This window comes from Hemitrygon akajei, chromosome 31 (genome assembly GCF_048418815.1).
Source record: "Hemitrygon akajei chromosome 31, sHemAka1.3, whole genome shotgun sequence".
NCBI classification, from domain to species: Eukaryota; Metazoa; Chordata; class Chondrichthyes; order Myliobatiformes; family Dasyatidae; genus Hemitrygon; species Hemitrygon akajei.
Genome location: NC_133154.1, coordinates 25,532,445 through 25,676,200, shown reverse-complemented (window position 1 = coordinate 25,676,200; position 143,756 = coordinate 25,532,445). Strand labels below are relative to the sequence as shown.

At 46.7% G+C, this 143,756-nt stretch overlaps 5 protein-coding genes across 6 annotated transcripts in view; 4 read left to right on the top strand and 1 right to left on the bottom strand.

Moving 5' to 3' along the window:
* snrnp70 (small nuclear ribonucleoprotein 70 (U1)) overlaps window positions 1-7,255 on the top strand; it is a 22,588-nt gene extending 15,333 nt beyond the window's left edge. Inside the window, exons 7-9 of the mRNA XM_073033690.1 lie at window positions 2,148-2,249; window positions 4,730-4,817; window positions 6,258-7,255. Of these exons, the coding sequence (XP_072889791.1) occupies window positions 2,148-2,249; window positions 4,730-4,817; window positions 6,258-6,987 (920 nt within the window). The 3' untranslated portion in view covers window positions 6,988-7,255. The remainder of the gene's footprint in view (window positions 1-2,147; window positions 2,250-4,729; window positions 4,818-6,257) is intronic.
* A 9,690-nt stretch (window positions 7,256-16,945) lies between these two features.
* On the top strand, window positions 16,946-26,579 carry saxo3 (stabilizer of axonemal microtubules 3). The gene is made up of 5 exons (XM_073034197.1): window positions 16,946-17,062; window positions 18,387-18,587; window positions 20,138-20,299; window positions 21,279-21,406; window positions 25,639-26,579. Exons 1-5 carry the CDS (start codon window positions 16,964-16,966, stop codon window positions 26,045-26,047), a joined length of 999 nt encoding a protein of 332 aa, XP_072890298.1. The 5' UTR covers window positions 16,946-16,963; the 3' UTR covers window positions 26,048-26,579.
* Window positions 26,580-38,820: 12,241 nt separating this feature from the next.
* On the top strand, window positions 38,821-48,780 carry LOC140719444 (gonadotropin subunit beta-like). Of its 2 annotated transcripts, none has more exons than XM_073034117.1 (2): window positions 38,821-39,078; window positions 47,928-48,780. In XM_073034117.1, exons 1-2 carry the CDS (start codon window positions 38,920-38,922, stop codon window positions 48,156-48,158), a joined length of 390 nt encoding a protein of 129 aa, XP_072890218.1. In that variant the 5' UTR covers window positions 38,821-38,919; the 3' UTR covers window positions 48,159-48,780. The 2 variants fall into 2 exon arrangements, with proteins under 2 accessions (XP_072890218.1, XP_072890219.1); XM_073034118.1 differs by lacking the exon at window positions 38,821-39,078 and adding an exon at window positions 46,353-46,527.
* A 1,444-nt stretch (window positions 48,781-50,224) lies between these two features.
* On the bottom strand, window positions 50,225-81,202 carry ruvbl2 (RuvB-like AAA ATPase 2). The gene is made up of 15 exons (XM_073033886.1): window positions 81,117-81,202; window positions 79,260-79,314; window positions 78,549-78,604; window positions 75,767-75,908; window positions 74,276-74,405; window positions 70,989-71,055; window positions 68,868-68,974; window positions 68,341-68,434; window positions 67,560-67,683; window positions 64,072-64,166; window positions 63,846-63,964; window positions 60,619-60,738; window positions 55,842-55,971; window positions 53,507-53,621; window positions 50,225-50,398 (listed from the first exon to the last, which is right to left on the bottom strand). The coding sequence occupies exons 1-15, from the start codon at window positions 81,123-81,125 to the stop codon at window positions 50,373-50,375; spliced, it is 1,389 nt and encodes a 462-aa protein (XP_072889987.1). The 5' UTR covers window positions 81,126-81,202; the 3' UTR covers window positions 50,225-50,372.
* Window positions 81,203-84,495: 3,293 nt separating this feature from the next.
* LOC140719193 (uncharacterized) lies at window positions 84,496-109,838 on the top strand. Its single transcript, XM_073033631.1, has 5 exons — window positions 84,496-84,701; window positions 92,442-92,608; window positions 96,127-96,681; window positions 105,884-106,060; window positions 109,574-109,838. The coding sequence occupies exons 1-5, from the start codon at window positions 84,496-84,498 to the stop codon at window positions 109,786-109,788; spliced, it is 1,320 nt and encodes a 439-aa protein (XP_072889732.1). The 3' UTR covers window positions 109,789-109,838.
* Window positions 109,839-143,756: the final 33,918 nt, after the last annotated feature.

Below are 143,756 nucleotides of genomic sequence, written 5' to 3'. Positions count from 1 at the left end.
GTAAATGTGCTGTAATCTGAAATTTTATAAATCCAACAGGTGGTAAAATGGTATTTGGCATCTTTATAATTGGTTTGGTTATATTTTGAGAATGTGGTTAAATGTTGCTACATAAAGGATCATTACATTTGGCCTTTTTAAAATGAACCACCCGATACTTTGAGCTGTTTTTCAATCCAAGTGGCAGTTGTTTGTTTCAAATAATGAAAACTATTCCATTTAATGAGTGTTGAAAGATAGAATCAGTTGTTTTAATGTACTAGTACAAAACATCCTATGGTAAGAGAAACAAAAATCCACTTAATTTATGTTGTGGATGAAATTCTGTAGATGTTGGTGTTCTTTGGACATTCGAATTGCAGTGACAGCTAAGTAAGTTTGAAGGAGGAAAAAAAACACAAGTCAGACATTTTTCGCTGATAGATTTTTTTAAAAAAATATTATCCTTTGAATATGCTTGTTAAAGTAATCAAACGCCCGATGTAGAAAATTCTTTAAAAACCCAATCGCTGCTGAAAGCAGGTAAGATGCAGTAAGTAAAGGGTAAATCCTCAGCAGCAGAAAGTTACAAACAGTGGAAGTCGAAACACTGAACATTGTATCATCTGTTGGCGAGATAGCGCATCCCGATTTTCATGAGTGCAGGGGGCTAAAGTGCAGTTTTTGTAAGTAAACTTACAGGTAAAATCTCTTTTCTTTTGTTAGTGGTGCTGTGTAGTGCTTAATCAATTCATTTTTCCCCCTCTTTGTCCCACTGGTTCCTGTTTTTATCCATTTTTCTTTCTCCCTGGTGGTGTATAGCGGATGGAACCCAAAATAAATTAACACAGGATCTTGCAACCCTGGTCAGACGGCCCAGTTTTAGTGTAACTGAGAGCATGATTCCATAATTTCTTTAGATATGAATAATGCAATGAATGAAATTAAGCTAGACTTTAGAAAAAGTACAAATTGCAATTTATCCTGAAAATGCACTAATTCTGAAGGAGTAGTTTATCCTCTTTCAGAAGATTTTAGTCTTTAAATCAAATTCAGCAATACAATAGTAATGTAGCCCAGAAGGGTAAGGGTCTGGTTAGATCAAGGTGAAAGTTTACCAAGCTCATTCAAAGATGTTACATTGTGAAATTTTTCCTTGTCTAGTGTAACAAGATTGCATCAATTACATTGATTTTAAAGACTAGAATTGGGGTATTTAACTTAGGTAGTGTATAAAGATTGCTTGAAGACACCACATCAAAGTGAAATTGTCAGCTCTTGGCGTGGGGTAAAAACTGGAAATATTTTTCAGATCTGATTCCTTCCTTTCCCATCTCATTGATTTGTTTGCCATAGTGGTTAGTCCCTGTTTTAAGGCCATAAGTGCATCTAATTGTGTTTGTGAAACTAAACTCCTGTTCCTTTTAAATTTGGGCCTGGTTGAAAGTTATCAGTTTGGGGTCTTGGGCACTCTTGGTTCTCTCTTGAATTAATAGTGCACTGTGAATTATTTTGACTGTGGTGTCCTGACACTCCTGTGGTTGAATACAGTTACAGTTAAGTACTGTGCGAGAATTTTCAGCCATTCAAAATCTGTCCTGTTCTCAGTGCTTACAGAATTGATTGGATTCCATTTTCTGTTGCAAGACAACCAGTGATATATATTTTTTTTCTGGTTTTTATATTTGGGGCTTAAATTCCCTCCTTATGTAGACAATGTTGTTTGAGTGAGTAAGAGTGCTTGAGTTTGAGTGATGTATTCAATTAACAGTTGTTCTAATAGATGTTCTTTCCCTTTCCAGGATGAGATCTCAATGGTTCAATGTTGTATACTAGCTAGGGTTGGCTCTTCCCTTTCTAATGAAACTGCATATGTCAATTTTGAGTGTCTAAAACTAATTGTTATAAGTGAAAACACAAAAACCGGTTTACTTGAATCCGGTGATATATTGAGAAAATGAGGAGCCAGCCCTGGATTTTGCATTTAATTTAATAGTCTACTTCCAAGTATTGAAGGAGGAGGGAGGCATGAAACAGAACTCTTCCCCAAGAGGTTTTGTTTCTGCGTGGATAATTGATTTCTTTTTGATAAGGGGAGGGTTTGGGAGGGGGTTATCGTGTTGAATCTCACTGACTTTGGTCGCTGTTCTGGGCACGCTCTATTGCAGCTGCATACAAACACGCAGATGGCAAGAAGATTGATGGGAGGAGAGTTCTGGTTGATGTGGAGAGAGGCCGCACTGTCAAAGGATGGCGCCCAAGGAGGCTTGGTAAGTTGGAGCTCTCAGTTAAAGAGCTGCTTAATACCGTAGATTCCGGACTACAGAGCGCACCTGATTAAAAGCCGCTGGCTCTAATTTTAGAAATAAAATCAATTTTTTAATTGTAAAGGCCGCACCGGATTTTCAGCCGCAGGTGTCCCACGTTGTAATATGAGATATTTACACAGAAAGATATTACACGTGAGGATTTTTTAACTTTTAATTAAATCCATATGGTAACAAAAACAAATACATATTGCAAATGCTTTTTTTCGAACCGTGCCCGTAACGCGGCTACTTTTAAATACGTTGCGTATACTTCTTTACTGAACAACATTCCAATATCTCCTAACGACTGGTAAAAAATATATATACTACAGCCTACCAGGAAAAGTTATTGATCACCTTTAACTTAAAAGCAGCGTTCGCTCAGATCCAAAGCCGCTCGCGTAATGCGCTCCCCCCCCTCCTTTCCGTTTATCGCAAACCGGCATTTTCCCACAAGACACCGCGAAACCGGGTGTGACGTCATAGCATCCCGCGATGTAGTACAGAAAACAAATATAGTTAAAACTCTTCTAACTTTAACTAGAAAATGAATTACTAAGCGAAAATATTATAAACTAAGTATGCCATAAGGCAGCACAATGCTTCGAGTGTTTTCCATGTTGATGAGGGTGAGTACAAATGACTGATTTACAATAATTTAATTGTGAAAGTGCGCTTGATTTATCGTACAATTTCATTGGACCTCTGTGAACTACTCATCAATTTTATTGGTCTACTGTTATGAGGCAAAATGTTTACGAGGCGGCATGAAAAAAATCATGCATTAGCCGCTTCGGATTAAAGGCCGCAAAGTTCAAAGCTGTTCAAAATGTGGGAAAAAAGTAGCGGCTTAAAATCCGGAATCTACGGTAAGTTTTGTGCGGTGTCCAAACTCCTCCCCAGTCGCAGGAGTTTAGTGTCTTCCTGGGGATTCCTCAAGATTATTAGTTGCTGTTTTGAAGGAAAACTGTACAAGCACATTGTTTTCAGTCAATTACTTGGATCCAAACTGTACATTTTATCGTATCGTCTTGATTTGATCTTTTGACTGGACTCACTTTTGAATTATCCGCACTGAACATGTAATCAAAACTAAATTGGGAGAGGTTCTTTAGAATCAGGTTTATTAATACTGGCATATGTTGTGATTTTTTTTTAAACTTAGAAATAGTGTAAGTAAATCAATGTCCATTTAGGAATCAAATGGCAGAGGGGAAGAAGCTCTCCCTGAATCGCTGAATGTGTGCCTTCAGGCTTATTTAGCTCCTTCCTGACAGTAACAATGAAAAGAGAGCATGCCCTGGGTGATGGGTGTCCTTAATAATGGCCATTGCTTTTCTGATGTCTTGCTAGTACCCAAAATGGAGCTGACTAATTTTACAATGCTCTGCAGCTTTTTTCTCTCTGATATAGTAGTTGAGTGGTGTCGCAGCAACAACCTTGCAATCAACATCAGTAAGACCAAAGAGCTGATTGAGGACTTCAATAAGGGTAAAATGAGGGAACATGAGCCAATCCTCAAGCATCAGAAGTGGAGAGAGTGAGCAATTTCAAGTCCCAGGGTATTAACATCTGAGGATCTAAACTGGTCACAACATACCTGTGTGGCTATAGAGAAGGCAAGACTTCTTTAGGAGTTTGAAGAGATTTGGTTGTCACCTATAATACTTGTATGTTGAGGATCCAATTGCAGAGGGAGATACAGAGGCCTAGATTCTGTAGCTTAACATTCAGGACTGGGAATAATGGTATTAAACCCTGAGCTATTGTCAACAAACAGTGTCCTGACATAATGTTTGTACTGTCCAGGTGAGGCCACATGAGGAACCATTGAGATTGTCTGCCATAGACCTATTGTGATGATAAGTAAAAGGCAGTCGATCCAGGTCCTTGCTGAGGCAGTTGTTGGTTCTAGCCATGACCAACCTCTCAAAGCATTTCATCACTGTAGATGAGAGTGCTATTGGACAATAGTCTTTAAGGCAGCTCACACTACTCTTAGGCAAAATATAATCAAAGCTAAATTGGTAGAGGTCCTTCACATAATTTTTGGCATTGGGGTTTGAGAAGAGACTTGGACTTGCTTGCCAATGCCAGTCCTGCTGATGCAGAGTATTGTGTCGACAATGGCCATGCTTTTGTACCAATTCTTGGTATAATCTCCATAATGGTACTTGGAAGTGATTTTCCTCTTTGCTCACTCCATTTTTATGAAGTTGAGCATTTTCTACAGTGCAGTTCTCAATACTTACACCACTGCCCCACCATCTTTTGTTAATTGAAGCGCATAAAGGAATTTCTGCATGATGTTTAGGAGTACAATATGTGCCATGCGTTAAATGCTGAAGCATGATGGTCTGTTAGAAGTGGTGAATCATAAAGAGCAGTGATACTGAACTTGATTACTTCATGCAGTTGACATTTGCTTTTTTTTTTTACAGGTGGTGGGCTTGGGGGGACTCGCAGAGGTGGTGCAGATGTTAATATTAAACATTCAGGTCGTGATGATGCACCACGATATGATGAGAGGTGAGGAATGTAACAGTACAGTAACTATTTGACTTTGCACAGGGGTGTAGTATTGAGTGAACTTGCAAGTCAGATCAGCCTGCTCTGTATCAAATTTGGAAGTTTTTTTTGACGTTTGGGTGAAAATGCTATTTTTCTAGAATCTCTTTACCTTCCAGAATTGGTGAACAAGTTACTCTTTTTTCCCCTTCCTTTCCAATCCTCAGAATCATAGAAAAGTACAGCGCAGAAACGTGCACCTTGGAACATCTGGTCTGTGCTGTTTAAACTGCCTAATCTTATTGACCTGCACCTGGACCGTAGCTCTCTCTTACTCTGTCATCCATGTACCTATCCATATTTCTCAAATGTAGAAATGAAGCTCGTGTGTACTACACTGGCAGCTCATTGCACATTCTCAGACCCTGTAAGTGTCCCCTCATGTTCACCTTAAACATTTCAGCTTTCACCCTTAACCCATGACCTCTAGTTGTGTAGTCCCACCCAACCTCTGGAAAAAGCCTGCTGCATTTACCCTATCTGTACCCCTCATAATTTTGTATACCTCTATCAAATCTCCCCTCATCTTTTACGTTCCATGGAATAAAGTCCTGCCCTATTCAATCTTTCTTTATTACTCAGGTGCTCCAGTCCCAGCAACATCCTTGTAAATTTTCTCTATACTCTTTCAATCTTATTGACATCTTTCCTGTAGCTAGGTGACCAAAACTGCAAACAATACTAAAAATTAGGCCTCTTCAACATCTTGTACATAACATCCCATCTCCAAAGCCAGGAAGTCTAGCCATTCTTTACGTATATGAAGCTGAGCTTGTTTATATTTGCAACCACAAATAATTGCCCTTTGGAAGAGGAGTTTGGGTTTTGCTGTTGTAGCGCTGCAATGGGAAGGAGGGGGCTGAGTTGAGACTTAAGGTTTATAAGAAAGCATCTTAGATGGCTATTTAATGTCATTCTGAAATTCCATCACAACTTCGTCTGTATTATGCAGATTGCAAGCTAGGCTCAGTGAGGAAGTTTTGTACAGTAAAACTAATACTGCACTCTTGGGGCTTGGGTAGCAGATTTTTTTTCCATATCTTGTGCTGTTATAAACTTTCAGTGTATCTGAGTTTAAGGAGTGTGGGAAAATATATAAACTTACCTGTGTTCCTTCCTGCTTGCACCCTGGATCCCCATGTTGCATTTCCAGCTAATGAATCTGGATTACCAGAGTTTTACTACTAGATTATGTAAATCTCAGCAAACAATATTTACATGGCTGGGTTCTTGTTTTTTTTTGCAGGAGTCCTAAACAAAGGGTGAGAATGCCAAATAGTCTTGCATTTTTGTAATTGTATGAAAACCAATTGTTGCTGAACCTTGGGAGCCATTGCAACCAATTTGGACAGAGGTTCTTTAGTTTTCATGTAGTGTAATTAATTTGATTTCTACCTGCAGAGACAGAGATCGAGAACGAGATCGGGATCGTCGTGAATGCAGTGAGCGCAGCCGTGAAAGGGACAAAGAGCGTGAGCGGCGTAGAAGTCGTTCCAGAGAACGCCGGCGTCCCCGGTCACGCAGTCGAGATAAGGAGGAGAGGAAGGGGCGTGGTAGCCGTGAGCGAAGCAGAGAGAAGGACAAGGATAAGGAACGAGATCGCAAGCGGCGCAGCCGTAGCCGTGACCGTAAGAGAGAGCGAGATCGTGACAGGGATAAAGATAAGAAGGAAGAACGTACAGATGTAGAACAGCCTGAGACAGGTGATGGGCCCCATAATGACGCACAGCAAGTCGATGCAGCTGGTGAGCCAGTTGAACCAAAGCCCGATTCAGAGGAGAAGAATAGGGAGCGAGGAGACAGGGATAGAGATCGGGATAGGGACAAGGAGAGAGATAGAGACCGGGATCGTGACCGTAGGCGGAGTCATAGGGACAGGGACAAGGATCGAGACCGCGATAGAAGGAGAGACAGGGACCGAGACCGTGATAGAGATCACAAGCGAGACAGAGACCGGGACAGGGATAGAGATAGGAATAAGGAACCTGACAAGCTGCAAGATAATGGGGCGCCAGAGCAATACGAGGAAAGTAGCCTGGACTTGTATATTGACATGGAGTCACAGCCTGCGGAAGGATACATGTTACCTGAAAATGGCTATCAAATGGAGCCCCCTGCAGAGGGTTACTGATGAGGCCTGTTCAAAGTGAACTTTTTAAAGTGGACCAATATTTTCATTTTCCTGTTTAACAGAAATCTGCAGCTTTTTTGTTGGTTTATGCTGTAGTGAAGGAAGTTTTCTGCACGACGGGTACTCATTTTTTTCTTAAGATGGGTAAGTTTTAGTGACTCTATATAGATGGTTTGAAATCCTTCTCGAGCTTTGTGAAATTCAGTTGGTGAATGTTATGAAATTCCTTTTTATGGTGTAATACACAATAAACCCAATTCTAAAGCTGTGTGATTCATTTGTGTAATTTTATAGAGGTGTCCAACACGGAGGTCTTAGCCAGGGTGAACGTTTGCCCTATTGTGCACCTGTGATTTGAATTGCTTCCAGTGAGTGTAAGACCCTCAGGCAAAGGCTCCCATTAGCATGCGCTATATTCTGCATTGCAGTCTTTACAAGTATTGGATTAGGAGAAAATGGGCACTTTTGCTGCTGAGATGGCTACATCATCCTTTAAAAAATCTAATTCAAATTTGTCAATAAACCTTTACATGTCACAAGTGTTTGCCATTTCTTTGGTTTTGCTTTTCTGCAAACGGTATTTCATAATTCATGTTTTGGAATTTTGTCCGACTGAAGAACTTGTACGCCAGGAGTCTTTTGTCTTAGAGCCTTAGTTGAAATGTGAACTGCAGAGCTGAATATTTCAACACTTGGATGAGAATGCTGCCTTTGAAATATGTTTTGCTTGCTAAGTGGCAATGACAGTCATGAAAGTACAAAGATAATGTAAATAAGTCTTGTATCTGCACCTCGGCAGGTGACCAAGTCCAGTGCTCCTTTGGTGCAAAACCAGTACCAAAGTGCAAGTAATATGTTCCTGGTGCTTCCTTAATATTCAACAAGATTGCAGTGTCAGAATTTCTCAGAGTAACATGGAGATCACTTTTGACTAGAAATTTGTTCCTTGCCCACATAAGTATTACAGATTTAATGGTAGGTCAGTCAGTGGTATCCTGCAGCAAGTGACCTGCATCCATGCTTCTTAAGGGCTGTCACTGACAATCCAGCTTACGCCCACAATGTAATAACAGCATCTATTTTGAATCAAGAATCCTGACCATTGAAGCTAGATGAGCTTAGCAGATAACAGGAAAAATGGTAGATTTTTAATTTCTCAAACATTGGACAGCCATAAATGGCTTGAATATGGTGGAATTTGTGTGCCAGGAATATTTACCAGAGAGGGGGCAACACTGGACCTCCTATTGGAAAATGGGGCTTAAGAGGCAAATTGGGAGAAGAAGACTGCCTTGGTGGTCAAGGGTTAGAATAGGCCTCTTTAAGGGAATTCTTGGGAAATTAGTTCCAGCCCATCCATGTCCTATAGAAAAGATCTATATGGCAATGGTCTTGGTTGTCAGCAGCAGGGATAGTGGAGAGGTTACTCGCAGGACAGCGGTGCTGGTTTAAAAGGAGAGCGCAGGTGTTTGGTGTCATTCTGGCAATGGGAGCAGCGCAGGGAGGAGTAGATAACAGGACAAGCAGAGCAGCCATTTTGGTGTAGGCCGGTGGTGAGAGAGAATATCAGGCTTTTGCTCAGAAGAGCAAAGGTAAGTTAAGGTCCTCTTTTTTTCTTACTGTGTTAAATAGCCATTGTGAGTTCTTCGGGCTGGATGTTGGGGTCCTGGAAGACCCAGAGCACTATATCTGTGTGAAGTACACCCAACTGCAGCTCTTGAAGACCATGTTAGGGATCTGGAGCAGCAGCTGTATGACCTTCAGCTTACACAGAAGAATGAGGAGGTAACTGATTGGAGTTACAGGGAAGTGGTTGCCCTGAAGTTGCTGGAAGTGCGTAGCTGGGTGATGTCAGGAAAAGGAATGTGAAAGTGAATAGGCAACGCAGAGCACCCCAGTGGCAGGGGAATGCCATAGAGATCAGGTTACTGGCACTGAGCATGGGTCCGTGGTGCAGAAGGGAAAGGGAGAAGACTGGGGAATAACTCAATAAATGAACAGACAGGAGAATCTGTGGAGGGGAATGGGACATTCGGATGGTATGTGCCTGCCAAGGTCAGGGATGTCCTTACATCCACAGCATTTTGGAGAGTTAGGGAAAGCAGCTTGATGTCTTGGTACATACTGGTACCAATGACAGGAAGGAAAAGCAGAGGTCCTGAAGAGAATTTAGAGGGCTAGGCAGAAAGCTGAGAAGCAGGAGCAGGATAGTAAATTTCTAGATTGCTACATGTGCCATGTGCCAGTGAGAGTAGAGACATGATTTGGCAGATAAATACGTGGCTGAGAAACTGGTGTAGGGCTTCAGGTTCTTGAATCATTGGGATCTCTTCTGGGTGAAGTATGACCTGTAAAAAAGGCATGGGGTAGCACTTGAACCCAAGGGGGGGGGGGGGGCAATATTCTCGTAGGCAAGTTAGAGCTGTTTTTGGCAGGATATTTGGGAATTGGAGCAAAGGGACTCAGGATAGGATGGATGGTTAAAAATGCAAAGACAGCAAGCAGTCAGACTGTCGAAGGACAAGCAGATGAGATGACAAAATTGCAGCCAGCAGGGTATCATACAGGGTAGCAAATACAGTACTCAGCATTATCTCAATGCACGGAGTATAAGAAACGAATTGGATGGTCTTGTTGCACTTTTACAGGTTGTTGGGTGTGATGTTGCCATCACTGAATTGTAGCTGAAGGATGGTTGTAGTTGGGAGCTGAATGTTTAATTTTACACATTGAGGGATAGGAAGGTAGGCAGAGGGGGTGGTGTGGCTCTGCTGGTAAAGAATGGCATCAAGTCAGTAGAAATATGTGACAGGATTGAAAGATACTGAATCCGTGTGGGTTAAGTTAAGAAACCAATGGTTAAAGGACCCTAATGGCATTTATATACTGGCCTCCAAATAGTAGTTGTATGTGGACTACAGATTACAACAGAAAATAGAAAAGGTGTGTCAAAGGGGAAATGTTAAGATGGCCATGGGATATTTTAATAGACAATAGGTGCAGAAGTAGACCATTCGGCCCTTTGAGCCTGCACCGCCATTTTGAGATCATGGCTGATCAACTACTATCAATACCCGGTCCCTGCCTTGTCCCCATATCCCTTGATTCCCCTATCCATAAGATACCTATCTAGTTCCTTCTTGAAAGCATCCAGAGAATTGGCCTCCACTACCTTCTGAGGCAGTGCATTCCAGACCCCCACAACTCTCTGGGAGAAGAAGTTTTTCCTTAACTCTGCCCTAAATGACCCTACCCCTTATTCTCAAACCATGCCCTCTGGTACTGGACTCTCCCAGCATCTGGAACATATTTCCTGCCTCGATCTTGTCCAATCCCTTAATAATCTTATATGTTTCAATCAGATCCCCTCTCAATCTCCTTAATTCCAGCGTGTACAAGCCCAGTCTCTCTAACCTCTCTGCGTAAGACAGTCCAGACATCCCAGGAATTAACCTCGTGAATCTCCTCTACAGCCAGGATGTCCTTCCTGAACCCTGGAGACCAAAACTACACAATACTCCAGGTGTGGTCTCACCAGGGCTCTGTACAAATGCAAGAGGATTTCCTTGCTCTTGTACTCAATTCCCTTTGCAATAAAGGCCAACATTCCATTAGCCGCCTTCACTGCCTGCTGCACTTGCTCATTCACCTTCAGTGACTGATGAACAAGGACTCCTAGATCTCTTTGTATTTCTCCCTTACCTAACTCTACACCATTCAGATAATAATCTGCCTTCCTGTTCTTACTCCCAAAGTGGATAACCTCACACTTATTCACATTAAACGTCATCTGCCCACTCACCCAGCCTATCCAAGTCACCCTGAATTCTCCTAACATCCTGTTATATATGTCACACTGCCACCCAGCTTAGGATCATCAGCAAATTTGCAGGAAGATTGGGAAAATCAGGTTAGTAATGGAACTTGAGAGTGAATTTGTTGAATGCTTATGAGATGGCTTTTTAGAGCACTTAGTTGAGCCTGCTAGGGCATCAGCTGTACTGGTTTGGATGTTATGTAATGAACTGGAGGCAATTAGGAATCTTAAGGGAAAAGGAACCCTTGGGAGGCAGTGATCACAATATGATTGAGTTCAACTTGAAATTTGATAGGGAGAAAGTAAAGTCTGACATAGCAGTATTTCTCTGGAGTAAAGGAATTTACTCCATTGTGGTATGAGAGAGGAGTTGACCAAAGTAAATTGAAAGGAGATAGTGGCAGGATTGACACAACAGAAATGGCTCGAATTTTTTTTTGGGGGGAGGAGGAAATGAGGAAGGTGCAGGATAGATGTATTCCAAAAGAAGCATAACTCAAATGGCAAAATAGTACATCAGTGGCTAACAAGGGAAATCAAAGCTAATGTAAAAGCAAAAGGGCATACAATAAAGCAAATATTAGTGGGAATAAAGAGGATTGGGAAGCTTTTAAAACGCTACACTAAGAACTAAAGAGTCATTGGGGGAGATGAAATATGAAAGCAAGCTAGCAAAATAGTAAGTGTTTTCAAGTATATAAAAATGAGATGAGAGTGGAGAATGGACCACTAGAAAATGAGGCCAGAGAAGTAACAACTGGACAGGTAGATGGCAGATGAACTAAGTTAGTATTTTGCTTCAGTCTTCACTGTGGAGCCAGGTATTGAAGGCTGTGAGAGAAGAGAAGTGAGTCCAGTTACTATTACAAGGGAGAAGGTGCTCAAAAAGCTGAAAGATTTAAACGTGCTTAAGTCACCTGGACCAGATAAACTGCACCCTAGGGTTCCGAAAGAGCAATAGAGATAGTGGAGGCATTAGTAATGATCTTTCAAAAATCACTGGATTCTGGCTTGGTCCGAGAGGAAATTGCAAATTTCACTCCACTCTTTAAGAAAAGAGGAAGGCAGCAGAAAGAAAATTTATAGACCAATTAGCTTGACCCCAGTGGTTGGGAAGATAGTCAATTGTTAAGGATGAGGCTATGGAGTACAGTACTTGGTGACACATGACAAGATGGGACAAAGCATGGTTTCCTTGAGGAAAAATCTTGTCTGATAAATTTATTGGAATTCTTTGAGGAGATTACATGTCAGGTGGATAAAGGAAATGTAGTGGATGTATATTCGGGCTTTCAGAAGGCCTTTGACAAGGTGCCACACATGAGCTGCTTACCAAATTAAGAGCCTGTGGTATTACAGACATGGTTAGAGCATTGGCTGATTGGTAGGAGGCAGTGAGTGAAATAAAAGAATCCTTTTCTGGCTGGCTACCAGTGATTAGTGGTGTTCCACAGGGACCACTTCTTTTTATGCTGTATATCAATGATTTAGATGATGGCACAGATGGCTTTGCCAAGTTTGCAGATGATAGAAAGATCGGTGGACAAGAAGGCTGCTGAAGGACTTGGACAGATTAGAAGAAAGTGCAAATAAAATACAATGCTGGAAAAAATGTATGGTCATGTATTTTGGTAGTAAAAATAAATGCAGACTATTTTCTTAATGGGGAGAAAATCTAAATATCTGAGATGCAAAGGGACTTGGGAGTCCTGCAGAATCTCATAAAGGTTAACTTGCAAGTTGAGTCGGTGGAGAGGAAGGCAAATGCAATATTAGCATTCATTTCAAGAGGTCCAGAAAACAAGAGCGGGAATGTGATGCTGAGGCTTTATAAGGCACTGGTGAGGCCTCACCTTGAGTATTGTGAACAGTTTTGGGCTCCTCATCTTAAAAAAGCTGTGCTGGCATTGGAGAGGATTCAGAGGATGTTCACAAGGATGATTCTGGGAATGAAAGGGTTATCATCTGAGGAATGTTAACATATAAAACCTACAGCACAATACAGACTCATTGGCCCACAAAGCTGTGCTGAACATTACCTAGGGTTACCCATACCCCTCATTCTAAGCTCCATGTACTTATCCAGGAGTCTCTTAAAAGACCCTATTGTATCCACCTCCATCACAGTCGCCGGCAGCCCATTCCATGCACTCACCATTCTTTGTAATTTAAAAACAACTTACCCCTGACATCTCTGTACCTACTTCCAAGCACCTTAAATCTGCCCTCTTGTGCTAGCTATTTCAGCTCTGCGAAAAAACCTCTGACCATCCACACAATCAATGCCTCTCATCATCTTGTACACCTCTATCAGGTCACCTCTCATCCTCTGTTGCTCCAAGGAGAAAAGGCCAAGTTCACTCAACCTTTTCTCATAAGGCATACTCCCCAATCCAGGCAACATCCTTGTAAATCTCCTCTGCATCCTTTCTATGGTTTTCACATTCTTCCTGTAGTGGGGCATTCCACTGAGATGTAACACTGAGCGTCATAGGAAGTCATTCCTACCTGTGGCCATCAAACTTTACAACTCCTCCCTTGGAGTGTCAAGACACCCTGAGCCAATAGATTGGTCCTGGACTTCTTTCCACTTGGCATGATTAACTTATTATTATTTAATTATTTATGGTTTTATATTGCTATATTTCTTCACTATTCTTGGTTGGTGCAGCTGTAACGAAACCCAATTTCCCTCGGGATCAATAAAGTATGTCTGTCTGTCTGAGGCAACCAGAACTGATCACAATACCCCAAGTGGGGTCTGACTAGGGTCCTATATAGCTGCAATATTGCCTCAGCCCTTAAACTCAATCCCATGATTGATGAAGGCCAATGCACCGTATGCCTTCTTAACCACAGAGTCGACCTGCGCAGCAGCTTTGAGTGTCTTATGAACTTGGACCCCAAGATCCCTCTGATCCTCCACACTGCCAAGAGTCTTACTGTTAATACTATATTCTGCCATCATATCTGACCTACCAAAATGAACCACCTCACACTTATCTGGGTTGAACTCCATCTGCCACTTCTCAGCCCAGTTTTGCATCCTACCAATGTCCCGCTGTAACTTCTGACAGCCCTCCACACTATCGACAATAACCCCAACCTTTGTGTCATCAGCAAATTTACTAACCCATCCCTCCACTTCCTCATCCAGGTAAAAATTACGAAGAGTAGTGATCCTGGATCAGATCCCTGAGGCACTCCACTGGTGACCCGTATACAACCACTCTTTGCTTTCTGTGGGCAAGCCAGTACTGGATCCATAAAGCAATGTCCCATGCCTCCTTACTTTCTCTATAAGCCTTGCATGGAATACCTTAACAAATGCCTTGCTGAAATACATATACACTACATCTACTGCTGTACTTTCATCAATGTGTTTAGTCACATCTTCAAAGAATTCAATCAGGCTCGTAAGGCACGACCTGCCTTTGACAAAGCCATACTGACTATTCCTAATCATATTATGCCTCTCCAAATGTTCATAAATTCTGCCTCTCAGGATCTTCTCCATCAGCTTACCAACCACTGAAGTAAGACTCACTGGTCTATAATTTCCTGGGCTATCTCTATTCCCTTTCTTGAATAAGGGAGCAACATCCTCAACCTTCCAATCCTCTGGAACCTCTCCCGTCCCCATTGATGATGCAAAGATCATCGCCAGAGGCTCAGCAATCTCCTCCCTCGCCTCCCACAGTAGCCTGGGGTCTAACGTTAGACCTGACAAAGGGTCAGCCCAAAATGTGGACTGTATTTCTTCCTATAGATGCTGCCTGGCCTGCTGCGTTCCACCAGCACTTTGTGTGTGACTTATCCAACTGATGCTTTCCAAAAGCTCCAGCACATCCTCTTTCTTAATATCTACATGCTCAAGCTTTTCAGTCTGCTGTAAGTCATCCCTACAGTCGCCAAGATCCCTTTCCATAGTAGATACTGAAGCAAAGTATTCGTTAAGTACCTCTGCTATCTCCTCTGGTTCCTCAGGACTATTTTTTATTTAGCACTGCTTATTTAATTGAAAGTTTTTCTCTTATACTGCTGCTGCAAAGACAAATTTCATGACCTATACCGGTGGTTTAAGTCTGATTCTGATCAATGTTATGCCCCTTTCTTCCCTGGGGGGAATAGTCTCTAGGTATCCAGTCGATCTATGCCTCTTATCATCTCATTCACCTCTATCAAGTCACCCCTGGTCCTCTTCTATTTAAAAGTGAAAAGCTCTAGCTCGTTCAACACATCCTCATAAGACATGCTCTTTAATCTGGGTAACATACTGATAAATGTATCACCTTCTCTGAAGTTTCCAAGTCCTTCCTATAACGATGGAATCAGAACTGAACACAATATTCCAGATTCAGATTCATGTACTGTGTTGCATTTAGAGTGAAAAGCGTCGTTTGCTTTAAGCAACCAACATAATCTTAAGGAGGGGGGACAGCCCACAAGTGAATGGGATGCATTTGCTATTAATTACTATATTACAATGTTATGAAAGCAAGGTTTCATAGAACTGCAACATTACTTTGCGCTCTTGAACTCAATGCCCCAACTAATCAAGACCAACTCACCATATTTCTCCTTAACCATGCTACCAACTTGCACAGCAACTTGAGAGATCTATGGACTTGGACCACAAGATCCTTGTGCCTCCTCCCCCCATACTGTTAAAAATCCTGCCATTAACATTATACTCTGTTTTAAAGTTCGACTTCATGTTTTTTTGTTTTGAGATTTATCTGGGTCTGCCACATTCTTGAACCCTGAACTCCACCTCCCCTTATTATCATGTTAACTTTTCTTTTTGCAGTAGTTCAGATTGCAGTAAGTAACTTTGCGCCGTTCTCCTGTTCAACTCTCGCTGTAATTTATTGTATTCAAAGTAAAAATTATTACATGCACGCCATCAGGTACAATCCTGAAATTATTTTTCCCAGTGGGCATACTTAGCAAACCTATAAAGCAGTAAGTGTAAACAGGATCAATGAACAACAAACTGTGCAAATGCAAATAAAATAAATAGCATAAATAAATAAAATAAATAAAGTGAACCACCAGTTATGGGAACACCAGAAATAGAATCAGCGTCATGGTTGAGGGGTAGTAACTGTTCTTGAACTTGGTGGTGTGAATCCTGAGGCCCTTGTACCCTTCTACCTGATGGCAGCAGTGAGAAAAGAGCATGGCCTAGGTGGTGAGGATCTTTGATGGTGTTTGCTGCTTTTCTATGGCAAAGTTTCATGTAGACGTACTCAATGGTTGGGAGGCTTTTACCCGTGATGTACTGGGCCGAATTCACTACCTTTTGTAGGAATTTCCGCTGAAAGGCATGGGTGTTCCCATACCAGGCTGTAACTCAGCCAGTCAGCACACTTTCCACCACACATCTAGAGAAGTTAGAGAAGTTTTTGATGACATGCCGAATCTTCGCAGAATGAGGAGGAAGTAGGAAGTAGAAGTGCGGTCGTGCTTTCTTCACAATGATATTTATATGTTGGGTCCAGGACAGGCCCTCTGAGATAGTGTCACACAGGAATTTAAAGTTACGGACTCTCTACCTCTGATCCTTCGATGATTACTGGCTCATGGACCTCTGGGCTTCCTCTCCCGAAGTTTACGATCAGTTCATTGTTTTTATTGACACTGAGTGAGAAATTGTTGTTATTACACCACTCAGCCAAGTTTTCAATCCCCTCCTGTATGATTCCTCACCCCTTTGATACAGCCCACGACAGTGGTGTCGTCAGCAAACTTGTATATGGTGTTGAAGCTGTACTTAGACACACAGGCATGGGTGTAAATCGAGCAAAGTGGTGCTCCTGTGCTGATGGCGATTGTAGAGGAGATGTTTTTTGCCAATCCGAACTGACACACGAACCAAGAATTTCATTGCATTCTAGTTTAACCCGCAGTGAACCGATCTGATCTCCCCTCCCACATGGCGAAAGCCAGCCTAGGGATGGGACGTATCCGTCGGCGCAAGGTTCGGGAGCGGGGCCAGTATGAGTGTGGGCAGAGGGAAGTTGAGGGCGCATTGTTCCCGGTCGCCCTGCACCGCCGCCGCATGCTCTCCGCACCGTACCCTGCGTATTGACGTCATCACGGCGCAGTTTCCAAGGAAACCAGATAAACATTGAATGACCCGAAGGGGATGGAGCTATGGCGCTACCGGGTAGAAGGCAGGACCTACGCTGGACGAGCTCGGGCGTTGGTTTGCATCACTGCCCGGGCCGGGACTTCCCGCCCTCGGACCTCAGAGTGAGTGTCACGGTCAGACCGGGCAGGGGGATACGCTCCCTCCCATGGTTCACTCCCCACCACCCGGTTCAGGAGATCAGACTCCACACTCTCGGGTTAGGGGTTTCTCCCTGAGGTCACTCCGCCACACTCCACCCCCATGGTTAGGGGGATACTCGCTCACGGATACACCCATCGCCCGGGTCAGTGGGGACTCTCACCCCTGGTGGGCAGCGGGCCATACCCGGGATCACCCAAACCCCCTCGCCGGTTTAGCCCCCCCCCCCCCCCAAAGTAGATCAGAGGATTACTCCCTCCCCCGGGGTTCTGTAGGTCACTCCCGGGATCACTACCCACTCCCCGCGTCAGGGGACCATCTGGCCAGCAGGTTGGGACAGCGAGAAGGAAGGGCCAGAAGGTGTGATATTGCTGCAGTGTCCGGTTCAACCAGGGCCGGCCGGTGTCCGAAGCCAGCGATACGCTGAGGGTCAGCGCTGCGGGCATTCCGTTCGCAGCGGGGAAGCTGGACCGGTAATTCAGGGGCTGTTACCGGTAATGCGACACCTACTCAACGTTTTTGGAACAGCTTCTCCTCCAGATTCCTGAACCGGACAATTAACCCATGAGCGCGAGCTCATTACTCCTTTTTTGCACTGTTTATTTATTTTGTAATTTTACATTTTTGCACCATAATGCTCAAAATTGCAACTTCCGCTTCCATTGTGGAGGAAAATAAGGAACACGGGTCCATGTCTATAGAATACAACAACAGCGTACTATCTCTTTACATTAGATCTCCCAAAATGCAGCTCTGCATATTTGACTGGGTTAAACTCCATCTGCCACTTCTCTGCCCATATCTGCAATTGACCTCCAAGAGGATCACAACCCCATCATGGTTTGGAGGCTTGCGTGCCTCAATGACTCGGAGAGTTATGTTAGCTGGACTCAGGGCTATACGCTTTGGCTTTCGCTAGGGTCACCCATGCCAAACAGGTCAAAGGGTAGAGGCCAGACTAAATGTGAACAACTGGTCCTCCGGGTTCGGGGGTTCAGCTCGGGGCTAACAACCCTGGCTGGTCAAACAAAATTGTTAGGGAAACAGCAATGAAGAATCCTTCTCCATCTGAGTGTGAGGGTATTCCTGAGTCTCCTCCTGGGGCTTGCATGACTGACAGTAGTGAAAGGACACACTGAACAGCACGAGATATAGAGGATCTTCATTGCTGCCCTAAACACCCTCAGGCATAACGGGCAGTAAGTATCTGTAACTGACTCCGAAAGAGATCAAGGGGGTATTTCTGTAATAAATTTAAATCACCATATGAACCTTTGGTTGTTTCAGTCCTTTCTGAAGGAACCTCTCCCCCTGAAGCTGAGGGAATTAGATACCAACCATTCATGCGATGAGGTTTTCAATTACTATGAGACCACAACAGGCTTGACGCACAACCTCAAGACCATCGATGGAATCCTCGGTCACCCTCGGCACGTAAAGGTTCCAAGCCACTGGAATGTTCATTACATGAAGGATCTGACTGAGAAGGTGAGGCCAGCGCAGGTTAATTGGGTCTATTTTACTCGGGGTGGGTATACAGACACCCTTTCTGCCTGTTCATGTTCCCCAGTGTTTTGTACACTCTGATCACAGGTGAGGCAGTGGAGTGAAGCATTTGCTGCTTTGTCCCATCAAACACTTCTGGGACAGGGACAGCACAGCGAGAAAAGTGGAAAAGATGAAAGATTGGCTTTATTTGTCACAGGTACCTTGAAGCCTTGAAGCAAAGAGTGAAATGAATCGTTTTGTATCCATGACCAACTCTGCTGGCGGATGTGCCAGGGGAAGCCCCCCAGCATTGTCCCACACAGAACGCCCACAGCTTACTAACCCTAACCCGTACGTCTTTGGACTGGAGGAGGAAACCAGCGTGGCCAGATGAAACCCATGCGGTCACAGGGAGAACATACAACCTCCTTCCAGACAGTGGTGGGAATTGAACTCGGGTTGCTGGTACAGTAAAGCGTCCTGCTTGCCGCTACGGTACCACCTGTCCCTTAAAATATAAGAGTAAAGTTCCCTACAGCAGCCATTGACCCTCTCCCACCATTCCCCCTCTCCTCTTTATACTGGGCGCCTTTCCTCTCCAATCCCACTGCTGATACAGTGTTATGACCCGAAGTACCAGCAATTCCTTTCCCTTCCACGGATTCCTCTCGGCCCACTGAGTTCCCCCAGCAGATTATTTGAAAGCTCTTTATGTCCTGCTTCAAAAAGCTGTCCCAAACAGGTTAGACGCAGTGTCAAGACAACAAAGAAGGTGGATCTTTACAGCACAGTACTGTCCCCTCCCACATAGCCCTCCACTTTTTCTATCATCTAAGGGTTTCTTAAATGCCCCTGATGTATCTGCCTCTACCACCACCCCTGATATGCAGTCACCATTCTCTGTATAAAATACCAGCCTCTGACATCCCCCATACTTTCCTCCAATCACCTTACAATTATGCCCCCTCATGTTTGCCATTTACACCCGGGGAAAAGGTCTCTTGCCATCCAATCTATCCATGCCTCTCATCATCTTGTACACCTGTCATCCACCTTCACTCCAAAGAGAAAAGCCCCAGCTCGCTCCAGCTTTCTTCATAAGACATGCTCTCCAATCCAGGCAGTTTCCTGGTAAATCTGCTCTGCGCTCTCTCTAAATCTTCCACGTCCTTCCGACAATGAGGTGACCAGAACTGAGCAAACTACTCCGAGTTTCCTTACCCTCTCTCAACAAGCCCTCCCAGGGCAGGTACAAAGAGGTTAGCACTGAGTAAGGTACTGTCTGTTACTTCGAACTCTCAGTACAGATATCACAGGATCTGATTATACTGCAACTCATTGTATACTCTCCCCTCCAGCATTGCCGGGGCAAAGAGACGGAGGTACAGCGAGAGCTGATTTCACTCTGTTCCGTACATTCTGACCTGATAAGGACTCACGCGAACTAACGTCAAGCCTGGGCTGGTCCTTGACTATTGTCCTTTAGAAACTTGGGCCCATTAACTGTAGCTTCTTTCTCAAGATACCTTGCTTCTTTATCTGTATCACAGCTGAGCCGGCGAGACTGGAGATCTCCGCTGAGCATGGCCAACCAGACAAGTGAGATGAAGGACAAGTACACAGGGCGGCTTCCGTTGTCCATGGACACTGCCTTCCGGGCAGGACCGCAGCCGTTCTCTCTGGAGAATCACCTCAGCAATGGACCATCTAAAGTAAGGACGAGGAAAGCCGCCTTTGGAACCCAGCAGCTTCAGCAGTCCCATAGGTTAAACACGGACCCAGTTATCCATTGGCAAGCAAACGGGGGCATCTACAACACAGACACATATGTTCAGTGTGAAGACATGGGCAGTGCATACAATCATATAACATGCATGTGCACACTGCATATCTGCAGTGTGAATACACATTGATATGGATGTACACACACACATGCGGGCACAGACACACGCACATCAAACACACACACACACACACACATATACACAATATAATCATGTACATGTGTGGCTCCCCTCATATCCCTTCTCCTCACCTGTCCATCACCTCTCCGTGGGTCTCCACCTCCTTCCCTTTCTTCCATGGCCCACTCTCCTCTCCTATCAGATTCTTCAGAAACCAAAAGAAAATCTGCAGATGCTGGAAATCCAAGCAACACAACCAAGATGCTGCAGGCCAGGCAGCCTCTGTGGAATAAAGTACAGTCGATGTTTCAGGCTGAGACCCTTCAGCTAGTCTCCTGGATGAGTCCTGATGATGGGTCTTAGCCCAAAATGTCAGCTGTTTATCCCTCTCCATAGATGCTGCTTGACCTGCCGAATTGCTCCAGCATTTGGTGTGCGTTGCTTTGGATTTCCAGCATCTGCAGGATCTCCTGTGTCTCTGAAAGACTAGAGTCGTTTTCTTTGTAACTGGGAGAGCGGGGAGAGATTTAACCAGCGTTTCTAGTGGCCTGGGTGGAGCATGTGAGAGAGATGGCAGTAGTGCAGGCACAGTGTCTGAAGCTAACTGGAGGGAGTGTGGTCAGATGGAGGGTGTGTGTGGAGAGCCTAAGAGGGAGAGGAGGCTGAGTCCTCGCCACAGGGGATTGAAAGATGCGGTACCTTCAATGGCTCTTCATCGTCCAGCATGGATGATGTAGGCTGAAGGGCTCCACCTTGAGTTGTAACTTTCTATTACTAAACCTTGCAGAACATTGTGGCCAGCACAGAGAACCCAGCGCTGACCGGGAAGCAGTATTACGTTCGAGATAAGGACGTTCTTCGCCTCACTGACATTTACCTCTCGACCACCAACAAAGATTTCAGAGCCTTTAAAAAGTACGTTTATTTTTCATCTCGTTTACCGCTCCGACTGTGAAGCGCGCTTTCGTCTGGCAGACCTTGCCTCAAACACAGAGCAACACCCGCAAAACGCTGGAGGAACTCAGCAGGTCAGGCAGCATCAGAATACAGAGTTGTTGCTTCCGACTCTGGCTTCTGCCCCCTGCCTTTCCAGTCCTGATGAAGAGTCTCAGCCCAAAACAGCAACTCTTTATTCTTCTCCATTGATGCTGCCTGGCCTGCTGAGTTCCTCCAGCATTTTGTGCGTGTTGCTCTGGATTTCCAGCATCTGCAGTTTACGATTTGCCCTGACAACGACTGCCTAACAATATAGCTGCTCCCGTGTCGTCAAACATCCCAGTATTGTTGACTCAGAGATGCAATTGTAAGGCCATAAAACACAGGAGCAGAGTAAGGCCATTCAGCCCATCAAGTATGCTCCACATTTCAGTCATGGCTAATTGGGTGCTATGGTAGTACAGCAATACTGTTATAGCTTGGGGTTTCAGAGTTCAATTCCAACATCATCTGTGTGTCCTTCCCTTGGAATGCATGGGTTCTCTCCAGGTGCTCTGGTTTCTTCCCACAGGCCAAAGATGTACCGGTTAGTAGGTTAATTGGTCTTTGTAAATTGTCCCGTGATTAGCTTAGGGTTAAGTTGGGGGTTGCTGGGCAGTGTGGCTCGTAGGGCTGGGAGGGCCTATTCTGCACTAAAACTAATTTTGTTTCCCTTCTCCTGTCTTCTCCTGTAACCCTTAACTCCCCCCCCCACCCCCTTACCAATCACGAACCTATCAGTCTCTGCCTTAATGACCCAATGACTTGGCCTTCACAGCCATCTGCGGCAATGAATTCCACAGATTCAGCACCCAGCGAGGCAGAGCCTGATTGGTGAGGGGGTTGCGGTGAGAAGGCGGAAGAGTGAAGTTGGTAAAGAAATTTAACGTGTGCTCAAGCGGGGTGGGCCGTGAGCTGGCACAGTACCGTAGTGGTTAGCGCGACACCTTACAGCACCAGCAATCAAAGTTCAGTTCCCGCCGCTGGCTGTTGGGAGTTCGTATGTCCGAGTGGGTTTCATCCCGGTGTTCCAGTTTCCTTCCACATCCCAGAAATTTATGAGTTAGGGTTAGTGAGTTGTGGGCATGCTACGTTGGCATCAGAAGCATGGCAAGACCCTTAGCCGTGTTGCTGAGCAGAGAGATCTTGGGATCCAAGTTCATAGCTCCTTGAAAGTGGCTACACAGGTCGATTGGGTGGTTACAGCAGTTTACGGAATGCTTGCTTTTATTAGTCGAGGCAGATTTCAAAAGTCAGGAGGTTATAGAACTCCGGTTAGGCCGAATGTGAGGTATGATTCACAGTTTAGACAATTTAACCCAGATTTGAGGTGAGAGTCGATTTCACTCGCTCCCTGCGATCTCCACTTTTCTCTCCAGGGCGCTGGAGCCTTTGGCCATACTGTCGTTGGGTTAATTTAAATGCTGGCCCAGATAAATTGAAAAGACAGGGAGCCAGGATCCTAGGCGAGAGCTGATTTCGCTCGGTCTCTGCGATGGTCATCCCCATGGTGCTGAGGCAATGAAGACTGCCCCAGCGGCTGTGCTCCGAGCCCGCTAATATGATTAATATGATGAACTGAAAAGTGAGGCTTTGGGCCTACTCTGGGGCTGCTCCAGAGTTCAGCTCTCAGGACTCGGGTTTGGTTTGGAATGCTGTTGTTCACTTCAATTGTTTGCACGATTTTCAAATTGTTTTTCTTTCTCTTCTGCATCAGATGTTAGTCTTTTACTTTTATTTTTATTCTTTTTTTTCATTAATTGGGTTCTTTCGGAGTTCTTGCTTTGTGGCTGCCTGAAAGTGGACAGATCTCAAGGTTGTATAATTTATACCTTTTTTTGATAATAAATATACTTGAATTAGGTCAGATTGGGAGTATTTCTGGTCACCCCGCTATAGGAAGGATGTCGAGGCTTTGGAGAGGGTGCAGAAGAGGTTTACCGGGCTGCTGTCTGGTTTGGAGGGCTTGTGATATCGTGAGAGGCTGAATAAAATCTTGGGGTGTTTTCTTTGGAGGGCCGGAGGCTGAAGGGAGACATGATCAGGGCAGCTTCACCATGTCTAAGGAGGTTGGGTTTGAGGGAGTTCATCAGAGATTAGGACAATAGAGAGGTTGGGTTTGAGGGAGTTTGTCAGAGATTGGGACAATAGAGAGGTTGGGCTTGAGGGAGTTTGTCAGAGTTTGGGACAATAGAGAGGTTGGGTTTGAGGGAGTTTGTCAGAGATTGGGACAATAGAGAGGTTGGGTTTGAGGGAGTTTGTCAGAGATTGGGACAATAGAGAGGTTGGGTTTGAGGGAGTTCGTCAGAGATTGGGACAATAGAGAGGTTGGGTTTGAGGGAGTTTGTCAGAGTTTGGGACAATAGAGAGGTTGGGCTTGAGGGAGTTCGTCAGAGATTGGGACAATAGAGAGGTTGGGTTTGAGGGAGTTTGTCAGAGTTTGGGACAATAGAGAGGTTGGGCTTGAGGGAGTTCATCAGAGATTGGGACAATAGAGAGGTTGGGCTTGAGGGAGTTTGTCAGAGATTGGGACAATAGAGAGGTTGGGCTTGAGGGAGTTCATCAGAGATTGGGACAATAGAGAGGTTGGGTTTGAGGGAGTTTGTCAGAGATTGGGACAATAGAGAGGTTGGGTTTGAGGGAGTTCGTCAGAGATTGGGACAATAGAGAGGTTGGGTTTGAGGGAGTTCGTCAGAGATTGGGACAATAGAGAGGTTGGGTTTGAGGGAGTTCGTCAGAGATTGGGACAATAGAGAGGTTGGGTTTGAGGGAGTTTGTCAGAGTTTGGGACAATAGAGAGGTTGGGTTTGAGGGAGTTCGTCAGAGATTGGGACAATAGAGAGGTTGGGTTTGAGGGAGTTTGTCAGAGTTTGGGACAATAGAGAGGTTGGGCTTGAGGGAGTTCATCAGAGATTGGGACAATAGAGAGGTTGGGCTTGAGGGAGTTTGTCAGAGATTGGGACAATAGAGAGGTTGGGCTTGAGGGAGTTCGTCAGAGATTGGGACAATAGAGAGGTTGGGTTTGAGGGAGTTTGTCAGAGATTGGGACAATAGAGAGGTTGGGTTTGAGGGAGTTCGTCAGAGATTGGGACAATAGAGAGGTTGGGTTTGAGGGAGTTCGTCAGAGATTGGGACAATAGAGAGGTTGGGTTTGAGGGAGTTCGTCAGAGATTGGGACAATAGAGAGGTTGGGTTTGAGGGAGTTTGTCAGAGTTTGGGACAATAGAGAGGTTGGGTTTGAGGGAGTTCGTCAGAGATTGGGACAATAGAGAGGTTGGGTTTGAGGGAGTTTGTCAGAGTTTGGGACAATAGAGAGGTTGGGTTTGAGGGAGTTCGTCAGAGTTTGGGACAATAGAGAGGTTGGGTTTGAGGGAGTTCGTCAGAGTTTGGGACAATAGAGAGGTTGGGCTTGAGGGAGTTTGTCAGAGTTTGGGACAATAGAGAGGTTGGGCTTGAGGGAGTTCATCAGAGATTGGGACAATAGAGAGGTTGGGCTTGAGGGAGTTCATCAGAGATTGGGACAATAGAGAGGTTGGGTTTGAGGAAGTTTGTCAGAGATTGGGACAATAGAGAGGTTGGGCTTGAGGGAGTTCGTCAGAGATTGGGACAATAGAGAGGTTGGGTTTGAGGGAGTTTGTCAGAGTTTGGGACAATAGAGAGGTTGGGTTTGAGGGAGTTCGTCAGAGTTTGGGACAATAGAGAGGTTGGGTTTGAGGGAGTTTGTTAAAGTTTGGGAGGGGGAACTTTATGAATCATGAACGACTCTGACAGGCTGTGTGGCAGGAAGGATGTCGAGTATTTGCTGCCACTGGTTGGGAAGTCATGGAGTAACAGATCACTACAGCACAGAAATAAAGTATAGGGGGTAACATTTCCAAATAGGTGGCTGGACATTGAAGAGAGAGTTGAGAAGGAAACGCTGTCATTGTTGAAATTCTCTGTCACTGGGGACGGAGAGGCCGAGTCATTGAATCTATTCGGGGATAAAGCAGATATTTATCTGCTGCGCAGCTCTGACGTTTAACCACATAACACCAGGGACAGTGGCACAGAGAATACGATGTGTGTTTGGTGCTCTAGGTCCGTCTCCCATGAACCACCGAACACAGCTTGGCCTCGGGTAAAATGCCAGCCCGTCTGTCCTCACCCTCCACCCCTTCTTCTCACCACAGGGAGGAGCTGGAGGGATATCCAAAGAAGGACGTTGCCACCTTCTGGCAGACGGAAGACTACCCGAAGGCCTGGGGTCATGGGCTGAAGGAGAATCCCCTGCCCAAGGAAGCCCAGCACATCATCCGAGACCCTGGGCCGATGATCGACCCAGCCTTGTTCACCTCCCAGACCAGGATCCCCCGCCAGCCCAAGTGTCTGCCGCCTGTCCCGAACCGGGGCTTCAAGACCCTGTCCCAAGAGTCCTACCAGCCCCCCAACGACGTGAAGCGGACACAGGATGTTTCTTGCCCCCTGCGGGCACCATGGGTGGTGACTCAGGAGGCATCCGTCCCAGAGATCTTGTCCGTTCCCCGGATGTACAAGACGGAGAATATGGCATACGGAACCAGGCACCCCGTAGTCATCTGACAAGCCCCAAAGGAATTCAGATTTTCAGTTTTACATTGGACATGATATTGGAATTTTGCATCTCTTCATGAGGCCTTTCAGCCCATCAATGTTAACCCTGCTTTCTGATGGAGCTCTACATTTAACCCATTTCCCCCTCATTCCTCCATCTCCTTCAGTCTTTGCCTTGTCAAATGTTAAATTCAAGCTTCTGAAAGTAACTATTTCCACTTTCTTTCAAGCATCGTATATTCTACCTTACTCCTGACATCTCCCTCTGGTCCCTTTACCCACCGTGCCCTCAGTTTACTGATTGTCTCACCAGTGGCAACAGTCTCTCCTTGTTTAGCCTCCACCAACTCTCCACAAAAACCTTCTTGGCCCGAAGTTCAAAGGAGAATTGTTACCAAGAATTCATTTCAAATACCGTAAACGTTTGCTTGGAAGATCTGTGTTCTATCTAGAATCACAACCTCTTAAAACACAATGTCTTAATCAGCACTTGAAAATTCAGTAATAAATAAGAGAAAAGTTTATCTCGGCAGAAGCTATATTTTTAACTGTTTCTCGGAGTGGTTTTTAAACTAATTGGAGTGCAATTTGACTACACTACTCTCGGCAGTGGGAAATAGATGGAAAGCAAAATAGTAAAGTTTTAAATATTTTTTTAAATCAAAGTATGGTATGTATGATAACATCCATCTGTGTTGAAGGACAATGGTTTTTTTTTGGCATGGGAGTGACCTCTCTGGGGCATAAGCCTGGACAGGAGGTATGAAGATCCTGGGATGCCCATTTGGCAGGATGTATATGCCACCATGCATTTCAGTAAGATTCATTTTCTTACAGGCATTTACAGGGAAAAAAAGAGAAATACAATAGAATTTACTAAAAATCTGTACTCATACAGACCAATATTGACAAACAACCGGTTCACAAATGAGGAGAAACTGTGCAAATTAAAATAATACTGACAACATGAGTCATAGAGTCCCTGAAAGTAGGTTGTGGAAAAAGAGCTGTGGTTAGTGAAGTTACCCACGCCAGTTCAGGAGCCTGACAGTTGAAGGATAATACAGTAGCTGTTCCTGAACCTGGTGGTGTGGGACCTAAGGCTCCTGTACCTCCTGCCCAATGGTAGAAGTGAGAAGATGGTTCAGGAGCCTGATGGTTGTAGAGTGATGAAAGGATTTATTATGGTTTTAATTGGCTTAGGTTTATTGAGTGTCAGCCGTACACATAGTGTGATAGAGAACTGCAGCATGGAATAATGTTCTGTCCTATTGGCGAAATGGAACCAGGATGCTGTTCCACAGCTTCTGCTCGGACGTTTAATACGATCATCCCTCAGATGCTTCACGCTGCTGACGTGTGACTGCACTGCTACAGCCAGATCATACCGAATTATCAAGTTGGCTGATGCGGCTACAGTGTTCGGCCTCGTTAACAACGCTGACGAGGCGGTGTACAGAGAGGACAGTTGTGCAAGCCTCATCGTGGATAAGGCCAAGGAGATGATTCAGGACTTTAGGAAGGTGCAGTTGACCCCTCCTCACTGCACATCAAATGCTCCTCCGTGCCGAGGGTTACGAGCACCAAGTATGCCAGAGGGCACATAGAAGTAGTCTCACCTGGTCCCTCAACAAAACCTCTTTACTCAAGTTTCTCCTCTTCCTGAGGAAATGAGAGTGAGTGATGCTCCCCCACCTCCCTACATTCTAACAAATCTTTACAGGAGCACCATTGATTTTGGAGCAACAGTACAATTTATATGTGATATAGAAAAAACTGAATTACAAAGTTATGTAATTATGTTAAAAAGTTATATTAAGATAAGTAGCGCAAAATCAGAGTGCAGAGTTTGTATGTTCCTGTCAGGATTAAAGGCAAAATGAATCAGAATAAGGAACCTTGGTTCTCTAGGGATATTGGAACTCTGATAAAGAAGAAGAGAGAGAGGTATTGGCAACAGGGAGGAAATAAGATGCTTGAGGTGTATAAAAAGAGTAATACAATACTTAAGAAAGAAATCAGGGCTAAAAGAAGACATGAGGTTGCTTTGGCAGTCAAGGTGAAGGATAATCCTAAGAGCTTCTACAAGTATGTTAAGAGCAAAAGGATAGTAAGGGATAAAATTGGTCCTCTTGAAGATAAGAGTGGTCAGCTATGTATGTTTAACCAATCTATTAGAGTGTTTCGAGGAAGTTACCAGGAAAGTAGATGAAGGGAAGGCAGTGGATGTTGTATACATGGACTTCAGTAAGGCCTTTGACAAGGTCCCGCATGTGAGGTTAGTTAGGAAGATTCAGTTGCTAGGTATACATGGTGAGGTAGTAAATTGGATTAGACATTGGCTCAATGGAAGAAGCCAGAGAGTGGTAGTGGAGGATTGCTACTCTGAGTGGAGGCCTGTGACTAGTGGTGTGCCACAGGGATCAGTGCTGGGTCCATTGTTATTTGTCATCTATATCAATGATCTGGATGATAATGTGGTAAATTGGATCAGCAAATTTGCTGATGATACAAAGATTGGAAGTGTAGTGGACAGTGAGGAAGGTTTTCAAAGCTTGCAGAGGGATTTGGACCAGTTGGAGGAATGGGCTGAAAAATGGCAGATGGAGTTTAATGCGGACAAGTGTGAGGTATTGCACTTCGGAAGGTCAAACCAAGGTAGAACATACAAGGTAAATGGTAGGACACTGAGGAGTGCAGTAGAACAGAGGGATCTGGGAGTACAGATACATAATTTCCTAAAAGTGGTGTCACAAGTAGATAGGGTTATAAAGAGAGCTTTTGGTACATTGGTCTTTATAAATCAAAGTAATGAGTATAAGAGTTGTAATTGTGAGGTTGTATAAGAGATTGGTGAGACCGAATTTGGAGTATTGTGTGCAGTTTTGGTCACTTAATTACAGGAAGATTATTAATAAGGTTGACAGAGTGCAGAGAAGGTTTACAAGGATGTTGCCAAGACTTGAGAAACTGAGTTACAGAGAAAGGTTGAATAGGTTAGGACTTTATTCCCTGGAGCGTAGGAGAATGAGGGGAGATTTGATAGAGGTGGATAAAATTATGATGGGTATAGATAGAGTGAATGCAAGCAGGTTTTTTCCACTGAGGCCAGGGGAGAAAAAAACCAGAGGTCATGGGTTAAGGGGGAAGGGGGAAAAGTTTAAAGGGAACATTGGGGGGGCTTCTTCACACAGAGAGTGGTGGGAGTGCGGAATGAGCTGCCAGATGAAGTGGTAAATGTGGGCTCACTTTTAACATTTAAGAAAAACTTGGACAGGTACATGGATGAGAGGTGTATGGAGGGATATGGTCCAGGTGCAGGTCAGTGGGACTAGGCAGAAAAATGGTTCGGCACAGCCAAGAAGGGCCAAAAGGCCTGTTTCTGTGCTGTAATGTTCTATGGTTCTATGTTCTAAAATCAGAAATTTAAAAAATTCTGAGGTAGTGTTCATGGGTTCAATGTCCATTTAGGAATCAGATAGCAGACGGGGAGAAGCTGTTCCTGAATCACTGAGTGTGTGCCTTCAGGCTTCTGTACCTCCTTCCTGATGGTAACAATGAGAAGAGGGCATGTCCTGGGTGGTGGGGGTCCTTAATGATGGACGCTGCTTTTCTGAGGCACCACCAAGTCCAAAGTGTCTTGATTACTATGGAGACTACTACCCAAGATGAAACTGACTAATTTTACATCTTTCTGTAACTTCTCTTGATCCTGTGCAGTAGCAACCCCCCCCCCCCCGCCCCTGAATACCAGCCGGTGATGCAGCCAGTCAGAATACTCTCCACGGTACATCTACAGAGGATTTTGAATGTTTTAGATGATAAACCAAATCTCTTCGAACTCCTGGTGAAATATGGCCACTCTCTTCCCTTCTTTACAGCTGCACAAATATGTTGGGATCAGGTTAGATCCTCAGAGATATTAATAGCCAGGGACTTGAAATTGCTCACTCTCTCCACTTCCGATCCCTGTGAAGATTGGTTTGTGTTCCCTCGTAATACACTTTCTGAAGTCCACAATCAGTGCTTTGGTTTTACTGACGTTGAGTGCAAGGTTGGTGCCGTGACACCACTCAACTAACTGGTATATCTCGCTCCTGTACGCCCTCTCGTCACCAACTGAGATTCTGCCAACAACAGTGGTATCATTAGTAGATTTATACATGGCATTTCAGCAGTGCCTAGCCACACAGTCATAGGTATGGAGGAAGTAGAGCAGCGGGCTAAGCACACATCACTGAGGTGTACCAGTGTTGATCGTCAGCAAGATGGAGATGTTATTAGATTGTGGTCTTCTGGTTAGGAAGTCGAGGATCCAGTTGCAGAGGGAGGTACAGAGGCCCAGGTTCTAAAGCTTTTCAATCAGGACTGTGGGAATGACGGTGTTGAACACTGAGCTATAGCATCCCGACATAGGTACTTGTAGAGGCCTGGTGATCCAAGGCCACATGGAGAGCCATTGAGAGCATGTCCGCTGAGGGCCTACTGTACCGATAAGCAAATCGCATTTGGTCCTTGTCCTTGCTTAGGCCGGAGTTGACTCCAGCCATAACCAACATCTCAAAGCACTTCATCACCGTAGACGTGAACGTTACTGGACGTTAGCTCTTCTTGGACACTGGTATGATTGTTGTCCCTTTGAACCAGGTGGAAACTTCCGACCGTAGCAGTGAGATATACAACCCTGAAATTTATTATTTCGTGGACATACTCAAGAAATCTATATAATAATAATAACCACAGCAGAAACAATGAAAGACCATTGAATTAGGGTGTTAAATGACAGAAGACAACAAACTGTGCAATTACAAAAAGAAGAAATAATAATACATTTGGCACAGCATTGTGGGCCAAAGGGCCTGTATTGTGCTGTAGGTTTTCTATGTTTCTAAATAATAAATAAATATTGAGAACATGAGATGAAGAGTCCTTGAAAGTGAGTCCATAGGTTGTGGGAACAATTCAATAATGGGGTGAGTGAAGTTGAGTGAAGCTATCCCCATTGGTTCAAGAGCCCGATGGTTGAGGGGTAATAAGTGTTTCTAAACCTGGTGGCGTGAGTCCTGAGGCTCCTGCATCTTCTCCCTGAAGGCAGCAGTGAGAAGGAAGCATGTCCTGGGAGGTGGGAGTCTCTGATTATGGATGCTGCTCATGTGTCTCATGTAGACGTCTTTAATGGTTAGGAGGGCTTTACCCGTGATGGAATTGCAAGGCATCTGAACGCATATCCCTACAAAGGATTGTGAGGACTGTTGAGAAGATCATCGGGGCCTCTCTTCCACTCATCTGAGATAGGTATCAGGAGTGCTGTGTAAGCATTGTCTCCCATACCATCCATCCAACAATCTCATTGAACCCTTGCCCCCACCATCAGGCAGGAGGTAAAAGAACTGTTAGGATGGGAAACAGCTTCTTCTCCCAGGCCTTGAGACTACTGAACTCCCTGGTCTCATCAGGTACGAAGTTCCAGTAGTACTATACTGTATACTTTTTAGCTTGTGTCATGAATGCACCTTTTGCTGAAAGCCAGTCTTCTGGTATATATTTTATTATTTGATTTATTTGTGGTGATATTACTTTATGTGTTGTGTGTGAGTTACTTCTACTGTTTTGTGCACTTTGATCCGGAGGAACGTTGTTTTATTTGGCAGTAGACACAAGTACGGTTGAATAACAATAAATGTATACTAGAACTTGAAACAATATCTCTAACCCATCTAGTCTATGCTGAACCCTAGTTCTGTCTAGTCCCATCGACCAGCATCAGGACCATAGACCTCATACCTCTTCCATCCATGTGCTTATCCAAACTTCCCTTCAATGCTAAAATCAAATCTATATTTACCACTTCCAGTGGCAGCTCATTCCACACGCTCATCACGCTCTGAGTGAAGAGTCCCTTCCTTATGTTCCCCTTAACCTATGACCTCTATTTCTAGTCTCAGCCAACCTCAGCAGGAAAGGCCTGCATTCATTTATCCTGTCTATACCCCTCATATACCTCTATCAAATCCATGCCCTCCCCCATTCTCTTTCACTCTAGGGAATTAAATCCTAACCTATTCAACCTTTCCCTGTAACTCAGATCCTCGAGTCTCGGCAACATCTTTGTAAATTTCCTCTGCACTCTTTCCAATCTTGTAGATATCTTTCCTGTTGGCAGATACTAGAAGTGCTCCAAATTAGGTCTAATTCAACTTCAAAATAACATCCTGTAAACAATATTTTGATTTATGAAGACCAATTGCCAAAAGCTCTCCTTACAGCCCGACCTACTTTCAAGGAATTACGGATCTGTATTCCCAGATCGTCTTCTGTGTGCTGCTTCAGTCCTTAGGGACCTTTTTCGGAATGTGGATAAGTTTGGAAGGTTCTGGCAGCTGTCTCTGCAGGCCACTTCTTCCCTGAGCCTATTCAGCCCATCGAGTCTGCTCCACCATTCCATCATTCCATCCATTATCCCATTCTCCTGCCCTCTGGGCCTAGTCTGGGCCTCAGACAGGATGAAGAGGTCAATACTCCCCAATGCCATTAGGCTTTACAATTCTACCGCCAGGACTTAAGAACTTTTTAAAAGCTATTATTAATGCTTTTTGAGATAGTGATTTAGATGCATATCATATTTTTTTACTGAGTTAAGTATTGTATGTAATTAGTTTTGCTACAACAAGTGTATGGGACATTGGAAAAAGTTGAATTTCCCCATGGGGATGAATAAAGTATCTATCTATCTATCTATCTATCTATCTAGTACTTACTTACTGCCTGTTACATTGCTGGTGTTTAGGGCACGAGTGAAGAACCTCCATCTCTCTCTGACCTTGGCCATCTTCTCTATTATGCAGAGTCCTCGTTTCTACCTCTGTGTTATGGCACCACTCTGTCTTTTGCCTCCCACATTTCCTCTGCCCTTCAGAAGCCCCGTGGAGTGCTGTCTTGATGATGGAATCGGCTTCTCTTCTCATCTTGGTCTCAGCAGAGATCAGGGCTTCCTTCATCGTGTCAGTAGCTCAGAATTCACTACTAACAGCCATGCAAGTTCTGAGTGGAGACACGGGAATACCGTCACACTCAGATATAGAACTCATTGTTGTTTCTGCAACTATTTTTTCTTGACCAGTCAAGAAAACAGACAGACAGACAGACATACTTTATTGATCCTGAGGGAAATTGGGTTTCGATACAGCCGCACCAACCAAGAATAGTGAAGAAATATAGCAATATAAAACCACAAATAATTAAATAATGATAAGTTAATCATGCCAAGTGGAAATAAGTCCAGGACCAGCCTGTTGGCTCAGGGTGTCTGACACTCCGAGGGAGGAGTTGTAAAGTTTGATGGCCACAGGCAGGAATGACTTCCTATGACGCTCAGTGTTGCATCTCGGTGGAATGAGTCTCTGGCTGAATGTACTCCCGTGCCTAACCAGTACATTATGGAGTGGATGGGAGACATTGTCCAAGATGGCATGCAACTTGGACAGCATCCTCTTTTCAGACACCACTGTCAGAGAGTCCAGTTCCACCCCCACAACATCACTGGCCTTACGAATGAGTTTGTTGATTCTGTTGGTGTCTGCTACCCTCAGCCTGCTGCCCCAGCACACAACAGCAAACATGATAGCACTGGCCACCACAGACTCGTAGAACATCCTCAGCATCGTCCGGCAGATGTTAAAGGACCTCAGTCTCCTCAGGAAATAGAGACGGCTCTGACCCTTCTTGTAGACAGCCTCAGTGTTCTTTGACCAGTCCAGTTTATTGTCCATTTGTATCCCCAGGTATTTGTAATCCTCCACCATGTCCACATTGACCTCTTGGATGGAAACAGGGGTCACCGGTGCCTTAGCCCTCCTCAGGTCCACCACCAGCTCCTTAGTCTTTTTCACATTAAGCTGCAGATGATTCTGCTCGCACCATGTGACAAAGTTTCCCACCGTAGCCCTGTACTCAGCCTCATCTCCCTTGCTGATGCACCCAACAATGGCAGAGTCATCGGAAAACTTCTGAAGATGGCAAGACTCTGTGTTGTAGCTGAAGTCCGAGGAGTAGATGGTGAAGAGAAAGGGAGACAAGACAGTCCCCTGTGGAGCCCCAGTGCTGCTGACCACTCTGTCTGACACACAGTGTTGCAAGCGCACGTACTGTGGTCTGCCAGTCAGGTAATCAATAATCCATGACACCAGGGAAGCATCCACCTGCATCACTGTCAGCTTCTCACCCAGCAGAGCAGGGCGGATGGTGGTGAACGCACTGGAGAAGTCAAAAATCACAGTGCTCACCGGCTTGTCCAGGTGGGCATAGACACAGTTCAGCAGGTAGACGATGGCATCCTCAACTCCTAGTCGGGGCTGATAGGCGAACTGGAGGGAGTCTAAGTGTGGCATAACCGTAGGCTGGAGCTGCTCTAGAACAAGTCTCTCCAGGGTCTTCATGATGTGGGAGGTCAATGCCACCGGTCTGTAGTCATTGGAGCCACTGGGGCATGGTCTCTTCGGTACAGGGACGAGGCAGGACATCTTCCACAGCACAGGAACCCTCTGAACCCCTGAACCTGGCGGACCGGTGGACCTCTCTAGGTCTGACCTCTACCCTTTGACCTGTTTGGTATGGGTGACCCTACCAAGAGCCAAAGCATAAATCCCTGACTCCAGCCAACGTAGCTCTCTGGATCATTGAAGCATGCAGGCCTCCAAGCCACGACGAGGTTGTGACCCTCTTGGAGGTCTGGTCCCAGACCTTCTCGTTGTAGGAAACATCCTCTCCACATCCACTCTATCTGGGCCTTTCAATATTTGATAGGTTTCAATGAGATCCCGCCCCATCCTTCTTCTAAACTCCAGTGAGTACAGGCCCACGGCCATCAAATGCTCCTCACACATTAACCCTTTCATTCCCTAGATCATTCTCGTGAACCTTCTCTGGACCCTCTTGAGTGCCAGCACATCTTTTCTTCGATGAGGGGCCCAAAATTGCTCACAGTGCTCCAAGTGCAGTCTGACCGACGCCTCAGAAAACCTCAGCATTACATCCCCGCTTTTATGTTCTAGTCCCGTCAAAATGGATATCTGCCTTTAATTTACTCGTTAACTTTGCTTGCGTTTTACATTCATCTTCCCCTTTGTGCCTGGGTTTTCCATTGCTATTGCGATGTTTATAATATCTTCCATTTGAAGAAAGATACAAAATATTAACTCAAAGTTGCTGCCATTTGCCATTGTCGATTGGCCGGTCTTGAAAGGTACCAAGTTACATTCCTTTACATTCACATGTCTGCTTCAAATTACTTGTACATCATTTTCTCCTCATTTTTTAAACATCATCTTCTGCTGGTTTCCAAAATATTCCCAATCTGCCACTAATCTTCACCATTCTTTGGCAATGCAGCTGAAATCGGTTATTAATAAACAACCCAAGGTTGTTACTAAAGAAACCAGTAGCTTCGGAAATGCCATTGATCCACAGAGATTTCCAGTAACTCCATCTGTGTACAATTGGTTCGTTTTCATAAACTTGCCGGAAGCGCAGCATCTGATAGATCACCGAATGTCGACAGCTTAACCACAGAAATGCTACGGGATTAAAGTCAGAGACCCTGAAGCGTTCTGCCGGCTGGAGCCCATTGGTTTTACTTCACAGGAACATCAACTTCCTCATGGCCGCGCACAGTAAATAGACGCGTGATAGCGCACACACAAACGTACACGTGTACATACATATGGACTTGCTCGCACACACACACACACACACACACACACACACACACACACACACACACACACACACACACACACACACACACACACGGGTAAGACACGTGCAGAGGAAAATCAGACCACGTGCTTGTACAGGAACAGAAACGCGTCCTTAGACATGATTGCAATCTTGGCACATAAAGCATACGGACCACATAAAGCATACCACCCAGTGCTTACACAGACTGACACATTAAAGCATAATTATTATATACATAATGAACACCATTACTTGTGCTGATGCCGATACAACATACCCAGACATTAATAAAACGCACAGAAAACTCTTAAAGCCAAGGATTGCTTTGAGTCTTTACAAGTCTAATGCACTGGTCAGACAGGACTTGGGAGTATCGTGGGGTGTTTTGGGCCCCTTATCTAAGAAAGGATCTAAGCATTGGAGGGGGTCCAGAGGAGGGTCACAAGAATGGTCCCAGGCATGAAAGGGTTAACGCGCGTGGGGTGCTTAATGGCTCTGGAACCTGTACTCGCTGAAGTTTAGAAGAATGAGAGGAGATCTCATTCAATATTGAAAGGACCAGATGGAGCGGAGAGGATGTTTCCTGTAGCGGGAGAGCGTCGGACCGGAAGGCACGGCCTCGGAATACAGGTATGTCCATTTAGAACAGAGATGAGGAGGGATTTCTTTGGCCAGAGGGTGGTGAATCCGTGGAATTCATTGCCACAGAGGGCAGTGGGGGCCACATCTTTGGGTATATTTAAAGCGGAAGTTGATAGGTTCTTGATTAGTCAGGGTGTCAAAGGTTATGGGGAAGAGCCAGGTGAACGGGGTTGAGAGGATGAGTACATTGGCCAAGATAGAATGGCGGAGCAGGTTTGATGGGATTAATGGCCTAATTCTGCTCCGATGTCTTATGTTCTTAAGGTCTAACATACAAACACTATCACAACAAACGGAAAACACACAAAGACAGACTAAAACACAAACACAAATATTAAAAGAAAACTCGGATTTTCAGTTTTTAATTCACATCAGATGCATTTCTGGGGTGTTAATCCAGGACAGGACTTACGCAGGAAGTGGGTTGCGGAGCAGAGGGTCCCAGGGACACACGTTGCTGAGGTGAAGTCACAGGTAGGCAGGGTGGTGCAGAAGGTGGCTGGGCACATTTGCCGTTAACCCGCCGGGGGAACTGGGTACAAGAGGTGGATGCAGCCGCATCGGACGGGGAGATTGTTCCCGGAGCAGTGGTCTGACCACAGCTCTGGTCACCGTACCACAGGACGGATAAGGTTAAGCTACAAAGCAGTTGCAAGGGCTGGAGGGTTTGAGTTAAAGGAAAGACTGGGGCTGTTCTCCCTGGAGTGAAGGAGGTTGAGGGCTGAGGGATTTATATTTATTGGCGTAAAGCACGGAATAGTCACCTCCGGCCCCTTGAGCCGAGCCGCCCATCAACCCCCAGACTCACCCCCTGCCTAATCACAGGACAACTTCCCTACCAACCGGTACGTCTGTGGGAGGAAAACTTAGCGCCCGGAGGAATCCTACACAGTCACGGGGATAACGTGCAAACGCCCTGCAGTTAGCGGCGGGAGCCGAGCGGTGTGCGAACCACTACACCCAAGAAAATCATGAGGGGTGGACAGGCACAGACCCTCTCCCAGCAGGAGAGCACGTCTATGTTGAGAGCAGATTGAAGCTGCCACGTCCAGGGACAGCTATCACCCTGAAATAACTTCACTCCCCTCAACTCTGACCTGATTCCACAACCTGCAGGCTCACTTCCAAAGAATCCATAACTCGCTTTCTCAGTGTTGTTCAATTTTTGATCTGCACAATTTGTCTTCTTTTACACGTTAATTGTCAGTCTTTGTTTATGTATCATAGGTTCTGTTGTATTTCTTCATCTTTCTTGCCAGAAAGTGAATCTCTGGGTTGTATATGGTGACATGTACGTACTTTGATAATAAATTTCCTTTGAGCTTTGAGAGACACGTTTTTAATGCAGAGAGCAGTGGGTGTATGGAATGGGCTGTCAGAGAAGAGGCAGCGGTGGGTACAATTACGTTTAAAAGGTACACAGATAGAAAAGGTTTAGAGGGCCAAATGTGGGAAAATAGGATAAGCTTGGGTTAGCATAGGCAAGTTGGGCCGAAGAACCTGTTCCTCTTCTGTATTTATCTGTGACTCTGTTTCCAACAGCCACACAGTTTATTTTTTTTAAATTTCCCTTTCTGCTGCCTCGATTATCCGTGGCTCCCCCAGCACCAGAACTCTCTCCATAAAGGTTTTCAGCCTCTTTCTCCTGCAAACTTTCGCCTTTGACCCATCTCCTGCCCCGCTTGAAGTGGCCTGAATACTTCGGTAAATGGCCGGCTGGCGATCAGTATCCGCCGTTGCCAGGATCTGAATCAGCGCTTGGGAGCAGGACCGGTCACCAGCGCGATTTGGCTGTGGGCATGAAGTGGGAACCGTCTGATAACCTTGCGCATAATCCCGGGGAGATGGTCATCGCAACCCTGATCTATGTTAGAGCGTGTGTATAAAAGGACGCCAGCACTGTGTTTCTCCTACCGCTCCCACACCGTCTCTGTCAGATCTCCAGAGACAAGGAGTCGAGAACAGGTGAAAGGCCACAACAAAGTACGTCCTTATTGATTACAGGAGCTGGGAAGGGTTAAGTCAGAGATAGGGGAAAGGGAAATGTTGGTCTTGAAGTTTGACAAACGTAGTGAAAAGAATCAAAACCTAATAGGACAGGGCATAATTTTAAGGTGATTGGAGGAAAGTATGGGGGGGGGGGTGGCGGGTGTCAGCGGTAAGTTTTTTTACACAGAGTGGTGGGTACTTGGAACCAAAGGGTGGTGTGAGATGTGGAAACATCAGAGGGATTTAAGAAACTTTTAGGTAGGCGCATAGATGATAGAGGGATAGAAAAATGTGGGAGGGAAGGGTTAGATCGATCATAGAGTTGGTTAAAGGTCTGCAGAGCATTATCAGGCGAAGGGCTTGGCGTCACACTGCATTGTTCTCTGTTCTGCGTTGAGGAGGGCAGAGAAGTCACGCAGAGCCCTTTGATCTGCGCTGTGAAACCAGTGAGCTTCGGTTCCAATCTCCAGACTGAAGGAACAAAAGGTGGGGAAATAACTCCTGTCTGTTTCAGGATGGATTGCAAGCGGCTTCTCCTGCTTGGACTGTGCATCCTCTCCGTTCACAGCCGGTACTGCCGGCTGACCAACAGCACCATCTCCGCGGAGAAGGACAATTGCCCCTTCTGTGTCGTCCTGACCACCACCGTGTGCAGTGGCTACTGCCTGACCAAGGTAAGGGGGGTGGGGTTGCCTGTGGCTGTAGTTCTCATATGCCATTCTGCTCTGGTCTGGGGCCGGTGCCGGACCCAGTCTGAACCTGGCCCAACCACTGCCCCGTTCGATAAAACGGGGGTTGCTGGAGGCAGTCAGGATCGTGCAGATAGAAAGCTGTTTATCCAGTCCAGAGCCCTTCATCAGAATCGGTTTCTCTCTCCACAGATGCTGCCTGACCCCCAGAGCTTCCAGCATTGTTCGGTTTTATTTCAGGTTTCTAGCATCTGCAGGTTTTTTTGGACTTCCATTATGATTTCCCAACCACTATCGCTCTACACTGCTTTCTGTTCTACGTTCCTTCTCTCTCTCTCTCTCTCTCTCTCTTTCACACACACACACACACACACACACACACACACACACACACACACACACACACACACACACACACACACACACACACAGTGTTCTTAGTGCGTGGGTGTGTGGCAGAATCTGGGGCTCTTGATGAGGGTGGGAAGATGGTATCTAATGCTGAATGCAGGGGGAGATGGATTGTCAGCCGCCCTGGTAAATTTATTGCAACTCCAAGCTCCCTGCCGGTTTAATGGGGAAATCAGAATGCCAATAGCATGCACTATAAACCCCGGGGGAAGCCATGACCACAGGCCCGAGTGCTCCTCACCTAAGTTAAGAAGATAGAACGTTACAGCAAAGTACAGGCTCTTCGTCCCACGATGATCAATCCTACACAACCCTCCATTTTTCTTTCAGCCATGTGCCCATCTAAGAGTTTCTTTAAGTCATCTAATGTTTCTGCCTTTACCTTTACCCCGGCAGGGCGTTTCATGCTCCCACCACTCTCTGTGTATAAAACACTGACGTCACCCCTAAACTTTTGTCCAATCACCTTAAAGTTATGTCCCCTTGTATTAGCCATTTCCATCCTAGGAAAAAGTCTCCGGCTGACCACTCACTCTATGCCTCTTATCATTTTCTACACCCTTATCAAGCCACCTTTCATCCTCCTTCGCTCCAAAGAGAAAAGCCCCGGCTCGTCAACCTATCCTCAAGACATGTCCGCCAGTCTAGACCAGCAAATGGCGGTTGGGTTTAGTTGGAGTTGTTACCAGTTGCCGTTTGGCGGGGGTGCGCAGCTGAACGGGATGTGGGCACACGCCAAGTTTGGGATTTGGCGTTGCTGCCTAGCCTCACACATGAGGTGCACCCAAGGGGTACAGGGACTGGCGGACTGTGGTCCCAGGGGTCCAAAGGAGGAAGCGTACGATCACAGTGTAGCGTCAGTTCGCATTACAGAGGTCAAAGATTAAGCTGTATTTGTCACGCATACGTTGAAACATCGAGTGTAATGTGTCGTTTGCATCAACGACCGAGGATATGCTGGGACAGCCTGCAAGTGCCGTCATGTTTCTAGTGACAACATAGCACGCCCACAACTTACTAACCCGACAACACACACAAAATGCTGGTGGAACGCAGCAGGCCAGGCAACATCTATAGGGAGAAGCGCTGTCGACGTTTCGGGCCGAGACCCTTTGTCAGGACTAACTGAAAGGAAAGATAGTAAGAGATTTGAAAGTAGTGGGGGGAGGGGGAAATGCAAAATGATAGGAGAAGACTGGAGGGGTTGGGATGAAGCTAAGAGCCGGAAAGGTGATTGGCAAAAGTGATACAGAGCTGGAGAAGGGAAAGGGTCATGGGACGAGAGGCCTCGGGAGAAAGAAGGGGGGGGGGGAGCACCAGTGGGAGATGGAGAACAGACAGGGTGATGGGCAGAGAGAGAGAAAAAAAAACCAACTAAATATGTCAGGGATGGGGTAAGAAGGGGAGGAGGGGCATTAACGGATTAGAGAAGTCAATGTTCATGCCATCAGGTTAGAGGCTACCCAGCCGGTATATAAGGTGTTGTTTCTCCAACTTGAGTGTGGATTCACCTTGACAGTAGAGGAGGCCATGGATAGACATATCAGGATGGGAATGGGGCATGGAATTAAAATGTGTGGCCACTGGGAGATCTCGCTTTCTCTGGCGGACCGAGCATAGGTGTTCAGCGAAACGGTCTCCCAGTCTGCGTCGGGTCTCACCAATATATAAAAGGCCACACCGGGAGCACCAGATGCAGTATACCACACCAGCCGACTCACAGGTGAAGTGTTGCCTCACCTGGAAGGACTGTCTGGGGCCCTGAATGGTGGTGAGGGAGGAAGTGTAAGGGCAGGTGTAGCACTTGTTCCGCTTACAAGGATAAGTGCCAGGAGGGAGATCGGTGGGAAGGGATGGAGGGGGACGAGTGGACAAGGGAGTCGCGTAGGGACCGATCCCTGCGGAAAGCAGAAAGAGGGGAGGAGGGAAAGATGTGCTTGGTAGTGGGATCCCGTTGGAGGTGGCAGAAGTTATGGAGAATTATACGTTGGACCTGGAGGCTGGTGGGGTGGTAGGTGAGGACAAGAGGAACCCTATCCCGAGTGGGGTGGCGGGTGGATGGGGTGAGGGCAGATGTGCGGGAAATGGGAGAGATGCGTTTGAGAGCAGAGTTGATGGTGGACGAAGGGAAGCCCCCTTGTTTAAAAAAGGAAGACATCTCCTTCGTCCTGGAATGAAAAGCCTCATCCTGAGAGCAGATGCGACGGAGACGGAGGAATTGTGAGAAGGGGATAGCATTTTTGCAAGAGACAGGGTGGGAAGAGGAACAGTCCAGGTAGCTGTGAGAGACTGTAGGCTTATAGTAAATATCAGTAGATAAGCCATCTCCAGAGATGGAGACACAAAGATAAAGAAAGGGGAGGGAGGTGTTTTAAATGGACCAGGTAAATTTGAGGGCTGGGTGAAAGTTGGAGGCAAAGTTAATGAAGTCGACGAGCTCAGCATGCGTGCAGGAGGCAGCGCCAATGCAGTCGTCGATGTAGCGAAGGAAAAGAGGGGGATGGATACCCGTATAGCCTTGGAACATGGACTGTTCCACAAAGCCAACAAAAAGGCAGGCATAGCTGGGACCCATACGGGCACCTATGGCTACACCCTTGGTTTGAAAGAAGTGGGAGGAGACAAAGGAGAAATTATTGAGAGTAAGAACTAATTCCGCTAGATGGAGGAGAGTGGTGGTAGAGGGAAATTGGTTAGGTCTGGAATCCAAAAAGGAGCGAAGAGCTTTGAGACCGTCCGGGTGGAGGATGGAGGTATATAGGGACTGGACGTCCATGGTGAAAATAAGGCGGTGGGGGTCAGGGAACTTAATATAATTGAAAAAATTCAAAGCGTGAGAAGTCTCATGAACATAGGTGGGAAGGGATTGACCAAGGGGGATAAGACAGTGTCAAGATATGCAGAAATGAGTTCGGTGGGGCAGGAGCAAGCAGAGACAATGGGTCTACCTGGACAGGCAGGTTTGTGGATCTTGGGTAGGAGGTAGAAACGGGAAGTGCGGGGTGTGGGAACTATGAGGTTGGTGGCAGTGGATGGGAGAAAAAGGCAGTTAATGCCTGCCTTTTTGTTGGCTTTGTGGAACAGTCCATGTTCCAACTCTATACGGGTATCCGTCCCCCTCTTTTCCTTCGCTACATCGACGACTGCATTGGTGCTGCCTCCTGCACGCATGCTGAGCTCGTTGACTTCATTAATTTTGCCTCAAACTTTCACCCTGCCCCCAAATTTACCTGGTCCATTTCCGACACCTCCCTCCCCTTTCTTGATCTTTCTGTCTCCATCTCTGGAGATGGCTTATCTACTGATATCTGCTATAAGCCTACAGACTCTCACAGCTACCTGGACTATTCCTCTTCCCACCCTGTCTCTTGCAAAAATGCTTTCCCCTTCTCACAATTCCTGTCTCCATTGCATTTGCTCTCAGGATGAGGCTTTTCATTCCAGGACGAAGGAGATGTCTTACTTTTTTAAACAAAGGGGTTTCCCTTCTTCCACCATCATCTTTGCTCTCAAATGCATCTCTCCCATTTCCCGCACATCTGCCCTCACCCCTTCCGCCCGCCACCCCTCTCGGGATAGGGTTCCCCTTGTCCTCACCTATCACCCCACCAGCCTCCAGGTCCAACGTATAATTCTCCGTAAGTTCCGCCACCTCCAACGGGATCCCACTACCAAGCACATCTTTCCCTCCTCCCCTCTTTCTGCTTTCCGCAGGGATCACTCCCTACGCGACTTCCTTGTCCACTCGTCCCCCTCCATCCCTCCCTCCCCACCGATCTCCCTCCTGGCACTTATCCTTGTAAGCGGAACAAGTGCTACACCTGCCCTTACACTTCCTCCCTCACCACTATTCAGGGCCCCAGACAGTCCTTCCAGGTGAGGCGACACTTCACCTGTGAGTCGGCTGGTGTGGTATACTGCGTCCGGTGCTCCCGGTGTGGCCTTTTATATATTGGTGAGACCCGACACAGACTGGGAAACCGTTTCGCTGAACACCTACGCTCGGTCCGCCAGAGAAAGCAGGATCTCCCAGTGGCCACACATTTTAATTCCACGTCCCATTCCCATTCTGATATGTCTATCCATGGCCTCCTCTACTGTCAAAATGAATCCAAACTCAGGTTGGAGGAACAACACCTTATATACCGGCTGGGTAGCCTCCAACCTGATGGCATGAACAGTGACTTCTCTAACTTCCGTTAATGCCCCTCCTCCCCTTCTTACCCCATCCCTGACATATTTAGTTATTTGTTTTTTTTCTCTCTCTCTGCCCATCACCCTGCCTGTTCTCCATCTCCCTCTGGTGCTTCCCCCCTCCCCCTTTCTTTCTCCCCAGGCCTCTCGTCCCATGATCCTTTCCCTTCTCCAGCTCTGTATCACTTTCACCAATCACCTTTCCAGCTCTTAGCTTCATCCCACCCCCTCCGGTCTTCTCCTATCATTTTGCATTTCCCCCTCCCCCACTACTTTCAAATCTCTGACTATCTTTCCTTTCAGTTAATCCTGACGAAGGGTCTCGTCCCGAAACGTCGACAGTGCTTCTCCCTATAGATGCTGCCTGGCCAGCTGTGTTCCACCAGCATTTTGTGTGTGTTGTTTGAATTTCCAGCATCTGCAGATTTTCTCGTGTTTGTACTTACTAACCGGAACCCGTACGTCTTTGAAATGCGGGTGGAAAGCAGAGAACCTGGAAGAAACCCGCGAAGTCACAGGGATAAAATGCAAATTCCCTACAGGGCGCGGCAGGAACTGAACGCCAGTTGTTATGCTGATCACTACAATACTGTAGCGCCCTCTACCGGTACCGTACAGACCCCAACCTTGTCTCCACCGTTTGCTGTCGGTATCCACATTCTGAGCCGGCTCTGCACAACGGGCTGCAGGAGAAGTGTCAATGGAGCCATCCCTCCATTCCTACCATCCAGGCCATGCCTCATGCTCACTACTACAATTGGGTAGGAAGTACAGGAGCCTCAGGTCCTACATCATCAGGACAGTTATTACTCCATAACCATCAGGCTCCTGAACCAGAGTGAGTAACTTAATTCACCTCAACTCTAAACTGATTTCACAACCTATGGACTCACTTCAAGGACTCTACGACTCATGTTCTCAGTATTTTTTTTTAACTTATAGCTCTTTGCAAAAAGTTTTAGACATTCGTCAATGTGGAGCGGAGACGAGTTTGTACATCCGGCGGGAGTACAGGATGTTGGGAATGGCGAAGGGTGGAGTGCCGCGGGAGGGGTGTGGGACAGGTGGCAGAGAAGGAGTGCCAGGGCGGGGGTTGGCGCGGGTGCAGACACACCCAGCCCTGAGACACCAGGCAAGATCATTTCATCCCAAACAACTGGTTAATTGATCATTCCGGAATGTCTCCGCGGTGCTTCCCGCGACTGTGCTCTTTTCCATTGATGCTGCCTGTCCTGCTGAGTCCCTTCAGCATTCTGTGTGTGTCCCTTCCCATTTCCCAACCATAATTCCCCTCCCCTTACCCCCTTTCCAATCTCAGTCCACAACAGATATCCATATCAGAATCACTCACATTTGTCATGAATATGATTTTTTGTGGCAGCGGTACAGTGCAATACATAAAATTACTACAGTGCTGTGCAAAAGTCTTAGGCACCATGGTTATACATATGTGGCTAAGACTTCTGCATGCATTTTTATTTGAACCAGTTGGATGTTGGTTGGTTGTCAGTCTTTATATATTTTTTTCATAAATTCTACGGTATTTCTTTATTTTCCTGCAAATGCCTGCAAGAGGACTCTCAGCGTGGTGACTCATATGTGTATTGATAATATATTTACTTTCTGCCGCTGCCTTTTCAGCTCAGAGGTGCCGCCAGACGCCGCACATCCAGGCGTAACCATTTTCTGTTCATTTACTCTTTACTCTCTGGGATTTTGCTCACCGGCTGTCACGTTCCAACGCCAGTTGTTGTGAATTCCAGGTCCAACGTAACTTCCGCCACCTCCAACGGGATCCCACTACCAAGCACGTCCCCCCCCCCCCCTTTCTGCTTTCCGCAGGGATCGCTCCCTGCGCGACTCCCTTGTCCACTCGTCCCCCACCCATCCCTTCCCACCGATCTCCCTCCTGGCACTTATCCTTGTAAGCGGAACAAGTGCTACACCTGCCCTTACACTTCCCCCCCTCACCACCATTCAGGGCCCCAGACAGTCCTTCCAGGTGAGGCGACACTTCACCCGTGCTCAGTCCTCCAGCAGTGGCGGGATCTCCCTGTGGCCACACGCTTCAATTCCACAGACCACTCCCACTCCGACATGTCTGTCCATGGCCTCCTCTACCGTCAAGATGAGACCACACGCAGGTCGATGGAGCAATACCTTATCTCCAGCCTAGGTCGCCTCCTACCTGCCGGCATGAACATCCAACTCACAGACCTCCGTTGATACCCCTGCCCCCCCTTACCCCATCCCTATCTATTATTTTAGTCTGGTTTTCTTTCTCTCTTCCCCCCCCCACTATAATCTCTTCCCCCAGCCCTTCCTTTCTTTCTCTTTTATTTCCCATAATTCTCCACTTTCCCCTAGCCTATTTCCCTCCAGCCTATCACTTCCCAGCTCTCTACTTAATCCCTCCCCCCACATCTTATCCCCCCCTTGACCATCCCATGTTACTTCACTTCTGATGAAGGGTTTCGGCCCGAAACGTCGTCCTCCCAAAGATGCTGTCTGGCCTGCTGAGTTCTGCCAGCATTTTGTGTTTTTACTTCACCTGTGAGTCGGCTGGTGTGGTATACTGCGTCCGGTGCTCCCGGTGTGGTCTTTTATATATTGGTGAGACCCGACGCAGACTGGGAAACCGTTTCGCTGAACACCTACGCTCGGTCCGCCAGAGAAAGCAGGATCTCCCACTGGCCACACATTTTAATTCCACGTCCCATTCCCATTCTGATATGTCTATCCATGGCCTCCTCTACTGTCAAGATGAAACCATACTCAGGTTGGAGGAACAACACCTTATATACCTGCTGGGTAACCTCCAACCTGATGGTATGAACATTGACTTCTCTAAACTTCCATTAATGCCCCTCCTCCCCTTCTTACCCCATCCCTGACATATTTAGTTGTTTGTTTTCTCTCTCTCTCTCTGCCCATCACCCTGCCTGTTCTCCATCTCCCTCTGGTGCTTTCCCCCCTCCCCCTTTCTTTCTCCCGAGGCCTCCCGTCCCATGACCCTTTCCCTTCTCCAGCTCTGTATCACTTTCGCCAATCACCTTTCCAGCTCTTAGCTTCATCCCACCCCCCCCCCGTCTTCTCCTATCATTTCGCATTCCCCCCTCCCCCCACTACTTTCAAATCTCTTACTATCTTTCCTTTCGGTTAGTCCTGACGAAGGGTCTCGTCCCGAAACGTCGACAGCGCTTCTCCCTATAGATGTTGCCTGGCCTGCTGTGTTCCACCAGCATTTTGTGTGTGTTGCTTGAATTTCCAGCATCTGCAGATTTCCTCGTGTTGTGAAGTTTTTTTTAATTAAACAAAATATACTTTATTCAAAAATAAATTATATACAATGAATCATTCAATGACTTTCAATCCTTTACAACTGTTTCCATTGCTGTCTTTACATTTTCACACTTTTCGCCACCCACGTGGCACTCTGTTATTCCATATTTACATACACTTGTTTGGTTTGTCGTCCGCACTGGCATTTTAACGGTTAACTGCTCCCAAGCGGCATAACATGACCGCTATTTGAAGTCTGGAGAAAGGGGTTGGTGGGGTTGAAAGTCTTTATTCAGTGCAGTTATCTAAATAACTGTCGCCTGATGTTTTCCCCGCGAGAAATTAACCGTTAAAGTGCCAAAAGTAAAGGCGAAACGCAGCCAGCGCCTTTTCCCTCGGGTGGCAGTAGCTAATGTGAGAGGTGATTGGAGGAAAATGTAGAGGATTTGTTTTTATACACAGAGAATGGCGGGTGCGTGGAGAACACTGCCAGGGGTGGTGGTTGAGTCAGATTCACTAGGGACATTAAATTGACTGTTCGATAGGCTCTTGGATGAAAGAAAAATGGAGGGCAGTGTGGAAGGGAAGGGTTAAATTGATCTTGGAGTAATCCGTCAGGCTGATCAACATCTCTGCCCATTAACCCACCCCACTATATACACATCACCTGGTGTCACTTCACGTACAATCAGTTACTTGTGCATTGTTTTACAGAATTGATTATATATTTATATTTTAATGTGCTTTTATTCGTTGTGTTAATGCTGCATCGGATTCTTATTTTCCTTAGCAGTGGTGCATTGAAAAATGGCAATAACAATCTTGAACTTAAACTGTCGGCACGCCATCGTAGCATAGGCCGAAGAGTCTGTATTGTGCTGTGTTTTTTAATGTTCTGTTTCCTGAGAGCCGGGACGCCTGAAACACTTGTTGCTCTTTGATTTCAGGAGTCCGTGTACAAGAGCCCGCTCCTGTCCGTGTACCAGCACGTGTGCACTTACAGGGAGATGCGGTCCGAGACCATCAAGTTACCGGGCTGCCCCAAGGGCGTGGACCCCACCTACACCTACACCGTGGCTGTCAGCTGCGAATGTAACCTCTGCAGGCTGGATTACACCGACTGCTCCCGGCAGAGCATCGAGCCCGACTTTTGCAGTGCCACGAGGCTGCTGCTGTGAGCCACCCGCCGGCCTCCCCCGTTGCTACTCTCCCACTTAGGGCTAGAAATTCTGATGTCAAGGCAAATCCATGTCAGGGACGCTGGCACCCGGAGGCTATAATCCCGTGTACCACCTTGTCCTGCACCTCCGATGACATGCCTCTAAACAAAATAGTTCGCTCCAGTACTTTATAGCAAAGAAACTATTTTGTAGATGGGGCGTGTGCAGACTGGACACTGCTATTTTTAGCGTCAGGACTGAGGAGGGGGGAATAGCAGAGGGAGGTGGGATTATCTCACTAGTTATTAACTTCTGTCACCTCTTTCACTCAGTCGGGTGTTGGGAGAAAACAGTATAGTGTAGAGAGACAGCTCTGGCTTCTAGTTCCTTGCTTACAAGTTCCAGAAAACGCATTAAAATAGTTTGTACTTTTAGCAAAACTATTCGGTCACTCAGCACTCACGTGGACTTTATATTTGTTCTGTGATCTTTATTGTGAAAATTGTGTATGATTGGTTTCAATTTATATTGAATGCTTCCTGTATGATGGACGTTACCTGTAAAACTGTTGTTTTTACCTCACTTTTGCATACCTGGACTTGAACACACAATAAACGCGACCTTGACTTCCCTTCAAGAATGTGCGTTCCATAACAGAGTGATATATAACACAACGGATACTGCAGGTGCTGGCAATCTAGAGCAACACACAGAAAACGCGGGAGAAACTCAGGTCAGGCGGCATCCCTGGACTGGAACGAACAATGGAGGTTTCAGGTGGAGGGAGGCCTTCCATCAGGACTGGAAGGGTGGAGAATCCAGATTAAGGTGATGTGAAGGGAAGGAGTACAAGTTGGCAGGTGATAGGTGACTCTGATCTCCTTTGCAGATGGGTCTGCTTCATAAGATATAGGAGCAGAAATACGGGATGGCTGATCCATTTCACTCTCAGTCCCAATCTCCCAGTGTTCCTTCATGCCCTGACTAATCAAGGATGTATCAGCCTCTGCCTTAAATATACCTAATGACTTGGCCTCCACAGCCGCCGTGCGGAGTTAAACTCTGCCTTTGGCCTCTGCGCCTGAAGTTGTGCACACGCTTTGTGGGTGCTGGAAGCACGGCAACACCTGGGGGCTGCCGCAGCACATCCTCGGACTGCGCGGGCACACTCACAAATAGAGCTAACCTTTAATAAAGCTAAAACTGATGAGCTGAATGGCCCAATCTGTTCCTACGTCTTAGGGTCTAAACTCCAAGTACTCCCCGCCAGATGGGATAAAGGTTGCTCCCACACATGAAATGGAACGGGCCAGGTTCTGGTGAACGCCTGGTGTTCGAAATGGATGGTGGTGTGGGTACGTTAGACCCCAGGTACACTGGCCGGGTGGAATCTCACACTGTAGCAACTTGCAGTGAGCGTTGGCCGAGACCAATCTTGGTGACCAGGACTTGTGCCACTGCTGTGCTTTATCCAAACATGAAGGGACGAACGCAGATCGAGATGATCAAAGGTTTCCATGCCTGTACCATTTGTTCAGTTCTGTAGTTCTCGGGGGGAGAGAGAAACGGTGGGAAAACCCACTGCTCACCATTCAGTAAGCAGTACAGATGGGCGCCCAGTGATTAAGGTCCAGCAGCCAGAGCTCGAGGTCACGCCCAGAGACACGGGTTCAAATCACACCACTGTGGGGAACTGAAATATAATTAACCAGGGATTTAAAGGATATTAAAACATCAAAAACATGACCATGAGGTCACCAGGGTCCTGAAACTCATCTGCTTCACACAAGCCCTTTAAGTCAGGGGACTGTCAGTGATGCTCTGAGTAAATGCAAAGCCAAATCAATGTGTGAAACAATCAAGTGAGAAGTCAGCCTGCAGGAGATTGACTCTCAGGGTGGCATTTATGTACTCTGATAATAACTGTGACTTGCAGAGAATCACGCCCTGAGCTTTGATGCTGTTTCAGTAGCTGTGATGGTGCTTGAGCCTGAGAACACGAGGTATGAGTGTACTGAAGCCCAGCCATCACTAACCACGTACACTGTGTGTAACCGACCATCAACAGCAAAACTCACAGAACATTTCAACCTGTCAAACCTTTCAGAATTTATTACAAAATAACCTGGAAACCATAAAAAGTGACAAAAATATTGTTCAAATCAACACGCGATTGGATCTCAATGGTAACAAACATTGGGGTCTTCACAGCTTTTGCGACATCTCGCTGGGTTAGTTGGTGTCCATCACCTCACCTTCTGCAAAATAAGAGGGTCAGAATAATCATGAGGAAGTGTACAGCAGCAGGTTACTCATCCCATTCCAGGGATCACCCCACCCACTAACACAAGCCACAGACCACTGGCTCCTGCCTTCAGCCCTGGTGTACCTTTGCTGTGAACCAGCTGGTGGTGCAGTGGCACCAGTGCTGGACTTTGGGGCGAGAGGTCCCGAGTTCGAATCCGGCCGGCTCCCTTGCATGCTTTCCATCCGTGCCTGGGTTGAGTATCGAGCTAGCAACTCGATCTCGACCTGGAGAGAGATGGGCTCCGCCAGGTTTCAGATGCCCAAGACACGCCGTACGATGAGCAAAAAGTGCAAAATGACAGTGTCATTAACTCCTCTACCAGGAGTTGTGTGCGTGCACGCACACACACGCACACAGAGCATCCAACTGGCCATAAGTATCTTATTGTCTATTGAGTCAAGGCTCTCAAACTACTGTGAGGACAGCATCAAACATTCAAAACCTCGTTACTGATTCCAGTTCTGTCTCTAGGAGAGACATGGACGACAAGCCCTTCACAATTCCTCATCCCTATGGAGAACGTCCCAAGGCAAACAATGGCTTGTATTAAGTTATTTTCTGCACAACAATTTCTTACTGAAAACCATCTTGTAATCAATTTTACAATACCAAAAGATAATTGTGTTCAGTTCTAGTTGTCTTATTGGAAGGATGTGGCAGCTTTAGAGAGGGAGCAGAGAACATTTACCAGGATGCTGCCTGGACTAGAGGGCACGTCTTATGAAGAAGGGATAAGCTAGCAAAGGAGGATGTGAGGCGATTTGATAGAGGTGTACAAGAGGCTCAGATCGAGTGGACAGCCAGAGATTTTTTCTCCGGGGCGACAATGGCTAATATGAAGGGGCATAATTTTAAGGTGATTGGAGGGAAGGGAAATTACCCAGAGAGCGGTGCGTGGAACGTGCTGCCAAGGGTGCTGGTAGATCAGATACATTAAGGGTACTCAGGCACATGGATGATAGGAAGATGGAAGGGCTAGAATGATCTTAGGGTAGCTTAAAAGGTCACAACAACACTGCACTGTGCTGTAATGTTCTATATTCTATGTTCCATAGCATCAAATGGAGATGTAGGAGACTGTTGGAGTCCTGAAGAAGGGTCTCAGCCTGAAATGCTGACTGTTTATTGATGCTGCCTGACCTGCTGAGTTCTTCCCCAGCATACTGTGAAGGAGACTGATGGATACGTACAGTCTCTCACCCTACCCCCACCTCCCCAGTGTTGTTCCTCTGTTTCCAGCCATAGTTGATTATTTCCTTCTGCTGTCAACCACATGACATTTATTGCCTGATCCACAATTCCCCAACAGCACCTCCCAGACCAGTGGGATCCAGAATCCAGGATAAGGATCTCCCTCTTCAGAGATTTCAACCTCCCCCCCTCCACTCCTAGTTCCAGACCATCCCGACCTGGACACGTGCTCACTGTTGTGGGGGGGGGGGGGGGGGGGGGTGAATCTATTTACTTAGAGATACAGCATGGTAACAAGTCCTTTTGGCGCAATGATCCCGTGCCGCCCAATTAGTCTACCTAACCTGCACATCGTTGGATTTTGGGAAAACTGGAGCACTCTGAGGAAACCCATGCAGTCATGGGTAGAATGTACAAAATCCTTACAGGCAGGGGTGGGACTGAATCCAGATCACTGGCTACCGTACCACCCTAAATTATGGGAGCACCTTCACCAGCTGGCCCACTGCTCTTTTCTCACCGTTCAAAATCAGGTTTATTATCACTGACACATGACATGAAATTTGTTGTTTTGTGGCAACAGTACAGTGCAAAACAAAAAATTACTAAGTTTCAATAAGAAACAAAATCAATAAATAATGCAGAAGAGGAACAGTGAGGTCTGTTTAGGACTGCTCCAAAATCTGATGGCTGAGGGGAAGAAGCTGTTCCGGAAATACTGAGTGTGTGTCCTAAGGCTCCCAAACCTCCTCTCTGATGGTAATAATGGCTGGTGGGGCTTCTTAGTGAGGGATGCCACTTTTAAATTCTCAAACCAACTCGCAGTGTGATATAAATCATAAACAAGAGAAAATCTGCAGAGGCTAGAAATCTGAGCAACACACACAAAATGCTGGAGGAACTCAAAAGTCCTGCTGAAGGGTTCTGGCCCAAAACATCGACTGTACTTTTCTCCCCATAGCTGCTTTGCCCGGCCTGCTGAGTTCCTCCAGCATTTTAAGTGTGATATAAACGCTGGTTTTAACCACATGCCACAGATGAATAATAATATACAAACATCAGTGAGCAGGTTAATCATAGAGGGTGACGGCACAGAAATGGGGTCCTTTGGCCCATCTAATCCGTGCTGAATTCTGCCTAGTCCTACTGACACCTGGACCAGAGTCCTCTATACCCCTCCCATCCTAAATGCTGCAATCGTATACACATCCGTACACTCATTGGCAGCTCGTTCCACACTCTCACCAACCTCTGAGCGAAGACCTTGCACCTCAGAGATACTCGCAGGTGAGCTGGAGACTCTCACAGTAATTGTGATCACACTCACGGCCTACACGCACCTTGCCCTGGAAGTCCCTGAGTCGGTGACTAGCTTCCATCATCCCCAGCACAGCTACAGTGTTACTGTTGATAACCCAACTTCTGTCCAGAGATGGGCCAGTTCTGGACAAGTCTGCCTTCAAATTAACCATTAATTCCCATTTGTACCCTTTGAATGTGAACGTACATCCTATCTCTGAGCTCCTTGGGGACAAACACTGACCACAGCTAAGGGCACTGTAGTTTTACGCTTAGCGTAGTACTTTACAGCACCAGTGACTGGGGTTCCTGCCGCTTACTGTTCTCCCCACGTTTCCTCCAGGTACTCCGATTTCCTCCCACATTCCAAAGACATACAGGTTAGTGTTAGTAAGTTGTGGGCGTTCTATGTTGGCACCGGAAGCGCAGCAACACTGTGGGCCCCCAGCATAGCCTCAGGCTGTGTTGGTCATTGACCAAATGACACATTTCACTGTCACCGGACTTCATGCACGCCTGACTGTCCCTGTCATACACGATCTGGTTCCTGCAGCCGGGAAAAACTCACTTATTTCATTGAACATGAAGGCGTCCTGGTATTCCTTCATGTACTGCGTTGATCGGGACTCATCCAGGAAGAGAGAGTAAACACGTTTAATGTCGTCCACTTGTACCTCTGTCCCCTGAAACAAAACAGGAAACAACTGTGGTCGGGATCAAGGAAAGAGATAAAATGGGAGAAGGGTAAAGAAAGGGAAATGTGAATGTACATGGGTGGGAGGAATGGGGCTTGCTTTGCTGTTTTGTCACTTGTGTTCTGTCAACCATGGTATGTTGGCGCTGGAATGTGTGACCACACTTGTGGGCTGCGTCAGTTGTCGACACAAACAACATATTTTACTGTTTGCTTCTGTGTACATGTGGAGGAATTATAGGGGCATGAGAGAAGAGCTGGCCAAAATTAACTGGAAGGGGACACCAGCAGGGATGATGGCAGAACAGCAATGGCTGGAGTTTCTGGAGGCGATTCGGAAGGTGCAGAATAGATACATCCCAAAGATGAAGTAGTATTCTAAAAGGAAGAAGAGGTAACTATGGTTGACAAAGGAAGTCAAGGACAGCATAATATCAAAAGACCAACAGACGGCAACTGAAAAAACCATAAGGAGAGAAACGGTGAAACATGAAAGTAAGCTAACAAAAATAGAGGACACCAAAAGTTTTTTTCAGATATACTGTATAAAGATTAAAAGAGGTGAGAGTAGACATTCGACCACTAGAAAATGTCACTGCAGAGATATGGAGGACGAACTCCACCATTTCAACATGGCTGATCCAAATTTCCTCTTAGCCCCAATCTCCTGCCTTATTCCTTCATGCCCCAACCAATCAAGAATCTATCAACCTCTGCATTAAAGACTTGGCCTCCATAGCTGCCTGTGGCGAAGAATTCTGCAGATTCACCACTCTCTGGCTAATGAAATTCCTCCTCTTCTCCATTCTAAAAGGATGCCCCTCTATTGAGGCTAGGTTCTCTGGTATTAGACTCTCCCACCACTGGAAACATCCACGCCTCATCCACTCTATCATTCGACAGGTTTCAATTACATCATCCCTCATTCTTCTGAATTCTAGTGAATACAGGCCCAGAACCATCAAATGCTCTTCATATGACAAACCTTTCAGTCCAGGAATCATTTTCATGAACCTCTTTTGAACCCTCTCCAGTTTCAGCACATGCTTTCTAAGATAAGGGGCCAAAACCTGCTCACAATACTCCGAGTGAGGCCTCACCCATGCTTTATAAAGTTTCAACATTACATCCTTGCTTTTATATTCCAGCCCTCTTGAAATGAATGCTAACATCCCATTTGCCTTCTCACTGCTATTTTGAAAATGGGGAGAAAATTCAAAAATCAGAGGTGAAAAGGGACTTGGGAATCTCTGCACAGGATTCCCTGAAGGTAAACGTGCAGGTTGAATCGGTGGCAAGGAAGGCAAATACAACGTTAGCATTCAGTTCAAGAGAACTAGAATACAAGAGCAAGGACGTGATGATTGGTCAGACTGTACTTGGAGTATTGTGAGCAGTATTTGGGCTCCTTATCTAAAAAATGTGCTGCCATTGTCGAGGGGCTAGAGGTGGTTCAGGAGAATGTTTCTGGGAATGAAAGGGTTAATATATGAAGAGCGCTTGATGGCTCTGGACCTTAACTTGATCAAGCTTAGAAGAATGAAGTGGGATCTCATTGAAACCTACAGAATATTGAAAGGCCTGGCTAGAGTGGATGTGAAGAGGGTGTTTCCTATAGTGGGTGAGTCTAGGACCAGAAGGCACAGCCTTAAAATACAGGGTGGTGAATCTGTGAAAATCATTGCTAGGGGTGGCTGTGGTGGCCAAGTCATTGAGTATATATAAAGCAGAGGGTGATAAGTTCTTGATAAGCCACAGCATTAAAGGTTACAGGAGAATGGGGTTGAGAGGGATAATATATCAGCCACGATGGAATGGTAGAACAGACTTGATGGGCCGAGTGGCCTAATTCTGCTCTATCTTATGGACAAATAAATTTGAATCTGAATCAGAACTCTGCTCTCTGCAGGCTAGTGGGGCCAGTTGAATTTTACAATCTTATAGCACCAATTGCCCAACATTGTGGGGATTGGATAAGGCTATGAGACATGGAAGTGTGAACTTTGAAAGGGCAGAACTTCAGCTGCACTGGGACATACTGGTGGAGGAAAAGCATGGGAGCTTTATATTGCATCTGTAGGTGATGCATAGCTCAAAGTGAGGAGCACCATTTGTCAGCAAGGAGATATTTGGTCTCAGGGACAGAACTGACAGCAGGATGGAAGACAGAATAAGACAGGGACCCAGACCGGCAGGAAGTGTGGTCTACCTTGCGCTTCTTACAGACGAGGTTGGCAGCAGTGATCAGCTGGATGGAGTAACGGAGAGACGTTTCCAAGCCGATTCGGGTGAGGACTGTGTATGCATCTTCACTCATCTCCACGTCCTCCTCTTCACACCTACACGTAACAAGGGACCATCTTTAAAGGGATGATCACGGTAGCATGGAAACCTCACCAGTCTATAGATTTCACTTGAGTTATGTAAAAGTGGCTGCTTATATATTAAAAATTCGCTCGAACAGATAATAAAACAATTCAGTTCACTGCATTACAAACAAGAAAGGTACCCAAACTCTAGTGCAATTAACCTGAAGGCAAACTGCTGGGTTAACAGGTTTTACTGTAGTAAACAGCAATAGAGCCAAAGAACAATATAACTCAGAAAAAGGCCTTTCGGCCCATCTAGCGCACACTGACCCATTATTTTGCCTAGTCCCATCAACCTGCACCTGGACTTTAGCCCGCCATGCCCCTCTCAACAATGTACTTATCCAAACTTCTCTTAAAAGTTCCAATCAAATCTGCATCCGCCACTCTGCTAGGGTCTGTCGTTCAAAAGAAAGGCAACTACTTCCGTAGCTCAGCAGGTCAGGCAGCATCCGTGAGAAAAGAGTAGCCAACGTCTTGGCCCGAAACATTGGCTACTCTTTTCTCATGGATGCTGCCTGATCTGCTGAGTTCTTCCAGCGTTGTGTACGTATCCTTTGATCCACAGCATCTGTGGTTGTATTTTACTTCCGTAGTTGTTATTTCTGGAAAACTGGTTGAGAATTACAATTCTCAGAGACAAAGGGATGACCACAGAGAGGTTTATAAAGTGAACCTTTGTCCCCAAGGTAGGGAAGTGTAAAATTAGAGGATATATGCTTAATTATAAGAACAGCAACCATCCGGATAGAATATTACACGATAGACAAGCAAGAACAACTTACTTAATATAGTCATTCCAAACACACATACAAAAATTACTAAGTGAAAAACACCAGAGATGTGCAGAATTAAAAGAGGAAATTGAAAGACTATGAAACATGAACAGGATATACATTGCCCCATTAGGAGTATCTACAACTGGTATCATCCCAAAGTCACTACAAAATAGCATTGAACAATTAAGCCCACACAGCAATATTTATGTAAATCTCCAGAAAGCCACAATACTAAACACCACCAGAATAGTTCAAGAGTTCCTAGTGACTGAGAAATGAGTGTGCTTGGTTTTGCTTGCATCTCAGGATTTACCAACTTGAGTTGAGAAAAAAAATAAAAATACAATAATAACTATTTATACAGCATTTTTCATACAGAAGATGTAGTTCAAAGTGCTTTAGAATAGGATAAAAAGCAAACATGAAAATAAAAGACAAAAATGATGTTTGTTAAAAGCAAGGTTGAGTAAATGGGTTTTGAACTGATGTTTGGAAGTGTCAACTGAGACTGCCTCCCTTAGAACGGCTTGTCAAGTCTCATATCACAGCCAGCCTCCCCTCATCACTAGATCCTCTACAGTTTGCTTATCGTCCAAATCGCTCTACGGAGGATGCAATATCCACCACACTGCACACAGTTCTCTCTCACTTGGACAACAAAGACACTTATGCCAGAATCCTGTACATTGATTTCAGTTCAGCGTTCAATACCATCATCCTGCAGAGACTAGTGGAGAAACTGTCGTTGCTTGGCCTTAACACTGCCATGTGTTGCTGGATTCTGGATTTCTTGACAGAGAGTCCACAGTCAGTCCGTGTTGGCAGGAACATCTCTGACTCAATCACACTGAGTACTGGATCCCCACAAGGCTGTGTGCTCAGCCCATTGCTGTTTACACTGCTAACACATGACTGTGCAGCCAGATTCAAGGGGAACCTGATCATTAAATTTGCTGATGATACCACAGTGGTGGGGCTCATCAGCAAAAATGATGAAACAATGTACAGGGAGGAGGTTAAACACCTAGAGAGCTGGTGCAGCGACAACAACTTGATGTTTAATGTCACCAAAACCAAGGAAATGATCGTCGATTTCAGACGGTCTCAGCCTGAGCACACACCCCTCAGCATCAGCGGCTCCACAGTGGAGAGAGTGGAAAACATCAAGTTCCTTGGGGTGCAGATCTCGGACAATCTCACCTGGTCCAGGAACACCACTGGGATTGTGAAACGGGCTCAGCAGAGATCGCACTTTCTGAGGAAGCTTAAACAAGCATCACTCCCCACTAACATCTTAACTACATTCTACAGAGACGTGGTTCAGAGTGTGCTGACCTTTTGCATCACAACCTGGTACTCCAGCTGCAGTGCTGCCGACAAAATTGCCTTGCAGAGGGTGGTTAGGGGAGCAGAGAAGGTTATTGGGGTCTCCCTACCTTCTGTCCAAGACCTCTTTCAGAGTCGATGCCTCCAGAAGACACAGTACATCATTAAAGATCCCTCACACCCTCTCCATAAACTGTTTGTTCTTCTGCTATCGTGTAAACGTTACAGGAGCATCAAAACTAAAACCACAAGGCTACTAAACAGCTTCCTCCCACAGGCAGTCAGACTGCTAAATAGCTGCTCTACCTGACTCTGCTTTGGACACTTACAACTTGATTTTAACCGACATGTGGCTGTTGTGTTTTACTATTTATTGTTGTGTTTATTATTTATTGTTGTGTTTGTTATGTTATGATTGCACTTGCCCCTGGGAAACGCTGTCTCATTCTGCCCTGCAGAGCTGATGTACAGTTAGAATGACAACAAAGGTTTTGAATCTTGAATCTTATTAGGTTTAGAAGTGCAATTCAGAAAAAGCTGACCTGCCAATTATCTTTTGAAGGAGATTGTTTAAATTTAAGAGACTGGTGGAAGAAGACCTAAAAGCTGAGCAGGATTATAAAAATGAAACAATTCTGTGTTGTACTCTGGTCCCAGACCATTAAGAGCTTTAAAAATATGCTCCCCAACCCAGGCAACATCCTTGTAAATCTCCTCTGCACCTTTTCTATGGTTTCCACATCCTTCCTGTAGCGAGGCGACCAGAACTGAGCACAGTACTCTAAGTGGGGTCTGACCAGGGTCCTATATAGCTGCAACATTACCTCTCGGCTCCTAAACTCAATCCCACGATTGATGAAGGCCAAGTATGCTTTCTTAACCACAGAATCAACCTGCGCAGCAGCTTTGAGTGTCCTATGGACTTGGACCCCAAGATCCCTCCGATCCTCCACACTGCCAAGAGTCTTACCATTAATACTATATTCTGCCATCATATCTGACCTACCAAAATGAACCACCTCTCACTGATCTGGGTTGAACTCCATCTGCCACTTCTCAGCCCAGTTTTGCAACCTATCAATATCCTGCTGTAACCTTTGACAGCCCTCCACACTATCCACAATACCCACAACCTTTGTGTCATCAGCAAATTTACTAACCCATCCCTCCACTTCCTCATCCAGGTCATTTATAAAAATCACGAAGAGCAGGTGTCCCAGAACAGATCCCTGAGACACACCACTGATGACCAACCTCCATGCAGAATATGACCCATCTATAACTACACTTTGCCTTCTTTGGGCAAGCCAGTTCTGGATCCACAAAGCAATGTCCCCTTGGATCCCATGCTTCCTTACTTTCTCTACAAGCCTTGCATGGGGTACCTTATCAAATGCCTTGCTGAAATACACATACACTACAACGACTGCTCTACCTTCAACAATGTGTTTAGTCATATCCTCAAAAAATTCAATCAGGCTCATAAGGCACAACCTGCCTTTCACAAAGCCATGCTGATTCTTCCTGATCATATCATGCTTCTCCAAATGTTCATAAATCCTGCCTCTCAGGATCTTCTCCATCAACTTACCAACCACTGAAGTAAGACTCACTTGTCTAAAATTTCCTGGGCTATCTCTACTCCCTTTCTTGAATAAGGGAACAACATCCACAACCCACCAATCCTCCGGAACCTCTCCCGTCCCCATTGATGATGCCAAGATCATCGCCAGAGGCTCAGCAATCTCCTCCCTCAGTAGCCTGGGGTACATCTTGTCTGGTCTTGGTGACTTATCCAACTTGATGCTTTTCAAAAGCTCCAGCACACCCTCTTTCTTAATATCTACTTGCTCAAGCTTTTCAGTCTGCTGTAAGTCATCCCTACAATCACCAAGATCAGTTATTTTTCCCCAGGAAGGAAATACAAGAGAGGATAATTTTAAGGTGGCAGTAGGAGGAAAGCATAAGGGGGATATCAGAGGCAAGTTTTTTTAAAATATACAGAGTGGTAGGTGTGTAGAATGCACTCCAGGGGTAGTGGTAGACATTCTGGACATTTATGAGACTCTTAGATGGGCACATGGATGAAAGAAAAATGGACGGCTATGTGGAAGGGAAGGGTTAGATTTGATTTTAGAGTAGTTTAAAAAGTCGCCACAACATTGTGGGCCATAGGGCCTGAACAGTGCTGCACTGTTCTATGTTCTAAAACTTCATCCCAATGAGCGTAACAAGTACTTCCTGAACCATTTCAATGTGGGAAGAAGTTATGGTAGAGCTTTCATCCAATTTGCGAATAGTAGTTACAACACTACATCCATCTTGCATGTGTCTGGTAACCCAGAGAGACAGGGTTAGTTCTTGCACTTTTAACCAGAGGTACCGAGAGTTACGGTTCTGTGGCCAACTGAAAAAAAAAGTCAATGACTGAATAGTACAAGAGCCTCAGCCACCTCTGCGTTCAAGTGATTCCAACCGAACTGCCCCGAGATCCACACTCCAGGAACCTCACCTGATTTTTAGAATCTGTTTGGTTTCCTTCTCGTTGTAGGGAGAGGTTGAGATGATCACCAGTCGATCCAGTAAGTCGATTGGAATTCCGTGAGGGCTTTTGTAGCTCGTACCGCGAATCCTGAGACACAGAAGCTGTTTAGTTGGTGTGGTCTTTTCCCATCATATCTTTTAATATATCAAAGATTGTCAACCCAAGACATTCTTGGTGTGGAGTGCTTCACTCTCCTGATGTCCTTGTCTCCACCTCCAACCCTTAGATTCCCCCTTGCACAAAGTGCCCCTTTTTATACCCCTCAAGATCCCTTCAAAACTCCAACATAACTCTTACCCCAGTACTCTCCTCAATGATAAGGCACCATTTGGTACAATAATCTTTAACTCAATTTCAGCAAGACTAAGGAGCTGATTATTGACTTCAGGGGGAGGAAACCAGAGGTCCACAAAACAGTCCTCATCAGGGGTCAGAGGTGGGGTTGGTCAGCAACTTTAAATTCTTTAGTGTTATCATTTCAGAGGCCTTAACCACGGCCCAGCACTTAAGTGCAACTACGAAGAAAGCACAGCAGCTCCTTTACTTCCGTAGGAGTCTGCAAAGCTTTGGCATGACATCTAAAACTTTTACTAACTTCTATAGATGTGTGATGGAGAGTACACTGAAACACCAATGCCCTTGAATGGAAAATTCTACAAATAGTAGTGGACACAGCCACTCCATCATGGGACAAGCCCGCCCCACCCCACCACTGAGCACATCTACAAGGAGTATTGCCGTAAGAAAGTAGCACTCATCAGGGACTCCCACCACCCAGGCCACGCTCTCTTCCCACTGCTGTCATCAGGGACTCCCACCACCCAGGCCACGCTCTCTTCCCACTGCTGTCATCAGGGACTCCCACCACCCAGGCCACGCTCTCTTCCCACTGCTGTCATCAGGGACTCCCACCACCCAGGCCACGCTCTCTTCCCACTGCTGTCATCAGGGACTCCCACCACCCAGGCCACGCTCTCTTCCCACTGCTGTCATCAGGGACTCCCACCACCCAGGCCACGCTCTCTTCCCACTGCTGTCATCAGGGACTCCCACCACCCAGGCCATGCTCTCTTCCCACTGCTGTCATCAGGGACTCCCACCACCCAGGCCATGCTCTCTTCCCACTGCTGTCATCAGGGACTCCCACCACCCAGGCCATGCTCTCTTCCCACTGCTGTCATCAGGGACTCCCACCACCCAGGCCACGCTCTCTTCCCACTGCTGTCATCAGGGACTCCCACCACCCAGGCCACGCTCTCTTCCCACTGCTGTCATCAGGGACTCCCACCACCCAGGCCACGCTCTCTTCCCACTGCTGTCATCAGGGACTCCCACCACCCAGGCCACGCTCTCTTCCCACTGCTGTCATCAGGGACTCCCACCACCCAGGCCACGCTCTCTTCCCACTGCTGTCATCAGGGACTCCCACCACCCAGGCCACGCTCTCTTCCCACTGCTGTCATCAGGGACTCCCACCACCCAGGCCATGCTCTCTTCCCACTGCTGTCATCAGGGACTCCCACCACCCAGGCCATGCTCTCTTCCCACTGCTGTCATCAGGGACTCCCACCACCCAGGCCATGCTCTCTTCCCACTGCTGTCATCAGGGACTCCCACCACCCAGGCCACGCTCTCTTCCCACTGCTGTCATCAGGGACTCCCACCACCCAGGCCACGCTCTCTTCTCACTGCTGTCATCAGGGACTCCCACCACCCAGGCCACGCTCTCTTCCCACTGCTGTCATCAGGGACTCCCACCACCCAGGCCATGCTCTCTTCCCACTGCTGTCATCAGGGACTCCCACCACCCAGGCCACGCTCTCTTCCCACTGCAGTCATCAGGGACTCCCACCACCCAGGCCACGCTCTCTTCCCACTGCTGTCATCAGGGACTCCCACCACCCAGGCCACGCTCTCTTCCCACTGCTGTCATCAGGGACTCCCACCACCCAGGCCACGCTCTCTTCCCACTGCTGTCATCAGGGACTCCCACCACCCAGGCCATGCTCTCTTCCCACTGCTGTCATCAGGGACTCCCACCACCCAGGCCATGCTCTCTTCCCACTGCTGTCATCAGGGACTCCCACCACCCAGGCCACGCTCTCTTCCCACTGCTGTCATCAGGGACTCCCACCACCCAGGCCACGCTCTCTTCTCACTGCTGTCATCAGGGACTCCCACCACCCAGGCCACGCTCTCTTCCCACTGCTGTCATCAGGGACTCCCACCACCCAGGCCACGCTCTCTTCCCACTGCTGTCATCAGGGACTCCCACCACCCAGGCCACGCTCTCTTCCCACTGCTGTCATCAGGGACTCCCACCACCCAGGCCACACTCTCTTCTAGCTGTGGCCATCAGGGAGGTGGTACAGGAGCCTCAGGACTCACACCACCAGGCTCAGGAATAGTTATTACCCCTCAACCATCAGCCCCTCGAACCAAAGGGGTAACTTCAGTCGCCCCATTACTGAAATTGTTCCACAACCTATAGACTCATTTTCAAGGACTTGTCTCATGTTCTTGAAATTTATTGCTCATTTATTATTTATTTTAGTATTTGCACAGTTTGCATACTAGCTGTACACCCAGTTGGTGTGGTGATTCTATTATAGTTATTGTAATTATTGAGTATGCAAGCAAGAAAATGAATTTCATGGTTGTACATGGTGACATAGATGTACTTTGATGATAAATGTACTTTGAACTTTGTTACCTGTATCTGTACCTCACCTTCCCCAGACACACAGTCATCATTATCTACTCTCTAGACTGTAGACTCCTGCTCCTTTCACTTCCTCAAATCAATCCCACTCCTGGCTAACACCATTTCGTCTTACAGGTTTCTATTTTATTTTAACATACATCAAGGAGGAATCACTTTTAACTCTTTCCTCAGAGGTGGTTGGTCTTTTTAAGTGAGTTACTACCCACCCATCTCTTCCCACCTGAGTGTGCAGACTGTGCCGGGTTACAGGTGGCTGCATCCAAGAATTCACAGGGCCACGCCAACCAGAGTATGCAGATCAAGTGTGGTTGCAACCATGACATTTACTAATTTAATCCCATGTTGCAAACTGCAGTATAAATCCTATATCAGAACATCATCAAGTTAAGATGCCTTCAAGTTAAAAATGTTGAAGTTAATTCTTGGTAGCCTCCCTGAATACGAGGTGTGGACAGAGGGGCCTGTATACCTGGTTATTCCTCGGTTAGTTGCCATGATCAGGACTGGAGCCATGTCACTTTCTAGGCCACGGTTTAGGAAGGAGAAACACTCAATGTCCAGCATGTGAACTTCATCAATGAACAGCACCTGCAGAGGACCGACACATGGGAAGTAAACGGTTACGTTAGCCCACATTAAGCTCTCCAGTCCTGGAGCGGAACTTCAGCACGTTGAGGTGAAGTCCGGACACCTACCCCAGGGATTATCTCTGCCTTTCCTTCTTCTCTCCACTCTGCGACCTTGGCATTGATCTGCTCACGCACTTCAGACTTGATTTCCCCAGTGTCACCTGTGAGGACAACCCATACGAACAATGAGTGACACTTTACGTCTAAAGGGTGAACTAGCTTCCCATCCACCGCTCCCTGAAAGTGACTGCACAGGTTTATAGGGTGGTAGAGAAAGTATTTGGCATACTAAACAAGATATGAACCCGTTATATTACAGGAAAAATACTGGCATGGATAGAAGACTGGCTGGAGACAAAGCAAAGGAATGAATAGGCTTTTACTGGCTGGCTGCCAGTGACTAGTGGCGTTCTGCAAGGGTCAGTATTGGGATTGTTTCTTTCAACAATCTGCAGAAAGACTGAGGATATATAACCATATATATAACAATCACAGCACGGAAACAGGCCATTCCGGCCCTCCTAGTCCGTGCCGAACTCTTAATCTCACCTAGTCCCACCTACCCGCACTCAGCCCATAACCCTCCACTCCTTTCCTGTCCATATACCTATCCAATTTTACCTTAAATGACACAACTGAACTGGCCTCTACTACTTCTACAGGAAGCTCATTCCACACAGCTATCACTCTCTGAGTAAAGAAATACCCCCTCGTGTTTCCCTTAAACTTTTGCCCCCTAACTCTCAAATCATGTCCTCTCGTTTGAATCTCCCCTACTCTCAATGGAAACAGCCTATTCACGTCAACTCTATCTATCCCTCTCAACATTTTAAATACCTCGATCAAATCCCCCCTCAACCTTCAATGAATAGAGACCTAACTTGTTCAACCTTTCTCTGTAACTTAAGTGCTGAAACCCAGGTAACATCCTAGTAAGTCGTCTCTGCACTCTCTCTAATTTATTGATATCTTTCCTATAATTCGGTGACCAGAACTGTACACAATATTCCAAATTTGGCCTTCCCAATGCCTTGTACAATTTTAACATTACATCCCAACTTCTGTACTCAATGCTCTGATTTATAAAGGCCAGCGTTCCAAAAGCCTTCTTCACCACCCTATCTACATGAGACTCCACCTTCAGGGAACTATGCACTGTTATTCCTAGATCTCTCTGTTCCACTGCATTCCTCAATGCCCTACCATTTACCCTGTATGTTCTATTTGGATTATTCCTGCCAAAATGTAGAACCTCACACTTCTCAGCATTAAACTCTATCTGCCAACGTTCAGCCCATTCTTCTAACTGGCATAAATCTCCCTGCAAGCTTTGAAAACCCACCTCATTATCCACAACACCTCCTACCTTAGTATCATCAGCATACTTACTAATCCAATTTACCACCCCATCATCCAGATCATTTATGTATATTACAAACAACATTGGGCCCAAAACAGATCCCTGAGGCACCCCGCTAGTCACCGGCCTCCATCCCAATAAACAATTATCCACCACTACTCTCTGGCATCTCCCATCTAGCCACTGTTGAATCCATTTTATTACTCCAGCGTTAATACCTAACGACTGAACCTTCTTAACTAACCTTCCATGTGGAACTTTGTCAAAGGCCTTGCTGAAGTCCATATAGACTACATCCACTGCCTTACCCTCGTCAACATTCCTCATAACTACTTCAAAAAATTCAATAAGGTTTGTCAAACATGACCTTCCACGCACAAATCCATGCTGGCTACTCCTAATCAGACCCTGTCTATCCAGATAATTATAAATACTATCTCTAAGAATACTTTCCATTAATTTACCCACCACTGATGTCAAACTGACAGGTCTATAATTGCCAGGCTTACTTCTCGAACCCTTTTTAAACAATGGAACCACATGAGCAGTACGCCAATCCTCTGGCACAATCCCCGTTTCTAATGACATCTGAAAGATCTCCGTCAGAGCTTCTGCTATCTCTACACAAACTTCCCTCAAGGTCCTGGGGAATATCCTGTCAGGACCCGGAGATTTATCCACTTTTAAATTTCTTAAAAGCGCCAGTATTTCCACCTCTTTAATTGTCATAGGTTCCATAACTTCCTTACTTGTTTCCCACACCTTACACCATTCAATATCCTTCTCCTTAGTGAATACCGAAGAGAAGAAATCGTTCAAAATAGATGGAATGCAATATAGGGAAGTATATGTTCATGCACTTTGGTAGAAGGAATAAAGGCATAGACTATTTTTGAAATGGAGAAAATTCAAGGAGGTGCAAAGACGCTTGGGAGTCTACTTATAGGATTTCCTAAAGCCTCCTTAAAGTGGCTGGCTGATCAGGAGTAGGTAGAAGGTCCAACTGTGACAGATGTTGGCCACTATGATGGCACAGACATCTGCTATTCCACAAGCAACTGAGAACCAGCAGAGTGCTGTGCGCTGGGCTCCCACCCCGTGTCCTGCAGAGGGAGAGCCTTACAGTGACAACGTGATCCTGTGAGGCCACAGCCAAAGCAGCATTGCGATGACCTACATTAACAGAACGGCAGGCGGGTTTGGAATGTATTTACAGTGACTCAACAATTCAGGAACCGCTTCTTCCCCTCAGCCGCCAGTTTTCTGAATGGACAATGAACTTCCTCAGTATTTCTTACCCCCTTTCTTTTTGCTCTACTTATTTAATTCAGTTTTTAATATAAACTTCTCATTGTAATTGATAGTTTTTATTATATCTACTAGAATGTATTGCTGCTGCAAAACAGCAAATACCATGACATATGCTGGTGATATTAAACCTGATCCTGATTGTACTTGCTATCAAGAGTCGATGCTATTTGCCTATAGATTTACATGTATTAGGAATTACTGTGGTGTGTTGGTCACAGTGCGACATTCAACAAATAAAACAACATTCAACAAAAATATAGTTATAGAAAAGTAAAATTAGAGGTTAAAGTACTGATACGGAATAAAATATGCATAAATACCACCACGTAGCTTTATAAAAGGTGGATTAAAATACAGTGCAGTGACAGGGGTGATAGATAGAGGAGGGGGTAGGGGTTAACTGGAAAGTTTGTTAATTGCCTGGGAGAAGAAGCTTTTTGATGGTGTGAAATTTTTGTTTTAATAGTCCTATACTACTTTTCAGAAGGGAGCTTTTGGAAAAGGCCGTTTGCTGGGTGGTTGTGTACGCAGTGATCTGATCTATTTTGTCCCTGCAGTTACTGGGAAGCGCCTCAGAATTTAATTTTCTGCTTTGTTAAAGATGCAATGGAATGGAAGCCATTGCTGTCCACTGAAATTTGCAAAACTTCCCAGAAGGATGGCACTAGGTATCCAGGTGCAAACCTGGGTTAACTTACTTCCCACCCTCTTCCTAGCCCAAAGCCCTTCAGATAGTTCTAGTGCTGAGACTATCTAACTCTTTTGAAGAAGAGGGATGGGCCCCCAGTTCTCAATGGGGTGAGGTTAGGGTAATGCCAAACCTTCAATCTTCCACTGTCATTATTTGCTGCTGGTAACCTCTGGCTCGATGTGTTGGTCCTACCTGAGAACAAAGCGAGGAAGCCCTGTGTCCTGCTGTTGATCACATCGATCTCGTGCAACGTCACAGTGTGGACGACTTCTTTGCGTTTCTGCAGCTCTCCATCCGGGCACTGCACAAACTTTGTCTGCAAGAAGAAGCATTTTCAGAAAGTTACTCTCTCCCCAATCTTACTTTAAGCCCTGTCATCCCAGAATACAGCAAACCTCCGGAACAACCTCACAGAAAAGCAAGAGCCAGACATACGAGGAAGCTGATCAGAACCTTGAGGTTGCTGCACCATTCGATATCTCTGCTGACCCTGTTTGTACATACCGATCCTCCTACCCAACCCTGCAAAATCTACTGACAAGTCAACCTACAGCAGTTCTACAGGGTCACATAGCACAGAAACAGGATTTTCGGCCCATCTAGCCTGTTCCTAGTCCTATCGACACACAGCTGGACATAACCCTTTATATCTTTCTCATCCATGTACCTATCTGAACTTCTCTGAAATGTTACAATCAAATCCTCATCCGTCACTTCCACTGGCAGCACGCTCTACGCTCACACCATCTTCTGAGTGAAGAAGTTCCCCATCAGGTTCCCCATAAATATTTCACCCTTAATCCATGACTTCAAGTTCTAGTCTCACAACCTCAGTGGAGAAAGCCTGCTTGCATTAACACTTCCTCTCCCCTCCCTCACAGAAAGCCTTCCGTTATTCACAGGCTCGTATTTGCAGTCAGTTTGTGGAGAGATCTTCCAGGGTAGACATCTACACCCAGTAAACAAGACTTACTTGGGCTCCCATAGCGTCGTAATCGCGAGCTCGAGTAAAAGATCGTCCTAGTTTGCTGATTTTACCCGTCGCCTTATCAATGGTAATGACGTCTCTGTAAAAATAGAAACACTTCACTCACTTTGCAGTCTCCCTCCACTTAATAAAGGATCATCTTTATTTGCCATATACATTTACATGCTTTAGGGATTTGCTATGCAATGCTGGAATGACATGCAATAAAAACAATATTTACTGGTTATAAAGAAAAAAGAATTACATAAAAATAAAGTTAGAGGTAAAAGCATAGATTCCACCGTCCCCACCCCCCCCGCCATTCTTCTAAACTCCAGCAATTACAAGCCCAGAGCCATCAAACATTAGATAGGACAGATGTAAGCAGGTATCCTCTGATATTTTTGGCTAGCTTACCTTCACATTTCATTTGTTCCCTCCTTACGTTTTGTTTCAGTTGCCTTGTTGGTTTTTAAAATCTACTGAATAAAATGCACTTCCCTACTGCTGTTTGCACCTCTGTAAATACTCACCCAGCCTGCACTTTCTCTTTTGTTAAGCACTCAATCATTTTCGTTCCCAAATCGTAGATGGTCTCCATCTCTGTGGTTTTCAAGGTTAACTTCCCAACCTTTGCACCCTACAGTAAAGGAAAAAAACACGAGCACTCTACAGCAAATCTGGATGAGCAACGCCCGAACTGTCGGGCCGGCACCAAGCAAACCCCAGACCAAAGCCGGCAAGGTTTGATGTCACTAGACTGCACTTGTCTGATTATCTACTTTCCCGCAACATCAGATAAATCCTTGCTGACTTGGTGTGACCTTCAATTTTCACTGACTACTTCCCAATGGCTGTGCCAGTTGTATTACAGATTGTAGAACATGGAACACTACAGCGCAATACAGGCCCTTTGGCCCTTGATGTTGTGCCAACCTTTCAACCTACTCTAAGATCAATCTAACCCTTCACCCCCAAGCCCCCACATAGCCCTCCATTTTTCTCTCACTTACGTGCTATTTAAGTCTCTTAAATGCCCCTAATATATCTTGAACTAAAACGATGAACTGATAAGTGAGGCTTTGGGTCTACTCTGGGGGTTGGATCTGAGGACTCAGCTTTGGTCTGGAAGGTTGTTATTCACTTCAACTGTTGGCATGATTTGTATATTTTTTCTTTCTCTTGCAGATCAAGCATTACTGTTTTCATTCTTTTAATTGGGCTGTTTTGGGTTTCTTGCTTTGTGACTACCAGTAAGCAAGCGAATCTCAAGGTTGTGTAAGTTATACATTCTTTGATAATAAATGCACTTGAATCTTGAATATCTGCCCCTACAACCAGATCTGGTAGCACATTCCACATATGTACCACTGTGCAAAAATCCTACCCCCAACGGCCACCCAATACCTTCTTCCAATCACCTGAAAATTATGCCCACTTGAATTAGCCATTTCCACCCTGGGAAAAAAATCATACTGTTCTCCAGACCCATACCCAAATGCCCCAGACACTGTCATACACACTTCAGGTACAACTCGTACAGTGAGGAGACTGGAGCACTGAGACTGAGACATGCTGCTTGATTTGTTGGCTGCTGAAAGTTATTTTTTTAACAATCAAAGAGGTGTTGATGGACGAGGACACATTTCAGGATTATAGAGAAACAAGGAGGAAATGGGACGTTCCACAGGGGACATGTGCCTGCAGACCAGTTGGATGAAGTCCCAGAGATAAACTCGCTGCATCATATATATCCTATTTAATCAGACTCTTCGGTAAACAAAAATATTAGAATAAATTATTCCAGAATGATTCAATGTCACCATCAAAATCTGCAAATCTGCAATGTATTCAAAAGGTCCCATCTGCCTTTAACAGTGTTTTCTTATTTTCCATTCCTCTCACTAAACTCCGTTTGTCAGACCTGCCTTCACAGCCATTTACAGCGTTCAATGCAGCGACGAAAGAGAGCACAACCAAACGTACAGGATTTCTCTGCGAACTTCACACACATCGCTGAAATGTCAAGGACAAAAATGTGCATAATCATGTAAATACCAAACTGTATTTACAATGTAAACAGCATTATAAAAGGTGGCTTAGTCTTTACAGTGCAGTGACGGGGTAATAAATGTGGGGGGGCGGGTAGAGGTTTCACTTGTATTTACAAAGAACGTTGTTGTTTTCTATTAGCAACTCTCTTTTCCTTCTGCCCCTGATTTTGACATGACCCTTGGATAACACAGATGACAGTCACTTCCAGTGTCTCCCTCATGCCATGGGAGTTAGCTCTTCAATGGTCTTAGGTACTTTGATTCTACTAACAGGAGATGCTGGCAAGTAAAGGCCTTTTAGTCAGAAGGTAAAGGGACAAATACTTAAGAGGTGTGTAGAAACTTCTTTTCTCAGAGATTTCTCTGGAATTCTCCATCACAGCAGGCTCATTGAAAGTATTCAAAATGGAGGTAGTTACATTTCTGCAAGATTCAGGGACTCGAGGACAATGGTGAATTGGTACAGAGGAAGAGATAAGTCTTGGGGCAGATCAACTATGATCATATTGACTGAGAGGGAAGGATTGAGGAGCCGAGCAACCTTGTCCTGTGTCCTTGCCCTGAGGCACAAGTGACAAAATCAGAATCTTCTGAACTTACCGTCCCAGTTGCCGGTCGATCAATCTGAATTTCCACAACTTCTCCTTCGATAATTTCAGTTTCCTCTCTGTTTTGGAAGAAAGAAAATCCTAACTTAGCAAAAGATAACGCTCCTGGTCACAGAATCATAAGTTCCATAACTTCACAAGCTTCAGATTTTCAAAGTTACAGCAAGAGCCTCACTGGAAGTCATTCTGTCCTGAAGCCAAACCTCAGCACCTGATATCAAGGAACTGCTGATGGGTGGATTATATTGCTGCATTACTGAATTATTAAATGCTTGCTCTTCAGAAACAAAAGCCAAGATTACACACTAATGTCCAAAGTTGGTGAAGTTAAAAGATGAGCAGTTAACAAGTAATGCCGTGGTCTTAAAGTCTCAGTGACACAATAAGGAAAAAGGGAACAGGAACAAGGCAATATATTTATAGTTTAGGAGCAGGCTGGGTAAAGTCTGGAAGGAATGTCTGTTTGGGTCATGAACTTGCTAGCAGTTCTGTGTAGAGATAGGACCTAACTTCATTCACAACTTCTGTACTTGCATATAGCAATGCAAAACTCAGGAATGGTCCACAGGCACATCTGACCTCTGCTCGGCTGCTGAGGATCTGCATGCATTCAGCATTCAGTTACTCAGCTTTATGCCAATTGTAACACAAGTCCTTGATCCAAAGGGTTTCACCAACCTTACCTGGAAAGGCAGGCGTGGGAAACGATTTGATATTTGCTTTAGCAATTTAATTTCTAGCTATTTTTATAGTAATTTACTTCCAGCTTTATTTTTGTAAGTATTTATTTAGAGGTACAGCACAGTCTAATGTGCCTGTGCCAGCCATTTACACACATATGACTAATTAACCTACAAACCAGTGTGTCTTTGGAATGTGAGAGGCAACCAGAATGTCCAGAAGAAACCCACACGGTCACTGGGAGAATGCACAAACTCCTTACTGGTAGCGACAGAATTGAACCTGGGTTGCTGGACCAGTAATAGCATTACGCTAATCACTATGTTCTGTGCCACCCCGAAATTTAAATACACTTGAACAGGCCTCTGATAGAAGCCAGGTATCAAAAGCCAACAGGGCGGTTGAGGGAGACAGATGTTTGGAATCTGGAGCAATGCACACAAAAAGCTGGATGAACTCAGTAACTCAGGCAGCATCTATGCAGGGAAATAGGCAGCTGATTCTGGGGTTGAGATTATTCATCTTGAGCCCAGAACCAGGGTGGCTGAGGGGCAGAGTTTATAATCCACTGGAGAAGTTGCAGTAAGGCAAGGGTTGAAGTAATGTACAGGCAAGGATAGGTTACAGATAGCATGAAGTCAACCCAGGCAAGAGAGGCCTTGGAAAAGAGATCTTCAAAGAGCATAGCTTCCCTTTGCACAGCAAAGGACTAGTGCCATTTGGCCAACTGAGACAAGACAAGGATCGACTAGGGGTTAATTACAGTCGGCCCTCCTTATCGAGTTCCACATTTGCGAATTCAACCAACCGCAAGTCGAGAAAACCTGGAAGTGCTCTTCTCTAAACAATGCAGTATAACAACTATTTTACATAGCATTTACATTGTATTAGGTATTATAAGCAATCTAGAGATGATTTAAAGTATACGGGAGGATGTGCGTGGGTTATCGTGGATCAGGATCGAAAAAAATAGGAAGTTCTCTTACTAAGTAAGTGGTATTATTTAGCGTCAGTCAAATGTTTGTCTTAGTATATAGTATATATTTTACCCTTTTATGCATATAAAACACTTAAGAATGTATGTTTCAGCACCGGGGTTGGGAACAGAAGTTCCTGAGTTCGATCCAGTGACAGACCGCTATCGAGGGCGCTCTCCATCGTGCCGGGTTGATGTGGAGGATCAAAAACCCAATAATTAAACCACTGCGTTGCTTAGTAATAATTGTAGCTTTCATCGGGGCAGGGCCTTTCTCACTTTATCCTTCAAAATTGTTCCGATCATTGACCGACGTAGCCTAACGCTTTTACAATGACTGATGGCGTTTCACCTCTTTCTGATCGCTTTATTATTTCCACTTAATTTTCAATCGTGATCCAGATTATTTTCATGAACAGAAACACTGCAGATTCAGAGCTCTGCCACTGGGTCCTAATGTCCACTGCATTGAGACAGGTTGAATAAGGGACTTGAGCATCCGCATTTTTTCGTATCCGTGATGGGTCCCTGAACCAATCCCTTGCAGATAAGGAGGGCCGACTGTACTTTACTAACTTCAAATTATCATCAGTTGTTAGCTTGTAGTTTCCATTGACTATTAACATCTGTACTGTGAATGATGACTGATCAGGCAAGTAAGGAATTTGAACACACACAGTTTATCATACGGTCAATCTCTATAACTGCCAATCAATTTTGTATAAAAATGACATTTCTCTGTTCAGACTTCAGAACAATGCGCAGAGGTCTAATGCTGTACTCCTTGTGCACAAGTGTGACTGAGCAACGAGCGTGAGTTTTCAGAGTAGCACTGAGCATGACGTTGGAATTCAGAGTTCAATCCCAACGTCCTTTGTAAAGAGTCTCTGTACATCGCCCCTGTGGAACGCGTGTGCTTTCTACCAGTCCTTCAGTTTCCTTCCACGGTCCAAGGGTAGGTTAAATGGTCATTGCAAATTGTCCCATGATTACGTTAGGGTGAAATCAGGGTTGTCGGGGGTTGCTGGGGTGGTGTGGCTCGAAAGGATTGAAGGGCCTATTCTGCTCTGCAGCTCTAAATAAAAATTGTTGGTGACAACACTACTACATGGGGGTGGGGGGGGGGGGTGTGTACAAGTAAAAACACTAGGGGTGGGAGCAGGTTCTGGGCTTGATCAAACCCAATGCGACTCAATGGCTGAACCAGTCAGATGAGCAAGGCTGAATCAGTTGAGTGGTAAGTTGGCTATTCTACCTCAACACCAAACATTGAGTACGAGGGTGGCACAGTCAGCGCAACGCTTTTACAGCGCTGGTAATCTCCGACTGAGGTTCAGATTCTCTTTTTTTTTTAATATATATATATTTTTTTATTAGATTCTGCTGCTGCCTGTAAGGAGTTTGTCTGATCTCCCACATTCCAAAAGATGCACGGTCAGGGCTAGTGAGACGTGGGCGGGCTATGCTGGCGCCTGAAGTGTGGCGACACTTGCGGGCTGCCCCCAGCACGCCCTCAGTGATTTGATTCGACGCAAACAATGCGTTTGACTGTATGTTCCGATGCACGTGACAAACAAAGCTGAAAAATTTTCGTCTTAAAAAGAGCAATCGCGAATGCTTACTTGATGCGGACTCCGAAGGACCGACGGAAAGCTTGCGTCAGTGCTTCCGTTTTGCTCATTTCCAGGGAGAAGATCTCACTGCCGGCAATAGCTGTGAATGGTGTGTCCTGCCCTAGGGCCTGAGCCATCCCTGAGGGAGCACAACATATTTCAATTAAACACCAAACACAACTTCATGCTTTACAACAGGAGTTCCCAACTCCTTTTTATGCCAGGGACCAATACCATTAAATGTGGACTCCAGTTAGGAACCCCTGCTTTAGATGTTAAATGGTTAAATGAAATGCTGGGTAGCATTGGAAATGATGATTCTGAGGCACAAAATTGATGTAACACAAGTTCAAGAACGTCAGAATATTCCTTTATATAGAGTTCAAGAATCACAAAGTAACGCTGCAGCTCAATAAAAACTCTTGTTTAATCATACTTGGAAGATTGGGTTCATTTTTGGTCAACTCATTATAGGAAGGATGTGGAAGCTTTAGAGAGGGTGCAGAGAAGATGCAGGATGATGCTTGGATCAGAGAGCATGTTTTATGGAGGAGAGGTTGAGTGATCTGGGGCTTCTCTCTTTGGAGCAAAGGAGGATGAGAGGTGACTTGATAGAGGTGTACAAGATGATAAAAGACATAGATAAAGTAAACAGCCAGAGACTTCTTTGCATGGGCAGAAATGGCTAATACAAGGGGGCATAATTTTAAGGTGATTGGAGGGAAGTATGGGGGAGGGAATGTAAAAAAAAAGAGGGCTATGTGAGAAGGAAGAGTCAGATTGATCTTGGAGTAGTTTAAAAGGTCGGTACAACACTGTGCTGAAAGGCCTGTACTGTGCAGTAATGTTCTATGATATGTTGGTGCAGTGGTTAAACAAGCTGGAGATCTAGAGAGAAAATTTTAAATCATTGAAGGCCAGCTTAAGAGCCAGAGCACTGCAGCACAGAAACAGGCCTTTTGACTCCTCTAGTACATGTCAGACTACCTTTCTGTCTAGTCACATTGATCTGCATCTATACCACAGCCTTCCATATTCTAAATTGGGTGGCATCTGCTGGTAAAGCATTTCATTGAAACTGCTTGGGTTTGCTAATCTGTTCCAGGGGAGTGAGTCTGCCTCTTATCAGTCTAGCCAACATGTAATGCCACTTTTAATGCCTTCTGTACAGCTGAGCCAGTTGCTTAGTTCAAGGACTATTAGACAGTGCTGAGCTTAATCCACAGTCCATGAAATAATATAGAGAGGTTGCTTGTTATACGGAAAGAGCAATTAACTGAACAGAACAATTTCCATTTCTATTTATATCTGTAATTAATATTACATTCACCTTACCATTTATACCTGCAGTGAAGATTGCATTTTAATGAAATTTATTGCATGCTCTGGATTTGAAAAAAATGACACTTTTAAATGGAAATGTTCATTATACATTGTCAATATACATTAAATTCCTATGTCACTACTGTGCACCAACAGCAATGGAGAGGCATTCCTTACCCATAGCAATTGCTGTTTTCCCTGTTCCCGGCTGGCCAGCGATGAGAATGGCTCTTCCAGCAATCTTCCCCTCCTTGATCATCTCCAGGATGACTCCAGCAGCACGCCGGGCACTGAGCTGTCCCACCATGCCCTGGGACACCTGCAGAGGGACAGCCGACACTCAGCAGGAAACCAGTAAACAAGTTTCAAACTTCAGGAAATAAAGATCTAACTGGAGACTAATGGTGTCTCTTGGGACATAGCAATACATCAGGACTTAGGAGCCCTCTCCCCAACTGGGAGAAGGGGCTTGTCTGCACAATGACCAGAGTTTTGCAGACCACTTCCCCAATAATATATCTGCAGTAAAACTCCAGCTAAACATTTAATTTCCGATGGCCTGGGATTTCCTGATGGTTCAGTGCCTATTTCACTAGGTGATGATTCCTCACATTCCTGACCTTTTTTATGCCATGGACCAGTACCATTAAACAAGGGGTCTGTGGACTCACTGGACTTTGTTCTTACATGTCTTTTAAACCCACTGGGTGATTTCCACATTCTTTTTTTACTTTAGATTCAGAATCAGGTTAATTATCACTGACATACATGAGTGGCCATTTTATTAATTAACTCATGAACCACTGAGTGCATGTTCGTGGTCTTCTGCTGATGTAGCCCATCCACTTCAAGATTCAACACGTCATGCATGCAGAGATTCTCTTCTACAACACCACTGTTGTAACATGTGGTTACTTGAGTTACTGTCACCTTCCTGAACCAGTCTGGCCGTTCTCCTCGGACCTCTCTCATTAACAAGGCGTTTCCACACAGAACTGCCACTCACTGGATTTTTTGCTTATTGCACCATCCTCTATAAATGCTGGAGACCTGTGTGTGAAAATCCCAAGAGATCAGGAGTTTCTGAGATACTCAACCACCCCATCTGGCACCAACAATCATTCCATGGTCACAGTCACTTAGATCACATTTCTTCCCCATTTTGATGTTTGGTCTGAACACCAACTGCATGCTTTTATACATTGATCTGCCACAAGATTGGCTGATTAGATATCTGCATTAATGCAAACACCTATGTCTGTGTGGTTAAGTACAGCTCCAACACCATATACAAGTTTGTTGTGGACTGTATCCAAGGTGGTGATGAATCAGCATACACGAGGGAGATTGAAAACTTGGCTGAGTGGTGTAATAACAATAACCTCTCACTCAATGTCTATAAGGCTAAAGAACTGATTGTAGACTTCAGGAGAGGAAAACAGAGGTCCATGAGCCAGTAATCATCGGAGGATCGCAGGTGCAGAGAGTCAGTAACATTAAATTCCTTGGTGTCACTATCTCAGAAGACCTGTCCTGGACCCAACATATAAATATAATTGCAAAGAAAGCACAACAGCGCCTCTACCTCCTCTGGAGTCTGTGGGAATTCAGCATGTCATCAAAAACCTTCACAAACTTCTACAGGTGTGTGGTGGAAAGTGTGCTGACTGACTGCATTATGGCCTGGTACAGGAACACCAATGTCTTTGAGTGGAAAATCCTACAAAAGTAGTGGATTCGGTCCAGTACATCACAGGTAAAGCCCTCACAACCATTGAGCAGGCCTACATGAAACGTTGCTGTAGAAAAGCATCATCCATCATCAGAGATCCTCACCACCCAGGCCATGCTCTTTTCTCACTGCTGCCATCAGGTAGAAGGGACAAGAGCCTCAGGACTCGCACCACCAGATTCGAGAACAGTTACTACCCCTCAACCATCAGGTTCTTGAAAAATAGGGAATAACTACACTCATTCTGTTTCTGGTGTTCCCACATCCGAAGGTCTCACTTTTAAGGAAGGATTCTATCTTGTTATTTCATGCTCTCTTATTTATTGCTATTTATTTATAATTGCAATTTCACAGTTTGTTGTTCATTGACCCTGTTTATAGTTACTGTTCTATTGATTTGCGAAGTATGCTGACATGATAAAGAATCTCAGGGTTGTATGTGGTGGCATGTATGTACTCCGCTAATAAAACTTTACTTTGAACTTTTGAATGAGCAGGTGTACATAATAAAGTCTATGTCATGAAATTAGTTGTTTTGCAGCAGAATAGTGCAATGCATTAAAAAATTACTACAAGTTGCAGTAAAATAAATCTTAAGTAGTGCATAAAGAGAGCACCTGGTACACAGAAAAATTTATCATATTACCGTGTAACATTTGAAATAAAATGTGAACTAAGTGTGTTGGGTACTCAAAAGAATAACATCCAAATGGCCAGATAGTCTGCTAAGCCAGAACCACCAAAGCCCATTCTAACTCGTTATACACAGCAAAGCTCTGAGGATCTGGCTCTGGTACTTTCGTGGACAATGACAGTAACAGCCAGATCAGTGATGTGTGTGAGGCGAATTCCCCGGCCAACCCTAATGTGACGAAGTGAATGAACTGTTCTAGTTCTAACCCCAACCCCTCAAGGCTCAAGGACAACTTCTACTCACTGGTTTCAGGCTCTTGAACTGACTTCTCGTATGATAAGGCTCTTGACCTCATAATCTATCACTTTATCACTTACACTTTATCATTTACCTATATTGCACTTTCTCGATAGCTCTCACACTTCATTGTTATAGTTTTACCTTATTCTAGCTCAATGCACTGTGTAATGATTTGATCTGTAAGAACAGTAAACTGGACAAGCTTTTCATTGTATCTTGGTAGGTGTGACAATTAAAAACTAATACACCTAACACTCCCAAATTCACTGCCTCTGTGCGGGCCAAGTCCGTACCTGTCGGGGTTCCAAGGCATCATCGAGTCCTAAACCACGGATGTGTGAATGGGCACCTGTGAGAAGTAGGCAGACACCCGTTAGCTTAACTTTGCCCTGATGCTAATTTCACCTTAAAGGAAATTAACATAATATTACCCTTATCTGTCACATACACATCAAAACATATAGTGAAATGTGTCGTTTTTGTCAACAACCAACATAGTCTGAGGATGTGCCACACGTGTCACCAACCTGGCATGCCTACAACTTACTAACCCCAAACCATATGCCTTTTTTGGAATGTGGGAGGAAACCAGAGGACCTGGAGGAAAGCCATGCAGTCCCAGGGAGAATGTACAAACAGCAGTGGGAATTAAACCTAGACTGCTGACGCCATAATAGCGTTACATTAACCACTATCCTACCGTGCTGTATAATTCACAAATTTAAGATGGATTAAGTATTGCTCCCCCCAGAATCTCAGTGGGTGGAGAGGTCACCCAATGAGGGACTGAACCAAAGAAAGTCTCTAGATTCAGTTGAAGCCTTCTGCCAGGGCAGATTGGAAACTAAAAGTCAATGCAGACTTGCAAGGGGAAAATTCTGACTGAATCCTTGTCTGGATCAGAGGCCAGCGAGTGCTCCCATGTCAGGAAGACAACATTAAGTGTGAAGTGCTCTGAACAGATAACATATTGATAATGTTGAGGCCAATGGAGGAAAACCTACCAATTCTCTCTATCCTGGTGACATCCCTCACTTCAGGAACCTTTGTTGTGGTGGTCTGAAAAAAAAACACCAAAATTTATGCAACATACCGTAGTTTAAAAAAACCACATTTTAAATAAACACAATATTATCAATGTAACCATAACAAATAAATCACAAAATAAATACAACCACAATCCACCGTGCCCCGTAAGCATTCTTCCTTGAAACCTTGACTGGATGTTTTTAATAAACAGCCACGCACATGTCCTGTAGCTCAGCCACCTTTCTGTTGATACTGGTTGAATATTAAGCTGAGAATACATTTGTATTTGTTGTGGTACTGATGGGAAACAGGACATTCTTCTGGCCCCTGCTTGAGAAAGCTGGCTTAGCACTCTCTGCACCCACTCCCAGAGTTATGTTGAGTAGCACATAGTTATGAGAACTGATTTGTTCAAGATCAGGACATTATAAACACAAGAGAGTCAGCAGAGGCTGGAAATCCACAGCTACACACACAACTTGCTAGAAAAATTCAGAATGTCAGGCAACGTCTATGAAGGGGAACTGAGATTTCAGGCTGAGATCCTTTGTCAGGTCCAGATGGAAGGATGACTATTCCAACATCTTGCAGCATTACAGCACAGAAACAAGCTTTTCAGCCTGTTTAGTCTGTGCCAGTCTGGTCTCCCACGGAATCCCATCTATCTGCACCCAGAACATCTACACATCTCTCATCATTGAACCTATCCAAACTTCTCATAACCGTTACCGCTGAACTTGCAGTTCATTCCACACTTGCACCACCCTCTTACTGAAGAAGTGCCCCCTCAAATAGCGTCATAGCGAACTACAGCACAGAAACAGGCCCTGAGCAAGTCCTACCGTTTTCTGTCCTCCCAAGGTGAATCACCTCACACTTACCCGCAGTAAGTTCCATCTGTCATTTTTCCTGTGGTCCAAATCACGTTGCAAGTCTTTAATCTTCCTCCCTGCCCATTACGCCCCCCCCCCATTATTCTTGTCCTCTGCAAATGTTGATCCAGTTTACCACATTATCATTCAGATTCCTGATATAAATGACAAACAACAGCCGACACAGGACTGATCCCTCTGGCACACCACTAGTCACGGGACTCCAGTCAGAGAGGCAACCATCTACAACCACTCTCTGGCTTCTCCCATGAAGCTAATATCCACTCCAATTTACTACCTCACCCTGAATGCCAAGCGACTGAACCTTCTCGACCAGCCTTCCATGCTTGTCAGCTTTCCTGGTAACTTCATAAACCATGCATAAATTATGAGGTGGGGTGGGGTGAAGTAGGGTAGGGGAGAGAGAAGGGAGGGAAGAGGGATGAGAGGAAGGATAAGGGGAAAGGGAGAAGATGGGGGGAAGGGAGAAGATGAGGGGAAGGGAGAAGATGGGGGAAGGGAGAAGATGGGGGGAAGGGAGAAGATGGGGGGGAAGGGAGAAGATGGGGGGGAAGGGAGAAGATGGGGGGGAAGGGAGAAGATGGGGGGGGAGGGAACGAAGCTTGTCCGTCCCACTTGGAGCAGTCTTTCATTGATTCTGTTATAGTTATTTATTGAGTGTGCCCTCAAGGAAACGAATCACAGGTATGTATATGGTGACATATACACTTGGAAAATAAATTTACTTTGAACTTTGATATGGGAGAAGAGGAGAAGAGGAGCGAGTGTGACCGTGCCCCGGGCCCGCGAAGACTCCCACCGCCAGTTTCTTTGCATTAATGGGACGGTGCCCGGTCTCCATCCCCGTTAGTGAATTCCCGTCCCCACCACCCTCTCCCGCCTTCTCTCTCTCGCTCTCTCCGACCCACACAGACACAAACACACAGGCTCTGTCCTCACCGTTGCCATGTTGCCGCAGTCCCTGGTTTCCAACGACAGACCGGGTTACCAGACTCACTTCCTGTCCGACCAGACCCGTCTTCCTGCACCGAGGTTCCGCCCTGTACAAAGTGTCCCCCCAGTCCCTCTGATGCTCGGCGGATGATAAACATCCCTTCCGAAAAATAACAAAGGTGTTTTCCCATCATCGAAGGCCCGACTCTCCTCCTTCAGTGACAATTAATCCACTTCCCGTCTTTGGATGTTGTGTGCAATTTGATTGTTCCCTTTAATCTACATCAACATTACTGACACATGAGATGTGAAATAGTTGGCATTTTCTGAGATGCTATAAGTTTTATATCAATTCTTTCTTCTCTCTTTTCTTGTTTTTTTTTTAGAATGTCAAAGTCATTGACAAACCCATCACTCATTTTCCATCGATTATTGTCTTCAACAGCCAACATTGTTCTGGTGAAGTTCACTTGTGTGATTTGAAGTGGTTAAGGATTCAGACCAAGCATTTACAGTGATACATTTCCAACCCAGGATAGTCTATGGATTGTTACATAGACATGCTACTCTCCCCTTCTCACTATAGAGGTGTTGGAGTGCCTTGCCAGTGGCTGATCTGACTTTGATTTCGTCACTTCTTCCATGCCTGTTCACCAGCAGCCTCAATTCCCTCATCTTTCAAAAAAATTACCTACTTCCTCCTTAAACACTCCCAGGGATCCTGCCTCCAAAACCCTCCAGGATTCTCCTCCCCCGCCAGAAGAAATTCCAAAACCACCTCAATTTTAAACAGATTTAGATTAATTTATCTGTCATATGTACATTGCAAATGTTGTGTATTTAATATTTCAGTAATATTTGAGTTAACTTGTATACATATTAGTTGATTGAGCATTCTTGTTAATTTAAATAATTAATTACGAGTTTTATGTATAAATATATTATTGATTGCATACATCATCGCTGCACCATGTGATACATGCATGCCGTTAGACTTACATTTTGGACTCCTGTGTCCTCTCCTTTGAATGAGTTTAATGTTTTGAAGTTAAAAAACATAACAGCAACTTTTAGTGAAATGCGCCATTTGTGCTGACTCTTTATTCTCCTCCATAGATGGTGCCTGACCTGCTGAGTTCCTCCAGCAATTTATATGTGTTACCCTGGATTTCCAGCATCTGCTACATGGAGCTTGGAAAAATAGAGGTAAGCCTAGGTAGTTCTAAGGTAAGGACATGTTCAGCACAGCTTTGTGGGCCGAAGGGCCTGTATTGTGCTGTAGGTTTTCTATGCTCTATGCAGAATTTCTTGTATTTAAAACAAGCACCAATCCTCCCTTCCACCAACCCACTCACACAGGCAGACTGTCTTCCAACTCAGAACAGGCCGCCTCCGGGCCTCCAGCCTCCAGTGGACTTGTGGACCTGTAGGCCTTGGGCCTCTGACTTACCCAGTAGATTGCCTCAGTCTTGTTACTGTACCCCCTTGTTCAAAACTCTCCCATTGGTGCAATAGCACAAGTCATCTACACTAACAACAGAGCGGTCTAGAATTAGCCAAAGAGGATGGAATCCAGAAGGAAATGACTCCATTCCGGCCACTGGAGATTCCAGAGTGCCTGAAGAAGGCAAGACCGGGAACATGGCTTTGACCGCCATCCCTTCCATTCAAATGTTTTGCTGATTGGCATCTCGGCTTGGACAGAATCAGCAAAACTGCGCGGAGGCAAGAAGGTAGGTGAAAGACAAATCTCCAATTTAAAAAAAAATTGCAAAGATACCTAAAATTTTACACATCGGGTCCAGGTGAAGGGTCTGGGCCCGACACATTGACTGCTTATTTATCTCTGCCTGACACGTTGAGTCCCTCCAGGATTTGTGTATGCAGATAAGGAGATTAGCTTTGTTTGTGACATACACATTGAAACACACAGTGAAATGTGTGTTTCCATTAACAACCAACGCACCTAAGGATATGTTGGAGGCACCTGCAAGCGTTATCCATTCTGTGCCTGCAGACTAGTGACTGGGTCATGGGTCGTGGCAAAACTTCTAGATCTTAAAAATAGTTTTTCTTAAACCATAGCACAGGTTGTCATTGTAAAAGACCTTGCCTCACAGAATATTACCAATACAAAGATTTGAAGTACGTATGTTATCAAGGCAGTATACAACCCTTAGATTCGCCTTCCCCACAGACAGCTGTGAAACAAAGAAAAGTGTTCAAAGAAAAACGTCACAACCCCCCCACGCAAAAACAAAGCAAATTGTGAAAACAGCCCCAAAAAAACCCAGCGAAAAACACAGAATGTAAAACACAAAATTGAGAGAGTGCAGGCGTATTCAGTTCAGCTCAGTCTTCGTTATCTGCTGGCTGCCCCCATTCAAAGTTGCCCAGAATAGCAACAAAATAAAGGAGTGAACAGGAACCAGAAGCACATCATAACGCGAACTATTGGGTGCCATCCACAAGCCGTGCCGATTAAAGCTTGCCCAGGACCCAGGACTCTGGTACCACCCCCCCCCCCCACGAGAACATCGAGAGAGAGAGAGAGCCCATTCAAACACAGGGACTTTCCTTCAGGAGCGGTGAGCGAGAGACTGATAGGTGGTGCCAGGCACCCACTCGCGTTCCGCTCTTGCCTCGATGATTTCAATATTCCCCGACGGTTTGAGCGGCGAGAAACGGAGTCGATCACGGGCTCGCACCCCGTCTCCGTGCTCCTTTTGGCCCCGAGGCCGCACGCGTGGCGGAACCACCTTCGGAGACGGTAAAGCACTGGGTCGCTCGATCGGCCGGAAAACACGCCACCAAAACGCGGGTCACAGGCTCCAACGGTAGCAGAGGTGCCTCTGAAAGAAAAGGAAGATGTAAAAGAGGGGTAAGAAGTTGTTCTGTGCGCCGCCTGAAGGATGTCGTCCTTGGTCGCGTTGTTTTTGCTGGCGCCATCTTCTTCGTTACATATTATTGTCTTTGGAAGAGATTTGGTGATAGTTGTTAAAAAGACTCTTATATAGCTCACATAAAAATAAATGAGTTTAAAATTATGTTTACAATACTAGAGTTATAGAGTGGTACTTTATAAAGGACACTCAAACCCAGACATGTCCATGCCGATCAAAATGATCAAAAAGCAAATCCCTTTTCCCAGCTCTTGTCCTGTATCCCTCTAAACTCCTGAAATGCTCTTGAAATACTGACGTGGCAATTTATAGATCCCAGGCATTTGTTTCCATTAGCTGCAAGTTTTAATTGGAATTGGGATTGATTTTGAGTAACTGGGACTGGGACAAAGTTGGGCCTTGAAGGGTTAATGGCGAGGGAATGATGCAAAGGATTAATGATGTGAGCCGACTGCACGAACAAATCTCCGGGCGGGGTTGCCATGACGATTGTTGTGCCTCAGAACGAAGGAGGAACAAGATCACCTGAGTTCTGTGTTTCTCTTTACGGTACTGGGTGTCACAGCGGTCTGGCCCGTGCCTCTGGTGTTCCCGGTTTGATCCCGACCTCCGGCGCTGTCCGCGTGGTGTTTGCACGTATCCTCTGTGGCTGCACGCGTTTCCCCTGGTTGTTCCCAGAAGCCTGCAGGTGGGTGGGTAAATTGTCCCCAGTGTGTGGGTGAGGTGTGGAATCTGGGGTGAGTGAAATGGAATGATTGATAGCTAGCACAGACTTGATGGGCTGAAGGGTTTGCTTCATAACCCTGCCCTCTTCCTAGTTCCCTTTCCAATATCTGTCCTCTCTCTTTAAAGATTAGCTTTATTGGTCACACGTCCATCAAAACATCGAAGCGTACAGTGGGACGCGCCATTTGTGACAATGGCCGACGCAGAGGGTGGTCTGGGGGGCAGCCCGCGAGTGTTGCCGTGCTTCCGGTGCCAACGTAGCACGCCCACGACTCACTAACCCCGGCCCCTACGTCTTTGGACTGTGGGAGGAAACCAGAGCACCCAGAGGAAACCCACATGGTCACAGGGAGAACTGTGCTACCCAGTCTCACTGCGGCTGACAATTCAGTATTTGCAGAGATGGGCTATCACTGAAACGTAATGCCCCTAACTCTAACCTCAGTGTCCCGTCAGAATGAAGGGCAGTGGGCTAAATGCTTTCTTCACTACCCTGCCTACTTGTGCAGCCCCCTGTCAGCGAATTGTACACGTACTCCCAGCTCCTTCTGTTGTACAGCTGTAATGCTCTGGTTAAGATTTCCACTGCTACGCTGTGGGGTAGTTCATATTGGCAGTTTTCTATAAAAGCGGTGTGGCATGCTGGAAAATGCTTCGGCCACGTTGTCCAACTTCGGAACGTGAGTCAGCCAGTCAGAATTGTGGGATGTGTGGGAAGGTTCAGAGCGCTGCGGGGGAGGGGTTTTCTTCAGGACAGCCGACCGGTTTGGGGTCTTTTGGCGGGAGCTGCAGAGCGGGGCACGAGGGAGGATGCCGCAGATTGCCGTTGGAAGGAGAGTCCCCGTTGCAAGAAGTGCTTTGTGCAGGTGAGTGGCTCCAAGGAGGAAGGGCCAACACTCCCAAGAGAGAGAGAGAGTCGGTTTGTTGGAGATGGTCTTTGAGGGAAATTCGGACTGTGGTGGGTGTGTTCACACAGACAGTGGGTCCAGCGTGTGAGTAAGAGATACACCCCCAAATATTCCAGTGCAAGCTCCAACGTCTGTGTGCACATTGGACAGGTTTAACTGTAATCAACTCTTATATTTCTCTTTTCTTTTTCTGTAACTGTTGGTAAAAGTTGAAAATTTGATAAATATACTATCTTTATAATTTTATGTGCTGATGTACGATCTGTCATTTCTGGGCTACCGACAATTGTGTGCAGGCAGTATTAACACAGCATTCACTCAAATCGAGATTCCTTAAAATCGGAACATCACCGCGTTCCTGTTTGGTTGAAACCCACACCCTAGATGTATATTATTTATGAAAGTGGCCCTCTCACCGCTGCGTCCTGTGGCTGTCAGCAGAGTTAGCTGACGAGCCACGTCTGTATATGAGCCCAGTGAGAGGGTTACACAGTGTACGTCAGCACCCTGCCATCCACTCTATAGGTCCCATGGTCCTATCCTGGTCTGACTGTCCAGAATTCATCACCTCACGCTTATCTAACTTGAATTGCATATGCCGCTCTTCAGCCCATCTCCCTAACTGATCAAGATCTCACCATAGTTCAATGCAAGCGTCTCTACTTTCTGCGAAGTCTGAGGAAAGTCCATCTCCCACCCCACCCGCCCCCCCATCCTCATCACATTCTACAGGGGTTGTATTGAGAGCATCCTGAGCAGCTGCATCACTGCCTGGTTCGGAAATTGCACCATCTCGGATCGTAAGACCCTGCAGCGGATAGTGAGGTCAGCTGAGAAGATCATCGGGGTCCCTCTTCCTGCCATTACGGACATTTACACTACACGCTGCATCCGCAAAGCAAACAGCATTATGAAGGACCCCATGCACCCCTCATACAATCTCTTCTCCCTCCTGCTGTCTGGGAAAAGGCACCAAAGCATTCGGGCTCTCACGACCAGATTATGTAACAGTTTCTTCTCCCAAGCTATCAGACTCCTCAATACCCAGAGCCTGGACTGACACCTTACTGCCCTATTGTCCTGTTTATTATTTATTGTAATGTCTGCACTGTTTTGTGCACTTTATGCAGTCCTGGGTAGGTCTGTAGTCTAGTGTAGTTGTTGTTTTTTCTCTCTGTGTTGTTTTTTATGTAGTTCAGTCTAGTTTTTGTACTGTGTCATGTAACACCATGGCCCTGAAAAACATTGTCTCATTTTTGCTATGTACTGTAACAGCAGTTATGGTCGAAAAGACAATAAAAGTGACTTGACTTGACTTGACTTAACTATCGACAAGACCCACCAAGTTAGTGTCATTGACATTGAGGAGGAATTACCTCCACTCTGGTTCTGGTGGTGACTGATGAAGCCACTATGAGAATTACAGACACGTCTACAAACGGGGGCACAGTGTTGGAATCCAGAGCACCCTGTAAGATCCTGGAGGATCTCAGCAGGTCAGGTAAGTGTATGGTCATGCCTTTATGAATGGAGAGTGAATTCAGAAACTGGAGGTGCAAGGGGATTCCAAGGGCAGAAATCCCTAAAGGTTAACCTGCAGGTTGAGTTGATGGTCAGGAGGGCAGATGCAAAGTCAGCATTGATTTCGAGAGGGCTAGAATATAAAAGCAAGGAAGTAATACTGAGGCTTTACAAGGCACTGGTCAGATCACACTTGGGGTATTGCGCGCAGTTTTGTGCCCCTTATCTAAAAGAAGAGATCAAGTCAAGTCAAGTCACTTTTATTGTCATTTCGACCATAACTGCTGGTACAGTACATAGTAAAAATGAGACAACGTTTTTCAGGACCATGGTGTTACATGACACAGTACAAAAAACTAGACTGAACTACGTAAAAAAAAAACAGCACAGAGGAAACTACACTAGACTACAGACCTACAGAGGACTGCATAAAGTGCACAAAAACAGTGCAGGCATTACAATAAATAATAAACAGGACAATAGGGAAAGGTGTCAGTCCAGGCTTCGGGTATCGAGGAGTCTGATAGCTCCTGACGTCTGATGTGCCGGCTTTGGAGCGGGTCCAGAGGAGGTTCACAAGAATGATTCTCAGTATGAAAGGGTTAACATATGAGGACATCTTGATGGCTCTGGGCCTTTACTCACTAAAGTTTAGAAGAATGGGGGGGGGGGGAGGAATCTCATTGAAACATCGAACATCAAATATTGAAAGGCTTAGAATGGACACAGAAGGAGGATGTTTTCGGTACTGGGAGAGTCTATGACCAGAGGCCACTGTCTCAAAATACAAGGACGTCCTTTTAGAACAGGAATGAGGAGGAATTTCTTCAGCCAGAAGGCGGTGAATCTGTGGAATTCCTTGCCACAGGCGCCTGTGGAGGCCAAGTCATTTGATATATTTTAAGGGAGTGGTTAACATGTTCTTGATCAGTAGGGGTGTCAAAGGTTACTGGAAGAAGGCAGGAGAATGAGACTGAGAGGGATAACAAATCAGCTATGATCAAATGGCAGAGCAGCCCAATTCTGCTCCTATCTCTTCTGGTCTTACGGCAGCATCTGTGGAGGTAGTGGGACGCAGAATCTCAAGTGGAAGCACCAGCTACTGAGTAAAACCGGGGTCTCGGTACTGGGATGCCGCTCTGTGAGGGAGGGCACAGATGTTAGCATCCAACGACAACCGTAAACAGGAGCAGGAGAAGGACACTCAGCCACTTAGACCTACCTCCACTGCTTCAATATGATCACAGCTGAACTGCCCCCCCCGCCACATGTCCTCTCCAGTGACAGTTCCACATAGTCCTCAGTTCCCTGATCTTCCCAAAGTATATGTTCATCCACTGCACCCCTCCCCCATGATCCAGACTCTAAATGTTAATAAATGTAGAGTAGAAACCTCTTCCCACCCTGTCACTTGTGTATCTACTATAAACCCACTGATTTTCACAGCTACCTGGACTATACCTCATCCCACCCTGTTACTTATAAAAATGCCATCCCCTCCTCTCAATTCCTCCGTCTCCACAGCATCTGATCTCAGGATGAGGCTTTTCATTCCAGAACTAATGAGGTGTCCTCCTTCTTCAAAGAAAGAGGACATGCTGCCTTCACCCACATCTCTTCCATTTAGCACATGTCTGGCCTCGTCCCGTCTGCCCACTACCCCACCAGGGATAGGGTTCAGCTTGTTCTCACCTACCACCCCACCAGCCTCCGTGTCCAGCACATAATTCTCCATAATAAACACAAGGTACACTGCAGATGCTGTGGTCAAATCAACACGTACAAACAAGCTGGATGAACTCAGCAGGTCGGGCAGAATCCGTTGACTGCTCCTTTCAATGGATGCTGCCTGACCTGCTGAGTTCATCCAGCTTGTTTGTACGTGTCAATAATTCTCCGTAACTTCTGCTATCTCCGGTGGGATCCCACCACCAAGCACATCTTTCCTCCCCCCCACTTCCTGCTTTCCGCAGGGATCGCTCCCTGCTTTCCGCAGGGATCGCTCCCTGCATGACTCCCTTGTCCATTCGTCCCTCCCCACTGATCTCCTTCCTGACCTTGTAAGCGGAACAAGTGAAGAACCTGCTCCTACATCTCCTCCCTCACTACCACTCAGGGCCCCAAAACAGACCTTCCAGGTGAAATCGAAACTTCATCTGTGAGTCTGTTGGGGACATCTACCGTATCCGGTGCTCCTGTATATCGGTGAGACCTGATCTAGATTGGCAGACTGCTTCGCAAAGCACCTGCACTTCATCTGCCAGAGAAAGCAGGATCTCCCAGTGGCCACCCATTTCAATTCTACTTTCCATTCCCATTCCGACATGTCAGTCCATGGCCTCCTCTACTGGCTCGATGAGGCCAATCTCCATTTGGAGGAGCAACACCTTAAATTCCATCTGTGTAGCCTCCGATCTGATGGCATGAATATTGATTTTGTGAACTTCTGGTAATTGCCCCCCCCTCTCCTTTACCATTTCCCTCTCTCAGCTTATCTCCTTACCTGCCCATCAACTCCCTCTGGTGCCTCTCCCTCCTTCCCTTGCTTCCATAGTCTTGTGTCCTCTCCTGTCAAATTCCCCCTTTAATTCTTTCACCAATCAACACACGTCACCCTCTCCCGGTTCCACCTATCACCTACTTCCTTGTACTTCTTCCACCCCTCCCCCCCAACCTTACTCTGACCTTGTCTTTTTTCTCCGGTCCTGACGAAGGGTCTCGGCCCAAAACGTCGACTGTCTACTCTTTTCCATAGAGGCTGCCTGGCCTGCGGAGTTCCTCCAGCATTTTGTGTGTGTTGCTTTGATTTCCGTCATCTGCAGATTTCCTCTTGTTTAGGAACTGTAAAACCCTGGACGGGCTTTTCGGCCCCAATGTTGTGCCGACCTTGATGCCAATTAACAGTTAATGTCCCCTTCCTGTGTAGCATACATATTCTTCCATTCCCTTCATATTAATGTGTCTATTAAAAATCTTAAACTCCCTCAAACTGCCTGATTCCACTACTCCTCGTGTTAGCCCATTCCAAGCATCGCCACCTTCTACATAAAAAAAAATTCCCTTCACGTCACCTTCAACCTTTCCCTTCTAACCTTAAAAGCAAGTTGTCTGGTGCTTGTCACTTTTACCCTGGAGAAAAGATTATTTAGTATTTCTCAGCACTGAGAGTTTATACCCTGTGTCCTGCCCGATATTCACATTTCGATCCTGAAACCAAAACAGATTATCCACCTGTAGCCAAGGCGCCAATCCTGAGAATTGTCGATGTTTCAGGACTGATGAAGGGTTTTAACCCAAGATGTCGACAGCTCCTCAGATGCTGTTCGACCTGCTGAGCTCTTCCAGCAGACTGTTTGTCGCCTCAGATTCCAGCGTCAGCAGTCTCTCGCGTTTTCGTTTATGAGGTCTTGCTGTGTGTTGTTCCCATATAGTGCACTTTAATTCAGAAAGAGCCCAGTTGGCCCCAAAGCAAAGAAAGGCATCGAAGATCAAGGATCAACTTTACTCACCAGCTACATTTACTCATATTAGAGATTTGCTGTGGTGAGTTGCTCAGGGCACGGCATGCAACAAAAAACAGGTCAACAACACAGGACGTCAAATTTTTTTGCAAGTGTTACTTCCTCAGATTTTTTTTTGTTTATGATAGACAGTTTGAAGCTGAACAAAAATACAATTTCAAACTATAGTATCACATAGGAATTTGGAGAAACAAGAAATTAACTTTTATTGAATAATTAATAAATGGTCTTTAATTGTATGATGGTGCTGAGGCTTTGTAATAGCTCAACTAAGCTAAAAATGTTTTGTTGATGATTTCCATTCATACTCAGTGTCTGAGGGTTCTCGCTGAAGTGTCCAACAATGATCAGCCAGCATTAATGGATTCCAGTTGCCCTGAAACCGTTTCTCCATAACTGCAACCTGTCACCGTGCTCGTCACAGACGGCGCCGAGATTTGCAGGGAAGAATCTAAGTGGGAATACAGGAAATGAATCTTTAGTGGCACGTTGCACTTTATGGTTTTGTATGCTTGAAGCACGTTGTTAAGAAGCTGCCCATAGTTTGGTGCTCTGGAGATGCCGAGAAAATTTTCAACAACATCCTTGAATGCCTTCCATGTGATTTTAGTCAGTCCCAGTAGAAGTTCTTCGATTTGCCCGTCAATAATGATCTGTTGGATTTGTGGACCAACAAAAATGCCTCCCTTAATCTTGCAATCAGTTATTCTGACTTGAATTACGAATGAAAATAACAATTACAGGCAATTTCTAAACAACAGCTCGTGATAGAGTAATTTCATGGTGATTTTCAAGATCAGCAGCCCAAACTTGATGAGATACACCCAAAAGTATTCAGGAAGCAAAACCTTTGTTGTCCAGTGCAATAATAAATTATATAAAAATAAAGTTTGGAAGTTTAAGTACAGATATGGAATAAAATGTGCATAATTCATAAAAACCAGCATGTATTTACAATGTAAGCATCTTTATAAAAAGTGGTTTGAAGTGTTTGCAGTGTAGTGACAGGGGTAATAGGTAGAATGGTTGATCAGGTGAAGAAAGTTTTAAGATGGCTTGGTTTTTGTTTTAATAACCCTAAAGGACAGTTTTCAGGGTGGGTAGTGTCTGTGATGATTTTTTTCCTGCCCACTTCTTTGTCCTGGACGCATACAAGTCCTGCAGTGATAATCTCTGCGACCAGCGACCTTTTCTGCTGTCCTGACTGTTTGCTGTAGTTCAAGGAATAGCAAGATAAAAAAATCTGTAAAACAAAGTCTTTCATCCACATCTTTACTTCAACATCAAGGTCGATCACTTTCTAGAAAATTCTGTGCTTTTGAAATATCTGTTGCATTCTCATAAACGTTATAAGCTAGGTGGAGAGAGCAGTGTGAATTCACCCTCAGGTGGGTTTGATGCAATCCAGAGTTCTCACATCCCGATCCTGGATTTCGCTGCAGCCCGGGTTAATTGGGTGAAAGTATCTACAGCTCCAGGGATTCCACCTGAGAGGAGCTTTTTATCGATTGTGCCAACCACTCTGGCAGCTACACCTCCGTGACCCATGACCTTGCTCCATCACCTCTTCCAGAATTGCTGAGGGCTTGAAAACAACATTTGAGCTGGGCACTGTTCAAAATGGGTTCCCTGAATGTCCTTTCCATCGATGCTGACTGACCTGCTGATGTCCTCCAGCAATTTTGTGTGTTACTATGAAAATGTTGAGTCTTGTGAAATCCCGAGATACACTCTCTCTCTCTCTCTCTCTAGAGGTCTTTGTTGTGTGGCTGTTTCCTGGATCTCTCCTGCCCTGACACAGCTCATCACAGGTCACCTGGGAGGTAACAAGGTGCGTGTGATCTCATCTGTGCCCAGGTGCCGGGAGGGGCTGAGACACAGAGGAGAGAGAACTGCTGCGCCACTCTGCTCCCTGCACCGTGAGTACTGGCACCCGTGTGGTTCAGAGGCGATTACAAATCTCAGAGCCAAGCGGAAACTGATACCAAACCCTCAGAAGGTCTGTGAGAGTGTGAAGGCGGGGGGGGGGGGAACATAGAGATGAGGTTGTGTGTGTGTGAGAGAGAGACAGGAGAGAGAGAGAAAGAGAAGAGGGAGAGAGAAGGAGGGAGAGTGAGAGAGAGGGAGGGGAGAGAGGGAGGGAGAGAGAGAAAGAGGAGGGAGGGGGAGGGAGAGTGAGAGAAAAAAGGGAAGGAAAGAGAGGGAGGGAAAGTGAGAGAGACAGAGGGAGAGAGAGACTGAGAGAGAGAGAGAGAATTCTGTAGTTCATCTTGTTGCCCAGCCACCTTAGAGTTCCAGGTATATTGGGAATTTCCGAGGGATGAAGGACTTTGATTACATGGACAAGCTGGGCTGTTGTCCTTGAGCAGAGAAGGTTAAGGGGAAATTTGATAATGTGTTTAAAATCATGGCAATAGGAGTAAATGAGGCATCTCCATTGGCAGTAGACTTGCTAACAAGAGGACAGAAATTTAAAATAATTGGCTAAACCATTGGGGTGGATAAGAAGCATATTATCACTCAGAGAGAGTGAAATGAAATGTCAGAGCAGTGGAACCTGATGCAACCGGAGGTTTTGATAGTCAACTGGATGGACACTCGATGCACATTGGGACTTGAACAGCAACATGGGACCTAATGGGCAGATGTACCTTCATTGGAATCACTCACCATCTCCTGAGTCTTTATGAGGCATGGGTCCGAACACAGTTGTGATCAGCTCCATGTCTAAGGAAGAATATTCATGAGAATGACATTGGGAGTGAACGGATTAATGTAGGAGGAGCACTTGATGGCTCTGGGCCTGTACTTGCTGGAGCTGTGGAGCAGAGCCAGAGGGCATGCCGTGAGCCTACAGAGGTGGCGTGTGGAGGTTTTGCTGGCTACTTGTGTAGAACCTACTGTCAGCTTGGCATTAGAGGCAATTGGACCATGCCAGAGGCTGCTGAGCAGGTCTCCAAATGGCTCTGGATCAAGCGACGTGACCCATTGACCATTGCTGCTGGGACACAAGCTGGGGAGTGATCAACCCCGACTGGGTCAGCTGGGCGAGTATATCTGATGTTGAAAGGCCTGAAACACCCAATGACCCCAGTCTACCTCTCTGATTCTGTGTCACAGTGTATCCTAGGATGGACCTGAGCATCAGAGGAATGAGGAAGGGTCTCATTGAAGCATAGAGTGGACGTGGAGGGAAAATAAATCAGCCATGATGGAATGGCGGAGCAGACGCGTCCTACGCCTTATGGCCCAATGGTCAAACCCATGGACTGCAAGGAGGCTGAAGAGAGCAGGCACAAGGGGGCGCCACCACCTGCAGGTTCCCCATGGGCAAACCACACTGACTGCTTTTTCTCTTCTCAGACTTGCAGAAATCCCACCCAGCAGCACTGTGGGAATATCTTCACCACACACGGAAACTGAGAAGGCTCACTTCCACATCCCATGGGCAGTTAGGGGTGGACCTAGCCTTGTCAACACCCACATCACAGGCAACAAATCAACGAGAAAGTAAGTAGCTGGGGTTACGTCTCAATGACTATCGTCTAGTAGCACTTGCATCCACAGTGATGATGTGTTCTGAGGAACACATCACCACGTGTCTGAGAAGTGACTTGGATCCACTCCAATTTGCCTACCGTCACAACAGGTCAACAGCAGATGTCATTTCATTGGCTCTTCACTCAACCTTGGGACATCTGGACAGTGAAGATACTCTTCATTGACTACAACTCAGCAATCAACGCTATCACCCCATCAAAACTAATCAATAAGCTTCAAGTTCGAGGCCTCAATACCTCCTTGTGGGACTGGATCTTCACTTGCAGACCCCAGTCAGCTTAGATTGGCAACAACATCTCCTCCACGGTCTCCATCACCACAAGGCTGTGTGCTTAGCCCCCTGCTTCCCTCTGCTTTACACTTATGTCTGTGAGGCTAAGCACAGCTCCAATGGCATATTTAAGTTTGCTGACAACACCAGTGCTGTTGGCTGAATTAAAGGTGGTGAAGAATCAGCATACAGTAGGGAGAGTGAAAATCTGGCTGAGTGGTGCCACGACAACAACCTCTCACTCAATGTCAGCAAGACCAAGGAGCTGATTATTGACTTCAGGAGTAAACCGAAGCCAGTCCTCATCAGGGGATCAGAGGTGGAGAGGGTCAGTAACTTTAAATTCCCCCGGTGTTATCATTTCAGAGGATCTGTCCTGGACCCAGCACGTAGGTGCAATTACAAACTCCTTAGGAGGTTGCGAAGAGTCAGCGCGTCTTCTAAAACTTCGACAAACTTCTATAGGTGTCCAGTGCAGCGTATATTGACGGTTTGCATCGCAGCCTGGTACGGAAACACCAATGCCTTTGAATGGAAAATTCTACAAAAAGTAATGGAAACGGCCCAGTCCATCACAGGGAAAGCCCTCCCCACCTTGAGCACATCTATGTGGAGTGTTGCCACAGGAAAGCAGCATCCATTGTCAGGGACCCCCACCATCCAGGCCATGCTCTCTTCTTGCTGCTGCCGTCAGGAAGGTACAGGAGCCTCAGGACTCACGTCAACAGGTTCAGGAACAGTTACTACCCCTCAACCATGTCAGCAAGACCAAGGAGCTGATTATTGACTTCAGGAGTAAACCGAAGCCAGTCCTCATCAGGGGATCAGAGGTGGAGAGGGTCAGTAACTTTAAATTCCCAAAACCTATGGACTTACTTTCAACAACTCTTCTTCTCGTGTTCTCGATGGTATTATCATCATTATTATTTCTTTCTTTTTTCTCTTTTGTACTTTCACAGTTTGTTGAGTTTTTTTGCACTTTGGTTGTTTGTGAATCATGTTGGGTGTCGTCTTCCACTGATTCTATTGTGCTTCTTGTATTTACTGTGAATGCCCGCAAGAAAATGAATCTCAGGGTTGGATGTGGTGACGTGTACAGTATGTACTTTGATAATAAATTTGCTTTGAACTTTCAACATAAATTTAAATGGTTCTTTAGCAACTTAGTCTAAAAGCCTGGCAGTGTTGTAGAGAGAGGTAGCACAGGCCCTTTGGCCCACTGTGTCTATGCAAACCATCAATTTACACTTATTCCACCCTAACCCTTTTTAATTCCCCAACATTCCCATTATCTCACTCAGATTCCACCCCACGTTCACACATTTGGGGGCAATTTACCCACCGACCCCCCCTCCACCCCATCTTTGGGATGTGGGATGAAATCTACACAATCGCAGGTTGAATATGCAAACTCCACACAGACAGCACCAGTGGTCAGGGTTGAACTTGGGTCTCCAGAGTTATGGGTGGCAGTTTTACCCTCTGCACTACTATTCCACTCTGGGGTAGGGACTCAGATTCTGGTTAAGAGCTTCAGCATTGCCTCAATTGTCCAGATACTCCAGCTGGTTAATTTTCTCTCTTCCTCTTCCTTTTCTTCTCAAGGCAACGAAGAACCTGAGACCTGGGACATCGTGCTGTGGGAGCCAATGAATCCTCTGTTGCATTTCCCCACTGTCGTTCTCCTATGTGGTCTCTTGCATCCATCCGTGGCCCCGTCCACGGACCGATCCACCCTGGTGACATCCTGCGACGTCTGTGGTGGCAGCTACCCTCTCCCAGGGTTACTGAAGGACACCAACGGAACATTGGACCAGAGCCTGGAGGGTAGCTCCGAAGTGGACACTTCCACCAACGCAAACATCTCCCTCAATGGCTCCTTCACCGCTCTCAACGTGACAGCAGATCAGGATGGAGAACGGATTATCAGCTCAGTGGGAGAGGCGGGAAAGCCAGGCACGTTGGTGACCAGCTCACCACAGGCTGTGAATCTGACCACCAAGCCTTGGCCTGGTATGGATCATGACAGCCCCAACATGACCCAACCATCTGCGGCCCCCTCTGTCATGGCTTCCCCATCAGAGGAACACTTGACAACCCTGCTGGCAGGACCAACTACAGTAAGAACTGAAGGGTCCAGAAACCTTCCCACCAAACTAGGTAAAGACAATCTTCCTTGGTTCCCCTATTTTTTTCCTCCCTTTTCTCCTAGTCCCCATTCAACCATTTTCATCCCCTTCCCTCTATCCACCCCCCACAGACTTCATCCATCGGCTCTCTCCTCTCTTCCCATCTTATCTTGGTTCCACCTGCTGTCCCCTTCCCTCCTAATGGTCCCCATTCTCACCTTCCCCAGTTCAGAGTCCATGACCACCAACCTTTATGTTCCTGCTTTTCCCCTTCTGGCAGCTGCTTCCACCTTCATTATTGGCGCGTGGCCAAGTGGTTAGGGCGTTCGTCTAGTGATCTGAAGGTCGCTGGTTCGAGCCTTGGCTGAGGCTGCGTGTGTGTCCTTGAGCAAGGCACTTAACCACACATTGCTCTGTGATGTCACCGGTGCCAAGCTGCATGGGTCCTAATGCCCTTCCTTGGACAACATCGGTGGTGTGGAGAGGGGAGACTTGCAGCATGGGCAACTGCCGGTCTTCCATTAAAAAAAACCCTGCCCAGGCCTGCGCCCTGGAAACTTCCCAAGGCACAAATCCATGGTCTATCGAGACTAACGGAGGCCTACACCACCTTCATTCTCCTGCACCCCACGATATTTCTTGCTGCTTTTGTTTTTATCCACATACGTTTATCAGTAACCTGCCTCTGTCTGTTGGCTTCAAACCTGCCCTACCTGGCTCAACCTGGAGTCATCTTTCTCCTCTCCTCAGTCCACCAATTATTTCTAGACGCTACCTTGGCGACAGATACGATAGGGTCTTTTAAGAGACTCTTAGATAGGTACACGGAGCTTAGTAAAATAGAGGGCTATGCGGTAGGGAAATTGTAGGCAGTTTCTAGAGTAGGTTACATGGTTGGTACAACATTGTGGGCTTAAGGTCCTGTAATGTGCTGTAGATTTCTGTGTTTTATGTTCTGTGTTCTATAATCCTGACGCAGGGTTTTGAGCTGAAACATTGATAGTTCCTACACACCACAACCCCTAGAATTCCAGAGTAGATTGTTTCTAAAAATAACAGCAGCAAAACAAGCCTCTTTTCCACCCTGCACTTCCCCCCACCCACCCAATCCCCCTCACAAAGACAGGCCAGCACCTCAGGACAGGCCACCACTGGGTATCCAGCCCTTGGTCCCGGACTTCTACAACTTCTACTCCCTGGCCCGGGCTCACAGGCTCAACTCAACTCAGGTCTGTATCCCTCTAAACCTTGCCTGTCCATATACCTGTCCAAATGCCTTTTAAATGTTGTTAATGCACCTGCTTCAACCACTTCCTCTGGCAACTCGTTCCATACATGGACCACCCCTGTGTGAAGAAGTTGCCCCTCAGGTTCCTATTAAATCTCACGTCTCACTTTCAAATGATGCCCTCTAATTTTAGGAGCAAACACGAGGAGATCTGCAGATGCTGGAAATTCAAACAACAACACACACAAAATGCTGGTGGAACACAGCAGGCTAGGCAGCATCTATAGGGAGAAGCGCTGTCGACGTTTCGGGCCGAGACCCTTGGACCCTTGGCCAGAAACGTCGACATCGCTTCTCCCTATACATGCTGCCTGGCCTGCTGTGTTCCACCGGCATTTTATGTGTGTTGTTGTTCCTCTAATTTTAGGCTCCTTTTCCCTGGGAAAAATTACTACGTGCATTCACCCCAACAATGCTCCTTGTGATATTGCACACATATAAAGATCACCCCTCAGTTTCCTACACTCAAGAACAGCCACTTCCCCAAGCCATCAGGCTGATAAATATCAGGTCAGGAACTGTCTGTGGAAGGGTTAGGGAGAACAGTGGGAAATTATTCTGGTAAAATTATTTTTTGTGGTGACTTTAATGCACATAGTATTTTGTGGGGCAGTAAGACTACAGATGCTAATGGAACTGCAATAGAGGGTTTTCTGGAAGAGTATGATTTAGTTTGTTCAAATGATGGAAGAGAGACAAGGGTGGATATTGCCAAAGGTGGGGGCTTTTGTCTGGATTTGACTTATCTCTGCTCCATTTGCTAGACAGTTGGGTTACAATGACTGATTGTATGGGGAGTGATCATTTCCCAGTCTTGTGTATTGTAGGGGTTAAGGTTCATTGTCAGACTTTGTGTTCCAATGCTAAATGGTGCTTTAACAGGGAAAACTGGGGAAAATTTTCCACTGACTGTGAGAAATCATTTGACAAGTTGTCTTTCGGCGGTACCATAGAAGAAGACTATCAAAGTGTAATTTCTGGTTTATGTGTCAAGCCATTCCTTTGGTGTCTAGGAGAGTTAGTAAGAAATGTGTTCCTTGGTGAACGCAGGAATGGACAGAGGCTAGCAGAGACCCAAGATGGGCGTTTTGTGTTTTGAAACATAGATTAACACAACAAGGTTTGCTGAATTTTCAAAAGAAAAGAGCAACTAGCAATTCTAAAAGGGCAGCTTGGAGGGGATTTTGTTCGTCAATTGGGAGGGAAACTGGTCTGACAGTGGTCTGGGGAATGCTAAAGAAAATAAATCGTGACTGAGGTCATACCCAGATTCCACTGTTAGTGGAGAATGGAAAATTGGCTACAATGGACAAAGAAAATGTCTAGGAAACTCATTTGCAAACAATTTAGGGGACGAGTATATTAAGAGACCACACTGTACTTTGATGGACAATGGGAAGATTTGGGAGAAATAAGAGATGTTTGAGAGTGCCACGGATGATGACTTTAGGTTGGCTGAACTGAAATTTGCTGCCGATTGTGTGAGTTCTACAGCCCCAGCACAGGATCTGGTGAGCTATCATACGCTCCAGCATCTGCCTGAGGCAGTCCTGAAGAAGTTGCTTGGGTGTTATCATAAAGTCTGGAAGCAAGGAATGCTTCCGGGAGACCGGAAAAGGGCTGTGGCGCTGCTTAATGTTAAACCTGGGTATGATCTGACCAGACAAGTAGCTACAAACCTATTGCTCTCGCCTCTCCACTATGGAAAATAATGCAGAAAATGATAGTAATTAGGCTGATGTTTGTTTTGGAGAAGAGAGAATTAGTCACTACCACTGTGGGTTTTGTAAAGGGGGATCTCTGTACTACTGGGAGATAATATTTGGAAAGCGTTTACAGTGAAAAAAACAGTAGTTGCAGTGTGTTTGGACATTGAAAATTCTTATAATATGCTATAGAAGGAGGGGCTTTTGATTAAACTCGGTAAGCACGGTTTTGGGTGGTGGGTTTTACAACAGGGCATAGGATTTTTTTTTGGCCGGCTGTTTAGAGGGAGGGTGGGTGAAGAAGGTCCATTAGGGCTTGTGGTGGATAATGGGACCCCCAAGGTGGTGTTATTAGTCCGATATTGTTTAATCTGATGATTAATGATATTTCTGCTTGTCTTGGGCCTGGGTTTGGATTGGCTTTATATGCTGATGATGGGGCAAACAGCGTTATCAGCATTGGAAGAATGGTCTTTGGACTGGGGTTTAAATATTTCGGTTTCCAAATCAAAATTTCTATGGTTTTTAGTCGGAAACATAGGTTGGATAACATTCACATAGAAACATAGAAAATAGGTGCAGGAGTAGGCCATTCGGCCCTTCGAGCCTGCACCACCATTCAGTATGATCATGGCCGATCATCCAATTCAGAACCCTGTACCTGCTTTCTCTCCATACCCCCTGATCCCTTTAGCCACAAGGGCCATATCTAACTTCACCTTACTCGGTATGGGTGCTCGCTGTCTAGGGCTCCTGTGTTAAAATATTTGGGGCTATGGCTGGACGTGAGACTGACTTGTTGAACACATATAAAGTTTTTGGAGGATAAATGGAAGCAGATCATTAACTTTATGCGCTCGGTGGCTGGGTATGACTGGGGGACCTTCTAGCTGTGTTCTATTGATAATTTATCATGCTTTAATGTGCTCTTCTCTGGATTATGGCTGCATGATTTATGGAGAGGCAGCTCATTCAGTTTTATAATAGGTTGGATGTCCTGCAGACCAGGATCTGTAGTGGGGCATTCCGGACCACCCCAAACGATGCACCGGGGGGCTGAACTTGGCAAGATGCCTCTTGTCCTACAGAGAGAAAAATTGAACCTTGCATTCTGGTCTTCCTTAGTAGGGCCGAGGATGTCCCATTTGACGTAGTCAGTTTTAACGGATACTAACAGAGCTGGTAAATGTTTTGGGCAGATAATTAGGGAATATATTTGCGGGAGTATGGTCTGGAGGATTTGCAGATTAGCCCAACTGTGGCCTGGCCAGGAGTTCCTCCGTGGAAATTCCCAGGTGTGGGAATAGATGTGACGTTACTGGGGATCGACAGGATCTTGTAGGTGGTGAGACGGTGTCTGGTTATTGATGGCAGCAGTGTTTTTCCTCTTTGCCTATCTTTACAGATGATTCTAAAGACCCGGTTAGTGACCGGGTGGGCTCTGGGATATTTATCCCTCGGTTTAATGCTGTGGCGGGGGAAAAGGCTCACAGATGGGCTGTCCGTCTGAACAGCAGAATTTATCTTCAGTCTGCAATGGGTTGAACAAGTTAAGCCAAACAGGGATGTGACCTGCTCAGATTCTGCCTCGGGACTGCAGAGTCTGGAATCAAAGTGTTCAAGGAATCTGTTGATCGATGTGTATTATGATTTATATGTTCTGGCGAGTGTGGGAATAGTACTGTACTGTTTTGTTGGGTACTTGTACATGTGGGTGTATTAGGTAATGACAGAAATGTTATAGCGAAACAGGCACTTACTAGTTCAGAGTTAAATATTATATTTAATGTTGCAAAGTCTGAAGCCACGTCTTGTACTAGGTTGGTTGGGATCGGGAAATGGCAGAAATTGTGGGATAGGGGTGGGGTGGGGAGGTGGCATTACAACCTGTTTCCATCAGGGGAGGTGGCTTTTTGGAAGGAATGGGAGGTGTGTGGTTGGCGAGACTCCACATTGGTAAGCATGGGATCGGGGAGGTGTGATTTTTGCAAGGTCCTAGAGACAGTGGAGCATTGGGTCATGGGCGTGCCACAGTTATTCGTCGGAGCGCGGGAAGCAGTGCAGGCAATTGTCGGGTAGATGTGGGGTGGCAAGTCCGCAGGCTATTCTGGCACCCGAAGCAGGGTTGGTCAAGTCGCGCAGGACCCTGGTGAACTGTTCAATGAAAGCAGGTTTGGGAGGCAGGATCTGATCTCCGTTATGGCTCCTGTGGTTCCTGATAAGTACGAGTCGCAGTCAGCACAACAGAAGAGGAAGGTTCTCGGTGGGTGTGGGTGGTGGTCAGTCTCTCTCTGTTCCCAGCGGGAGGTGGATTTTCGTTTCCCGTGCTGGGCAGTGAGGCGAAGGAGCGGCGGGATCGTTACAGTTCTCTCCCCGCTTTTCTTCTTCCCCTCTGGCTTGGATCGGTGGGTGCGGGCCCGCGTTGAGGGAGGGGCCCGATGCCCGATGTCGTGGCTCACTCCGTGTAGGGCCGCTTTGTGAGCTCACAGGGAGCCCGGTGTGAGGCGAGTGGGGGAGCCGGTGCCGTCAGAGTCTCCGAGACAGGTTCGGCTGAGGAAAGGCATCGAGCCGGGTCTCCGTGGGACACAGGAGGTGGGGGCTTTCGGACCGCTGTTGTGGGATACCGGAGGCGGAGGAGGGATTTCTTTAGCCGGAGGGCCCCCACGAGTCATTGTGTACATTTAAAATGGAGGTTGATAGGTTCTTGATTAGCGGCGGCGTCAAAGGTTCCGAGGTGAAGGCAGGAGAAAGCGGGGAGAGGGGTAATAAGTCAGTCACCATGGAGCCGACTCGATGGGCAGAATGGCCTCATTCCGCCCCTTTGCCTTATGAGTGATGAAACCCGAGTGGGCGTCAAGAAAAGCTGCGTTTACATGGCGCTCTGCTCCAACGGGACCGCGGATGCTGGCATGTGCACAGCAAGCTCCCACAAGCAGTGAGGGAGGACCGGGTGACTTATTTACATTTCAGTGTAGTTGAGGGTTGAAAGTTGCTCCCCTGTCATTTGCGCCGAGCCTCCCGTCCCCCCACTCTGGGCGGATGGGGCCTCGTTTCCTCCAGCCGACGGTGGCCTTCCCTGCTGGCCGCCTCACGCCTACACTAGTCAGCCCGGAGAACGACCTACGGGGAGAGAATGTCGGCCACTCGGTCCCTCTAGCCTGCCTCACTATGGCGCACTGCCCCTGCTGATCAGTCTGTAACTGCCTCCCCCTGTAACCTCCCCCTCCCCACATCATCTGCTCCGCCTTTTAAACGCAAAAAGGCCCCCTTTCCGCTTTCCTTTGGGGGCAGCCAGCTCCCAAACTTCACCAACAAGGTCTCACCTCCTCTCTCTCTCACCTGGGCGACTGGTTACACCTCGACTGAAGCAGTGTAGGGGCTAGCACAACACTTTACAGTGCCAGATCTTCCATCGGGGTTTGATTCCCACCGCTGTCCCTAAGGAGTTGGTACGTTCTCCCCGTGATCCTGTGCTCCGATCCCAAAATCACGGGGATAGTAGGATAATTGGTCATGTGGGTAACTGGGCCTGTTACCATCCTGTACCTCTGAAAAATAAACACTATCTATAACTCTGTTGGGAGGTATGAAAGTCTGGTCCCATTAGACCTGGGTCAGGTGATCCAAGTTCTAATCGAGCCTGTTCAGCTTTCTCAGTATGAGAATGTTCCAATAAGATCCCCTTTCACTCTTCCAGACTCAGCTTGGGTCTATGAGAGGCAAGTGGAGAGAAATTTAATAGGGACAAGGGGCAGATTTTTCTCCAGAGCGTGCTTAGTAAGTGGAATGAGCTGCCAGAGGAAGTGGTCGAGGCAGGTCCATTAACAACATGTTAAAGGCACTTGTATGATATTGTATTTATTTTTACATCTAAGGGAGTAAAAAAATCTTTATGTTGCGTCTCCATGACAATGTACAAGCAATAAAGAGGGGAAATGTGGAAGGATACTGCCCAAACACTGAGATTGTATACACAATTCTATACATGCATGATGCACCATCAATAACTCACTCTGAGACGTAAAAGCGAGGTATCGGCTTTTATTGACTGGAAGAAGGAACGAGCAGTGAGTGACCACCATACTACATCCTGGAGACTGAGAGGCCGGGCTCAGACCTCCATCACCTTTATACAGGGGTCAGTGGGAGGAGCCACAGGAGCGGTCATCAGGGGGCGTGTCCAGACAGGTATATGTAGTTCACCACAATGCATGCGCAGTCAGGTACAATATATAGTCAGATATGTGATCAGATCAATGTGTATTGCTCAGTCTGATGGCCTGGTGAAAGAAGCTGTTGGTCCTGGTCTTAATGCTGCGGTACTGTTTGCCAGACGGTAGCAGCTGGCACAGTTTGTGGTCGGGGTGGCTGGAGCCCCTGATGATCCTCCAGGCCCTTTTTACGCACCTGTTGCTGTAAATGTCCTGAATGGAGGGAAGTTCACATCCGCAGATGTGCTGGGCTGTCGTACCGCTCTCTGCAGTGCCCGGCGACTGTGGGGTGGTGCAGTTCCCGTACCAGCCAGCCGGGATGCTCTGGATGGTGCCCCCTGTAGAAAGTCCTGAGGATCGGGGGGTGGGGGGGGGGGCTCATGCCGAGCTTCTTCAGCTGTCTGAGGACAGGTACTTAGTGTTGGATCCTGAACCTTCTTCAAAGGTTCTTCAGAAGTCGAAGAATGAAGCGTAAAACCTGTTGCTTACGACCATGTTGTGAAGCGTTACTAGTGCAGAGATGAAGAGGTGCAGCAGAGAGAACAAGGAAGCAACTGGACTGAAAAGCAGTCTTGGTCATTTCATACTCTTGACTAGAGATAACAAAAATACCAGTGATAACTATTAACTTAGAAAATAGCCAGATTCAAGCAGCATGACACCTGTTACTGAAAACTAAGAAGTTTCTAGTAAAATACAGAAGCAACTGTACTGTAATTAATGGAAAATTCACTGAATAATTACATGTACTTACACTCAGTGGCCACTTTATTAGCTACACCTGTACACCTACTTGTTAATGCAAATATCTAATCAGCCAATCTTGTGGCAGCAACTCAACACCTAAAAGCATGCAGACCTGGTCAAGAGGTTCAGTTGTTGTTCAGCCCAAACATCAGAATGGGGAAGAAATGTGATCTAAGTGGCTTTGACTGTTGGTGCCAGATGGGGTGGTTTGAGTATCTCAGAAACTGGTGATTTCCTGGGATCTTCACGTGCTAGTCTAGAGTTTGTAGAGAATAGTGCAAAAATGACAAAACCATCCAGTGAATAGCAATTCTGTGGGTTAATGAGAGAGGTCAGAGGAGAATGGCCAGATTGGTTCAAGCTGGGGCAGCAGGCTGAGGGCAGCAGACACCAACAGAATCAACAAACTCATTCGTAAGGCCAGTGATGTTGTGGGGGTGGAACTGGACTCTCTGGCGGTGGTGTCTGAAAGGAGGATGCTGACCAAGTTGCATGCCATCTTGGACAATGTCTCCCATGCACTCCACAATGTACTGGTTAGGCACAGGAGTACGTTCAGCCAGAGACTCATTCCACCGAGATGCAACACTGAGCGTCATAGGAAATCATTCCTGCCTGTGGCCATCAAACTTTACAACTCCTCCCTTGGAGTGTCAGACACCCTGAGCCAATAGGCTGGTCCTGGACTTATTTCCATTTGGCATAATTTACCTATTATTATTTAATTATTTATGGTTTTATATTGCTATATTTCTACACTATTCTTGGTTGGTGCAACTGTAACGAAACCCAATTTCCCTCGAGATCAATAAAGTATGTCTGTCTGTCTGACAGGAAGATGATGGTAACTCAAATAACCACAGTTACAATAGTAGTGCGCAGAAGGGCATCTCTGACCACACAACATGTTGACCCTTGAAGCGGATAGGGCTACAGCTGAAGACGACCATGAGCATTTACTCAATGGCCACTTTGTTAGGTACTGGAGGTATCTAAAAATACAAGTAAGCACAGGAAAGTGTAACTTCAAGAAAAATACCAATTCTACACTCCAACAATGGACAGGGAAAGTTTAGAGAGATATGGACCAAATGTGAGCAAATGGGACAGCTTGGATGGTAATCTTGGTCGGCATGGATCAGTTGGGCTACAGAGTCCATCTCTGTGCTGTGTGACTCTATGACCTTCTTATTTTTTTTCTCTCATAAGGCATCTCTTTCATTGTGGACAAATACACAGTCGAAAGTGGGTTGGCTCAATTGACCCGTGCTACATTTCTAGTTTCAGGTCAGAGATATTTCAAACCCGAGGAGGCTGAGCCACAAGGGAAAACCCTGGGGATCTTCGTCGGCCTGCTGGTAGTCCTGATCCTGATCCTGGGACTGGTCTACCTGCTCTATAACAAGTCTCAGAAGCATGACCCCTTCTCACACCAAAGGCTCTACAACACCGATCCAGGTAGGAGGGACCTCTTCACTCAGGCTTTGCAGCTTGTTGAAACCCTCATGTTGCCTGGGAAGGCCCAGAAATCTTTGACAGAGCAGCACTGGGCAAACACTCGAGAGAGAAAAAAAAAACAAAAGCAACCAATTAGATTTTAGGAAAAGCTCAAATAAAAATAGTTTATTTGTGGATTTTATTCATCATAAAGTTCCAGAAGATGAGATAAAAAGGTGGTTTGACCAATTGGAGAATTAGAAAACTTATCGTGTTCCAAAGGATCTGGGAGATAAATCTCCCAAGAAGTGGCCACTTGGCCTTTTTGTTCCTGCACTGGAACAATACCCCGCTTTTCTAGTCAGGTCTGTTGCTCTTGGATGAAGGTACTTTAGGAATAATTTCTCCCTCCCTTCCTCTCTTCTATTCTCCACTCTGCCCCTTACCTATTCTCACTTGCCTTTCACCGACCCCGGATCTCCTTCTCCTTCTCCTTCTTCCCTTTCTCCAAGGGTCTGCTCTCCTCTGAGATCAGATCCTTCCTCTCCAACCTATGCTGTTCCTACTGACCTGATTCACCTTTCACCTTCCAGCTATCTCCCTCACCCCCTCACCTTTTGCTTTTGTCATCCTCCCCTTCCCCTTTCCAGTGCTGAAGAAGGGTCTGGGCCTGAAATGTCGACTGTTTATTCATCTCCGTGGATGCTGCCAGAGCTACTGAGCTCCTCCAGCATTTTGTGTGTGTTGCATTCAGTATAGTTGACATGTTGTGAGACCAGTGGTAACCTAAAAGGCGATATAAGGGCAAGTGATCTGATTTAATTCTGTCCTCAGTAGCCTTCACCTGCCCATTCTTTAGTCCCTCCCCAGCACCCATGCATCACAGGATAGTGGAGAGCTCTCTGGACAAGGAGCTGGTCGGGTAGACCTGGAATCCCAATGATGAGGAGAAGGTGTTCTCCTCCTGTCTGTTTAAGGGAAAGAGCAATCTGCTGTCCCATTATACGCCAAACCCGCATCTCCTCATCTAACTTAGACCCACCACTCCCTCAGCTCTTTGAACTGCGATGTCTATTGAGGGTTGTGAATTAAATTTAGTTTTCTTTTTAACCTTTAGGGATGTCTCTGAGGCAGAGTAGAGGATTATGGGTCAGATGAGGGTGTAGGTGAGCTGGTGTCAGAGTCACTGGTAGTAAACAAAGTGTCTGTACAGGAGTTCGAATTCAGCTTGGTGCTTTCTCTGGTTGAAGGTCAGCAAACTTGGAGGTCGAGTCTCAGGTGCTGAGGAGATCAGCGTTCCCCTGGTCCTGTGTAGAGGTCTATCTGGGCTGGAAATTCCCAGGGCGGGAGTCAAGAGGGTCTCTGACCTCCCCTTTCCCCCAGGGTCAGAGGTCTGTGCAAGTCCCTAAGCCTAGGCCTGAAGGTCAAACTCAGCGTGGTCCGGACGGCAGAGCTGGAAATTGAAGTCCAGAGGACAGCGAGACCGGGAGGAGAAGCCAGGAGATGCAGCACCAAAGGAGTAACGAGGGGTGCAGAGGAGGCAGGGGGTGAAGTCTGAAGTTGGAGGCCCAACGTCTGTAAGTCTGAGAATCTGTGGACAAGAATTGGAGGCCCAGGGGTGTCCTGTCTTGGGTTTGGAAGCCTGTCTCTCTGTGTGTGTGAGTGGAAGGGATGGAAGAGGGGTTTGTTTGGCTGTTGTTGTTCTATTAAACATTGCAGGCTCGTTACTGATGCCAGAATGTATGGTGACACTTGTGGGCTGCCCCCAACACATCCTTGGACTGTGTTGGTTGTTAACGCAAACAACACATTTCGCTGCGTGTTTCTATGTATGTACACAGAGTCATAGAGCACGACAGGCCAGAAACAGGCCCTTTGGCCCATCAAGTCTGTGCCAAACTGTTACTTTGCAGAGTTCCATTGACCTGCAACCTGGCTCATGGCCGCCTTATCCTTCCCATCCATAAACGAAAGCTGAATCTGAATCATAAGCACGATTGTGGAATGTGGAATTGGCAGAGTCTGGATCCCAGTGTGATCAGAGGGGAGAGTTCCATGTTTTTGGTGGGACCCGTGACCTGTGACCTTCCAGGCTCCCAATGTGATTGGTGGAGGGGAAGGAGAGAGCGCTGTACACCCCAGCCTTCACTGCTGACCTCGTTCTCCCAGCCGTATATACTCCTGTGGCTGGGACATAGCCTTACAGCGTCATCTGAAAAGGTTAACACCAATTCTAAGGAAGTTAATGGGGACATGGAGGTAACTCACATCTGTGATTGCAGTATTTTAGGTGGGGGGCTATCAGAGTAGGTCTGATTGTGATGTAGGTCAGGAGTCAGGTTTGTGAGCTGGGACCTGTTCAGGTGATAGATTAACCCCTGAGACTGTGGATATCAGGTGGAGTGTGTTAGTCAGGGGTCAGATACCGAGACTGGTACGTGAGGGTATGGAGGCTCTGGGGTCAAACAGCATCATGGAGTCATACAGCATGGAAAAGGCCCTTTGGCCCATCATTCCATACTAACCATCAAGCACCCATTTCCATTGTTTATTACCATCAGCCCCCCCCACCCCCCAGGCTTTACCACTCGCCTACAGCGGCCGGCTAACTCTGTCTTCTGACGATTCAGAACCAACGTTAAACTGAGAAGGAATGACCACTTTCTGACACCCTCTTCACCTTTACCTGTTGGAAAAGTCTGCAGGAAGTGGCGGACACAGCCCGGTCCATCACAGGCAAAGCCCTCCCCACCACTGAGCTCACTTACAAGGAGCCACAAGAAAGCGACGTCCGACATCAAGAACCCCCACTATGCAGACCGTGTTCTCTTCCTGCTACGACCATCGGAAAGGAGATACAGGAGTCTTAGGTCCCACATCAGTAGGTTTAGGAATGCCTGGCCGTCAGGCTCCTAAACCGCCATGGAAAACTTCACTCACCTCAACTCTGAACTAACTGCACAACCTATGGACTCGCTTCCAAATACTCCACTACTCACCTTCTCAGTATTATTTTGTATTTCTCTGCAGAATTGGACTTCATTTGCACATTGGTTGTTTTGATTATAAATCAAAGTTTTTCATAAATTCTATTGTACCTCTTTATTTTCCTTTAAATGCCTGCAAGTAAATGAATATTAGGCTTGTGTGTGTGTGGCATCTGTCGGTCTCGAGAGACCATGGATCTGTGCCTGGAGTTTCCGGGGAGCAGGCCTGGGCAGGGTTGTATGGGAGACCGGCAGTTGCCCAAGCTGCAGGCCTTCCCCTCTCCACGTCACCGATGTTGTCCAAGGGAAGGGCACTAGGACCCAAGCAGCTTGGCACCGGTGTCGTCGCAGAGCAATGTGTTGTTAAGTGCCTTGCTCAAGGATACAGACACGCTGCCTCAGCTGAGGCTCGAACCGGTGACCTTCAGGTTACTAGTCTGATGCCTTGCCCACTAGGCCACGCGCCAACTAGGCTTGTATATGGTGACATATAGGTACCTTGACTTGCTTTGACCTTGAACTTTATTGGTCTGTGCTTTATTCCCAGTTCTCAGCCTGGATGTGTCCATGGAGCCGCCGGATCGATTCTACGGTAGCTTGGGCCCCGCGTTTGGCAGCGAGTGCCCGGGGGATCTGGTGACGCCATCGAAAACCTTGAACCAGGCTCCGGGGGGCGCTGGGGACCTGCCGTCCAAAGCACTGAGCAGCAGCGGGATTCAGCTCAAACCCGTGCCCAATAGCTCAGTGAAAATCTATCTCTGAAACCCTTCCTTGTTTCTTTCATTTAGAAGTATACGCAAATAAACGCAATGTTAACGTTTGCCTGGAGTGTCATCTGTAAGGTTCTGGTCCCGGGGAATTCCAAGTCCCCTGTCCTTTGTTCTCTTGAGGTGAGATCTGATTGATACTGAGCAGGATTAAGCTGGGTTAAAACTGCGAAGATGTTCCCCCTCGATGGGAAGCCTGCTAAGAGTCATAGAGTAGATACAAAGACTTCAAAAGTAATTATTTATTGAGATGCAGTGTGGAATAGGCCCTTCTAGCCCTTCCCCGATTTAACTCTACCCCAATCACCAGACAATTTACAATGATTAATTAACCCACCAACCACTTCTGCCAGTTTTATGAGCTTTTCAGTCCAGGACAGTGAGGCTGAGCTTGTGGGTTCAAATCACCGCCCGGTCCGTCAGTGCAGGGCAGCACTGAGAGCTGTGGTTCTGCCTTTGAGATTAAGAGTTACCCACTCTCAGGAGCGCATAAAGAGACCCAATGGTTGTTGCTTTGAAAGAATATCAGTGGGACTTCTGTGGCCTTACTTTGGGAAAGATGTGGAGGTCCAGAGAGGAGCTGGAGTGATTGGTTAGGCTGGTTCCACTGACGATGGTTTCAGCTGTTCCATTAGATGGGGGACATTTGGGGTGGGGGGGTGTCTGAGGAGGTTCTCCCTGGGTAAGGAGGTGAGGTGAGCTTTGATAGAGGCGGACGTGACTACGACAGGGTTAGACGAGAAGGATGATTGGCTCAAGAACAAAGAGGATTTTGGGCAAAAGGTACACGGAGTGAAGCATAATCTTGTTTAACTTGGAGAGTTAGCAAGGACTCCACAACTCATGTTCTCAGTATAATTAATTACATATTTGTAGTCTCTGGTTTTTCATTGATTCAATTGTATTTCTTTGTTCTACTGTCAATGACTGCAAGAAAATGAATCTCGGTGTGATATGTGGAGACATTATTCATACCATCAAGCCTGCTCAGGCAGGCTACGGAGCTTCTTGGGATTATCCATCTCCTGCCACAGTTTCATCAGGAACTACAGCCAAATCGCTGCTCCTCTCCCCTCCCTCACCAAAACACATGCGTCAGGAATGACTCGGTCAGCAACCGCAGAGCACGCTTTTCGAGGAACTCAAGACACACTTCACCATCACTCCGATTTTCCTCCATCTGAACCCCTCCGGACTGTTTGTGGTCTGGAAGACGCACTCCATGGGCGCCGGGACTACCTTCTCCCGGCGAGGACTGAATGGGAAGATATACCCTTGTGCCGCCTTCTCGCGCAAGTTCTATTCCGCACAGCGCTGTTGTGGAGCAGGAGGCGGGGAGCTACATGCCATCGAGTGGGCCTTGGGGGAATGATGTCATTTGGGAATGGGGAACACTGAGCCCTTCCCGATCTGGACTGACCACAAAAACCATCTATCTATTCAGAGAGGAGCTGGAGTGATTGGTTAGGCTGGTTTCCACTGGCGATGGTTTCAGCTGTTCCATTAGATGGGGGACATTTGGTGGGGGGTGTGTCTGAGGAGGTTCTCCCTGGGTAAGGAGGTGAGGTGAGCTTTGATAGAGGCAGATGTGATTATGACAGGGTTAGATGAGAAGGATGATTGGCTCAAGAACAAAGATTCAGGATTTTGGGAAAAAGGTACACAGAGTGAAGCATAATCTTGTTTAACTTGGAGAGGTAACTCAACCCACATCAGGCTCACTGGGCTCTCTTCTTCCAGCAGTTCAACTTCACCATTTCCAAGAACACTAATGCCCCTTCAGGACAGTTTGACCCAGCTGAAATGGAGACCGACCCTCAGCCCATCGTTCCATCCTCTCAGATCCCTGCCTTGGTCATCTGGAATCTTGAGAACCAAATCCACCAAGCCCTGCAGCACGCCTGTTCCAGCCAAATCACCTGACAACCAGGGTAGCATGGATGAATGAGTGACTGCGGAGGTGGTGCAGGGGCAGGGTCTCAAGCTCTTGGCTCATTGGAACCTTTCCTGGGGAAGAGGTGACCTGTATGAGAGGATCAGGCTGCACCTGAACTGGAGGGGAACTAATATCCTGGCCGGGAGGTTTGCTAACGCTACTCGAGAGGGTTTAAACTAGTTTTGCAGGGGGCTGGGAACCGGAGCACCAGGCCAATAAGGGGAGGATCAGACCAGAAGGTAGATGTCAGGGAAAGTCTTGAAAGGCAAAATTGAAATAACAGATATGGTGGGTCAGATAGTTTGCATGTGTGGATATTTTAATGCCAGGCGTATTATGGGCAAAGGTGTTGAACTGAGAGCATAGGTCAGTTCATGGAATTATGGTGTGGAAATCACAGTCTTGGTTGAGAGAGGAGCAGGAATGGATGATTAGCATACCAGGTTTTTGAAGTTTTAGAAAATATAGAGAAGGAGGTAAAAGTGAGAGGGGGGAGTTGCACTACTAATCAGGGACAATATCACAGCTGCCTTCAGGGGAGACATAATGGAGGGGTCAGGCACTGAGTCCATTTGGGTAGAACTCAAGAACAGGAACGGTGCAATCACATCGATAGGATTTTACTACGGACCTCCCGATAGCCGCCGGACACTGAGGAGCAGATATGTAACCAGAATAAGGAAATGTGGAAAATAATTAGGGTGCTTGTGATGGGTGATTTCAACTTCCCTCTTATAAACTGGGACTTAAAGGGTTTCGATGGGGCAGAATTTGTTAAGTGTGGTTCAAGGAGAGAAGGGACTGTAGTGGACTTGGCGGTGCGTAATGAGCCTGGCCAGGTGACTGACCTTTCAGTGGTGAACAGTGAGGGACCAGTGACCACAACTCCTTCACTTCCAGGATAGTATCGGTAATGATAGGTATGGACCTTGCGGGAGAGTTTTAAGTTGGAGTAGGGCAAATTACAAGGGCATTAGAGCAGGAGCTAAGAAGCGTTAACTGGGAACACCTCTTCTTTGGCAAGTCCACATCAGACGTGTGGAGGGTGCTTAAAGATCAATTCCACAGAATGCAGGAGAGGCCTGTTCCTGTTAGAAAGAAGGACGGGGATGGAAAGATAAGAGAACCATGGATGTCCAGAGAGGTGATGATGATTTCAGTGAAGAAGAAATTGGAAATGTAAAGCTTTGGAAGTTTTGGAACACATGAGGACCATAAAACAGCCAGAAAAGAACTCAAGGAGGGAATTAGAAAAGCCAGGAGTGCCCATGAAAACTCCTTGGCAAGTAGGCTTACATTGAATCCCAAGGCAAGCTGTATATACAACAAAGACAAGAGGACACCTAGGGTGCGGATGGGACCATTGAAGGATAAAGGTGGCGGGGGGGGGGGGGGGAGGAATCATCTAATCATCTGCTTGGATGCAGAGAGTGTGAGTGAGGTACTTTGCTTCAGTACTTACCAAAGGAAAGGACATGGAGGTCCAGGGGATCGGTGCTGAGTGTGGAAATCTGTTAGGGTGTTTCGAGGCCAAGGAGGATGAAGTGTTGCATCTCCTCATGAGTATTACGGAGGATAAATTCCCAAGGCTGAATGGGATTTACCCCAGGCTATTGAGGGAGGCAACAGGCAAGACTGCTGGCACCTTGACTTGTGTCTTCGTGTCCTCTCTAGCCACAGATGAGGTCCCAGAGGACTGGCGAGTGGGTAATGTTGTACCCATATTTAAGAAGGGAACAAGGGAAAATCCTGGAAACTATAGACCGGAGAGTCTCACATTAGTTGTAGGGAAATTGCTGGAGAAAATTCTTAGGGATAGGATATTCTACGAGCATTTGGAAACCCATGGGCTAATTATAGACAATAGACAATAGGTGCAGAAGTAGACCATTCGGCCCTTCGAGCTGAATTAGGGAGAACCAGCATGGCTTTGCGTGAGACAAGTCGTGTCTTATCAACTTGATTGAGTTTTTCGACAAAGTGAAGAGGGAGAATGATGAAGGCAGAGCAGTGGATGTTGTCAACGTGGATTTTAGTAAGGGATTTGACAAACACCCTCATGGGAGGCTAATCCAGAAGATTAAGATGCAAGAGGTCTGCAGCAAATTGGCTGTTTGGATTCAGAACCAACTTGCACGTAGAAGACAGAGGGTAGTGGTCAAAGGGACTTATTCGAGCTGTAATTAGTGGTGTTCCGCGGAAATCTGTGCTGGGACCTCTGCTGTTGGTGATGTATATAAATGACCAGGATGAAAATGCAGGTGAGTGGTTTAGTAAGTTTGCAGATGAAACCAAGATTAGTGGAGATGTTGATAGTGTATAAGACAGGCAAAGAATACTGAGTGATATATTGTAGATCACTTGCAGAGAAATGGCAGGTGGAGTTTAACCCAGATAAATGTGAGGGGCACCTTGGTGGGGCAAAGGCAAGGAGACAGTTTACTGTTAAGGGCAAGATCTTTAACAATGTCGCTGAGCAGAGAGATCTTGGGGTCCAAGTTCATAGCTCCTTGGAAGTGACTGCACAGGTTGATACAGTGGTTAAAGAAGGTTTATGGAATACTTGCTTTTATTAGTCGAGGCATTGAGTTCAAAAGTCAAGATATTATGTTGTAACTCTGTAGAAGTCTGGTTAGGCCACGTCTGGAGTACTGCATATAGTTCTGGTCGCCCCGCTATAGGAAGGATGTTGAAGCTTTGGAGAGGGAGCAGAAGAGGTTTACCGAGATGATACCTGGTTTAGAGGGCATGTGCTATCATGAGAGGCTGAACAAACTTGGGTTATTTTCTCTGGAGCAATGGAGGCTGAGGGGAGATCTGATAGAGGTTTACAAGATTATGTGAGGCACAGATAGAGTGTGCAGGGAGTATCTTTCTCTCAGGGTAGAAATGTCTGATACCAGAGGACACGCATTGAAGGTGAGAGGGGATAGGTTCAAAGGGGATATGAGGGGTAAATTTTTTATTCAGAGAGTGGTGGATGCCTGGAATGAGCTGCCTAGTATGGTGGTAGGGACTTTTAAGAGGTGTTTAGATAGGCACATAGATATGAGGATGATGGAGGGATATTGACATGTGTAGGTAGGAGGGATTAGTTTTTGGCTTTTTTTGGGTTCTATGTTCTGTGTTCTATGTTTAAAGCTGATCTCTTCTCTTTCCCTTCCCTGACATGTAATGACTCAGAGTAGACACCAGGTGGCGCCAACTGCCCACCCATCACGTCACCAAGTTCCCATTGCATCAGGTTGTGCTTTCTGGAGTTTGGCCGGTTCCATCCCCAAATGTATTTTATCCTCTGCAATTTAACAATTGGGGTTTCTGGGGATTCTAGATATCTACAGTAGGAATACAGTAGAGAACAAAGTTTGAGCCACCTAAGAATGTATAAACAGTTTTTTATGGCTCTGGGCCTGTACTTGCTGGAGTTAGAAGAATGAGGTGGGAGGGAGGGATCTCATTGAAAGCCCTCAATAGAGTGGACATGGAGAGGATGCTTCCAACGGTGGGAGAATCACGGGCACAGCCTTAGAATAGAACGTCCCTTTAGAACAGAGGTGAGGAGGAATTTTTTTAGCCAGAGTGTGGTGAATCTGTGGAATTCATTGCATTAGATGTCTGTGGAGGCCAAGTCATTGGATATATTTAAAGTGGAGGTCGATAGGCTCTTGATTATTCAAGGTGTCAAAAGTTATGGGGAGAGAGCAGGAGAATGGGGTTGAGAAGGATAATAAATCAGCCATGATTGAATGTCAGAGCAGACTTGATGGGCCGAATGGCCTAATTCTGCTCCTTTGTTATATGTTTTGTGCCTAAGAGCAACATCGGTCAAAGCCACCAGGGCCATGCCATCTTCTCGCTGCTACTATCAGAAGCCTGAAGTCCCACATCATCAGGTTCAGGCACAAATACTTCCCTTCAACCATTCAGTTCTTGAACCAACCGACACCAGGACACTGACCAGGGCACACAGAGATACCAGGCACTGACCAGTCACACACAGAGATACCAGGACACTGACCAGGAAACACAGAGATACCAGGACACTGACCAGTCACACAGAGATACCAGGCACTGACCAGTCACACACAGAGATACCAGGACACTGACCAGGGCACACAGAGATACCAGGCACTGACCAGTCACACACAGAGATACCAGGACACTGACCAGTCACACACAGGGATACCAGGACACTGACCAGTCACACAGAGATACCAGGCACTGACCAGTCACACACAGAGATACCAGGACACTGACCAGTCACACACAGGGATACCAGGACACTGACCAGTCACACAGAGATACCAGGACACTGACCAGTCACACAGGGAGATACCAGGACACTGACCAGTCACACACAGAGATACCAGGACACTGACCAGGGCACACAGAGATACCAGGACACTGACCAGGGCACACAGAGATACCAGGCACTGACCAGTCACACACAGAGATACCAGGACACTGACCAGTCACACAGAGATACCAGGACACTGACCAGTCACACAGGGAGATACCAGGACACTGACCAGTCACACACAGAGATACCAGGACACTGACCAGTCACACAGAGATACCAGGACACTGACCAGTCACACAGGGAGATACCAGGACACTGATCAGGGCACACAGAGATACCAGGACACTGACCAGTCACACAGAGATACCAGGACACTGATCAGGGCACACAGAGATACCAGGCACTGACCAGGGCACACAGAGATACCAGGCACTGACCAGTCACACACAGAGATACCAGGACACTGACCCAAAACCCTGTCAATGCTTTAGTCTAAATCTGTGACTTGTAGGGGAAAAGAGGCAGAGAGTCTCAGGGAGGACATTCTGGATCTTGAGGTTCAGAGGGTGGATGCAGCTAAGCTAGTCTGGACATGGATGGACAAAACTGGGCACACTGGACATAGATGGCTGCAGCTACCAGTAGTGAACTGGTTACAGTCAGGGATATCCAAAGGACAGGATTTGAAGAAGACAGACATTTATTGACCATAGGACCATAAGAACAAGGAGTAGAATTGGGCCATTCAGCCCATCGAGTCTGCTGCTCTAGTCAATCCTGGCTGAATCTTTTTCAAGCCCATTCTCCTTCCTTGGCCCTTTACAAATCGAGAACTTATCAGTCTCCCCATAAGTACATCTAATGACTTGGCCTCCACAATCTCTGCACAGTGTTGGTGACTGTATCCCCACTGATGCTAATCCAGTAGATTCCCACTCTCGCTTGGTAACCCTCTCCCCCATTACCCTGAGTCACTGACGTTAATCCAGCTCTCTCACACCATCCCTCAGCAGCCCCTCTCCCTCGGTGCCCTGCGTCACTGATCATAACCCAGGGTTCTGAAAGGGTTAGCTGAAGAGATTGTGGAGGCATTAGTGATGATCTTTTAAGAATCACCAAATTCTGGCATGGTTCTGGAGGATTGGAATATTACAAATGTTACCCCTCTCTTTAGGAGGGAGGGGGGGCAGAAGAAAGGAAATTATAGGCCAGAAAATCACGGGCCTGACTTCAGTGGTCAGGAAGGTGTTGGAGTCTATTATTAAGAATGAGGTTCCGGGGTACTTGGAAGCACATGATGAAGTAGGCGAAAGTCAGCATAGTTTCCTGAAGGGGAAATCTTCCCTGACAAATCTACAAATTCTTTGAGAAAATAACAGGCAGGATACACAAAGGAGAGTCAGTGGATGTTATTTTCAGAATGCCTTTGGTATACGAGGCTGCTAAACAGGATTAGAGCCCATGGTAATACAGGAAAGACACTAGCATTGATAGAAGTTTGGCTGATTGGCAGGAGGCAAAGGGTGGGAATAAAGGTCTTTTCTGCTTGGCTGCTGGTGACTAGTGGGTTCATTTTGCGTTCTATGTCAATGATAATGGATGATGAAATTGATGGCTTTCTGGCCGAGTTTGCAGCTATTATGAAGAATGGTGGACGGACAGGAAGTGTTGAGGAAGCAGGAAGACTACAGAGGGTTTAGACAGATTAGGGGAATGGGCAAAGAAGTGGCAGATGGAATACAGTGTGGGGAAGTGTATAGTTATGCACTTTGGTGGGAGGAATGGGGGGGGGATATAATTGAAACCTATTGAATATTGAAATGTTTCCTGTAGTGGAGGAGTCTAGGACCAGAGGGCACAGCTTCAGAATAGAGCGATGTCCCTTTAGAATTGAGGTTAGGAGGAATTTCTTTAGCCAGGGGGTGGTGAATCTATGGAATGCGTTGCCACAGATGGACACAAAGACTAAATCACTGGGTTTATTTAATGTGGAGGTTCCTGATTAGTCAGGGCATCAAGTGTCACAGGGGTAAGGCAGGACAACGGGGCTGAGGGGGTGATAAATCAGCTATGATGGAATGACGGAGCAGCCTCGATGAGCTGAATGACCCAATTCTTATGGTCTTGTCCCCACTGATGTTAATCCGACACCCATCACTCCGTCCCTCAGTGGCCCCTCTCTCTCACTTAGTGTCTCTGGTCATTGGAGAGGAAGCAGCACGAATGATGCTGGAGGTTTGGCATAGTTTTTTCAGCAGCTCTAATGTACACGACGGGGCTCAGCGTGACCGAGTGTGACTGCTGTGGTTCCTCTGGCTGCAGAGAGAGACCCTGCTATCAGCCTGCCCTTACCCAGGCTGGTATTAAACCCCGAGAGGCTGGTCTCATCTGTGGCGTCGGGCCGCAGGTGCTGTGTGATGTTTCTGGCTGTGTAATTGGCAGATACCAGTCACTAATTAGTAAAGGGTGATGCGTACTGCCTCGGCCAACGAGGCAGAGGTCGGCAAGAACTTTCCTCTCAGTGACAGCAGGAGACGGGGAGAATATGGGAGAGAGAGGGAGCGAGAAACAGAGAGATAGCGGACAAGAGAGAGAGGTGGGGGGGGCAGGAGAGAGGTGGAAAGAGAGAGTCAGACAGAAACAGAGATAGTGAGAAAGAGAGCGAGATGGGGAGGAGAGAGAGAGAGACAGAGAGACAGTGAAAGAGAGAAAACTAGAGATAGTGAGAGAGAGGGTGGGGAAAGTGGGGGAGGGGAAGAGAGAGGCGGAGAGGGTTCCAGGATCCTCAGAGTGAGGTTGAACAGCCGGCGTCCGTGGCGCACATTGATACCCCATAATGTAGGTAAAACGGGGGGGAAGAGTTCCTGCGCAGTGAGTATAGAAAGTTAAGGAAGAGGCTGAAGAGCAGGACCTGAAGATCGTAATCTTTTGATCACTCCCGGTGCCCCGTGCTAGTCAGGGCAGGAATAGGATGATGGTACAGATGAATGAGTGGCTGAGGAACTGGCACAGGGGCAGGGCTTCAGATTTCTGCATCACAGGGATCTCTTCTGGGGAAGGTATGACCTGTACTAAAAGGACGGGTTACACCTGAACCCGAGGAGGACCAATATCCTTGCGGGCAGGTTTGTTCGATCTGTGGGGGACAGTTTAAGCTAACTTGGTAAGTGGATGGGAAATAGAGTGATATAGGGCTGATGATGGTGCAGTTGGTATGCAAGTCGATGCAGAGTGCAGCGAGACCTTGAGGAAGGACAGGCAGACGATAAGCCAAAATTGTACTCAGTGGGATGAGTTGAAGTTTAACATGGGGGCAAAAATCAAAAAGGATTGATGAACACAGGACTGAAGGTGTTATATTTGATTGCATGCAGTACGTGGAATCAGGTAGACTAACTGTAGCACAGTTTGAGGTTGGCAGGTGTGACGTTGTGGGTATTGCTGAGAAGGTCATAGTTGCAAGCGTAATATCCAACGATACACCTTATATCGAAAGGACAGGCTGGGAGGCAGAAGGGGTGGTAAAAATTTAAATCAAATCCTTAAAAAGAGGTGTCACGGGATGAGAAGATGTAGAATCCTTGGGGTAGAGTTAAGAAACTGTTTGGATAAAGGACCCTGATGGGAGTTATATGCAGGACCCCAAACAGTAGCCAGGATGTGGGACATACATTTGAATGGGAAACAGAAGAGGCATGTAATAACGGCAATGTTACGATAGTGACGGGGATTTCAGTATGCAGGTAGACTGGGAAAATCGAGTTGCTACTGGATTCCAAGAGAGGGAATTTGTAGACTGCCGATGAGATGGCATTTTATTTATTTTTTTTAATTGTTTTTTTTATGCGTTTTCTACAACGCTACAGATAAGAAAGAACCCCAAACCAAAATAAAAAAATTAATACAGTGCAAAAATAAACATACAATAATAATATAATACAAAAAAGATAATTGAGAAAACACCCAAATTGAAGTCATGTAAAGTTAGTATCCTCCCCAAGCCCCACAACAAAAAAAACTCCAGACCAACCACAACACAATATAGAGAATATGAATCAGGACATTCAAACCCCCAAAACTGTAAATACACTTGAAAACAGAAGATAATAATGCCTACTACCAAGAGATGGCATTTTAGAGCAGCTTGTGGCTTATTCTGCTGGGGCAAAGGCTATTCTGGATTGGGCGTCATGTAATGAATCAGGTTTGATTAGGGAGCTTGAGGTAAAGGAACCGTCAGGGGAAAATGATAATAATATGACAGAATTCTGTTCTGCAGTTTGAAAGGGAGAAGATAAAATCAAACGTATCAACATTAGAGAAGACTTAAGGGAATTACAGAGTCATGAGAGAGGAACTGAGAGGAGACACTAACAGGGATGACGACAGAATAGCAATGGCTGGAGTTTCGGGGGGAAATTCAGAAGGTGTAGGACAGATATATCCCTAAGTAGTCTAAAGTAGTCTAAAGGGAGGATGAGACAACTGTGTCTGACCAGCAAAGTCAAAGACAGCATAAAAACGAGTTAGAGGATTGGGAAGCATTTAAAAACCATCAGAAGGCAATTAAAAAGCCATAAGGAGAGAGAAAAATATAATATGAAGGTAAGCTAGCCAATAATATGAAAGAGGATAACAAATGTTTTTCAGATATATTAAAAGTTAAAGAGGGGCAGAAGTGGATATTAGACAACTGAAAAATGATGCTGGAGTGGTAGTAATCAGGGACAAAGAAATGGTGGATGAAATTAAAAACTATTTTGCATCATTCTTCACTAGCAGTAAATCTGAGAGTGTCGGGGGCAGAAGTGAGTGTAGTTGTTATTATTAAGGAGAATGTACTTTGAAAACTAGTAGGCCTGAACGTAGTTAAGTCAACTATGATGGAATGGCAGAGCAGACTCGATGGGTCAGGTGGGCTAATTCTAATTCTGCTCCTGTGGCTTATGTCTTCTGTCGTAAAAGAAAGAGGGAGAGGGAACAGAAAGTGGGGGGGGGGGTGTTGAGAGAGAGAGAGAGATTAGGGGTGGAAAGGAGAGAAAGAAGGGAATAAGTTGAGGTATGGTGAGAGAGGTGAAGAAGAGAAAGGGAGTGTGAGCGAAAAAGGAGAATGCAAGAGAGACAGAGAGTCAGAAAGAGGAGAAAGAGACAGACAGTGTGAGCGAAAGAGCCAGAGGGAGAAGAGGAAGTGAGAGGAGGGCAGTAAAGGAAAGGGAGGGTGAAAAGAGAATTGAAGGGAGTCTATGGGTAAATTTGAGGTGGAAGGTGATAGTTTCCTGATTGGTCAGGGCATCAAAGGATATGGCAAGAAGGCAGGTGTATGGGGTTGAGTGGGATGTTGGATCAGCCATGATGGAGTGGCGAGCAGACTTGATGGGCTGAATGGCCTAATTCTGCCCCTATGTCTTATGGTCTAAAGGAAGGGTGAGCATGACGGAGTGAGAAAACATTAATGCTGAGAGAGAGAAGGAGGGAGGAAAAGACACCGAGAAAGAGATGATGAGAACGAAACAGGAGGGCGATGGAGGAAAGTACGGAAGAGAGAGAGGGGAGAGGTATTACAGGGAGGGAGTAGGAAGAAAATGAATGTGAGATGCATTAAAAGAGAAAGAAGAGTATCTTTGTACATGAGACAGTAATAAACCAATTATAATTCCTATTTCAGCATTGTCTGGTCATCAGATCTAGCCGAGCTCTTCAATGGACGGTGAGGGTCAATGAGAGCCACACTCTGGAGATGTCAGAGCTCCATGAGAGGCCAAGGGAAAAAAAACAAATTAAGGAAAGTAAACAGATTCAACAAGAACACGAGTTAAGGAGTTTGTCAGGAGCCTCATTAATAATTGACCTCCCCATTGATTCATTGTGATATCCAGCCGTTGCTCTTGTTTCTGTGTTCATTGTTGATGAGACAATCTGTTCCTCTCTCTGCTTAAAGCTCTGTCTTCTTGGACCTGGATCAACTCTCAAGGGCAGATGGAAGACGACTGAAATAAATGCTGTGGGCCGGAGCACACTGCCTGACCAGGCAGTGGAAACGGGGTCCTTCAGGGACTGAGAGGAATCTCATTTGGAAGCTTCAGGAGAATTCTTCCAGTAGAAACTCAGTGGGTTGGGTGGCCTAATTCTGCTCCCATGTCTTATGGAGAAGGTTGGCTGGAGCTAATTGGAAGGCTTGATTAAAGGGATAGCACAGGCACTGTGGGCCGAATGGCCTCGTCACTGAACGATTGTTGGAAAAGTGGAAGCAATTTGGTCTTTATGCATGGAATTTATTTACTTACCTTATTTAGAGAGTGGAGAACCGGATCTTCTGGCCCAGCAAGCCCCTCTGCCCAGCAACCCACTTACTTAACCTGGCCTGGTGAAAGGACAGATGGCAATAACCAATTAACCTACTAACCAGTACGGTGGGAGGTGGGAGGAAGCCGGAGCACCCCAAGGAAACCCACGCAGTTACAAACTCCTTACAGACGGTGCCAGAATTGAACCCTGACACCCCGCGCTGTAATAGTGCCATGCTCCCTTTAAATCTTGTTCACTGGAGATGTAGGTCACATCCACTTGGGTGGAGTAGTCAAGTTAACCTTTGGACAGTTCACAACCATCAGCGCCCCTCCCTGTTCTAGTTTGAATTTCCGTGCGCTTGAAGCCCGCAATTCCTTCCTCAACCAGTCTATGCTTTTTGAGCAATAAAGCACTCCACATCATTTACAGCTGAATCGGCAGATGCTAAGCCCTGAGCTCAAGGTGAATGTTTCTCTGTCACGCCAGACACCTGAGACTTTCTATTCCAGGATTCCAGCCACAAATCGCTGATTCACTAATCCATTTACCCAGCGTGCGGTGATTTGTATTCTGTCAGTGCTGGGAGTGCAACAATCCCCGACATCAACGAACGCAGAGAAAACCTTCCTCCGCATTGTCCCACTGCCCACTCCACGGGGCAGGGACGGCAGAGGTCAGGTAACAAGTAACTCTCCAATTCTACTGTCCCAATACCGCATGCACAATGTATAGCATCAACCTCTCTCTCGACGAAGCAGTCTTTCTTCACTGAGATTGGGTGAGAATAGAGCTAGAGGTCATAGGTTAAGGGTGAAAGGTGAATTGTTTAAGGAGAGCCTGAGGGGGGCACTTCTTCACTTAGAGAGTGGTGGGAGTGTAGAACGAACTGCCAGCGGAAGTGGTGGATGTGGGTTCAATTTTAACATTTAGGAGAAGGGATGGGAGGGATATGGAGGGCTATGGTCCGGATGTGGGTTGATGGGAATAGGTAGAATAACGGTTTGGCCTGAACTAGATGGGCTGAAGGGCCTATTTTTGTGCTACAGTTCTCTATGACTTTATAGTGAAGCAGTCGCTGCCTGGAAGCTCGAGGCAGGTGTAGCAGTAGTTCCGCTTGCGAAGATAAGTGCCAGGAGGAAACAAGAGCTACATCTGCCCCTTCACCTCCTCCCTCACGACCATTCATGGCCCTAAACAGTCCTTCCAGGTGAGGCGACACTTCACCTGTGAGTCTGCTGGGGTCATCTACTGTGTCCGGTGCTCCCGCTGTGGCCTCTTGTGAGACATAGATTGGGAGACTGCTTTGCCGAGCATCTTCGCTCCATCTGCAGAAAAAAGTGGATCTCCCAGTGGCCACATTTTAATTCCACTTCCCATTCCCATTCCGCTATGTCCATTCGTGGTCTCCTCCGCTGTCGTGATGTGGCCACACTCAGGTTGGAGGAACAACACCTTATATTCCGTTTGGGTAGCCTCCAAGCTGATGGCATGAGCATCGATTTCTCAAACTTCTGGTAACCCTCCCCCCCACCCTCCTTCTCCATTTCCCACCCGCTTTTCCCTCTCTCACCTCATGTGCAAACTCCAGTCAGACAGCGGCCGAGGTCAGGGTTGATCCCTGGCTGCTGGGACTGTGAGGCAGTACCACCCCAGCTGGTGATGGGAGATAGAAGAGGAAATGTGGCTCATAACACTGTTGGACATAGAAATAGGCCATTCGGCCCATCGAGCCCACTCTATCATTCGCTCACAACTAATTTATTTTCCCTCTCATCTCTGTTCTCCTGCCTTCTCCCTGTAACCTTCTACACCTTTACAAATCAAGAACCTATTAATCTCTGCTTTAAATAAACCCGATGACTTGGCCTCCACAGCTGTCTTTGGCAATGAATTCCACAAATTTTCCACTCTCTGGCTGAAGAAGTTCCTCCTCATCTCTGTTCTAAAGGGACGTCCTCCTATTCTGAGGCTGTGCCCTCTGGTCTGACTCTCCCACTATCAGAAACAACCTCTCCACGCCCACTCCATCTAGGCCTTTCGATATTCGATAGGTGCCATTCTCAATGCCATTCTCCTGACTTCTCCCTGTAATCTTTGACACTCTTAATAATCAAGAACCTATCAGCCTCAGCTTTAAATGTACCCAGCGACTTGGCCTCCAGAGCCTCTCTGTGGCAATGAGTCCCCCAGATTCACTGGCATGCAGTGGGGAGCATGAGTGCTTGGATAAACTGGATGGGCCGATTGGCCTGTGTTGGACTTTGTGAGGTTAATTGGACACTGTATGTTACCCCTTTTGGGTAGGCTCGTGGCAAAGGGAATCAAAGTAGGTGGAGTACAGGGAATCAAATATGGGGTAACCGGGAAAGTGGCAGGGCAAAAGGACAGGTGGGTTTACATCTGGAAGCTAGGCTGGAGATGAAGGGCTGAATCGCCTCCTTCTGCACTGTGGAGCAGAGAGCTACAGTCACCTGACGGAGGAAGGGGAGGAACGCTTGCCGAGCTGCGGGGGAGGGAGCTGTGAGAGGACGTAGCTGGCTGACAGACTGGTGGCAGATGGTTCCTCCGCTTGCCAAGGGGAAGTGACAGGTGAGGGATGATCAGAGCAATGTGAGCACAGCTCCTAGCGGCCGCGGCATTACTCACCGAGTGTGGGTGCTTGCACCAGGGCCAGGACTGCTGAGAGGCATCTCATTAAACAGTGGCTGACGGTGGAGCCGGAGGTGGGGGGCTCACTGCCCCTCCCTTTCCGTATCTTCTCCTCGCAGTGTGTAGACTCTCAGTCTCTGCAGTCTGCACTGGTGAGTGACGTGTTAACCGGAAATGTACGGGATGACGGAATTCATCAGCCGGAGGCCCAGGCAGAGCAGGATAGCACAGGAACAGGCCCTTCGGCCCACAATGTCCGTGCTGAACACGACAGCAAATTCAATTTTAAATTTGTTTTAATTTAAATTAAATTTGGAGAGCAGGACCTCCCAGTGGCCACCCATTTTAATTCCACTTCCCATTCCCATTCCGACATGTCAATCCACGGCCTCCTCTACTATCGCGACCAGGCCACATTCAGGTTGGAGGAACAACACCTTATATTCCATCTGGAATAGCCTCCAACCTGATGGCATGAACATTGATTTCTCAAACTTCCAGTAATGCCCCCTGCCCCTCTTCTTCACCATTCCCCACCTTCTTTTCCCTCTCTCACCTGCTCATCGCCTCCCTCTGATGTTCTTCCCCACTTTTCTTTCTTCCATGGCTTTCCATCGAAGGTTAGAGGGAGAAAGCTGGAGAATGGGGTTGTGAGGGATAATAAATCAGCCATGATGGGATGGCAGACCAGACTCAGTGGGCTGAATGGCCTGTGTCTTATGGTCTTATGCATGGGTTTAAAGCAAGCAAGGAAAGATTAGGTGAGAAATAGGTGAGGACTCACCTATTAGATTCCCCTTTCTCCAGCCCGGTACCTCTTTCATCAATCAACTTCCCTGCTCTTTGCTTCACCCTTCCCTTCCCCGTTTCACCTATCATCTTGTGATATCCTACATAGAATGACTTTACTTGACCTCCTGTTGTAGCTGGTGTCCTTCCTGAGGGTAGAGAGTGCTGCTGAAGTCCCCGAGGGCCTTTCATCCCCACCTCTGGACGTCCTGGCGTGTCTGAGGTGCCTCGGGTCACGACGGAGAGGCAGCAACCGGAGCACGGTGCGCTCTTGCAAAAAGCCTAGCAATAATGAGCAGAGGATCTGGTTCTGAGGCAGGGATAGGCCCTGGCCAGAACACCGGGGAGATCTCCTCAGCCCACCTTTGAAAGAGTAGCCAAGGATCAGGTGGGGCCTGGTTTAACATCACATCGGGTGAAATAAAGTGTCTGAGAAGAGACATGCCTGGTATCTGCATGATCTAGAGGAGACAAAGGGAAGATTGAGGGGTGTATCTGAAAGGATATGGATGCCTTGGACCCCTTGGCCAGCTCTATAGCATGGAAATAGACCCTTTGGCCCATCTGGTCCTTACTGGCCAAGTTGCTTTACTGAATAATTCCATATCCCTCTGAACCTTTCCTATTCATGCATTGATGTTGTAGTTGTACTTGCCCCTAGCTTGATCCACCTCAGCACCCTCTATATGGAAAAAATTGCCCCTCAGGTTTTCTTTAAATCTTTCCTTTCTTGCTTTAAACCCATGCATAAGACCATAAGAAACAGGCCATTCAGCCCACTGAGTCTGGTCTGCCATACCATCATGGCTGATTTATTATCCCTCACAAACCCCATTCTCCAGCTTTCTCCCTCTAACCTTCGATGGCTTTCCTAACCAAGAACCTGTCAACCTCCACTTTAAATAGATCCAATGATTTGGCTTTCACAGCCATCTGTGACAATGAATTCTTCAGGGTCACCACACACTGGCTAAAGAAATTCCTCCTCGTCTCTGTTTTAAAGGGATTTCCTTGTATTTTGAGGCTGTGCCCTCTGGTCCTAGACTCCCCCACTATAGGAAACATCCTCTCCATGTCCACTCTATGTAGACCTTTCAATATTTGGTATGTTCCACGGGACCATAAGAACAGAATTAGGCCATTCAGCCCATCGAGACTGCTCTGCAATGATATCCTTCCTCATTTTGAACTCCAGTGAGTGCAGGCCCAGAGCCATCAAATACTCCTCACGTGTTAACCCTTCCGACCCAAGATCATTCTCGTGAACCTCATCCAGCTCCTCTTCAAGGCCAGCACACGCTTTCCTTAGACCGGGGGCGGGCCCAAAGTTTCAGACTCCCCTTCCCCGGGGAAAAGATTCTAAGGTCCTGCAGGAGAGGCTGGATTGCTTAACGATGACTGAATCAAACCTCAACCCTTTTAAGGTCTGCTTGCTGTGGGAAGAAGACGCCAGTCACACACCACAGGCTTAGTGCTGTGTGTCACTTGTCGGCGTGCCACCTGTCTTAACAGCCTCTGTGTGCGAGCGCTGAAAACCTGGATCAAAATTCCGAGAGTGTGTGGTTCTGGCAGAGCCTGTCTGATCTGACTTAATGACTGGATTTGGTTTTGGAAGGACTCTATTGCATGGCCCACTTCAAAGGTCATGATACATTTATTATCAAAGAATGTATGCAATATACAACTCTGAGATTTCTCTTCCCACAGGCAGCTGTGACACAAAGAAAACCCATGGAACCCGTTTAAAAAAAAGCGTCAGACACCCAACACGCAAAAAAAGATCAAATCCCACAAATGGCTAAAAAAAACGAGGGGGTGACACGCAGAATATTAAACATCAAACCACAGAGTCCTCGAGGAACGTTCAGTTCAATTTAACGCTGTGTTGTTCGTCGACTGCAGGCCACAGAGACAGTCCACCCCGATCAAAATCGTGCAAAATAGCAATTGAAAGAAAGGGATGACCAGAAACCAGAAGCGCGTACAACACGAACTGCAGAGTTCTCTAAAAACGAGTCCGATCCACAAACTGTGCCGATCAAACCTTGTCGAGACCCAAGGCTCCTCCGGCGGCAGTGGGAGGGAGAAGGAGATCGGTCAAACGCAGCGCTGGACTCCCGCTCGCTTTCCACTCCCATCCTCGTTGATTTCAGTCTTGTCACTTAGGCATTACACTCTCCACTGGCATTCTCCAGGGTTATGGAGAATGTTTTATCCAGAGGCAGACCTGTTCTCCAGTGTGCCACTCGAAGGGGCAATGGTAAACTAAAGCAACGCACACAAAATGCTGGTGGAACGCAGCAGGCCAGGCAGCATCTGTAGGAAGAAGTGCAGTCGATGTTTCGGGCCGAGACCTTTCGTCAGGACCCTTTCCTCGTGTTTGCGATGGTAAACTAATCTGTTTTTATCTTCGCGTGGGAATTGGATCAATAAACCAGGTTTAAGAGGAGTGGCCTATCCTAAACATGACAGATTCTGCAGGTGCTGGAAATCCAGAGAAAGACACACAGAATGTTGGAGGAACAACACACACAAAATGCTGGTGGAACACAGCAGGCCAGGCAGCATCTATAGGGAGAAGCGCTGTTGACGTTCCGGGTGAGACCCTTCGTTAGGACTAACCGAAAGGAAAGATAGTAAGGGATTTGAAAGTAGTGGGGGGAGGGGGAAATGCGAAATGATAGGAGAAGACCGGAGGGGGTGGGATGAAGCTAAGAGCTGGAAAGGTGATCGGCGAAAGTAATACAGAGCTGGAGAAGGGAAAGGATCATGGGACGGGAGGCCTAAGGAGAAAGAAGTGGGGGGGGGGGAAGCACCAGAGGGAGATGGAGAACAGGCAAACAGCTAAATATGTCAGGGATGGGGTAAGAAGGGGAGGAGAGGCATTAACAGAAGTTAGAGAAGTCAATGTTCAATGTTGGAGGAACTCAGCAGATCAGGCAGCATCTATGGAGAAGATTTCAGCCTCCATAGATGCTGTCTGACCTGCTGATTTCTTCCAGCACTTTAGAGAAGCAGTGACTGTTTCCTCAACAAAGTGGTTTCCCCTAACAGCAGAGGAAGACAGGATCTCCCAGTGATTATCCATCTCAATTTGATTTTCCATTTCATTCCAACATGTCTGTCCATGGCTTCCTCTATTGCCGTGGTGAGGTCAGACTCAGGCCACTACAGAAACAGCATGCAGGATGGAACTCTTCCCTGGGTTACACCTCGAGGTTCTTCACGTCCTTGGTAAAGAGAAACTGAGCAGAGGGTAAAGCTGATGTACAAGGGGGAGGCAGTCTAAACAGACTGGAGGTTATCTACATGTAAAGGTGATTGAAATAGTGTTGGTCAATATTTCAAAAAGGAAGTCAGAGAAAATAATCTGCAAGGTGTCATGAACTGGAGAACGAGACCAAAAAAGATTGGTCTGTAAAGGGCTGCTGCAGATATGGTGGGCCGAATGGCCTGTGTTGTAATGGCTTTTATGAAAAAATAGCTGACAGGATGTGATAAGTCCCATGGCTCCCATTCCTGGTCCATGGAATGTCAGAAGAAAGGATATGAATGGAATTTCGTTCCAGGGCTGAGGAGTGTGGAACAAGTGATTTCCTCCCAGGTTTTGTAAATCCTGTTGCTTGGTGATAAATTCTCTTTCTGAGGAGCATAGAACAATGTCTACGTCAGTGGGTTTAATGTCAGCCATGTCCACAGGTTCGCTGACAAATCAGAGAGTAGGGAATCCAATGAGGTTGTTAATGGAATTTTGAAATTTCTATCGTCTTCATTATTCAATGTGCCTTGTGTGCTGGTGTTGTGGAGTGTAGCATCAAAATAGAAAATGGTCTCTTGAGTTCCAATCTAACTCTGTAACAGTGGTGTTTAAATCTGCGAATGGTGTCACAGCAGAGTAGTGTGTGTGTGTGTGTGTGTGTGTGTGTGTGTGTGTGTGTGTGTGTGTGTGTGTGTGTGTGTGTGTGTGTGTGTGTGTGTGTGTGTGTGTGTGTGTGTGTGTGTGTGTGTGTGTGCGTGTGTGTGTGTAAACATTCTTTAACCAGTCAGAGAACCATCTGATCTTATTTAACACAGTTGGGTGTGTTGGATTAGGGTGTAGAATTGTTTATTTTCTCATACTTTTCTTGTAGTCTATCTTCCCTAAACTTGCTTATAACTTTTATATAATCACCTATGTACATGTAATTATTCAGCAATTTTTCCTGTATTCATAGTACAACTGATTCTGTATTTTGTAGAAGATTCACAGATTTTCTGCAGTAGGTATAATGCCACTGGAATCTGGCTATTTCAGAGGAATATTGTTACCTCTAGTCTGAGTATGAGATGACCATGACTTCTTTTTCTTTGTTCTTTGTTTTCGTAACACTTAATAAACCACCTGTAACCACCAAGATTTATTCCTCATTCTTGACCTCCCTAAGGACCTCAGCATCCGTTTCACCAGATCCAATAGATGCGTTGAGCCATTGTCTCATTACAGCCAAAGTTCAATGTAAATTTATTATCAAAATACAATCTGTCACCAGATACAACCCTGAGATTCATTTTCTTGTGGGCATACTCAATAAATCTACAGAATGGTAACCAATACAGAATCAATGAAAGACCACACCAACTTGGGCACACAACCAGACAGCAGAAGATGACAAATCGATACAAAAAGAATGAAATAATAATAGAAAATAAATAATAATAAATTAATAATAAATAAGCAAGAACTATTGAGAATATCAGATGAAGAGTCCTTGAAAGTGAGTCCATTGGTTGTAGGAACATTGAATATGAGTGGTTATCCCCTTTCATTCAAGAGCCTGATGGGTGCGGGCTAATAACTATTCCTGAACTTGGTGGTGTGAGTCCTGAGCTTTGTCATGTGTGGTGAAGGTCCCTGATGATGGATGCTGCTTTCCTGCGACAATGCTTCATATAGATGTGCTCAGTGGTGGGGAGTGATGCAGTGGCCACCATGGTGGGAGTTACAGCATTTTTGAAAGGAGACACCCTTCTGTCTGCCCCAACAGCCCATTATGGCCTCACCAACCACTCACACCAGCTGTGTCCAAATCACCTTATGTCACAAAGGAGTCATTTTTCATGAATGTTTTGAGCCCTGAAGACATGGAACTCCGAGTCAGACTGCAACATTGTGAGGTCGTAGCTGTTTATTTACAGTTGTATGGCTGTTGCTGCCCAGCATGAAGCCCGGCACCATGCTGGCGAAGCTGGAACTGGTTCGTGGCCAGAAAGATGCCAAGTGCTCCTTCCCTCTGGGGCCGTACCCGCGGTACACCTGGATCCACGAGGACACGCCGGAGGACGGCCTGGACAAGGCCTGCTACCAGATATGGAAACGCGTTCAGCAGCTTTCGGCCCAGCTCGAGCGGAGCCCGAAGGAGGCGGACAGTGCCGAGCTGAGCCAGGCCAAGGTGGGCTTTGAGGGGGAAGAAGGACCAGGCGACCCTGCCCGGAACAAGGCTGAAGGAAAGGTGGCAGACAGCTGCGGCAGAGATGACGTCTCTCTGCTGGTGCAGTTGGAGTACCTGAGCATACTGGGGGAGAACGTCAGCATGGACCTCTCCCAGAGTGGGTTGGAGGGAACTGGTCCCATGGAGCAGGGTCTGAAGAAACAGGAGGCGATTCGGTGCCCCGTATCAGAAGTTCACGAGAAGGAAAACCTCTTGGATGGTTTCTTGAAACCCTGCAGTGGGGCACAGCCCAATGACAGCAGCTTGGCCGAAGACAAGACGAAGCCAGAGAAGCAGAGTTTGAAGGATGCCATGCCACCTGAACCCAGCACGGAGGTGTCGGTGGCCTCCAACAGGGAGATCTGCCAGCTGCTGGCTCAGTTCTCCCTGAAGCAAATCAGCGAGAGGGAAGCCCCCGACAACAGCGTGGTGATGGAGGAGGCGCAGATCATAAAGCACTTCCTGCAGAACAACATGTTCAGCTCGGCCGGAGAGAGGAGGGCGGAGGTGTCGTCGCCGCTGCCCCCGAGTGCCCGGGGTGAGCAGGGCGCGCAGTCCCGGAGGCAGCTGCCCGTCTTCGCCAAGCTCTGCGAGGAGCCGCCGCCTCCCTCCGGGCCGGAGAGCCACCCGCCGCTCCGCGCGGCCGGGGGCGCCGGCCGTCCCGAGGAGCCGCCTGGGGCACCGGCGGACCTCGCGCCGGCGCCGGAGGCCGCGGGACCCGGGACCGACCTGCTCAGGCTGCTCTGCCCGAGCGCCGCGGGCAGCCGAGACTCGCCCAAGGTCGCGTCCCCGGACCTGAAGCCCAAGAGCCAGAGCGGCCCGTCCAGTAAGTCGGAGCACAGCTACAGCACCACGCGGCACTCGCTGAAGGGCCTGGCGGCCGCCACACGGCTGGCTGGCCAGGACTTCAGGGGGCTGGCTAAGCCACGGGAGGCGCCCAACAGGCAATCGGGCCCCAAGCACAAGGAGGAGCTCCCCAACAACAAGGGTGGCAGCGAGGTGAGGGAGACAACCCAGAAGAGGGCTGCCCACACACTCGGCGAAGCCGAAGACAAGGTGCCCGGCTCCAGGAGGGAGAGCGCAGCGCAGAAGCCCGACGCACAAGATGGAGACTCGCTGGGTGCTCACTCCAGCTCAGACTCCGCGGGATCTGGCAACAAGGAGGAGGGCCACGCCGGGGGCTCTGGCCCGCCTAAGGTCGGCGGTGGGAAGGACGGTGAGGGCAGGTATGGGGGCAAGGCCTTCCCCTCCCAGGCCAAAAGCAGTCCCTCCGGTGCGGAGGGCCCCGCACTTGGACACGCGGACAAGAGCGCGGCTGCCTCTGGCCTTCAGCAGGTGGGCCCCCTCGCTTACCCAGCCCGTTACCCCGGGGGCCCAGTCACCGTCCCCAACCGGCCCGCCCTCATTAACTACCCTCCGGTGCCCCCCGCTGCCACCTCCACCCTGGGCTACACCCAGCACCAGCCCTTCTACCAGAGCCGCTCACTGCGCTTGCCCCAGCATCAGCCTGCCTACCATCAGGCTGGCTGCCTCCTCCGCCCCAACAACGCCTACAGCTACAGCCAGCTGGCGCATGATTTCCTGTCTCGCCAGGCGTGCATCAGGGCTGCCTATCCACCCTTGGTGGGCTACTGGTCCTTCGTGCCCGAGTACTCCTACCCCACACGCAACAACCCAAAGCCCATGGCCTCTGTTGGCGGAGGGAACAACCCCCCGCCCATGGCTGGTGACGGGCCTCAGTGTCTCTTCCAGCCGGCCTACGGTTACCTGGACTCAAACATGTCCGCCGCCCGGTTCACCGATGGGCGCACGGGAGCCCTGTACAACAATGGCACCTTCCATATGTACTACACTGCCGACAGGAGTGGGTATAGCTATTGGTAGATGAGGGGCAGAGCAGCAACAGGAGGCAAGAAGCCAAGAAAGCCCCCCCCAACTGACCGAACTACGTGCAACCTGCTTTATGATGGGTGCCAAAAAGTGACCTCTTTCTCGATTTATCTCCATTTATAGATAAGCCTCCCTATCCTATATCTTCCTTTGGCAAGTTTCCTTGCTGTTTCTTGTTCAAAGTCTTCTAGACCTCCTTGGGGGCTGTGTCTGCCCGCCCGGTCTATACAATGTACGCTATAGATGCCTGTGGAACATATGTCTTTCTGTAGCCTATCTATAGCATACAATGGACCCCTCTGTGGTTCACATACATCCCAATGGCTCCCTAAAGCACATTTTGGACCCCCCTCTATATCTGGAGTCGGCTGAGATAATAAGTCCGACATCTTCAGTGGCTCCAATTGTCTAGCCTAACAGAGCTGTGACCTCGTATATTACAAGGGGTGATTGATATGTTCGTGGTCTAAGGTGGAAGGAGTCAACTTTAGAAAACCTAGCACATTTATTTTTCAACGTTGTCCCCTCCTACATTTACACACTTAGTCCAGCGGTCGTGGAGCATACGGATCTTGGACCTCCAGGAAGTGTCCACCGCAGGGTGATTGATAAGTTTGTGGCCCTAGGTAGAAGGAGTTGAGTTATACAGCTCTCGTTACAGGCACATGCAGTTCAACTCTGAGTGATGATGCAGGAAGTTTGAAGTTAATAACTCATCTCCTTCTACCCTAGGCCACGAACTTATCAATCACCCCGATGAGTTATTAACTTCAAACTTTCTGCGTAATCACTCAAAGAGTTGAACTGCATGTGCGTGTAACAAGAGCTGTATAACTCATCTCCTTCTACCGTAGGGCATGAACTTATCAATCACCCCGCGGTGGACACTTTCTGGAGGTCCAAGATCCGTATGCTCCATGACCGCTGGACTAAGTGTGTAAATGTAGGAGGGGACTATGTTGAAAAATAAATGTGCTAGGTTTTCTAAAATTGACTCCTTCTGCCTTAGGCCACGAACTTATCAATCACCCCTCGTATACTGTTTAGCCATGGAATCAGATCATTTTGTGAAGATTTTCTGCCTCCTTGCTATCCCATTAGTTTGCTCTTCACTTTTATAATGCATGTCATCACCTGCTTACCGACCCACCGCTTGTGACCAGGCACAGTTTGCTAGCCACAAGAATGAGACTCAGTCACTCACACGCAGAGACCGGCAGCATCTTGTAAACGGGTGTTAGGAAAATGGCTGCCCCGATCACAGCCCCCTTCCCGTTGTCAAAAAGCCAACTGTGTTTCCCAGTCTCCCAGTGTCCTTCCCAGTCTCCAGAGTTCTGGTCAGTTTGTGATGATTATTGATGTTTTCTTACAAATAAATAAATGTTTGAAAAAATGAAGAATTTATTTCTCTCTTTTGCTTTCTGAACGATCCTCTTCAAAGGTTGTAGTAAGTACAGCAGGAAATAGACACAGTCCATCCCTTTCAACGAATGTTGGTGATATCATAGGATGGTATTGTGATTCTGACTTTATGAATTAGACTATTGTATTTATGGAGTGTGGACTTTTCAGACATGGTTTTTATGTTGTGTATTTTTTAAAAATCAACTATTCCTTTTCTATTTTGTTGTGTGATGGGAGGGTTTGTTTGGGGGGGGGGTCAACGTCCTGTTGGGTTCTGTTAGTAATTTGTGTGTGTGGGGGGGATTGTTTGGGTCGGATATTCCTGTTCCATATTGAGTGGGGGGAGGGGATGATCGGGATGCCGTACTTTCTTGTGCGGGGGGGGGGGGGGGTGGTGTGGTGTGGTGGGTTTGATTTTTCTCTCTGAACAACTGTCCCGTTCTTTCTTTGTTTTGTGGCTATCTGGAGAAGACAAATCTCAGAGTTGTGTATGGATACATACTTTAATAATGAATGAACCTTTGAATCTTTGAACCTATGAAGATCAAGAATGAGTTAATTACAAGGAGTTACTACTTGAGGACTTGAATTATAGGGAAAGGTTGAATAGATTAGGAATTTATTCTCTGGATCATAAGAGAGAAGATTTGATAGATGATATACAAAATTATGAAGAGTACAGACAGGGTAAATGCAAGCAAGGCTTTTCCCACTGAGGTGAAACTGGAACTAAAGGTCATGGGTGAAAGGTGAAATGATTAAAGGAAACCTGATGAGGAACTTCTTCACTCAGAGGATGGTAAGAGCGTGTAATGAGCTGCCAGCAGAAGTGGTGGATTGAGTTTGGTTTCAACACCAAATCAAATCAAGTTTAATTATCATTCAAACCATTCACAGATAGAGCTGAACAAGACAGTGTCCCTCTGGGGCCAAGTTGCATAACATTCAAAATAGCAAGCAAATATTCAAAAATAGCGAGTAACATAATTTAAAATAGTGAGCAAAGAAGCGTATTCACTCAAGAAAACCCTATATATAGCCCAAGACCCTGAACGACGATGTCCAGCAATCAATGGTACAATCTCCTGGCAGTGTACAGAAGCACGCGATCCAGCCTATCATTCCACCACTAGAACACGTGAGGGCAGCACTGACGGGAGAGGCCAGGCCAGGCCCCAGCTGAGCTCAGGCGTTGCCCAGTAAATGCTTCCGTGTCTCTCACCTGGTCTGCAGCAGCAGGCAAGCCCAAGGCTTGAGGCCTGGTTCTCGGTACAGCTCCCACGTTGCCTGTCCCTCGAAGTTTGGAGAAGAACATGGAGGTGTGAGGGGGTTGGAAGGCTATGGTTCAGGTTTAGATCGATGGGACTAAGCAGGGTATTTCAGTACAGAATAGAAGGGCTGAAGGGCCTGTTTCAGTGCTCTATGACTCTATAACTATGATCAGGTCATCTGTTGTTTCTTAGTAGTTCATTGATCATACAGGGGAGATCTTGCAGGCTGGGGACACATTTCATCCTCCATTTAGGTTTAGGTCTCATCCGGAAGACCTCACCACTGGTGGTCGAGGACCATTCCTCTGCACAGTCACAATCCCAGACTCCACCATTAATCCGCAGCCTGATTTTTCTGGAGTGCTGTTGCCCGGCTCCTGGTTTCCAGGCCTCAGTGTCACTCCGGCTCCTGTACTCTGTACGGGTGTGCAGGGGAAAGGACGGGATTCAGAGGAATAACTCTGGAGACTGGGACGGCTACCTGCTTTCTTCGTCACCTGTAATTAAAGGACATTGGTGCGTGGAAGAGAACGGTGCGGGGTTTGTCACACAGGAGACTTTCTGGAGCACACTGACATGGTTTATTTTGATAACTCTACCCAGGGTTTGGCCTGTGGGAAATGGACCAATCTGTTACCTGTAATATTTGCATCTGATTGCCGAATTATTTATGTTCCCAGCTGTACATAATTCAGAGCTAATTATGGCAGCAGAAGGTTGGTGTGCCACAGGGGTTGCCTTTGGGACCCTTGTTATCATTATTTACATCAATGATTTGGATATGGACGCACAAGACCCGATCAGATGATATGTAATTAGACTATAAGACATAGGAGCAGATTTAGCCTATTCAGCCATCGAGTCTGCTCCGCCATTCCATCATGGCTGATTTATTATCCCTTTCTACCCCATTCTTCTGTCTTCTCCTCCTAATTTGGACACCCTTGCTAATCAAGGAACCTATCAACCTCCGCTTTAAATATACCCAATGACTCGGCCTCACAGCCTCTCTGTGGTAATGAATTCCACAGATTCATAACCTTCTAGCTGAAGAAATTCCTTCTGATCTCTGTTCTAAAGGGATGTCTTTTTATTCTGACGCTGTGACCTCTGGTCCTCGACTCCCCCACTATAGGAAACATCCTCTCCACGTCCACTCTGTCTAGGCCTTTCAATATTTAATATTCTCAATGAGATCAGCCCCCCCGCCCCCCACTCATTCTTCTAAACTCCAGTGAGTACAGGCCCAGAGCCATCAAATACATTAACCCTTTCATACCCAGAATCATTCTCATGAACTTCCTCTGGACCCTCTAATGCTAGCATATCGTAGATAAGGGGCACAACATTGCTCACAATACTCCAAATACAGTCTGACCAATGCCTATAAAGCCTCGTCATTCGATCCTTGCCTTTACGTATTAGGCCTCTCAAAATGAATGCTAACATTGCATTTGCCTTCCTCACCACTGACTCAACCTGCAGGTTATCCTTTAGGGAATCCTGTGCAAGGACTCCCAAGTCCCTGTGCACCTCTGATTTGTGAATTTGTTCCCCATTTAGAAAATAGTCTACACCTTTATGCCTTCTATCAAAGTGCATTTCTCTACATCATATTCCACCTGCCACATTTTTGCCCTTTCTCCTAATCAGTCTGTAGCCTCACTGTTTCCTCAAAACCACCTGCCCCTGCACTTACCTTCGTATGGTCCACACAAACCTGGTCACAATTACATCACTTCCGCCATCTAACTCATTGACATATAGTGTGAAAAGAGCCGGTTCCTGTGGAACACCATCAGTCAGAAAAAGCCTCCTCTGCTCATACTTTGCTTCCCGCCTGTCAGCCAATCTTCTATCTGTGCAAGGATCTTCCCTGTATAATACCACTGGCTCTTATCTCGTTCAGCAGCCTTGTCAAAGGCCTGGTGAAGATGTAAGCATTAGCTGTTGCTGATAGCGAAGGCAGCCTGTGGTGAACTACATATACCTGTCTGGACAGGTATACATATACCTGCTGACTGCTCCTGTGGCTCCTCCCACAGACCCCGGTATAAAGGCGATTGGGGCCTGAGCCCTGCCCTTAGTCTCCAGGATGTAGCATGGTGGTCAATTGCTGCTTGTTCTTTCTTCCAGTCAATAAAAGCCTATATCTCGTCTCATGTCTCAAGAGAGTTATTGATGGTGCATCACGCCCATTGGAGATCAGTTTGGGCAATGGGTTGAGGAGTGCCAGAGGGTAAGTGTGAGATGATGCAGTTTGGAGGCATAGGTGAGTTGGTTGGTAACAGTCTCATGCCCAGGCTAGGGGCTCTGAAACTGGGGCATTAAGATGAGAGGGGATAGATTTAAAAGGGGTCTGAGGGGCAACATTTTTCACAGAGAGGGTGGTGAGTGTTTGGAATGAGCTGCCAGAGGAAGTGTTTGAGGCAGGTACAACAGCATCATTTAAGAGGTACTTGGACAGGAACGTGGAGGGGCAGGGCTCAGAGGGATGAGGAGATTGAGACCGGCTGTGCGGATACTGTGCTCAGCACGGAGGGGTTGGGCCGGAGGGTCTGCGTGCACGCGGCATTGCTCTGTGACTCGATGGAGGCAGGGCAGAGCAGTGAGCTTGGGCCGCGGTCTGCCGCAGGGACGGGTCTTACGCCTGTCTCACACCACCAGGTCAGTGACCAAAGGAGGGCTGCGACTGCTTCCACGTGGACGGGTGTGGACATCGTTACCCACCTCAGCCGATGTCGGTGTGGAACACCAGACGCTGCCTGTTATCTTGGGCTGAGCCAGTGAACTTTAGGCTGTCATGGGAGAGCTGAAAGCCCTCCACCGGCCAGGCAGCACCTGGGACAAGGGCAACAGTGACCGTTCTGTGGCCCTGATCTGGACCCGTACCTGAACCATCGATTCTCTCTTTCTCTCTCTCTCTCACCACAGACGCTGCCCGACCTGCTGAGTGTTTCCAGCAATGTTTGTTTTGATTTCTGATTGCCCATATTTTTTGCTTTATTTCATCTTTCGGATAGATTTAAAACAGAGGCAAATGGGCCTCACCTACCTCAAACCCCTTTTTCTGCACCACTTAGTTTTCGCCCATTAACAAAGAGTCCATTCAGACCATTGTGTCCATACCAGCAAGGGGCTCTTAGGGATGAAAGTCACCTTTCTTGCTCAGGGCCAATAGAATTAGGGCCCTACTGACCAGCACATCCCTTGTGTATGAAACCCATCGAACTACACCTTTTTGGTATCCTCCACCCCCGGCGATCAACCACTCACCCAGCCTCTTCTAAAATTAGTCATTTATTTAGAGATGTAGCACAGTGACAGGCCCTTCTGGCCCAGTCGTTGAAATTACGTGTTTGGAAATGTATATGGCGGAAAAAGTTGACCTTTGACCCTTGATCTTTGATCCTTGATTATACCATGTGATCAATTGACCTCCTAACCTGTTCGTCTTTGGTACGTGGAAGAAAACTGGAGCACTTGGCAGAAGCCAACACGGTCTCGGTGAGCACGTGCAAACTCCTTACAGACAGCGGCGGAGTTGAAACCAGGTCGCTGGCTCGGTAATTGTTCGGTGATTGGCACGTCCTGGGAGCAATGCTGCGGATCGAAGCCCGAGGGTCGAATCGGAAATCTGGAAGTTGAGGCCCTTGGCCGGCGCTGAACCTGTGAATCTCTGTGGGTCCGCTGGTGAGTTTGAAGCCCGCTATCTGCGGCAGACATCCCACCCCGCAAAAACTCATTTCAGGGAGGTAGCACCATCAATTTGTGGGAGACTCCCGGGAGAGGTGGGATGTCTGCAATAGAGTAGCTCCTTAGCAGCTAGCCAGTTAGTTTAAGTAACGTTAGCTATGCTAATGAACGAATGACACCTGTTAAACTCACCTCAACAGTCATTTAACCCACCATGGGCAATAGAAAAGTCACTGTTGCAAACAGCGCAGCGAGCAACACTTATTATTTTTGACCCCTATTAGGCAGGGGTACACTTCAGTGTAGTTTGGGGTGAAGTACGTTTTATATTCTCTTTTTATGGAACACTCTGCCATGGCGCACTCTCTTGCTCTCTCTCTCTCTCTCTCTCTCTCTCTCGCTCTCTCTCTCTTGCACTCTCTCTTTCTCGCTCTCGCTCTCTCTCTCTCTCTCTCTCTTGCTCACTCGCTCGCTCTCAAAAAAATCAATTTCCGGGATATTGTATACAATTTGTGGGCATCAGGGAGCCGCTATCAATATGCGGGAGGCTCCCGGAACTTCTGGGAGAGGTGGGATGTCTGCTGCAGGCCCCGGTCCGTGTCCACTGCAGGCCAGAGGCCAGTCCTGAGTCGAAAGGACTGTGTGTGCATGATGAGGAATGGGGCTCGTTGTTCTGCTGTTGTCGTCCTGTTTGTTGTGTCTGTTTTGTCTGGTCCTGTGCTGTTCTGCCAAGCATTACGGACACGCTGTTTTGGCGCCGGAGTGTGTGTGGCGACTCTTGAGGGCTGCCTCTTGTAAACCCTCGGGCGTGTTCATTGTTTGACATATTTGACCGCTGGTGTTGATGTACAGGTGATAAATAAAACTGGACCTTGAATCGAACCGCTCCACTACCGCCAATGTTGCGAGGGTTCCTGCTTCCACCATCTCCTCGTATGTGCTAAACGAACTGGTAACTTGGCTTGTCACTTGTGTTCACATCAGCAGAACTATATTCCCAAACCGCTGTGGACTACACTGTGGCTGCTACATTTCATACTGGCGTGACTGCCCAGAGACAAATTCCTACGTGTGTGTGTGTGTGTGTGTGTGTGTGTGTGTGTGTGTGTGTGTGTGTGTGTGTGTGTGTGTGTGTGTGTGTGTGTGTGTGTGTGTGTGTGTGTGTGTGTGTGTGTGTGTGTGTGTGTGTGTGTGTGCTATCCAGCTGATAAGTCTCGCTTAGTTCAGAGAAATGAAGGGGGAGTTCTTTGAAACCTATCAAATATTGAAAAGCCTGCTGTCGATGGAGTGGATGTTTCCTGCAGTGGGGAAGTCGGGTACCAGAGGGCACAGCCTCAGAATAGTGGGACGTCCCTTTAGTACAGAGATGAGGAGGGGTTTCTTTAGCCAGAAGGTGGTGAATCTGTGGAATTTATTGCCCCAGATGGCTGTGGAGGTCAAGTCAGTTATTTAAAGCAGAGTTTGATAGGCTCTTGATTAGTAAAGGCTAATCAGGAGAGTGAAGTTGAGAGGGTTAATAACACAGCCATGATGGGCCAAATGGCGTAATTCTGGACCGGAGGTCCTATGGTTTTGGTGGTCCCTGTTCACCTCCGTGGGTTTTAGGAAGCAATATCTGCCCCTAATAGTTCCGGCCCACTTTGTTCTGCTGAAAATCCACTCTAGATGATGAGGCGCCAGCGAAGCAGGTCACCTTGAAATGGTTCTGCAGGACACACGTCACACTAGCAGTCAAATTACCTCAGAGGGACTGGCGGGGAAGGGCCAGTGACAGAGAGGCAATCTGCCGCTTCCTCCCGACGTTCGGAGGCAGATGGTGGCTGCACGACCTGCGGATTATCCCCTCTCTCCTGACAAGGGCACGCACCGACCGGGCTGCTGTCAGAGCCCGGCCTGGCAAAGGAGGAAGGAGTTGGAGGAGGGGCAGTTTGACTGTGGGAGGAGAGCAGCCCTGATGAAACCGGGGACTCAGCTGTTCTCTGCCTGCTTTTCCACCACTAATGAGCCGCAAGCATTGTTTAAACAGGGGGTGGCTTCTTGCAGAGTATATGTCAAAGAGAGCTCTAAACGACTGACTGTTTTATGTATGAGTTTGACATCCTAATTAAAACCAGTTTTTTCTTAGTGAATCAAAGACTGTTTCTCCTGTGCTTAACACTACCACAAGTTCTCCCAAGCAATTGCCTTTAACTTTTGTTAAGGTAGCTGTTTTGTAACCAGCTGTTCTTAGAATGTTGAGCTTGAAGCCACACACCCAATGATTTAGGAACAGCTTCTACTCGTCTGCCGTCTGATTTCTAAGTGGACCGACTGCATGAACAATATAACACACACAAAACGCTGAAGGGACTCAGCAGGTCAGGCAGCATCTATGGAAGGGAATAAGCAGTCAACATTTTGGGCCGAGACCCTTCATCAGATTTTTTTTATTTAGGAACCATCCTAGTGAGGGGTCTCGGCCTGAAATTTCGACTGTCTAGACCATATATGTCAAACTCAAGGCCCGCGGTGGAATTATCTTTGGCCCGCGAGATAATATCTAATTACTATTAAAGCTGGCCCCAGTAATCGAAGCGCCTATGGCGTATGATATGGCTAATGCTGAGTTTATTCAGGTACCAGGTTTTCAGGGTTTTTAGTGTTTATTCGGCAGTCTTCTTCATAAGAAACGGAATTTGTAAAGTGAAACACTTTGTAGTTATAGCAGAAACTGAGACACATGAGAGCAGGCTGAAAAAACGGAGGCAACGAAAGCTGCGTTCGCACGCGTCCGACTGATCCGGCCCGCATGAAGCTGCATTTTGCTCAATCCGGCCCGTGACCTAAAATGAGTTTGACACCCCTGGTCTAGACCTTAAGACGGAGGAGCAGAATAAGGCCATTTGGCCCATCGGGCCTGCTCCGCCATCCCATCATAGCTGATTTATTATCCCTCTGAATCCCATTCTTCTACTTTCCCCTCTCCTTAGACGCTTACCGACCTCCTGAGCTCCTCCAGCATTTTGTATTTGTTGCTCCGGATTCCCAGCGTCTACATGATCTCTTGTGTTCATGATCTCCTACCTCATCATCCTTGCTCTCCTTCTCTACTACTTATTTAATTTATGCATGCCACCCTGGCGGAACAGAGGAGCACTTTCAGTAATAAACTAAGGTAACTGCACTGCCCCAAAGGGCGCTAAATGAGGTCATTCTTACCCTCGGCCATTAGGCTCTATAATGAGTCAACCTATAGCCGGGGAAGCGATGACCCCCTCCTGTTAGACTGTTATTAACCTCTGCTTAAGCTCTGTTTACCACACCCTGCTATCGCACTCTGTGCAATACTACCATTACTTTTTATCTTGACTGTGTGAATAAGCACCCATTACTGTATAATATTATGGTAATTCTTGCATTACCATCTTATCAGTGTGAACTTGTAAATCTTGTAATCTTTGACTTGTAAATCTTGTACATCTTATTTTTAAGGTAACTTTTTAAAATTCTTTCCTACTTTCTTCTAATATTTATATTACCTGCACACTTGTAATGCTACTGTGACTCTGCAATTTCCTTTGGGATCAGTAAAGTATCTATCTCCACAACCTCTCATAATCCCAGATCACATCCTCCACAGTCCCTCAAACTCCTGGGAGTGCACATCTCCACAACCTCTCATAATCCCAGATCACGTCCTCCACAGTCCCTCAAACTCCTGGGAGTGCACATCTCCACAACCTCTCATAATCCCAGATCACATCCTCCACAGTCCCTCAAACTCCTGGGAGTGCACATCTCCACAACCTCTCATAATCCCAGATCACATCCTCCACAGTCCCTCAAACTCCTGGGAGTGCACATCTCCACAACCTCTCATAGTCCCCGATCACATCCTCCACAGTCCCTCAAACTCCTGGGAGTGCACATCTCCACAACCTCTCATAATCCCAGATCACGTCCTCCACAGTCCCTCAAACTCCTGGGAGTGCACATCTCCACAACCTCTCATAGTCCCAGATCACGCCCTCCACAGTCCCTCAAACTCCTGGGAGTGCACATCTCCACAACCTCTCATAGTCCCAGATCACGTCCTCCACAGTCCCTCAAACTCCTGGGAGTGCACATCTCCACAACCTCTCATAGTCCCAGATCACGTCCTCCACAGTCCCTCAAACTCCTGGGAGTGCACATCTACACAACCTCTCATAGTCCCAGATCATGCCCTCCACAGTCCCTCAAACTCCTGGGAGTGCACATCTACACAACCTCTCATAGTCCCCGATCACATCC

What these genes read in the sequence shown, in the direction of transcription:
- LOC140719193 (XM_073033631.1), top strand. Translation starts at nt 84,496, where the DNA reads ATGACGATTGTTGTGCCTCAGAACGAAGGAGGAACAAGATCACCTGAG. An exon ending in TTGTTCCCAGAAGCCTGCAG is followed by an intron (nt 84,702 to 92,441) that starts GTGGGTGGGTAA and finishes CTCTCTCTCTAG; the next exon opens with AGGTCTTTGTTGTGTGGCTG. An exon ending in GCTCTACAACACCGATCCAG is followed by an intron (nt 106,061 to 109,573) that starts GTAGGAGGGACC and finishes CTTTATTCCCAG; the next exon opens with TTCTCAGCCTGGATGTGTCC.
- saxo3 (XM_073034197.1), top strand. Translation starts at nt 16,964, where the DNA reads ATGGCGCTACCGGGTAGAAGGCAGGACCTACGCTGGACGAGCTCGGGC. An exon ending in TCAGCAATGGACCATCTAAA is followed by an intron (nt 20,300 to 21,278) that starts GTAAGGACGAGG and finishes TAAACCTTGCAG; the next exon opens with AACATTGTGGCCAGCACAGA. An exon ending in GATTTCAGAGCCTTTAAAAA is followed by an intron (nt 21,407 to 25,638) that starts GTACGTTTATTT and finishes TTCTCACCACAG; the next exon opens with GGAGGAGCTGGAGGGATATC.
- ruvbl2 (XM_073033886.1), bottom strand. An exon ending in CTTCCTCGCTTTGTTCTCAG is followed by an intron (nt 64,167 to 67,559) that starts GTAGGACCAACA and finishes TTGTCCTCACAG; the next exon opens with GTGACACTGGGGAAATCAAG. An exon ending in TCGTCTGTAAGAAGCGCAAG is followed by an intron (nt 53,622 to 55,841) that starts GTAGACCACACT and finishes GTTTTGTTTCAG; the next exon opens with GGGACAGAGGTACAAGTGGA.
- LOC140719444 (XM_073034117.1), top strand. Translation starts at nt 38,920, where the DNA reads ATGGATTGCAAGCGGCTTCTCCTGCTTGGACTGTGCATCCTCTCCGTT. An exon ending in GTGGCTACTGCCTGACCAAG is followed by an intron (nt 39,079 to 47,927) that starts GTAAGGGGGGTG and finishes CTTTGATTTCAG; the next exon opens with GAGTCCGTGTACAAGAGCCC.